Source organism: Dendrobates tinctorius, unplaced genomic scaffold, assembly GCF_039654945.1.
Source record: "Dendrobates tinctorius isolate UK_male_01 unplaced genomic scaffold, ASM3965494v1 ptg000011l, whole genome shotgun sequence".
Classification (NCBI taxonomy): Eukaryota; Metazoa; Chordata; class Amphibia; order Anura; family Dendrobatidae; genus Dendrobates; species Dendrobates tinctorius.
In genome coordinates, this window is record NW_027361679.1 from 15,077,897 (window position 1) to 15,199,792 (window position 121,896).

Here is a 121,896-nt window from a genome sequence, read left to right on the forward strand (position 1 = left end):
CAAGTGATGGCTGATAAGCCAATCACAGTGGTTCTTGGCAGCGCATGCGCACTGCACATCTCGAGTGACGGCAAGTCAGGGAGAGTGTCACACATTGCTGCGGGCGTGCGGGGAGGAGGGAAATCCCAGGGCGCCCGGAGAAAGGCTAAGAGACGCCCCCCTGATTGCCGGCAACAAGGGAGTGCAGAGTTGTGACAACCACTGTGTCACCAACGAAATGTACAAAGAGAGACCGTCGGAGCATAATATATACCTAGTAAATCTTTTAAACATACAACAGCAGTTATATACATATATTCGCTTAAATGTTCAAAAAGAGGTCATCAGAGCATAATATATACATAGAAAATCGTTCAAACATTCAACAGCAGTTATATACATGTATTTGCTTAAAAGTGCATAAAATGCTGATCTTGGTCAGAAAAAGGAGTTGGCAAAGATATAAGACAAGCGTCCACGGGAAGACAAAAGGTCCCACTAGAAACTGGAATGAGAAAAATAACAGATTAAAAACAAGTAATAAAAAAGAATTTAAAAACAAAAACTCCCCCAAAAACCCGAATGAGGGAGCACACAGGAAGAAAAGAGAGGCAGGGAAATGGAAACATGAATTCCATAACCAATCAATACAGACATATAACCCGGGATTTATCCTACAAAAAAGAGGAAAAGGACAAAGACTCATTTAGGCCCTTAGGAGTCATTGTATCCGATGTTACAATCCATTTGGCTTCAACTTGACCCAATCTTTTTTTTAATTGCCACCTCTTATGCAAAGATGGATTTGGTCAATTCCTCTAACTTGGAGGGAAGCAGGTTCGCTATTGTGGTATTGCCGAAAGTGGTGTGGGAGCGCTTTAAGAATTGAAATGTCAGCCACTAACTTTGATGCACAAATGTCCCGCACATGCTCACGTACCCGTGTTCTAAGTTCCCTGGATGTGAAACCAATGTAGATTTTCGAACAGCCACACGTGGCATAGCAGATTACGTTCGTGCTACTACACGAAATTTGGTGACGGATCTCAAAATGTTTCCGTCCATCTGTGGAGCTGAAGGTGGTGCAGCGCAGGACTTTTGTGCATGCCAGACAGTGGCCGCATGGTATGGAACCAAATGTAGGGCCCCTAGAGCCAAAAGGATTGGCAGGAATAGGTACGTAATGACTCTTGACAAGGAGGTCATTGAGATTTTATAATACCTCCTTGAGGTCATCAAAGGATATTTACCAAGGGATACACCCAGTGAGGGCTCGGTACTCAATATCGGCCAGTGTTTTATGAGAATCTGCCTCATGTCCTCCCATTCATGATTAAAAGTGTAGATAAACCCAATGGGTCCATCTTTATCAGTACGAGGGTTCCCCTTTTGGGACTTAAGGAGACTGCTGCGTGGAGTAGCCCTTGCTCTCTGATATCCCTTTTTTATGCATTTATTAGAATACCTGCGATTGGAAAAACGTAACCTCAAATCAGAGGACTGGGCCTCAAATTTAGCATCTGATGAACAGATCCGCCTCATCCTTATGAACTGTCCGACCAGGACGGCCCTAATGGTGGAAGGGTTGTGAGCGGAGGATGCGTGAACCAACCCTTCCACCCGTGGTGCATGATCTGTTAATACGCACTGGCTATTTATATATATTTCTATTGATTTCCACTTAATGCACCTATGTGCAGGTTGGCATTTTGGTTACCCTGCGGTTTTATGCTCTCACCCTGTGGTGTTGTCCTATTTATTACTTCATTTGTTACTTTGATTACATATTTTTATTGTACTAAATAAAGATGAATTTTATACATTATTCACCTGTATACTCCTGTTTCTCCTGGTATTCAGAAATGACAAACATGTGGAGGTTAAATGTGGTTTAGGCACACTGGGGCTCAGAAGGGAGGCGGCATTTGGATTTAGGAGAACAGAATTTTCTAAATTTCTTTTGGGGGCCAAGGAGCCAATTTGCTTCTCCAGAGCCCTTATGCTGCCAGTAACATGGTAGCCCCCTATATTTTCATTGACAGATGACAGGCCAGATGCTTTTTTTGCAAATTGAGTTGAAGCTTTTATTGAGAACATTTTACATAACATTTGGGATCACATTAATCCTGCGCTCTACGCTGAGCACTTATATCGGGTTTTCCCTCTAAATCTTGGAGTGACGTGATTCAGATGAAACCCCAGAAGGATCCATGCAATATAATGAGACAGCAGACTCCGTCTGGGCTCTTTTCAGTGGTGTACTTTTCAGAAGTGCACAAAATTGTGGTCGACGACACCATGGCTACGATTGGGACCAAGCGTCACGCCGCGGGATCTCCGATCCAAGGGCAGAGGGGCTGTCATCCCTCTGCCGGCTCCCGAAATGCTGCGTTCGATCGCAGCATTTAGGGGGTTAAAGTGCGGGTAGCGGTGAATGACTGCTACTGGCACTTAGTGCCGGGTGTCAGCTGTCAATCAGCTGACACCTGGCAGCAATCGCCCACGCACAGCCAGTGTGCGCAAGTAATCGCAATGATGTAATAATTCATCCAGGATCAATAAGGGGCAGGCTGTATTATTACAACAAATGTCAGAAAGGGGTTGTTGAAAGTACTTGACCATTTGGGGATCTTTATAACACAGCATTTTTTTTATTCATTTTATTTACAATCTCATTCTATTTTTTGGTACCGCTGATAACGTCATCTTGTCCCGCAAAAAACGAGCTGCCATACAGCTCCATCAGTGGAAAAATAAAAAAGTTCTAGCTCGCAGAATATAGTGATGCAAAAATAATTATTTTTTCTATAAAAGTTTTTATTGTGTAAAAAACACCAAAACATAAAAAAAAGATTTAAATGAAGTATTGCTGTAATCATAGTGACCCAATGAATAAAGCTGCCATACTAATTTTACCACACGCGGAATGATGAAAAAAAACAAACAATTCCTAAATTGCTAGTTTTTGTTCATTCTGCCTCCACATAAATTGGAATAGAAAGCGATTAAAAAACGTTATGTGCCCGAAAATGGTACCAATAAAAACGTCAGCTTGTCCCGCAAAAACAAGCCCGCACATGACTCTGTCGGCAGTAATATGGAAAAATTATAGCTCTCAAAATACGGCGATGCAAAAATTTCTTACAAAAAATTCTTCCAAAAAAAGGGTCTTTTAGTTTGTGACAGAAGCTAAAAACACGAAAAAAGGAAATAAATCTGGTATCGCTGTAATCGCACCGACCTGAGTAATAAAGTCGCCTAGTCACTAATACCGCACTAGCAACGGAGTAAAAAATAAAACCAATTCTTCACCTTTTGTGGATTTGTGCATTCTGACTCCCAAGGATCGCAGTAAGGCGATCACAGTAGTTTGGCCCCACATATGGGTTATCAACGTACTCAGGACAAATTGCACAACTTTTGGGGTCTAATTTCTCCTGTTACCCTTGTATTTAGGCACATCAGGGGCTCTGCAAATGCAACATGATGCCCGCAGACCATTCCATTGAAGTCTGCATTCCAAAACGGCGCTCCTTCCCTTCTGAGCTCTTCCATGCGCCCAAACAGTGGTTCCACCCCACATATGGGGTATCAGCGTACTCAGGACAAATTGAACAACAACTTTTGGGGTCCTATTTCTCCTGTTACCCTTGTGAAAATAAAAATTGGGGATGAAAAGAACATTTTTGTGGAAAAAATATGATTTTTTAATTTTACGGCTTTATGTTATAAATAGTGTTGAGCATTCCGATACCGCAAGTATCGGGTATCGGCCGATACTTGCTGTATCGGAATTCCGATACCGACTTCCGATATTTTTTCAATATCGGAATTCGGCATCGGAATCGGAAGTTCAGTTGATTGACGGCCTGACGTCATCATGATGCGCGGTGTGTGCGCATCATGATGCGCCGTCATTTCGGGCCTTCCGGGGGTCTCTGCCGGCCTGCCGGGGGGCTGTGCCGGCCTGCCGGGGGGCTGTGTGGACTGCCCGGGGTCTCTGCCGGCCTGCCGGGGGGCTGTGCCGGCCTGCCGGTGGTCTGTGCACCCTGTGGGGGTCTGTACCGGCCTGCCGGGGGGCTGTGCCGGCCTGCCGGGGGGCTGTGCTGATGTCCGGGGGTCTGTGCAAGCATCGTCCGATGGGACTACAAGTCCCATCGGGCGATGCCTGCTACCATGACAGTGATTGACACATTAGCCAATGATGGGACAGTAGTAGTCCCATCATCCGGCTAATGTGTTAAATGTTAAAAAAAAAATAAAAAAAAAAATACTACATACATACTACATGCATGCTACATACATACTACATGCTACATACATACTACATATATACTACATGCATGCTACATACATACTACATGCTACATACATACCACATACATACTACATACATGCTACATATATACTACATGCATGCTACATACATACTACATATATACTACATGCATGCTACATACATACTACATGCTACATGCATGCTACATACATACTACATACATACTACATGCTACATACATACCACATATATACTACATACATACCATATACATACTACATACATGCTACATACATACTACATGCATGCTACATACATACTACATGCTACATACATACTACATACATGCTACATACATACTACATACATACTACATGCTACATACATACCACATATATACTACATACATACAATACATTCATACAATACATACATAGACATACAGTACATATAACATAGAGTAACATACTTACCAATACTTGTCACATTGTTCCCCGAAGCCATTGTCTTTCCGGAATAAATATTAACATAACAAACCACAAAAATACTCACCCACGATCCGAAGCAGTCCACGAGTGTGTCCCACGACGATCTTGGGTAGAGAACTGCAGCATCAGATGATGCTGCCGTTCTCTACGGGCTGCAGGAATCCAATGACGGAAGGTAGGTATCCTTCCGCACTGTATTCCTCCGCCACTTAAAAAAAAAAAGTCCCTAGTCTCACTTTATGCCATTGCTGCGTGGGAATTTCCCACACAGCAATGGCATAAAGTGAGACTAGGGACTTTTTTTTTTTTTAAGTGGCGGAGGAATACAGTGCGGAAGGATACCTACCTTCCGTCATTGGATTCCTGCAGCCCGTAGAGAACGGCAGCATCATCTGATGCTGCCGTTCTCTACCCAAGATCGTCGTGGGACACACTCGTGGACTGCTTCGGATCGTGGGTGAGTATTTTTGTGGTTTGTTATGTTAATATTTATTCCGGAAAGACAATGGCTTCGGGGAACAATGTGACAAGTATTGGTAAGTATGTTACTCTATGTTATATGTACTGTATGTCTATGTATGTATTGTATGAATGTATTGTATGTATGTAGTATATATGTAGTATGTATGTAGCATGTAGTATGTATGTAGCATGCATGTAGTATATATGTAGTATGTATGTAGCATGTAGTATGTATGTAGCATGTAGTATGTATGTAGCATGCATGTAGTATGTATATGGTATGTATGTAGCATGCAGTATGTATGTAGCATGCATGCAGTATATATGTGTTATGTATGTGGTATGTATGTAGCATGCATGTAGCATGCATGTAGTATGTATGTAGTATGTATGTAGTATATATGTAGTATGTATGTAGCATGTAGTATGTATGTAGTATGTATGTAGCATGCATGTAGCATGCAGTATGTATGTAGCATGCATGTAGTATGTATGTAGCATGCATGTAGCATGCAGTATGTATGTAGCATGCATGTAGTATATATGTAGTATGTATGTAGCATGTAGTATGTAGCATGCATGTAGTATATATGTAGTATGTAGCATGTAGTATGTATGTAGCATGCATGTAGTATATATGTAGTATGTATGTTGCATGTAGTATGTAGCATGCATGTAGTATGTATGTAGTATATATGTGGTATGTATGTAGCATGCAGTATGTATGTAGCATGCATGTAGTATATATGTAGTATGTATGTTGCATGTAGTATGTATGTAGCATGTATGTAGTATGTAGTATGAATGTAGCATGTATGTAGTATGCATGTTGTATGTAGCATGTAATTTTTTTTTTTTTTTTTTTACATTCAACACATTAGCCGGATGATGGGACTACTACTGTCCCATCATTGGCTAATGTGTCAATCACTGTCATGGTAGCAGGCATCGCCCGATGGGACTTGTAGTCCCATCGGACGATGCCTGCACAGACCCCCGGAGCCTGCACAGACCACCGGCAGGCCGGCACAGCCCCCCCGGCAGGCCGGCACAGCCCCCCGGCAGGCCGGCACAGCCCCCCGGAGACTGCACAGCCCCCCGGCAGGCCGGCACAGCCCCCCGGCAGGCCGGCACAGCCCCCCGGCAGGCCGGCACAGCCCCCCGGAGCCTGCACAGACCACCGGCAGGCCGGCACAGACCACCGGAGCCTGCACAGACCCCCTGGCAGGCCGGCACAGCCCCCCGAAAGGCCCGTATAGACCCCAGAGAGGCTGTACAAGGGCAGGAAAGGGTTTTTCTTATTCCGATACCGGAAGTCCCATAGACTTGAATGGGACTTCCGGTATCGGAATCGGCGATACCGATACTTTTTTTAAAGATCGGCCGATACCATCCGATACGATACTTTGAAGTATCGGACGGTATCGCTCAACTCTAGTTATAAACTTCTGTGAAGCCCTTGAGGGTTCAGAGCTCTCACCACACATCTATATAAGTTCCTTGGGGGGTCTAGTTTCCAAAATGGGGTCACATGTGGGGAGTTTCCACTGTTTAGGCACATCAGGAGCTCTCCAAATGAGACATGGCATCCGATCTCAATTCCAGCCAAAAAAGTCAAATGGTGCTGTTTCCCTTCCGAGCTCTGCCATGCGCCCAAATGGTGGTTTACCCCCACATATGGGGGTCCTGATACCCTTGGGAAAATAAAAATTGGGGGTGAAAAGATCATATTTGTGGAAAAAATATGATTTTTTAATTTACGACTACGTTATAACCCCCTACTGTGAAGCCCTTGGGGGCTAAAAGTGCTAACCACACATTTAGATAAGTTCCTTGGGGGGGTCTAGTTTCCAAAATGGGGTCACTTATGTGGGTTTTCCACTGATTAGGTACATCAAGGGCTCGCCAAACGCGACATGGCGTCCGCTCTTGATTCCAGCCAATTTGACATTCAAAATCTCAAATGATGATCCTTCCCTTCTGAGCACTGCCGTGCGCCTAAAGATTAGTCTTCCTCCACACATGGGGTATCAGTGTACTCAAGAGAAATTGCACAACAAATATTGTGGTTCATTTTCTCCTGAAACCCTTGACAAAATAAAAAAAAATTGTGTCCAAAGATAAATTTTGGGAAAAAAAGTTAAATGTTCATTTTTTCCTTCCACATTGCTTCAATTCTTTTGAAGTACCTAAAAGGGTTAATAAACTTCTTGAATGTGGTTTTGTACACCTTGAAGGGTGCAGTTTTTAGAATGGTGTCACTTTTGGATATTTTGTGTCATATTGACCCCTCAAAGTGACTTCAAATGTGAGGTGTTCCCTAAAAAAAAGGCTTTGTAAATTTTGTTGTAAGAATGAGAAATCACTGGTCAACTTTTAACCCTTATAACTTCCTAAGAAAAAAAAATTGGATTCCAAAATTGTGCTGATGTAAAGCAGTGTGGAAAATGTTATTTATTAACTATTTTTTGTGACATATCTGATTTAAGTACCAACAAAATTGTAGAAGGAACAGCATCCAGTCCAGGTGAAGAATTTAATTCCTTTATTCTGCCATCAATACATCAGTACAACATTTCGACCATACAAGGTCTTTTTCAAGTACATCCAAATAGCATATGGAGTGACCTTATATAGTGTGGATAAACCAATCACTTTTTAGGTAATGCCCCTTAATAATACATACACAATAATAAGTCATAAAGTACATCAGATTAAAAAAAACATTCTATTACAGAATAAAACAACCTTTGTAAAAGGTATATATACATCAAAATTGCTCCCCGATGTCATCACCCAATCCCCATAAGGCATAATGGTCACCATAGTGATAATGCACCAATCAACATTAAAGATAAGTCTGCTCATATCAAACTGTCTCATTACCAATGAGAGAAGATGATGGTGTTGTTGCCAAGCAAGGAGCCTATCGGCGGTACTCACACATACGATGGTGGGCAGTAACGTCACCCTACCAATCATCTGCTCCAGGTAGCTGTATAGCACGGGAGCGCAGCCGCAGAAAGGACAGGACCAGGACAAAGTCTCGCCATGCACCCATGCCCGAAACACTGCGCATGTGAGGTATCTCAAGCAGAGTGCAAACCGCGATCATAAGCCCCACCTCCATCCACCCGCAACAGCGCACACACACCGACAGCATCACCTACGTCACAAGCTAATTTGGAGTCTCACGCATGACAACCAGTAAGCGAGCGCCCGTCAGAGCAAAAGGGCAGTCACATGACCGGTCACAAGACCAGCCATGTGAACAAACCCATAGCTACCGACACACGCCAACACATCCATATTGCAGCAGAGCCATATATTTAAATATACCAAATCCATGGTCAATTTTTACGGCAACGTATCGCTGCCAAAATACAGAATAATTACATAAAGACATTTGACCGCCATTGAATTAGGCTAAATTCCATATTTTATTCATTAACAATGATATAGCAATCGTGTACATGGAAAGGGAAGAGGGCACGGGGATCGAACAACACAATGAATCCACAAATTGGCATAACTTCAGGACTGCTCAGTCCCCATGTCCTCAAGTTGTTCTCATGTGCCAGATCTGTGACAAAAAATAAAAATAAAACCGATTAATATGTACAAATTAAAAACAGAGGATGATTCTGTATATCAAGGATAAGGGTTCTAGTGGTGCAGATATGCAAATTATAATCCACATTCAAACCCCTAGGTTGCAATGTGTCTAATGTGGAAATCCACCTTAGTTCCTTTCTGTTTAATAATTTAACCCTATCACCACCATGTCTCAAAGTAGAGACTCCATCAATAACCCTGAACCTCAATTGGTTGACAGAATGTTTACAATCAAAAAAATGCTTTGGCACTGGTAATTCCAAAAGCTTGGTCCTGATAGTGCTCTTATGCTTGCTGATCCTAGCTCTAATCTCCATTGTCGTCTCACCTACATACATGAGCCCACAAAGGCAGGTAATCAAAAAAAAAACCAAAAAAAAACTAGAAGAGCATGTATATCTTTCCTTTATAAAAAAAAATTTGTTTTTACCCGTGCATGGGTGAGAAACTATCCCCCTTTATCATGTTTCCACAACTTGAACAACCCAAGCAGGGAAAATTACCAAGTTTGGGCAGGCACAACGTCTTCTGTATTGAAATTTTAGCTGAGCCTACATCAGCTTTCACAAGCTTGTCCTTTAAATTGTATCCTCGTCTGTAGGAAAGAATTGGTCTATTAACAAATTCTGGGATTTGAGGTAAACCCCTCTGCAAAATACTCTGCAAAAGTTTAACATCCCTAATCGGATATCCCCTCTTGGTAAATTTTTCACACATCTCATCCAGTCTAGTATTAAGTCTATTCTCATCCTTCACAATTCTCCTTGCCCGCAACATCTGACTCCAAGGCAAAGATTTTACCATCTTCCTCGGGTGGCTGCCCATCTTCCTTGGGTGGTTGCTATCATAGGAGAGTAGACTATTTCTATCCGTTTCTTTTACAAAAAGATCAGTACAAAGAGCTCCATCGTTTTTATATACCATAGTGTCAAGAAATTGGACTTGATCAATCGAATAAGTCAAAGTGAATTTCAATTCAGGGAACACATTGTTAAGTTCAACCTGAAAACTCAACAAATCATTAATGCTGCCCTCCCAGATGCAATATATGTCGTCGATGTAGCGCCACCAGGCTCGGACATGGCACCAGTAGTTGGAACTGTACGCATACTGGTCCTCGAATACCGCCATATGGAGGTTAGCTTAAGTGGGGGCCACATTGGACCCCATGGCGGTACCCCTCACCTGCAGGTAATCATCCCCAAAGAGAAAATTTCTCCTGAGGATGAAGCCTAACAGGGTGAGGACCAGCTGTGCACAACCGGAAGCCATGTCAGAGCCTGATAGCACCACATCAACGGCATGTAAACCTCTGTCATGTTCAATGGATGTGTACAAAGAAACCGCATCCAAAGAGACCAACACAGTGTTTGTGGACACCTGAATATCCTCAATTTTAATCAGAAAATTATTTGTATCAAGAATATAAGATCTTGCTGATGTGGCAAACCGTCGTAATACTTTATCAAGGAATATGGCAACCTTGCTGAAAATTGAACCCCTCCCTGACACTATAGGGTGTCTGGGAGGGTTCAACAGATCCTTGTGAATCTTAGGTAAAGTATATAAAATTGGTATCACAGGAGTATCTACCACAAGAAAATCAAAAAGTTTCTGATCAATGAGTCCATTGAATAAAGACTCAATGATCAGAAGTTGCAACTCCTTCAAAAACAGGAGTTGGGTCACATGATAATTTAGTATATACAGCTGTATCAGCCAATTGGTTCAGGATCTCTGCTTTATATCTGACGGTGTCCATTACCACCACAGCTCCACCCTTGTCTGCTCTTTTAATGGAGATAGCAGGGTTATTAGATAACTTCAATAGTGCTTGTCTCTCAGTTTTGTTGAGATTCCCTCTAACAGGCCTGTGAGAATTTTTCTTTAACTGTACAAAATCCCTCTCCACTAATTGAATGTGTGCCTCAACAAAATTATCCTTAACTGGAGGCTGAAAATTACTTTTATTATATAACCCAACACCTTGCAAGGTAAAACCGGTGGAGGTGCAATTATCAGATTTACAAGAAACCCCTTGTTTGTCAGAAAAGTATGTCAATAACCCTGAACCTCAATTGGTTGACAGAATGTTTACAATCAAAAAAATGCTTTGGCACTGGTAATTCCAAAAGCTTGGTCCTGATAGTGCTCTTATGCTTGCTGATCCTTGTTCTAATCTCCATTGTCGTCTCACCTACATACATGAGCCCACAAGGGCAGGTAATCAAGTAAATAACAAAACTAGAAGAGCATGTATATCTTTCCTTTATAAAATTTTTTTTACCTGTGCATGGGTGAGAGAAACTATCCCCCTTTATCATGTTCCCACAACTTGCACAACCCAAGCAGGGAAAATTACCAAATTTGGGCGGGCACAACGTCTTCTGTATTGAAATTTTAGCCAAGCCTACATCAGCTTTCACAAGCTTGTCCTTTAAATTGTATCCTCGTCTGTAGGAAAGAATTGGTCTATTAACAAATTCAGGGATTTGAGGTAAACCCCTCTGCAAAATTCTCCAATGTCAATTTAAAATCCCTTCAATTCTACTGCTATTGGGACAAAACGTAGATACAAATGGGATACATTTAGATGTCTCACTATCCCGTTTCTGACTCAATTCATTTGGCGTCAAATCAAGAGCTTTCTTTTCAAAACGTTTAACATCCCTAATCGGCTATCCCCTCTTGGTAAATTTTTCACATATCTCATCCAGTCTAGTATTAAGTCTATTCTCTTCCTTCACAATTCTCCTTACCCGCAACATCTGACTCCAAGGTAAAGATTCTGCCATCTTCCTTGGGTGGTTGCTATCATAGGAGAGTAGACTATTTCTATCTGTTTCTTTTACAAAAAGATCAGTACAAAGAGCTCCATCGTTTCTATATACCATAGTATCAAGAAATTGGATTTGATCAATCGAATAAGTCAAAGTGAATTTCAATTCAGGGAACACATTGTTAAGTTCAACCTGAAAACTCAACAAATCATTAATGCTGCCCTCCCAGACACAAAATATGTCGTCGATGTAGCGCCACCAGGTTCAGACATGGCACCAGTAGTTGGAACTGTACACATACTGGTCTTCGAATACCGCCATATAGATGTTAGCATAAATGGGGGCCACATTGGACCCCATGGCGGTACCCCTCACCTGCAGGTAAATATCATCCCCAAAGAGAAAATAATTTATTGGTTTTATTTTTATTTTTTGTCATAGATCTGGCACATGGGAACGACTTAAGGACATGGGGACTGAGCAGTCCTGAAGTTATGCCAAATTTGTGGATTCATTGTGTTGTTCGATCCCCGTGCCCTCTTCCCCTTCCATGTACACAATTGCTATATCATTGTTAATGAATAAAATGTGGAATTCAGCCTAATTCAATGGCGGTCAAATGTCTTTATGTAATTATTCTGTATTTTGGAAGTGATACATTGCCGTTAAAATGGACCATGGATTTGGTATATTTAAATATATGGCTCTGCTGCAATATGGATGTGTTGGTGTATGTCGGTAGCTAAGGGTTTGTTTACATGGCTGGTCTTGTGACCGGTTATGTGACTGCCCTTTTGCTCTGACGGGCGCTCGCTTCCTGGTTGTCATGCGTGAGACTCCAAATTAGCTTGTGACGTAGGTGATGCTGTCGATGTGTGTGCGCGGTCGCGGGTGGATGGAGGTGGGGCTTATGATCACGGTTTGCACTCTGCTTGAGATACCGCGCATGTGCGGTGTTTCGGGCATGGGTGCATCGCGAGACTTCGTCCTGGTCCCGTCCTTTCTGCGGCTGCGCTCCCGCGCTATACAGCTACCTGGCGCAGATGGTTGGTAGGGTGACGTTCCTGCCCACCATCGTATGTGTGAGTACCGCCGATAGGCTCCTTCCTTGGCGCCAACACCATGATCTTCTCTCATTGGTAATGAGACAGTTTGATATGAGCAGACTTATCTTGAATGTTGATTGGTGCATTATCACTATGGTGACCATTTTGCCTTCTGGGGATTGGGTGATGACATCGGGGAGCTATGTGATATGTTTTTTGTTCATTATCCATGACAATTTTGATGTATATATACCTTTACAAAGGTTGTTTTTTTCTGTAATAGAATGTTTTTTTTATCTGATGTACTTTATGACTTATTATTGTGTATGTATTAAGGGGCATTACCTAAAAAGTGATTGGTTTATCCACACTACATAAAGTCGCTCCATATGCTATTTGGATGTACTTGAAAAAGACCTTGTATGGTCGAAACGTTGTACTGATGTATTGATGGCAGAATAAAGGAATTAAATTCTTTACCCGGACTGGATGCTGATCCTTCTACAATTTTGTTGGTACTATTGTTCCTCATGGGTCCTGGGACTTTGGAGCATGCATCCAACTGAATAATCTGTGTGCTGTCGGGTGAACCTTTGTGCTACATTGTTGTGGACCCTAGCAAACGTGCACCGGATTTACTATGGATTCTACTACTCCAGAGGTGGGTGAACTGGATACTGCCATGATATTTTCATATACAGAGGATGATGCAATACGAATTTTATCCGGCACACAGTCTGACATGTCTTTTTTAAACAAACCCACTGCAGATATGCTCAAGAAAAAGTATGAGAATGAAAAAAGGAGATTTATCTCTTTTGAGCTACACTGTGTGAATATTATAAAATACACAGGATTCCACGTGGTCTGAGACCGCATTTATGTCCAACAATGATGGCGGACAATGTACAGTTCTGCAAAAGGTTTGAATCAATTATCAACAAGTTTGCATTTGATTTAATGCTTTTAAACTTTGAGTTTCTCCATAGTGAAATGGAAACTATCAACAAGAAGATTGTGGATTGTGAACAACAATTATCAGCCCAGATGACAGCACACGATTTTGATGGCTTTAAGACCCAGTTGGAGGAGAAACTTGTAAAAGTATCGTGGTGACATTGAGGAGACTAAAAGAATTAAATGGTTTCCTGATGCGGAGGACTATAAAACAGGTCGTATTTTTTCATGACATATCGGCACGCAAAATTCTTCCTTTAATAGAAGGGATAGATTTATAAAACAAGGAAGGAGAAGGAAACAGCAAATGAAAGAACAACAGAGATTTGGCTTCACAACAGCAGAATCAGATTCTACTGATGATCCTAGTATGAGTATACCTTCAACCTCTGCTTTTTTAGGAAGAGAAAAGATGGACAAACAATTGGTAAAAGGAGGCCTCGCCGTGGTGGGAGGAAGCACAGGAGGAAGAGGGAAAGGCCACACACAGGGGACTACACGCAACAGTCCGATACAAACGAGGAATATGAACATAAGGAAGAAGGGCATGTGAGACATCAGAACTTGGTGGTAAATATATCTTCCTGCGAGTTGTCTGATGTCGATTTGAATTTATTATCTAAGGGGCTGACATTTTGCCCAACAAATTTGCCTAATTGGTTCGAGATTGAATGCGATCTTTTTGCTTTTTTTTGGAGACTACGGTTGATGACATTTTTCTGACAAACAAGGGGTTTCTTGTAAATCTGATAATTGCACCTCCACCGGTTTTACCTTGCAAGGTGTTGGGTTATATAATAAAAGTAATTTTCAGCCTCCAGTTAAGGATAATATTGTTGAGGCGTACATCTCACATATGCTATTTGGATGTACTTGAAAAAGACCTTGTATGGTCGAAACGTTGTACTGATGTATTGATGGCAGAATAAAGGAATTAAATTCTTCACCCGGACTGGATGCTGTTCCTTCTACAATTTTGTTGGTACTATTGTTCCTCATAGGTCCTGGTACTTTGGAGCGTGCATCCAACTGAATAATCTATGTGCTGTTGGCTGAACCTTTGTGCTATATATCTGATTTAAGGGCATAAAAATTAAAAGCTTGAAAATTGCAAAATTTTCACCATATTTCCACTTTTTCATAAATAAACGCAAGTCATATCGAAGAAATTTTACCACTAACATGAAGTACAGTATGTCATGAGAAAACAGTCCCAGAATCAGCAGGATCTGTTGAAGCGTTCCAGAGTTATAAGCACATAAAGTGACAGTGGTCTGATTTCAAAATTAAGGCCTGGTCTTTAACCTACAAAATGGCTTGGTCCTTAAGGGGTTAAGGACATCTCTAAACTGTTCAAACTTTGCCTTCCTAAAGTTCAGTGTTTTCGTGACTCCCTGACATGTCCCCCTAGCGAAAGACAAGTGAAACTGTACAATATTGTGGTCACTATTTCCTAGATGCCCGACAACATGTAGATTTGTTATACTGTCAGGTCTATTAGGCCTCTTTCACACTTCCGTTTTTGACAATCAGTCAAGATCCGCCAATTTTTTAAAAAAACGGATCCGCCATTTTTCTTTGCGGATCTGTTTTTTTCCCCATTGACTTTCATTATTGGCGGATCCTGACTGATTGCCATCCGTTGCATCCGATTTTGTGAGGATCCGCCACAATGTTAGTGTCCGTCAACATCCTCAAAGATTTCCAAACGGAGCTTGCAACGTTTTTTTGACCGGCGGATCCTCCAGACACTGAATTAACCCCAAATTCTGTCTGGGTGCCGGACAAAAAAAAAATCTCTCTCTCTTTCCGGCCAGCGGTTCCTTTACATTTCCTCATTTTCAGGATCCGTCTAAAAACGGATCCTGTGCCATCCGTTCACATCAGTTGACAACGGATCCGCTTGTCTGCCTTTTTGGCGGATTTTAACTGATGAAATAACTGAAGTGTGAAAGAGGCCTTAGATAATATTAGGTCTAAAAGTGCTGCTCCTCTGGTTGGATTCTGCACCAATTGTGAAAGATAATTTTTCTTGGTTATTAGCAGAAACCTGTTGCCTTTATGGGTTTCGCAGGTCTGTTTCCCAGTTAATATCTGGGTAGTTAAAGTCCCCCATAACAAGGACTTCATTATGGGTTGCAGCTTCCGCTATCTGCCTGAGTAGTATACTTTCCATGATTTCTGCTATATTTGGGGGTTTGTAACAGACTCCAATGAGAATTTTGTTACTATTTTTCCCTCCATGTATTTCGACCGATATGGACTCGACATCCTCATTCCCTTCACCAATATCCTCCCTTAAAGTGGACTTAAGACAAGACTTTGCATAATGACAAACCCCTCCTCCTCTACAATTTTTACAATCCTTTCTAAACCGATTGTAACCCTGTAAGTTAACGGCCCAGTCATAGCTTTCATCTAACCATGTCTCGGTTAGGCTACTTTCACACTTGCGTTTTTTTGCTGCGCGTTTTTTGCGCACACAAACGCATGAAAAAAATGCATCATGCATTTGTGTGCGTTTTTTTGCGGGTTTTGGTGCATTTTTTTAAAAAAGCATGCTTTTTTTTGCGCATACGTGTGCATTACAATGTGCACGTATGCGCACCCATAGACTTTAATGGGCGTTTTGCTGTAAAAAAAAAAACGCATTCCGTGTGCATGCGTTTTTTTGGGCAAGTCAGACACAAAAAAAATGCAACAGGATGCATTTTGTGCGCCCGAGCGCACACTGCAAAAAAAACGCAAGCGCATACAAACGCGTACGTGTGCACCCATGTTAAAGTATAGGGGAAAAAACGCATGTTTTTTTGCGCTAAAAAGCAGCGCAAAAAAACGCAAGTGTGAAACTAGCCTTATTCCCACTGTCAGTTACCTGTAGCTATTTCTGCTTCTAGTTCTTCCATCTTGTCAGGCTTCTAGAGTTTGCGAGCATGCAGTTTAGGGAATTTGGTTTTGTTCCAATCTCCCACTGTGAATGGTTTTTGACATTTTCTTACTTCCCTTCTGAGTATGTTGCATAAGGTCATCTTTGCCACTCCTCATATCCTTCTGTATACTATGAGTTATTTTTATATGGTTTCAATCAGTTTAATATAAATATACACTGAGATGAGGTAAGCAAAAGGTCACTGAAACTTACTTAAGATAAAGGAATGTAAATTGCTGGTCATTTGTTTATCCATCAACAAAGGACCATTGATATTTCAAGGCAACTACCCAAATTAAATTGGGTGTGTTAACTTTCCCAAGGATGTTATCTTGTGCTCCGAAGCCCCTCCTCCAGCTTGTTGTATTTCTGCCATGTGGCACACATGAGGCCCCCTCCTCTAGTTTCCTGTATTATATACTGGTTAAAACAGGTATTGAGGGGATGTGTTTATAGCCAATGGACAATAGACTTGTGACATCATTCCCCACATGGTGGGGCTGGACACACCTTTTAGCTGGACATTTAAAAGAACCAGGACACATGTGCTGAGTCTTTTGGCTCCTGGAGGATGACTGGTCGACGTCTATCTGAATAATGTAACGTATGAATAATGCTTGTTTATGATTAATACATATGTATTTATAGTTTTATACTGTTAATAAATGATAAGATCAAATAAAGTAAATCAATTTAGTAAATTCAATTCTTATGTGAGCATTTTCTTATTCATCACAATCCATTGGAACCCTTACAATACACCTTCATCAGTATATTTTCTGACTTCATGTTCGAGTCTAATGTTTTTCTTCCCATACCACAGTTATATCCTCAGGATTATTTAATTAGTGGTCCAAAGTAATACAACAATAAAACATTGTTTTTCAACTAACATGTTGCAATTTCAAAGAAGAAAAAGAATAAACAGCATGTGCAACAATAAAGGCACCCCTAATTTATACTTGGTTGCACACCTTTTGCCATTTATAACAGCCACCAACTTTTCTTAAAGTCATCTAGAAGCTTCTTGCACTTCTCAGCTGGTATTTTCTCCCACTCTTCCTTTGGAGTTTGTTCAAGCTCTTGAATATTTGCAGGGTTCTTTTTCCCTATGGCAGATTTTAGCTCACCCCAAAGATTTTCAAATGGGACTGAGGTCAGGACTCACTGATTGACATTTTAAAAAGTCTATTTTTTCTTTTTCAACTATTACGGTATACTTTTGGATATGCGCTTTGAGTCATTGCTTTGCTGGAGGACCCATGATCTTCAACTCAAACCAAGTTTTCTTTCACTGGGTAGGACATTTTGCTCTAAAATCTCTTGAAAATTCTCTGATTTCATGATTTCTGTAATACGGTCAAGGCCTCCAGTACCGGATGCAGCAAAGCAGCCCCACAGCATTATGGACCCTCCACCATGCGCTTTACTGCTGGTAGGGTGTATTTTTCCTTATAAGCTTAATTGCGCCATCTGTAAACAAATTGTTTTGCATTGCCAAAAAGCTCTATTTTTATTTCAACTGTCCATTTTCAAAGAAGGATTGTGGTTTATCAAGGTATTTTTTGGCAAAGATAAGTTGTTCCAATTTATGTCTTCTCTTCAGCAATAGTTTCTTCCTTGGCCTTCACCCATAAAGTTCTGCTTTGTTTAGTGCGCGGCGTATGGTGTTTATTGAAATCATAACCCTAGACTGTTCCAGGTTGGCCTTCAGGTCTTTAGACGTTTGACGTAGTGTTTTTTCCCCACTATTCGCACTAACATTCGAAGACATCTATTGTCAATTTTCCTCTTTCCCTCATGTCCAGGGATGGTCTTAACGGTTCCATGCTTGGCAAACTTCTTAAAAATATTGGACACTGTTGAAACTGAGATACCAAGGTCTTTGCAGACGGCCTTAGGCTAGTTTCACATTAGCGCTTTATAGCGCAGCGACGGCCTGCGCACGGCCGCCGCTAAGCCCCGCCCCCTGCCCGCCCATTCCGGTCATCGCCGCCTTCTAGCGCACATGGGCGCTTGCAATCTGCGCACCCTATCTTTAGCATAGGGTGCGCAGATCGTGCGCTAGCAGGATTTTGCAGTGCGCTGCACACTTTTGAAGGTGCGCCGTGCGCGCCGGAATGCAACATGCTGCGTTCGGCGCACACGGGCGCACCTTCAAAAGTGCGCAGCGCACAGCAAAATCCTGCTAGCGCACGATCTGCGCACCCTATGCTAAAGATGTGCGCAGATCGCAAGCGCCCATGTGCGCTAGAAGGCGGCGATGACCGGAATGGGCGGACAGGGAGCAGGCAGGGTGCAGGGCTTAGCGGCGGCCGTGCGCAGGCCGTCGCTGCGCTATAAAGCGCTAATGTGAAACTAGCCTTAGGGTCCCTTTTCACTTAGCGACACACCAGCGATCCAGACAACGATACGACCTGGTAAGGATCGCTGGTGCATCGCTAAATGGTCGCTAGTAAGCTACCAAACAAACAGATCTCTTCAGCGACGCAGCAACCATCCAGCGATCCTTGGCGGTCGTTGGTACCTTGTCACAAAGCAACTTTTCTGATGATTCCCGCCTGCGTCCCTGAGTTCTGTGTCACAAACGAGGTAGCTCGTCGGGTCAAACATGGCGATACGCGCTGGCCAGCGGGACGCCGACGATGAAAAAATGGCCCAGGACATTCGAGCACGATCAGCGATATGCAGCGGGGGGCTGGTCGCCGCTGCATGTCACATGTAGCGAGATCGCTGGCGAGGTTGCTGTTGCATCACAAATTCGGTGACGCTTCAGCGATATCGTTATGTGAGACGGGGGCTTTATACTCTTTGGAAGTCTTGTGTTTGCTAATAATAGCAGTTCTGATGTCCTCAGACAGCTCCTTTGTGTATACCATTGTGACAAAGGAACAGGGTCTACCGTGTGGCTTTAAAACACTGAAGTCATCATTCATTGCTAAATTCATGTCACATGGGCACTAACAATTAATCACAGATGATTCTCATTTGTGATTTTCCACAGGCGAGGCACAATGTGTTTCCATAGTAATTTAGTGTAAAGGGTGCCAAAACGAGTGTCACAGCAACCTTTAAGTTTTTCTAGCTTTCCCTCCCACTGTTATTTGTTTTAAATTTTTGCTCATTTGCTCTTTTGTATTTACACAGGTACTCTATGCAAAAAAACCTGTTTCACTTGATTCATTTTTTCAGGAGATATTCCACATTATTTACCATATTTTGCGGATTATAAAACATGCACCAGTTTATAAGACACCCCAAATTTGGAGGAAGATTTTTTTTTTTATAAAATGGTGCGTGTTCTAATCCACTTTTGCAGTACCATACATGGGGGGCTGTGGTGGTGGAGTGAGGTCCCAGGTGTCAGGGTCGCTGCTGGCAGAAGTAGCAGATGCTGTGGCCTCCAGGCTGGTAGAACGAGGTGTTCAGCAGCAGCAGGAGTCGGGCCATGGCTGAGGGCCCCAGGCTGCTACGACTAGGTGTTCGGTGGTGCGGAGGTTCCTTCGACATTTTGTGACAACCCGGAGCCCCGCACCTGCCATACTTTCTAATGCAGTGGACTCTGAGAAAATGGCCGCTGGAGGTGGCACATGCGCAATTGAGATCTCGGAGGATGAGATCCTAGTGCCGAGATCTCAATTTGCGTATGCCTCACCTCCGGTGGTTATTTTCCCGGAGTCCATCACATAGACAAGTATGGAAGGTGCGGGGCTCCGGGCTGTCACAAAATGTCAGGGGAGCCTCGCACCACTAAACACCTCGTTGTACCAGCCTGGGGCACCGCAGCCATTGCCGAATTCCTTCCTTCACCGCCACCAGAAGCTTCTGGCAGCAGCAACCCTAGGACCATGCTCCACTGCAGCTACACTTTGTAATTTAAGACAGGGGTCCCCAACCGCCGGTCCGCGGCCCAGCACCAGGCCGCTGCAGTGCCCTTGCCGGTCCGCGGACACAAGGGGAGCCAGGGGCGGTCAGTGGCGTAGCGGGGGCTGGGGCGGCGTGCAGCAGTTCTTAGCGGCGGCCAGGGAGCGATCCAAGCAGCTCCGCTGCCTGCAAGAGGGAATAGCAGGAGCGGAGCTGCAAGGACCCGTCCACTGCGTCCAGCTTCCTGGCCGCCGCCCGCGCTTCCTGTCTCTGACACAGAGAGGAGCGCGGCCGCTGCTGTGTGAGAGCAAGGAAGCGCGGGCGGCGGGCAGGTGAGAGGAGAGAGGTGGTGTGTGTATGTATAATGTGTGTGTGCGCGTGTGTGTGTGTTGGTCTGTGTTTGTGTAGCCTGGCCCTGGAGGAGATGGGGACATGAGAAGGCCATGAGGGGAGAGATGGCAGTGATGGGGTGAAGGCAATGATGGGGAGAGGGGAGTGATGGGGTGAAGGCAATGATGGGGAGAAGGGAGTGATGGGGAGAAGGCAATGATGGGGAGAGGGGAGTGATGGGGTGAAGGCAATGATGGAGAGATGGCAGTGATGGGGTGAAGGCAATGATGGGGAGACAGCAGTGATGGGGTGAAGGCAATGATGGGGAGAAGGGAGTGATGGGGAGAAGGCAATGATGGGGAGATGGCAGTGATGGGGTGAAGGCAATGATGGGGAGAAGGCAATGATGGGGAGACAGCAGTGATGGGGTGAAGGCAATGATGGGGAGAAGGGGGTGATGGGGTGAAGGCAATGATGGGGAGAGGGGAGTGATGGGGTGAAGGCAATGATGGAGAGATTGCAGTGATGGGGTGAAGGCAATGATGGGGAGAAGGGAGTGATGGGGTGAAGGCAATGATGGAGAGATGGCAGTGATGGGGTGAAGGCAATGATGGAGAGATGGCAGTGATGGGGTGAAGGCAATGATGGGGAGACAGCAGTGATGGGGTGAAGGCAATGATGGGGAGAAGGGAGTGATGGGGTGAAGGCAATGATGGGGAGAAGGGGGTGATGGAGCACTTATTCAAAACCTATGGTGAGTTGAGTCACATTATAAATGTTATTAATTATAAGTATGCACTGCTACACTACAACCGCGTCCATAGCCCCGCCCCCTTATGACCAAAGCCCCGCCCCTGCCACACCTCCATCCCCGCCCTGCCGGGCCACGGAAGAATGGTCTTGCTTGAAACCGGTCCCTGGTGCAAAAAAGGTTGGGGACCACTGATTTAAGACATCCCCCAATTTCACTCCAGATTTAAAGGAAAAAAAAAGTGAGTCTTCTAATCCGAAAAACTTTACAGGCTAACTATTAGGCTTTTCTTGTGTTAAGAATATGGCACCAAGTAATATGTTCTTCTATAAGGACGCTACAATAAATCCTGAATGATAATGTAGCATGTATTCTCAAGTTTATTTGTATTTCTGCATATAAAACACAAGTACAGTTGTTCCACCAAAGCTTTTATTGATAACGTGCTCTTTAAACACCAATTCAGATTTCATATACACAAACACCAACACCGAAAGTTTAATTTTAGTACCAACACAAGGAAATGGAGACAATAACAGAATGAGTGGAGCCACAAGAAAAAAAAACAAAAACTCAATAGTGGTATATACATCAACAGATCTTACATGGTTTCAGAGCCACGGATTTATTTTTCCACATTTTCTATACTCTACGAATGTGACTTGTACATTACGGACAACCTCCAGTATAAAATTAGGCATGTAGATGATTACTGCCTCACTTTCTACATATATAGCCCTTGTGCTTGTGAAAGGATCTATATACTATAGTGAATACTAGTGATGAGCGATCGTGCTTGGGTAATGTCTTGTCGAATACACGGCGTGGATTGCCTGTTTGTTATGCAATCCCCCATGTGTTGAGGCGGTCTAACAGACACATATCATGCAGCTGCAGGTACTCGAACATAATATATGTGCTCGGATAAGATGTCATCCGAGCACGTTCGCTCATCACTAGTGAATACAAGTCCCCAGGAAATCACATTGGTTAACATCTGAAATTTTACAAACACGGCAGCAAACAGAAATGGAGGTCACAGCTAAAGATTTTGTTCATTGTGTTCTGCCTTGATTTAAAACTTTCATAAAAAATGTGATGTTTTCTTTTTCTTTCAATACACCTTTTCTTGATGTCAGGTTTTCAGCCCTACACCATGCATGTAACATACAATAGTAAAATGTGTGTGTACCCTACGTATACCCGCCTAGGCCATGACATAAGGCACTACATCAGTAAAATCAGAGAGTACTTTACCTACAGAATGACTAGGAAAAGATCTACTGTTCATGCCACACAAATGTGCACAGAACGTCTCTAACACCAGGTACCCGTACCGAGTTTGCTTATCAGCACTCATATTCCAATTGTATTACTCCTTAATTTTTAATACAGGCCGTGTTGTTTCTCGTTAATAAATACTGATTGCTAAATGAGCACACTGCGATATACACATATGTAAAAAAATAAAAATAAAATAAAAACACTTGTCAGCTTACAAGAGACCTCAGTTTCTTCACATACGTTAAATTAAACATAAGGAAAACTATAAAACCAGTTTTTCATTGTGAATTGAAAATTAATGTGTTTATTGCTTGAGGCAGAGGTCTAACAGTGTTACAGTATATTATTTATTTTGGCAATTGGGAAACAACTCTGTTGTACCTTACCAGTACACTTTATTATAAGGGCATGACATTCAGAATGTTTTCACTTCTTATTTTACTATGCATGGTTCCATTTTTAGTTTGTTCATGAAGTGATGTAGCTCATATATTGGCCAGTAGATGTCAGCACTGCAAGCTACAGTTCAGAGTAGAAGAAAAGTATTGGTTTATGGCATACCGTGAAACTATACCGTATCATCTAACTATTAAGTAGAGGGTTAATGCAACAACGTAGAGCCTATTGTGTTAGCAAAGTCAAGATAAGCAGTTTTCACACTGACATGAGCAAAAATAAAGTAATGGCAAACTAAAGGGGACCACTGCCTGAAAAGGGCAACAAAGAACAGATCCATAACTGTACCAATAATGAATACACCTTAAAGAGCCAAAGAAAAACGGACAGCATTTATTTTTTTTGTTAGATTGCTCCCCTAAATGCTGAGCCAGCAGCAGATCCATCCCCGACATTAGAAATTGCCACACTTTAATTTCAGCGAGACCTGCTGACCAACTAATGTGTAATAGGAGTATGGTCGATGTTCCTTTTTCTTTTTTCTCCCAAGCCTTGAAAGATGAGACATGTTAAATTTCAGTCTACTGATCCATTGTTTTCAAGGGAGAAAGGCAACCACACGAAAGGTGTCTGGCAGCATCTACGCCTTTCCTCTTCCCATGGAGAATAAATGTACTGTAAGGCTATGTGCACACGTACGCAGAAAACTTCAGCATGAAAACCGGACTCCTTCCCAGAAAATGCGCGTTTTTGCCGCGATTTTTTCCGGAGCGTCCCCAGACACATAGAAAATAGCCAGAAATGCGAAATTTACCGCAAAATTAATGAGCATGCTGCGTTTTTCACCGCAAAGCGTTTTTTCGCGGTAAAAAACGCATCAATATGCACAAAAAGTGCAAAATGCATTATAATTAATGGGAAGCTTCTTTTAGGCGTTTTTTGTGCGGATTTTTTGGTAAATCCGCAGGAAAACCGCGAAAAAAACCACTGTGTGTGAACACAGCCTAACTCCTTCCTCTGGGCAATATGACTGGTCAGCTCAGAGGAAGCGGATTCTATATGGCTGTCATTGATAAGAACATGGCACAGGGGATAGCAGTATAATAGGGCACTGTGGTCAGCATGCTTATGGGGCCCTTTGGCTGCCAATGTAATGAGGTATTCCTAGTTTCACTTTCACTGGGACGGTAACATATCATATGAGGATTACTCATAGCATAAAAACGCTAAACGTTTCCAATTTTTATGATTCTAATTTTTGGTGCTTCCAAATAATACAGCATATTCATCTGTGGGAGTATGTGAAGTACAACTGATCTTACTACTTGACTATTGCACCTCCCACGCTAGACACCATGATATCAGGGTAACAGACGTTACTATGAGCACCAGGTATCCAGGAAATCTATGTAGATATTATACACAGCTCTGGCAAAAATTAAGTAACCACCACATCAAAGCCCTGTCATGGGCAGCCCATTCTCCAGACCTGAACCCCACTGAGAACCTCTGGAGTGTAATCAAGAGGATGATGGATAGTCACAAGCCATAAAACAAGGAAGAACTGCTTACATTTTTGCACCAGAAGCAGTGTGAAAGACTGGTGGAAAGCATGCCAAGACACCTAAAAGTTGTGTTTAAAAATCATGGTTATTCCACAAAATATTGATTTCTGAACTCTTCCTGAGTTAAAACATTAGTATTGTTGTTTCTGATTATGAACGTGCTTTCTTAGCATTATTTGAGGTCTGAAAGCACTGGGTTTTTATCTTAATTTTGACCATTTTTCTTTGTCAGAACAAAAATACAAAATTTATTGCTTGGAAATTCAGAGACATGTTCTCAGAAGTTTATAGACTAAAAGAACAATTTACATTTTACTCAAAAATATACCTATAAAGAGGAAAATCAGACAAACTGAACATTTGAAAAGCAGTCTCTTAATTTTTGCCAGAGCTGTATATACACACACACACATTTATTTAAGACAACATGTAAAAGGAACATCTTTTACTCCAACTTTGACAATTCATTAAAGGAAATCTGTCAACTGTTTTTTGCTATATAATCTGACAGCAGAATGAGGTAGGGACAGAGACCCTGATTCCAGCAATGTATCACTCTTGCAGCTGTGATAGTCACATTTTTCTCAGCTGCAGAATGCTGAGCTATGTATAACCCCGCCCACACCACTGAGTGGCAGCTTTCTGCCTGCAATGTGTATTAACAAAAAGCTTCTAAGCAATGGTGGAGGCGTGGTTGGACAAAAAAAAAAAAACACAAGACACCTAGTGATAATCTCCTGCTGATAAAACACTGATTTTACTTAAACAAAACACAGCCCAATAAGTGACAGATCACTGGCATTAGGCCCTACATCATCGTGATCTCAGATTACATAGCAAAAACCTGCTCACAGATTCCCATTAAAGTCATATTCTGATTATGTGTGATTCTATTTTTTGGGTGAAATATGTTTATTCTAATGAAAAGAACAAATAAAAGGAAACCCCAAAATATTACCAACCACCATGGAAAGGAAATCATGTAAATAAAATGATAGATATTATTGTCAGCCTCCGTACAAGCCAAACATGTGAAAAAAAAAAATTCAAATTCATTGCATGTTCCTGTTGCAGTACTAGGTTACAGACTATTGCTTAGATAACGCATCACACCATGTGACTATAGAGGCCAAATCGCTGGCCTCCAAACTGACAAGTCCATTAGAAAGGCGGGACTGCTGTGGCCAATGATTAGGTAAAATGGCTTATGAACGGCATTAGAAAACAAATTATAATGCAGAAAGGACAAGGTAAGCTTGAGTGTCCCCTAGAGACACCAACGTGCAAATGGTGCCACATTCGCTTTTGGTGCCAAATTTAAAAAAGTACATTATTTTTGTTCCATTATTTTTAGCTACAAGAACGCAATTTGTCAAGAAAACAAACGTAATCTGAATACATATCAAAGTCTGCAAGATATGTCACATAATAATGCAAACAATATAACAGAATGCCCGGCCATTTGAGCTTCAAGGTTTTGAAATTAAAGTTACTACATTGGTGTAAAGAGACATAGCTCTCGACAAGGGTCCCTCTAGATAAGGCATCTCTACGATGCCCTAACAACATTAAAACTAGCAGGTGCAATTACAACCACACAGCTCAATGGCTTCTAGTAATTGTTTAGTAGGTGCCATCACATACCCCAACTTAGCATTATTGGGATATCATTTAGAGGGGCCTGTCATAGTGGCAGGTTTCTTTACCCGTAAATATATTAGAATATAAAAGGGGTATATTCTGGGTGGAATAAGTTGTCACCTGTCCACCTAAAAGGTGATAACTTCAGGATTGGTGTGAGACCCCTGGGACGCCCACCAATGGACAGAATGGGGATCTTTAATCCCTATAAAACCAAACCCTGTACATAATTCGAATATATGCAAACATTGACTATGTAATCTTTAAACTGCATTACTGATACACAGAATACACATATATAATCAAGGCACCTTGCTCAAAAGTTTGTGCACCCACTAGTAATGAGAGAGAGTGCTCGGATAAGGCCTCGTTCACACATCCGGTGTCAGGGGTCCGGCGGCGTGCGGCGAAAAGCCGGGCCGCCAGATCCGACCTGCAGCGGTGACACCAGATGTACATGCGGCGCCTGATGAGGCTTGGAGGACATGTAAAGGAGCTGCAGCATCGGGGGACGAGAGAGCCAGCCGGAGAGAGATCGGGAGGTGAGAGAAAAGTCAGAGAGACAGTGGGGGACGAGAGAGCAGCCAAAGAGAGAGCAGAGGACGAGAGAGCAGCCAGAGAGACAGCGGGGGATGAGAGAGCAGCCAAAGAGAGAGCGGGGGACGAGAGAGCAGCCAGAGAGACAGCGTGGGACGAGAGAGCAGCCAGAGAGACAGCGGGGGACGAGAGAGCCAGCCGGAGAGAGATCGGGAGGTGAGAGACCAGTCAGAGAGACAGTGGGGGATGAGAGAGCAGCCAAAGAGAGAGCGGGGGATGAGAGAGCAGCCAGAGAGACAGCGGGGGATGAGAGAGCAGCCAAAGAGAGAGCGGGGGACGAGAGAGCAGCCAGAGAGACAGCGTGGGACGAGAGAGCAGCCAGAGAGACAGCGGGGGACGAGAGAGCCAGCCAAAGAAAGGTATGGAGAGAGAGAGGGAAGGGGAGGGGGGAGAAAGAGAGATGCACGCCGGGCACTTGTGGGGGTTAAAACTCACAGTGCCCGGGCATGCGCTGTTGAAAAAGCCAGTCCGGGGCTGCAAAAAAACGTTGCAGCCAACGCTTTTTGCAGACGCCGGACTGCGCATGTTTGCCGTATCCGGCAAAACCCGGAGGCGCCGCATGTCCATCCGGCACGATGCGGCGATCATTACATTCTATGTGAAAAAGCCGGATCCAATTCCGGATCCGGTTTTCACAATTTTCGCCGCATCGTGCCAGATTTAAAAAAAACGGATGTGTGAAAGTAACCTTAGGCGTTATCTGAGCATGCTCGTGCGCTAACCGAGTGTCTTCTGCGTGTTCGAAAAACATGTTCGAGTCCCAGCACCTGCGTGTTTCATGGCTGTTCAACAGCTGCAACACAGGCAGGGATTGCCTAATTGTTAGACCAACCCTGCATGTGTTGCGGCTGTCGAACAGCCACGAGACATGCAACCGCGGGGACTCCAACATATTATTCAAGCACAACGAAACCACTCAGTTAGCATCCAAGCATACTCGGGTAACACCTTATCTGAGCACGTTCGCTCATCACTAGTGGCCACCGGTCACGACAAAACAACCTTTCTCTTAAGGGGACTAACCGATTTCATCAAATATGCCTCTCCTTGGCCAAAAGCTTATGTATTTAAAGGGCAGGTAGGATCTAATGCTAATTAATAATAGCCTTTGGCTGACGGCAGGAGAGGTCAGCCAACTACGGAAGCACGCACCACCTCCCATAGTATACTACAAAGAGGCAAAAAAGCAACTGACCAGCACCTTCTAATGGTATGAAGCAAGTGTGAACCGTTGCAAGCTGCTTTGTATAGAATCCAGTCACAAGAGTGCAGCAGCCGCACACTGCATGTGCTAACGTTTATGTAGGTTTGCACATATATCGTAAAATCCAAGAATATTTAGCTAGTTACCGAATATCATTTCATGTAATTATGATTAACACCTTAAATATCTGACAGGAGTTTAATCTCTGCAGTTACAAATGTTTAGAAACATACAAAAATACAAAAGATGGGAAAAAAACAAAGTATCAGTAAATCAAATGAATTGTTGATTTAGGGTAAAGTCATGATTAGTATAAATTTATCACTAAAGAGAAAGCGTTAGTGGGTTTCTTTCATGTTTAGTGTCCTTGATATTCCTTAATTTAAAGGGAATCTGTCAGCTAGATTTAACCCCCCAAAACTATTTATATGCACATAGAAAAGTTCAGCAATGCTTTTACATGGGCAGTTTGTTCCTGCATTATTGAGGAAACATCGTTTGACGTGACATGGAAATGAGATCTAAAGCCTCTGTCACTCAAGATCTACTCCTTTTTTAGAGTTGAGCAAAAACAATATTCGCTCCCGAAAGTAATCAGAACAGAATTTTAAAAAATTCGTTCAACTCTACTTGCGACATAGTACTTCTTGCTCCTACTTGACTGACACCCTCTATGCTGTGTCACTTCGGGCAAAGGGAGTCAAGCAAGAGGAGGTGGCGCGGGGCAAGGAATAGAGCTGGAGTGACAGGTTTCACATCTTCAACCTCATTTTCATATCAATTCAAACACTGATTTCTCAGTTACTGAGGAGCAGAATGGCCTGCTCAAAGGTAATGCTGGACTTCCCTTTCAAACAGCTACATCCATATATAAATACTTTTGACGGGTGAAAACCTGCTGACAGATTTCCTTAAAATCCAATGTTGAAGAGGTTTTACAAACGGAACAAAGAACGTCCAAAACCTACAAGGTTATCAAAACGCAAGCCTGATTTTACCTTACTTAACTTGGTAAGTATTTTAAAAAAATTATTATTTAACGAAAACTATATAAGTAATATAAACTAGACAGACTTGTTGCCTCATAGATGCTCTAACATGCTGAGCACATAATTATTGAATTTTAGGGGACCCGTTATTGCCAACCAGTTGCTAAATTATAATATCTAAAGACTCCATATATTTAAATAATATCTTACATTCACTAATAATATGTTTAGTCCCTCCTAAACCACCATTAGAGTTGAACAAACTGATTTGTATTGCCCAGGTCTGACATCTTATGTTTAAGATGAGGGAATTCCTAAATTCTGTGCTCAGATTCCTAGGCGCCTCTTTTACTTACTAGGCTCTGTGACATATTTTGCAATATAATGGCTTTGCAGGACCTAGTAAACTGAAGAAGATCCCGGGATGAAAGCCCAGATATGAAGACGGTGCAGGTCCAGCTGCAACAAAAGACCGCAATGGATTTCGGACCAGGGCAATATGAATCTTTTTGCTCTAACAATTATGTAATAAAATGTTTGCACTGTGGCCTAATAATGTGGCTACTAGTGCTAACACTAACATGCAGTCAACATGTTAAAGCTTTAATCTTTTTATAGCCTTGTTTCTAGAAACAATGGTCGTGTCTATGTGCTGTATACTATGAAAGAACAAAATATCACATATACTACTAACCTACAAGAAAACACATCCATTAGTAACTAAAATGTCAGAAAATAAGTTATTTTTATGGTGTGAGATCTTGCTACTTAGATTAACAAAGACAAAATACATTTAGGGAACATATTGGGTGATTTGTCTTTTTCCCTCCATGGAGGCAAATTTGTGGAATTAAAGTGATGCGATCATATACTTCGTGATATCTTCGATGATAGTCATGTTTCAACAGCACCGGACAGACAAAAGGAGGGCCCCCATGCAAGAACAGTATATGAGACCTTAACACTGCAATAATGTGCTTGTGACAGCAGCTTCTTGCAGTCTTCAAGGTCTATCACTCTACGTGGGCAGGGGAAGGCTTTCTCTGTATTTTCTGTAAATTAGCTTTTAATATAAAACTTATTTAATCTAATCATAGAAGAAAACCACATTTATGCCCCAGATTCAGACCAGTCAGACATGCTAAAATATATATTATTAGAGTCCATTTCTCTCCTAAAAGTGACTAAAATACATAAAATTACAGGTAAATTAATCCTGTATAAAAGGATGGCTTCCCGTATATCAAATAGGTAAAATAGTTTATACGAAATTACATTAAAAAAAACCTAATGTTTAAAAAAAATGACCTGATTAGACGATTTTGGCTTGAGAACAATGGCATTCTGCAAAGTATGCATGTAAAACACATTATTTATCACACGGTTCTCCATACCACAGGAAGACCCAAATAACTTACCGTAAAATGTATGGCTTATTTTAAGGAAGCTCACTGCATTACATACTCTTGTGAAGACCCCAGCTCAAGTGTAGGGTTTTTTACATACAACATATTACGCACAAGAAGAGTGGTCTATTGAAACCTTAATCTTAATTATGAGGGTATATCAATTTCTCACAGCAATATTTGGATATGAGGCACACTGAGGTTTGAAAGAGTCATTAAAAGTTAACAGCATTGGCGTGCTTCTTGCAAAGTGGTTTATCCTTCTTCGAAAAGAACGTTTGGCCCTCCAAACTCGTGCAACATACCTAGCGGAAAGAAGAACAAATGACAACATGTTACTATGTCTATGTTTACATCTATATGCAGGGGAGTACGTGTGCGCTTTGTATCTTTACCCAAGGTATGGCAGTACATTTGGTTTATTTGGGTAAGGTAATATGGTATGGTTTGGGAATTGTATCAGCTTTTTTCTGGTTATGGTAGGTCATTATTATTTGTGATTAGTATGAAAATTTTTGGTGAAATTATATCAGAGTGTATGTTAGGATTTTCTGGGTTTAATTGTAATATGTGGAAAATGATTAGTAGCTTTCTTTGGAAATTCTGTGAAAAGACTATCATAGCCTGTATGAAAGCCAAAGCAGGGAACACTGCAGCCTTTTAAGGAGCGGGAAAGGAAATTAGAGCTTACAGCTCAGCTATAGAGGTAGGTAGAAAAAGTGTCAAATCAATGGACAAATACTCAAGACAGTAATATGTTGAATAACTGCAGCAGTGAAGAAGATGAAAATAATACAGAGGTTCACTTGATGTGGGGAGAGCAAGTATAGATGTCAGCAGCAGTAATGGACTCTGTGTGATTGATCAGTGATATGGTGTAGCTGGTATTTGTTCCAGTGTATTTGAATTACATGATCATGATGAAGACTGTAGTTGAAACGTGTTGATCTGCCCTTCTGTGTACCAGTGCCCGACATCAAGTGTGTTCCACATTTTTTTACTACTTTGGATTAAAAGTTAATTTCTAACAACCTCCGCCTACCGCTGATTCTTTTCTTTTTTCTCTCTATTTGAATTACAATTAGATTTTTTTCTTCATTATTAATGCACTAATGTACAGAAGCAAGGCAGCACAAGCGTTCTTAAACAAAAAAAAAATTCTGAAATCCGTGTCAAGAGATCTTTTGTTTCCGTCACAAGTGACAGTACTGAGCGTCTGCATTTCCTATTTAATAATTTCTGATGAGAGATTATATTTTTTTTTTTTCATATCTGTTTTACTGTCAAATTTTAAATACATACAAGCCACAATACAGTGCCCTGTTGAAGGTGCTGGCTATTTTGATGTGTACCTACCTAGCATTTTTTATAATATTTATAATGTCAGTTTTGGGAAGGGGGCTGAATATTGTTAAAAAAAAAAATAAAATTAAGAAAATGTTGACATTAAGGCTATGTTCACACATTGCATTTGTGCTGCTTTTTTATGCAAATTTTAAGCGCTGTTTTACAGTACCAGTAAAAGCTATGAGGTTGAATTGGAAGACTGCTGCATTTTTGCAAACTGCAGCATTTCACTTCTTTCAGTGTTTTTGCAGCTTTTTTTTCACCCATAGAAAACAATGAGTAAGTGTAAAAATGTAGAAAAAAAAACACAGGTATCAGGTTTTGCGGCATTTTTGGTGCAAAAACCCAAGGAAGTGACATCATGTTTTTCTGGCGCACTAAACTTCAGAAGTATGCACAAGAGACAATAAAAACGCAGCAAAACCTGCTTTTTGTAAGCAGCTTCTTTACTACCAAGAAAGCAGGTTTTGACTGCAGAAAAAAAAAGCAGCAAAAACGAAATGTGTGACTATAGCTTAACGGTGCACGTCTTTTTTTTTTTTTTTTTTTTTTTTTATATACCAGATTTTTAGTTCAATTTGACAACCGTACATGCCACATATACTGCGGCCAGACGCCACATTTTGCTTTCTGAACATGAACCTAATTACCTAGCATTTATGGGTTTTTTTTGCAAGGGTTGATTTATTGGGGTTGAAAAAATTATTAAAAGTTAATTTATTATAGTGATGTTCAAACTGCATAGAAAAAAAGTAGCAATGGATAGGGTAGTGTAAAAGAATAAATGACTGTGTGTCATCTTTACATGTACCGGCAGGCCTGGGAACAAGCGGTACAGTTTGACCTCCTCCCAGGCGCCACGTTGACAAAATATGTGCAGCACATGTGCACACTGATGATATCCGTGTGCCATCAGCATGACACGCACTGGCGGCTGGGAAGAAGCGGTGCAGTTTGTGCTGTTGCCAGCGCCGGCTGCTGAAGGCAACTCTCATCATTGTTACTTGGTCTATCTGGAGCCAATGATGGGAGCTGTATTCAACAGCAGCTGTGCTCCTCATGTGTAAAAAAATAATTAAACAAAACGGCGTGGGCTCCAGCACAATGTTCATAACCACCAGAGGGGAAGCCCATGGGCTGATGTTAATAATCTGGGGTGAAACACAAAGGTGACAATGAACCCCACAAATATTACCCCACTTGCCACCGCCCAAGGCAGTTGGGAAGAGCAACGCTAAGCACAAGATTTGGCGATTCTTATAGATAGATGTGCCATTTCTGGGGATGCCGAGGGCTGATGTTGCTAGCTTGGAAGGGACAACATCTCTGACCCCTTGCCAGGCTATTAATATCAACTCACAGCTGATTATATTTTTTAATAAAGTAATTGTGTCAGGGATAAGACCCACTTTTTAAATCCGATTTTTATTTTTGTAAGTGTATTTTTTTCCTTTTTTTTTGTAAATTTCTACTATTTTTCATATCACAATCTGCAATAAAAAGAAATTTAAAAAGTATTATTGCAACTTTTACACTGGCTACTGGAAAGATTCTAAGCGCACATTTTGCGGTGCGTTGCATCCATTAGGCAGACATTCAAATAACAACATGCTTGCAAATGTAACATACAAATATTAGTAGGCTGCCGATATCTAAACCAATACTCACAGAGCAGACAAAGCAAGTGTTATGCCAGGTATGTCCAAGAGCTTCAAGGAATCGATCTCCAGCTTCAATAGGAAACTCGCATCCATGGCACATAGTACCAAACAAGGAATAATAATCTATACAATTAAAAATAATAGGAAAAATCAGATGTAAAAACAGTATAAAGAGATAAAAAAAATATTCCTAAATAAGAAATTGCAGGAAAAGATCTTTTATGAATACACAAAATCAAGTCTTTCTGCTTATGTCAACCTGACTAGTGCATGAATTACCAAGGAGAAAATGAGTAGATTGTTATCTGGAAAGATCGTGAATAGCAATGATAGGATGCAGACCTTTGCAATGAAATTACATCATTGTCATGAGACGTCCAGGGTCATCAATCTGCAGAGGAAAAGGCACTGCTCTGCCTCACCACCACAAAAATAATAACTACACTAATGCATGAGAATAACTTATATTGGGGCCCTCAATTCTCAGAGGAAAATATACTCTTCCAATGTATTACTAGCTTTAAGCCCAGTTCCAGAACTTCAACTGGATGAGGGAAAATCAGATGTTAGAGTAGTATCAATTACAGACTTTCTACTGAAAATATACACTGTCATTATCTAATGAAACTGTAGAATGAGAGAAAATCCCAAAATTAGACCAAAACTATTAAGGATACGCTTCAAGCTATAATAGAATCCAAAAAGAAGGAAGTGTAGACCCCAGATAAAATAAAATAAATTTTATTTATTACATAAATATAAAAACCAATGACAGGAAAAATGCATACACAAAAGGGACTAAAAACTGAGCAGAATGAACTCCAAGCGGTCTACACCAGAATAAGACAGAATATGAACTAAGGCTAGTTTCACATTAGCGCTTTTGAGCGCAGCGACGGCCTGCGCACGGCCGCCGCTAAGCCCCACCCCTGCCGCACCTCCGCCGGTAGCTCCGCCTACCGGCGCATGACGCTGCATGCGTCCCCTATCTTTATCACTGGGGGCGCAGGCCGTGCGCAGTATGCGTTTGGCGGCGCATGCGCCTTTTTGACGGTGCGCCGAGCGCAACCAAACTGCAGCAGGTTGCGTTTGGCGCAGGTCGGCGCACCGTCAAAAGGACGCATGCGCCGCCAAACGCATACTGCGCACGGCCTGCGCCCCAGTGATAAAGATAGGGGACGCAGGATGCATGTAGCGTCATGCGCCGGTAGGCGGAGCTACCGGCGGAGGCGCGGCAGGGGGCGGGGCTGCGCTCAAAAGCGCTAATGTGAAACTAGCCTAACATGACAAGAAATGACAAGTGTCAAGCAACACAGCCACATCACATATAGATTCAAAGTGACATGCTAATCTGAACAAAATAAAGTGCAATAGTGAAGAGATAAATTAGGACATAAACTGATAAGTCATATAAAAAGTATAAGTGCCTAATATACCGCCAAATTGCTGCATGACCATATGCTTAACATTAATTATAGCTGACTGTCATTAAATTGTAAAGTGCCATAGTGCAATGATAAGTTGGGTCTTAAACCAACGATTCATATAGTGGTAAGAAAGTGCAAGTGCCTAAAATCCCGCCAAGTTGCTACATGACCATATAGCTAAACATCAACCATAACTGACTGTCAATGGAGTATAGTAATTACCGTGGTGTAGACCTGACAGAGAGGAGGCCCCGACGCGCGTTTCGCTTGCCGCTTCTTCCAGTCCCTTTTGTGTATGTATTTTTCCTATCATTGTTTTTAATATTTATGTAATAAATAAAATTTATTTTATTTTACCTGGGGTCTACACTTCCTTCTTTTTGGATTGTAGAATGAGAGAGTAGCACATGCTGATTATCATTTCTTGTGAGCTATTTTTACTACATCTGTACCATTTCTGTAAGATACGGTACATCCAAGAAAATAAATATTGCTCCCTAAAGCGCTCAAAAAGTGATTTAGGTAAAGAGGAAGAACAGCAACAGGGAAATCCAATTTCCCATGTCTGCCCTCCAGAAATGAATCATCTGACTGTCTACTTGAGATTAGAAAACCAAGAATACATTATATGTACACAAACAAGACACATACAGAAGTTTTCTAGAAGTGTCTGATTAATATTTTTCAGATATAGATCGATATATACCGTATATATATATATATATATATAAAAAACTTATGCATCTATATGCAGTCACACTTAATCTCTGTATCTTAAAGCCCAGCATTTTGTTTTTATATTCTAAGATAATGTACATAAATTTAATGCAAGAAACAGCGGGGGATAAAACTGTCGGCTCACCTTTATGAAGTTCCACTGCACGGATACTTGCATTGCAATAAGACAATAGGAGAGTAAAAATGAATTCCGGCATCAGGGTCTTTCATAAAACTTCACAAATTTATTTTTTTTCGGGGGGGGGGGGGGGGGGGGGGGTTGGGGAAAAAAAAAAAAAAAAAAAAAAAATATCGCAATTCCACCCCAATGAAACCATTCAAATGGTTAAATTGTGATTTTTGGATATTTTTTCTTTTTCACAATAAATTAACAGATTTTTATGGGTCCTGATGCTCAAATTAATTTCTCTCTCCAAGTTTAAGCCCCACCCCAGTCATTCTGCCACCACGTAAAAGGTTTTTGTAACCTTCTGCATCGCGGAGTTCCAAAAGTCACAGAGCATTGTTCTGAATTCCCATAGAGATGCATTGAGAATTTTTTTAAAAAGTGATCTCCGTTTCACAAAACTGTGCCATTTGTCTGGTCACAACAGCAGTCACAAGGTGTCGGAGCGGGGCTGAAAACTGCCATCGGTGAGTTTGCAACCACATGCATTATACATACGTACGTGACCCCTAACAAAGGGATAATACGAAAAAAATGCTCGACTAGGGCTTTAAAGAGCTAATTAAGGTTTTCTTGCTTTTGACAAATACATACCAGTCTCACAATAAGGATCTCCATCTTCCAAATGGAAGACGCTGTTCCGGATAGGAGTCTGACATGCCACGCATACAAAACAGGAGACATGCCAGGTCTGCTTCAAAGCATTGATGACTTCCTGCCATGATCAAAAGAAAGAAGTGTTGATCAATAAATGATTTGGAAATAAATTGAGGACAGGGGGTTATTCTGTTCAGCACTTGATATATTACAGAAAAAAATGCTCAGCTTTCATTCCTGAGTCTGAAGAACTTGTCACATGAGAATCTCATTAATAATGGAAGCGCCCACAGCCGAGCTGATGCTTCATTTTCAAAAAGTGTTCATTTCTGGTAATTGTGCAGATTCATTTTCTGAATCAATACATTTATGATTTTCAAGGTGTCAGGATGTACAGGTGGTGCTAACCTTCAATAAGAGGCATCAAAAATGACATCACAATGACCAAGATACAAAAAAACCACCACCGAGAGATGGACTGTTTAACGAATGTTGAAATAGTGGGCAACCATTTTAGATCATTTCATAAGGAGGCCACAGCTACAATAAGGGTGTGAGGAATAAAGTGTGCTTTAAGTGATTGAGGAGCTTACAGCATATGTAACAAAAGGCCGTGTCTATCCTGTGTTTATATTGGTTTGGTTTCTTGTTGTGATTTCTACACTTCCTTCTTAAACTTGTCCAGGAGAAAACTTTTAGTTAACTAGATACTTGTAGAAGCAAAAAATAGATAGAGCCGTTACGCACTCTTCCAGGCTCCAGCACTGCCTCTCTGCCGCTGCGCCTGTCTATAGTAAGGCAACAGTGCAAGTGACGTTGCAGCCAATCACTGGTTTTAGCGGACTGTGCCGTCAACATCAGCAATGCTGCCGAGCCCAGTGATGGTCTGGCAGCCTTCAAAGCATGTTCTTGATGTAACGTCACCACTGCAGAAAACAGGGCCCAAAGAAGCAGCGTAGGAGCCAGGGAGGGTTAGTAAAAGCTCAGTTTATTACTTTACACAACAACAAGCCTTTGGGTAACCCCTTCACCCTGTTTTCACTTTCCTGACAGGGCCATTTTTTACAATTCTGACCAGTGTCAGTTTATGTGGTTATAAGTCTGGAACGCTTCAACGGATCCCGCTGATTGAGAATATTCTCTCATGACAGATTGTACTTCATGGTACTGGTAAACTTTGTTCGATATGACTTGGATTTACTTGTGATAATATTGGAAATTAGGTGAATATTTTGAAATTTTCAAACTCTTAATTTTTATGCCCTTTAATCAGAGCTTTATGCCACATAAGCTAGTTAATAAATAACATTTCCCACATGTCTACATTACAACAGCACAATTTAAACAATTTTTTTGTTAGGAAGTTATAAGGGCTAAAAATAAACCAGCAACTTCTCATTTTTACAACAAAATTTAAAAACCGTTGCCCCCAAGGTGCTCAAAATCACATTCAAGGACTTTATTAACCCTTCAGGTGCTTCACAGAAATTAATGGAATATGAAAAAAAAAAAAAATTTAACATATAAACTTTTTTTTCCACAATAATTTTACTTTAGACACAATTTTTTTTTTTTCCAAAGGGTAACGGGAAAAAATAGACCCAAAAATTTGTTGTGCAATTTTTCCAGAGTACCCATTACCCCATATTTGGGGTAAAAGCACTGTTTGGGCACATGGCAGAGCTCGGAAGGGAAGAAACACGATTTGACTTTTTGAATGTAAAACTTGCTGGAACAATTAGCAGGCGCCCTGTCTTGTTTGGAGAGCCCTGGATGTACTTAAACAGTGGAAACCCCCCACAAGTGACCCCATTTTGGAAACTAGACCCCTGGAGGAATTTATCTAGATGTGTGGTGAACACCTTGAACCCTCACAGGTGCTTCACAGACGTTAATAAGGTTGAGCCATGAAAATAAAATAAAAAAAAACAAAAAAAAAACAATTTCTTCCCACAAAAATGTTTTTAGCCCCAATTTTTTATTTTATTTTCACAAGGCTAACAGGAAAAGATGGGAAACAAAATTTGTTGTGCTATTTTTCATGCGTACACCAATACTCCATATGTGCCAAAAACGAATTTTGAGGCACAGTGCAAAGCTCAGAAGGGAAGAAACGCCATACTGGAGTTCAGATTATGCTTGACTGGTTTGAGGGTGCCATGTCCCATTGGTAGAGCCCCTGAGATGCCAAAATAGCAGAACCCCCAATAAGTGACCCTATTTTACAAACTACACCTCACCTCTCAATGAATTCATCTATGGGTGCAGTGATCATGTTTGACACCACAAGTGTGTCACAGAATTTTATATCATTGGGTAGTGAAGAAAAAATAATACAATTCTTACCACCAAAATTTAGTTTTAGCTCCAGATTTTACATTTTCACATTGGGAAATGGGTAGAAATGGCACCAAAATTTGTACCACAATTTCTGCTGAATGTGGAAATACCTCATATGTGGCTGTACAGTATTGCTTAGCCATACGGCGAGATTCAGAAGAGACAGAGCACTATTTTCCTCCTGGAGTGCAGAATTTGCTGGAATAGTTTGCAGACTCCATATACAGAACTCCTAAGTGCTAGAAGAGCAAGTCACCCCATTTTGGGAATTGTACCCATTTGGGAGTTTATCTACAGGTATAGTGACGATTTTGACCCAATAAGTGTTTTCCAGAGATAAGCAGTTTTTAGAGGTGCACAAAACTGTGGCGGAATGCGCTTTTATGCACGTCTAAAAACACAGACTGTAGGCGGCATCCACAGTGCCTTCATCTGCCTCATTATAGGGAATCCTGCCAGATGTTCCATCTGAATTACAGTTTTCAGAGATTTACACGGAAACCCATAAGCGCTCAGCGTAGAGTACAGGATAAATGGTAGCCAAGCCTTCCTGCGATCTTTGGGAGGCAGAATGAACAAATCAACAGCAGGTGAAGAATTGGTTTTATTCATTTTTAAGCCGTTACTTGTGCTAGCACCAATCGTAGGCGTCGCTGCAAGGTGTCAACTCTCGCATGCATTTTATGCTAAAAATTATTTTTAGAATTGTATTTAATAACACATTTTTGCTTTTACAGGTTTTGTGTTTCCTGGCACATTCAACTTCAAAGTAGTCTGTGACTATAAATCAGCTAAGAGGAGCTCAGGAAAAAAAAAAACAAAAAAAAACAAAACAAAGTTACAAACTGTCCTATTAAAACTGTGAGAAGGAGCCACTGATGGATTCTCAGGTGAAGAAGTCGGCCTATTTCTTTTGTTAGTGCAGCTTTCCTCACAAACTGACCAGCACTTCTGTCCATAAAAATAGTTGCAGGCAGAGGAGCAAGTGACTAGATCAGTTCGTAAGCCTCCTCTAACAGACATGCAGCTTTCTCATATGAGGCATTTTACTACAGGAGGAGGCTGATGGACTAGTTTGGTCATATTCTCCTCCACCAGCGGCCATTGAATGGACACAAGAGCTGGTGAGTTTGTGAGGAAAGCTGCACTAACAAGAGAGAGTTTCCGACCTCTTTACCTGACAATCTGTCAATGAGCTCATTCTGATAGTCTAACAACAAAGTTTGGAATTCTTTTAGCGGTCTTTCTCAGCTGATTTAAGGCTACAGACTTCATTAAAATTAAATGTGCAGGGAAACAAGAAGTCTGTTAAAGTCAAATTATCCAAAATGTGCAATGAAACCAAAATTGCAAACATGCCTTTAGCACAAGATACATGTATTTAAGGGAAAAAAAAACTGACACAAAAAGGGGACAACCCCTTTAACTAAAAGTTTATCACAGACAACCTCTTTAATTATACATCAAAGCCGTACTACATTTCCTTTTACTACTTGATGTATTGAAAGCTCCTGTCTCTCACTCTTACACAACGTAAAAGGGGATCTATGGGTGACGATTAAAAAACATATACCGTAGTATTAGGCTATGCCAAGTGTGTGTGGCCACATCACATTTAATAACAAACAATACACTGTGCTTTCCTAAAGGATTACATTTTTCAAGTAGAAGAGATGAATGCGGCACTCAGCAATACTCACCTGGACCAGAAAGAAGAGTGTCAAGTGTGAAACTGTTGTATAATAACGCCTAATAGATGTGTCCCAATGGGCCTCAACTAGCCCAACAACTAATCATGCCCTATAAAAGAATAACGGGCGTTCAGCAAGTAGAACACAACATTTTTTTTTAATATTTAAATCTTTATTAAGACAAAAAGGTCACCTTTTCTTTCTTAAAATTCAAATATTTTCCCTTTTTTAGTGTGTTATATTTGCTGAATGCTTGTTATTATTTTATAGGGCATATAATTTAATGGAATTGAATTAAATGTGCAGAATTGGTTTGCATTGGCAAGTGCCACATCCATCTTTTCTATAACGAACCCACTGATTGGACAGTTTGCTGTATTGTTGCTGAGCACCACTGAGGAAAGGAGCGGGAACAATTGTGTTCTGAGTGCCAGAACTTCGCTTGATGGACTTTCTCAAGGACTGCAATGGTTCTGTAAACTAGACAATACAATACCTCACAGACACAAAGCACTGCTCGGATACACTTTGGCTTAGTCAGTCAGACGCATTAGATGGCTGTTGGCCAAACGATGCTTCAGTCGAGCTGTTTGCAAACAGCCGTCTCAGCCAACTTTCCCATACACAGGAGCGCTCGCTTGGCTCATGTGTTCTCTATGTGAAAACCATCGGCTGACACATCAGTCAGCCGCTTATCTCAGGGAGAGGAATGCGATCAGCAGTCAGAAATTGGACATGTGCGATCGACATCTCTCGATCATCAGGCGCCGGCGCACCCATACACAAACTGCCATCCAAACTTGTCAATACCGGCAGGTACAGCTGACTTTATTATAATGTGTTCGGGGGCACGAATACTATATTTTCTGCTTCTGCCAGCATTTTACAATAAGTCATGTGAGTGATAATACATATAGAAATCAATAACAAATTTATAATTAGGAATTTTGCTGGCAGTTTGTGAAATATTGGTGTATAATTCCGATTTACAGATGGATGCATTGCACCCTTCCATCCCCATCCTACAGAGCCATTGGAGTGCCTGCAAATGTGTTGTCTGTGCTTAGCAAATTGCTGCTTCTATGCTGTAGTCTAGAACTGTGTCTTTAAAAAGCACATCTCAATGGATTGCTGGTCAAATAGTTAGGAAATGTGTTGAGACTGGTAGAAAGAAAGATGAAGTGTTACAAGTTTCCTGCACTCTTCCAGATGACTATTCCAGCTGGTCTGGATATGCCGTCAAACAAACATTAGTAGCAGACAGTTGATTAACGTCACATCTGAAATGGCTAAAGTCTTTGCAGATTTCATCTGACCTATGTATTAGAAAACACAATGCATGCTAAAGTATTGTGCCTTTATTTATTGTATAATTTATGGTTCCTCTCTGATCCTTTCCAGAAAACGTCATCTATCTACTGAGTAGAAAGAAACACTGGGGAGCATTACTTACAGGCTGAATTTACAATCTACCTGATGTTGCCATCCCAGCCCACGAGGATAGTCTGCCTACGACAGTCTGCCTAGGACAGCCACACAACACTGCAGCCTAATGAAATCTCTATTAAGCACTTGATTTGCAGATAAGGCTTTCTGGCTTACACAGTCCTACACCTCAAAATCATTAGACAAACACCAGATCCTTGGAGCTCAAATATCTCACTCCAGAAAACAGATAGCCTGGAGTGTCTGAGAAGTCTGGTGCATATGTGATTGAAGAGACTCACCATTAACACGTGCCAGAATATCGATGGCTGGAGACAGAAAGAGAATTAAAACCTGAACAGTTATTTGTTGGGAATCATGCCCAAATGTTATAATACATACTGTATGGTCTCGTAAAAGCCAAGTAAAAAAAAAAAAAAGAACAAAGGAAGAAAAATGATGTTTTAAAACATCTGAATGGAATAAAAAAAAAAAAGAAAAATTAAAGGCACATTACGCATTGTTCATTTAATTTTAACTAAAATTATATAGTGTCTCCTTCATTCTTCCAAAGCACATTGCTCTTCTGCCTCCCAGCTTCCTTCTTGGGGTGGGGAGTGGAGGAAATATGCTCCTTAAGACCGAATGTCACTGAGTGACTGAGCCAGTGTGACACGACCCAATGGTTTTTCGATGACCAAACAGCACAACACAAAAGGGAACACCAGGGAAACAACAACAATGGTGGGCCCTGTTGATAGGGAACGGATGAATGGACACCTCCTGCACTCACCTGAGGATGTGCCCTGATGTCCCTATCATCCCTATACGGGTTCTTTCACCCCGTTGCCGGGCAGGATACCCAATTATCCCCCTTGCCCTGCTCTTATCCCCAAGTAGGAAACTAGCAGGTGAGAGCACTGGTCCCACCGCTGCACTAATACAACAAAAGGAATGGAAAGACAGACACCAGAAGGGACAACATAAAATGCAACACTTAACTTTCTCTGCTGCAAAGCACAGCGCAGCAGTATAAGGACACCAGATCAAAGTATTCAGCTGAAGCGCCACTGCATCCAGCCAGCTTCTTCTTCCAATTTGGTTACTGTATACAACAAACACCGACAGTCAGCTGATGCATCAGGTGCCCTCTTGAAGGATGGTGGGAGTGGTCGCCACCCACATCAGCAGACCCAGCAGCAATGCAATTACACCAGCAGGCCAGCGGGGGAAAAGACTGACATTACCCCCGATGGTCTGAAAGGAAAAAAGTTTTAATCTGAGAAGCCAGATCTGCTACAGATCCAAAAATGGATCGTGACACCGACAGCTCAGAAAAGCGTCAGGCTGCACGTGCATGCTGTACAGCAAACTGCTGGCACTTCAAAGCTGTGAAAAGAGGGCTCCGGGTGGGTTTCACCAGCCAGACGTCCAACAATCCGTATCACTTTGCAGCCCATGTAACACATAGAAACGTTGCGCAAATGATAAATATCCTTTAACTAATTCCAGCCACAGCCTGTTTTCCATTCTTGATCTGGCCAAATTTTTCAAATATGACCAATGTCACTATGCGATAACTCTGGAATGTTTCTGCAGATCTCCGCGATTATGAGATTGTTTTTTTCTAATGACACATTGTGCTTTATATTTTTCATTCAGGTTGATATGTTTTGCTCAATTTCTGAAAATATTTTAAATTTGATGAAAATTTAGAAATATTCAGAATTATAGAGCTCTGAATTACTATGCCCTTAAACAGATCGGGATTCCACACAAAATAAACAACATTAACAATATACCGTATGTCTACTTTACATCTGCTTCGTTATTTGAAACTTTTTTTTGTTACCATCTTGGAAAGGTTAAAAAGTAGCCATCATAAAAAAATGACCTATGGTACATCACAATCTCTATAAACTCAAAAACAAACAACAAAACGAAAATTTTCACACTGGCCGCTGGGGCTTTATTAGACTCATACTCCTTGTCCTTTCAAGAAGCGTTTTCAGCAAGCTCCTTCTCATCAGAGGCAGGATTACAATGACCAGAAACTATAAACAGGATCCAGGCTAACAAAAAATATCTTCCCCCAAAACAATTATTTGGTATATTAAAAAACCCAGTCCCCATATACAAACAGACAATAGTTATAGGATTCCAATATCAGACTAATAATGTTAATTTACAATTTCTGGTATCCTAGGAAAATGAAATTAACTTCTGAACTAGATTATGGTACCGGTAGATAGTGGAACACCAAAAGGCCGAGGAACAATGAAATGTACCTAGAAAACGTAGTTTGCCCTAGGTTTACCACGGAGGTTGGTACTCTATAGATAAAACTCAAAATGGCGTCCCGTTCAAAGATGGCTATCCCCATTATATCCCAACCAAGAGAATTTCAGTAATATGTAGGTGGTATCTAATATCACACTATATCATATATATACACACTTGAATTAATAGGAAGGAAGAGATCCCTACAGCAACAACCAAAAAAATTATAGCATACGTAGCTACCAACCACAACAAACATATAGATTGTCCATTATTGTCAATAGCGCTCTAAACATTCATAGAAGAACATATAAAGTGATTAATAATACTCATCAGTCCACATGAAGTGCCTCCTAACACATGATTTTTTTTTTTGGGACATCAAGTTTGGAAGGTATAATTATGTCTGTATAGTATGATTTGTGAACCTTAAGGTATTGTGAACACATAATATATTGTATCAAGGAGTACTTTCTAGTCTATATGTCCTCCTATTAAGTACAGCAATACTGATTGATTCCAGGATATATGGGACTTTTTATTTTGACCAAGGATGCATGGCTCAGAGTAACTCTCTAAAGACATGCCTCCAGAGAATCCTGTAACCAATGCCCCCTTGGTAAAGGCCATAAAAATGAACATAGTGCAGCAGGACATGTGCTGCCAAGACTGCTAGCCTATGAGCGCAGAACAATCTATTAGTGATCGTTCAGGGGTCATTATGTCTAAACGGTGATTAAATGACTGGCGGTTATTTAATGCTGCAGAGCAAACAATTGTAAACCCAGCTGAAAGGGAACCTGTCACCAGGAATAATGCTGTTAACCTTCAGATTAACCGCATATTTGCAGGTCAACAGTGTTATTCCTGGTGACAGGTTCCCTTTAAGATGCCCAAAGTTAGAATCAGGACATCTGCTCTTACTCTATGCCGTTTTAGATCGGTCAGCATAAACCTGGTGTCAGATTATCTTTAATAAATGCTATGCCATTTGTATTATGAGATCTGGTGACAAATCTATTTAATGCGGTTGTCCAGACTTTACACAAAAGTCTGCAAGTCACTATGTGATTGTAGACTTGAGAATCTTCAGTGTGCAGCGTGCGCTGTGATGATTCTCTGGTGCTGGCGGCAAGGCCAAGTGGTCATATGACCCCCAAATATGTGATATGCATACTCCCGGCCACATTCAGACTAGAATTGCACTGATAATAAAGATGATATATGAGCTCAATATTGCGCTATATGAGGATTCGCAAGTCTTTAGTCACACACAGCAACTGTAGACTTGTGAAAAGCCTGAAGAACCCCTTAAAGGAAGACCAATATGAACCCACAGAAATAATTTTGTAAAAGCGTCACATTAAATGGAAAACTAACATAATAAAAATGTGTTTTTCCATATGAACTGCTACTTACACCAAGAATCTTTCTCTGACAGCGGGCACAATCCGGTGCAAAGAACTTCTCATAGCATATTTCACAATACAGGGAACCTTTCTCCTGAACAAATCCCATCTCGGCCATGCTCATCTTGCAGTGAGCACAATTAAATTCCTCTGGATGCCAGGATTTCCCCAATGCCAACAAAAATGGACCTCTGGTATAAAATAGATGAAGAGAAAAAAAAAAACACATTAAAAATATCATATAAATAGTTTTCAAGTATGTATCTACAGTTTTCTAGAGTATGAAAGCAAATTTTGGTGGACCCTTTGTACTCAAATTTGAGATCATCTACGGCTTAAGCATGCATGCTTGGTTGTTTTGTTCCGATGTGCCGAGGTTTAATGGCTCAGTTCACGTTAACTAGTACCCGCCGAGGTTTAACCCCTTCACCCCCAAGGGTGGTTTGCACGTTCATGACCGGGCCAATTTTTACAATTCTGACCACTGTACCTTTATGAGGTCATAACTCTGGAACGCTTCCATGGATCCCGGTGATTCTGACATTGTTTTCTCGTGACATATTGTACTTCATGTTAGTGGTAAAATTTCATTCAAATAACTTGCGTTTATTTGTGAGAAAAACGGAAATTTGGTGAAAAGTTTGAAAATTTCGCAATTTTCCAACTTTGAATTTTTATGCCCTTAAATCACAGAGATACAGCACACAAAAAACTTGGTAACTAACATTTCCCACATGTTTACTTTACATCAGCACAATTTTGGAACCAAAATTTTTTTTTGTTAGGAAGTTATAAGGGTTCAAAGTTGACCAGCGATTTCTCATTTTTACAACATCATTTTATTTTTAGGACCACATCACATTTGAGGTCACTTTGAGGGGTCTATATGATAGAAAATAACCAAAAGTGACACCATTCTAAAAACCGCACCCCTTAAGGTGCTCAAAACCACATTCAAGAAGTTTATTAACCCTTTAGGTGCGTCACAGGAATTTTTTTGAATATTTAAAAAAAAAATGAACATCTAACTTTTTTTCACAAAAAAAATACTTCAGGTTCAATTTTTTTTATTTTACCAAGGGTAACAGGAGAAGTTATTGTGCAATTTGTCCTGAGTACGCTGCTACCTGATATGTGGGGGGGAACGACTGTTTCGGCGCATGGCAGAGCTCAGAATGGAAGGAGCGCCGTTTGACTTTTTCAATGCAAAATTGGCTGGAATTCAGATCGGACGCCATGTCACGTTTGGAGAGTCCCTGATGTACCTAAACAGTGGAAACCCCCTACAAGTGACCCCATTTTGGAAACTAGACCCCCCAAGGAACTTATCTAGATATGTGGTGAGAACTTTGAACCCCCAAGGGCTTCACAGAAGTTTATAACATAAAGCCGTACAATTAAAAAATCATATTTTTTCCACGAAAATGATCTTTTCACCCTCAATTCTTATTTTTCCAAGGGTAACAGGACCCTAAAAGTTATTGTGCAATTTGTCCTGAGTACGCTGATACCCCACATGTGGGGGTAAACCACTATTTGGGCGCATGGCATAGCTCGGAAGGGAAGCAGCGCCATTTGACGTTTTTGGCTGGAATTGAGACACCATGTCGCAATTGGAAAACCCCTGATGTACCTAAACAGTGGAAACCCCCCCCACAAATGACACCATTTTGTAAACTAGACCCCCCAAGGAACTTATCTAGATGTGAGGTGAGCACTTTGAACCCCCAAAGGCTTCACAGAAGTTTATAATGCCAGGGCATGAAAATAAAAAAATCGTATTTTTTCCACAAACATGATCAATTAGTCCCCAATTTTTTCATTTTCCCAAGGGTAACAGGAGAAATTGGACCCCAAAAGTTGTTGTCAAATTTGTCATGAGTACGCCGACACCACATATGTGGGAGAAAACTACTGTATGGACACACGTCAGGGCTCGGAAGGGAAGTAGTGACGTTTTGGAATGCAGACTTTGATGGAATGGTCTGCGGGTGTCATGTTGCCTTTGGAGAGCCCCTAATGTACCTAAACAGTGGAAACCACCACAAATGACCCCATTTTGGAAACGAGACCCCCTAAGGAACTTATCTAGATGTGTGGTGAGCACTGTGAACCCCCAAGGGCTTCACAGAAGTTTATAATGCCCGGGCATGAAAATAAAAAAATCGTATTATTTCCACAAACATGATCAATTAGTCCCCAATTTTTTTATTTTCCCAAGGGTAACAGGAGAAATTGGACCCCAAAAGTTGTTGTCCAATTTGTCATGAGTACGCTGACACCCCATATGTGGGAGAAAACTACTGTATGGACACACGTCGGGGCTCGGAAGGGAAGCAGTGACATTTTGGAATGCAGACTTTGATGGAATGGTCTGCGGGTGTCATGTGCGTTTGGAGAGCCCCTGATGTACCTAAACTATTGAAACTCCCCACAAGTGACCCCATTTTCGACACTAGGCCCCCCACGGAACTTATCTAGATATGTGGTGAGAACTTTGAACCCCCAAGTGCTTCACAGAAGTTTATAACGCTCGGGCGTGAAAATAAAAAAATCATTTTTTTCCACAAAAATGATATTTTTGCCCCCAATTTTTTATTTTCCTAAGGGTAACAGGAGAAATTGGACCCCAAAAAATTGTTTTCCAATTTGACCTGAGTAGGCTGATGCCCTACATGTGGGGGTAAAACACTGTTTGGGCGCATGGCAGAGCTTGGAAGGGAAGGAGCACCATTTGACTTTTTCAACTCAGAATTGGCTGGAATTGAGATCAGACGCCATGTTGCATTTGGAGAGCACCTGATGTGCCCAAACAGTGGAAACCCCCAATTCTAACTCCAACCCGAACCCCAACACACCCCTAACCCTAATCTCAGCCCTAACCCTACCCCTAACCCTAACTCTAGCCCTAACCCAAATGGAAATAAATACATTTTTTTATTTTATTATTTTTCCCTAACTAAGGGGGTGATAACGGGGGGTTTGATTTACTATTTATGGCGGGTTTTATGTTTGGCGGCTGTCACACGCTAAAAGACGCTTTTTATTGTAAAAATAGTTTTTGCATCACCACATATTGAGAGCTCTAATTTTTCCGTATTTTGACCCACCGAGTCATGTGAGGTCTTATTTTTTTGCGGGACGAGTTGACGTTTTTATTGGTACCATTTTCGGGCACGTGACATTTTTTGATCGCTTTTTATTCCGATTTTTGGGACGCAGAATGAACAAAAACCAGCGTTTCATTAATTTCTTTTGGGGGGGTGCGTTTACACCGTTCCGCGTGCGATAAAATTGATAAAGCGGTTTTATTCTTCGGGTCAGTATGCTTACAGAGATACCATATTTAGGTCGTTTTTTTATGTTTTGTCGGTTTTATGCAATGAAAACTTTTAAATAAAAAATAATTATTTTTGCATCGCTTTATTCTGCGAGCTATAACTTTTTTATTTTTTTGCGGATGATGCTGTGTGGCGGCTCGTTTTTTGCGGGACAAGATGACGTTTTCAGCGGTACCATGGATATTTATATGCGTCTTTTTGATCGCGCGTTATTACACTTTTTGTTTGGCGGTATGATAATAAATCATTATTTTTTGCTTCGTTTTTTATTTTTATTTTTTAAGGGCTTCGCTAAAGGGGTTAACTAATGGGACAGTTTTATAGGGTGGGTCATTACGGACGCGGCGATACCTAATATGTGTACTTTTATTGTTTTTTTGTTTTTTTTATTTCTAAAAAATGGATTTATTTGGGGGAATATTTTTTTTTTTCTAATTTATTTGGCGATTTTTTTTAATTTATTTTAACACTTTATTTTTTTTTTTTACTTTATTAAATAGTCCCAGGTGGGACATCACTGTCCTGTGACAGATCGCTGATTTGTCACATCACAGATCACTGTGACAGATCAGCAATCTGTCATAGGCACTGCAGAAGGCTTCCTCATGCCTGCGCTTTGCAGGCACTGAGGAAGCCAGTTTCCTGCAGGCCCCCGTCGCCATCTTGGATTCGGGGGCCTGCTGGAAAGGAGCCCCCGGCAGCAGCGCTGCACATTGCGCTGCCGTGGGGGGCTCAGGGAAGCAAGGAGGGAGCCCCCTCCCTGCCGATGCTTCCCTTTAACCCCCGGTACACCGCGATCATGTTTGACCGCGGTGTGCAAGGGGTTAACGTGTCGGGGGCGGTCCGTGACCGCCCCTGACACATTGTGCTGGGGCACACGTTGGCGCCGCTGATCGCGGTAGACGTACTATCCCGTCCATGGGCATAGGGGCCCGGGTCCCATGGACGGGATAGTACGTCTCATGTCAGGAAGGGGTTAATGGCTCAGTTCACGTTAGCTAGTACTCGCTGAGGTTTAATGGCTCAGTTCACGTTAGCTAGTACTCGCTGAGGTTTAATGGCTCAGTTCACGTTCGCTAGTACCCACCAGGGCTGTGGAGTCGGAGTCGTGGAGTCGGTGCTCATTTTGGTGGAGTTGGAGTCGGTATAAAATGGACCGACTCCTAAAATATATAATAAATTGGGTACAGTAGTTCAATGCAGAATGTGCTGAATATTTTTTCATAGGAATTTGGGAAAGTTATGAAATGTCCTATAAATGACTGTTCTACTTCTGATCTAAGGCTACAATCACACACAGTGTTTTTCGAGTATACGTTTTTCAGTTGCAAAAGCAGATCAGCTTTTAAAAAACGGCATCACCTGAAAGGTTTTTGAGCTCATAGCTAATGTTTTCAATAGCAAAAGCAGATTAGAAATCTGCTCTACATATCCATTTATCCATATCTGTCTATCCATATCATATCTGTACCAAAAATAATGAAAGCCGGATACCACACAGACTTTTTTTTTTTTTTTTTTTTAAGCACCAGTGAGGTACACCTCATAGCTGCCCAAAAGGACGCCCAGGACAGGCATTGCTAGTCTTCAGTAACACATCAACATCAATTGATAGACTGCATTCACCACCACATCTTCATAAGGTGCAGGCTTTATTTTCAAGTGTAGGGGTGTGCACTATGAGGTTCTGCATCAGCTGAGGTGTACAGTATGAAATTCTGCAGAACAGGCACTACGTCCATAGTGTGAATGTAGCATATATATACACACATATATACATACATGCATGCATGCATGCATACATACACACAGTACAGGCCAAAAGTTTGGACACACCTTCTCAATCAAAGCGTTTTCTTTATTTTCATGACTATGAAAATTGTAGATTCACTCTGAAGGCATCAAAACTATGAATTAACACATGTGGAATTATATAATTAATAAAAAAGTGTGAAACAACTGAAAATACTGTATGTCTTACTGTATATTCTAGGTTCTTCAAAGTAGCCACCTTTTGCTTTGATTTCTGCTTTGCACATTCTTGGCATTCTCTTGATGAGCTTCAAGAGGTAGTCACCGGAAATGGTTTTCACTTCACAGGTGTGCCCTGTCAGGTTTAATAAGTGGGATTTCTTGACTTATAAATGAGGTTGGGACCATCAGTTGTGTTGTGCAGAAGTCTGGTGGATACACAGGTGATAGTCCTGCTGAATAGACTGTTAGAATTTATATTATGGCAAGAAAAAAGCAGCTGAGTAAAGAAAAATGAGTGGCCATCATTACTTTAAGAAATGAAGGTCAGTCAGTCCGAAAAATTGGGAAAATTTTGAAAGTGTCCCCAAGTGCAGTGGCAAAAAACATCAAGCGTTACAAAGAAACTGGCTCACATGAGGACCACCCCAGGAAAGGAAGACCAAGAGTCACCTCTGCTGCGGAGGATAAGTTGATCCGAGTCACCAGCCTCAGAAATCGCAGGTTAACAGCAGCTCAGATTAGAGACCAGGTCAATGCCACACAAAGTTCTAGGAGCAGACACATCTCTACAACAACTGTTAAAGAGGAGACTTTGTGCAGCAGGCCTTCATGGTAAAATAGCTGCTAGGAAACCACTGCTAAGGACAGGCAACAAGTAGAAGAGACTTGTTTGGGCTAAAGAACACAAGGAATGGACATTAGACCAGTGGAAATCTGTGCTTTGGTCTGATGAGTCCAAATTTGAGATCTTTGGTTCCAACCACCATGTCTTTGTGCGACGCAGAAAAGGTGAACGGATGAACTCTACATGCCTGGTTCCCACCGTAAAGCATGGAGGAGGTGTGATGGTGTGGGGGTGCTTTGCTGGTGACACTGTTGGGGATTTATTAAAAATTGAAGGCATACTGAACCAGCATGGCTACCACAGCATCTTGCAGCGGCATGCTATTCCATCCGGTTTGTGTTTTGTTGGACCATCATTTATTTTTCAACAGGACAATGACCTCAAACACACCTCCAGGCTGTGTAAGGGCTATTTGACCAAGGAGAGTGATGGGGTGCTACGCCAGATGACCTGGCCTCCACAGACACCAGACCTGAATCCAATCGAGATGGTTTGGGGTGAGCTGGACCGCAGAGTGAAGGCAAAAGGGCCAACAAGTGCTAAGCATCACTGGGAATTCCTTCAAGACTGTTGGAAGACCATTTCCGGTGACTACCTCTTGAAACTCATCAAGAGAATGCCAAGAGTGTGCAAAGCAGTAATCAAAGCAAAAGGTGGCTACTTTGAAGAACCTAGAATATAAAACATATTTTCAGTTGTTTCACACTTTTTTGTTATAATTCCACATGTGTTAATTCATTGTTTTGATGCCTTCAGAGTGAATCTACAATTTTCATAGTCATGAAAATAAAGAAAACTCTTTGAATGAGAAGGTGTGTCCAAACTTTGGTCTGTACCATATGTAATCGATATTATACAGTGTATTACATATTTACAATTTATTAGTTTTTTGTGTTCTAAAGTTGTATTCCAATAAATAGATATTATGTTCTATCTAAATATCTTGATTATTGGATCATAGAAATGAATAAATGTCTGATGTTCACATTGTACTACAATAAATTTTTCACTTAAATATAAGCAATATATGTGGGAGTCGGAGTCGTGGAGTCGATGTAAGGGAAAATGAGGAGTCGGATTCGGAGTCGCAGGTTTGGCTTACCGACTCCACAGCCCTTGTACCCACCGAGGTTTAATGGCTCAGTTCACGTTAGCTAGTACCCACTGAGGTTTTATGGCTCAGTTCACGTTCGCTTGTACTCACTCAGATACTTTGAAGGGGCTTTCAAGGAAAACACAATCATAACCAATTCTCAGGGCATCACTGATAGGTCGATGGGTGGAGTTCCAACATCTGAAGCCCACCCAATCATGAGTTTAGCCTCATGAGTGTATAATGCCAGGCACGGCTGTATGTATCATTAAAGCACTGCTATTCCTAGGTAAACATCGGAGGGGCTTTGGCACCGCTTTATAACGTCTGTTAAAGACACCCACCACCAACTCTCCAAAGCTAATTTGTAAAAGAGTAATAAATACAAATGACAATTGCAGTATTTCCAATTAATTAAAACAATATTTCTCAGAATAAAAATCACCTTGGTCTGAGAGAGTAATGAAAACTGTGTGACCTAACTTGATATCTTCCATCCTCCATACAAGCACCTTCATACACTAACGTCCCTCAGCCATGTACAGCCGAAACAATAGCAGTCCTTATGTACAACAAAGTGCTCTCTTCTCTCAGTGTCAGCACAGCCTAATTTAACGGAATCATTAACAAAGGAGTGACACTAAAGAAGACAAGTTTTCCTGTTCCAGACAGGATTGAGTTTCCATCTGTATTAAAAAGAAAGGCACCGCTACTTATAAAATGGAACATGGAGAGCGTGGAAATGCCACAGAAGGCATATCAGAGGAAAAGTAGGATACAAAAGGGAAAAAAAAGGTTCCTGCAACAGAATCCAGCACAATGATGGCTCTCTAAAGATTACAATGCTGACATTCTCTGGTCAGAGTACCAGGTTCAACTCCAGGTGAATAAGGGATTATGTAGAAGTCAGAATAATCAGAATCCTGCTCTATATCACCCAGCCACAAATAAGGTCAGAACACATGTTGGATGACAAATGTAAACCCTAGTAATAGAATGCAGAAGCTTGGAGTATTTCTATGGTGCATGATGTTCTCAGTGAGAGCAGTCTAGTAGAGACATCAATATGGGCACTCAGTTATTCATTATCAAACCACTCTGTTCATTACTGTAGATGCATAAAGGAGTAATAAAAGCAAGTGTTGTGCTACAAGAGTGACATTGTTCCTTTTTGGCAGCTGGACCAGGGTCCTGCAAATTTCCTCCGCCAGCACTCAAACAGTGTCATCCTCAGTGCCTCTTCTGATTACTAGGCCCCCATAAAGTCATTATGTCATAGCATGACCACATCATAACATTGTGGATTCCTACTAATCACGTTATCAACGTGGACACCGAACGTAGTCCTGTAAATCATTTTTTCCAACTAACAAAAGTACACAAAATGGCAAAAGCATGCACATCTTGGTCATTTGAGTCCTAGAGGTGGTCTTGGTAATATGCATAACCTTAGGCAGGGTCAATACTAAAAACATTAACTATGCATTTCAAATTGAATTTGAAGAATTTCCATCTTTAATAAAGTAAGCGTTCTTCACAGTAAAAAGCAACTCAGCCTGCTGAGTGGTCTACCACTTAAACCAGTCATGGCAATACAAATACCAGATATTTAGAAACAATACCAAACATCTCTCGTGCTTTTCTCACATTGCTAACTCAGAGAGCTGCATGGAAATTAGATTTCTTACATGGAGAGATGTGATGCCAAGAAGTTAGAGGCTGCCATTTTAGGTTTCATCTTCCAACACACTTAGGAAGCCAATTAACCTTTCAGTATATTTTTTGTAATGTGGGAGGAAACCATCAAAAAAAGTGGAGGAACACACAAACTCCATGCATGTTTCCCTAGGTCAGATCTAAGCTTAGCGCTGCAAGTCAACAATTCTAACACCTGCGCCACTATGGTGCCCATAAAAACGAGTAGGCATTTATCACACGTCCTATGGTAGTTGTCCAACAGGCTGAAATTAAGGAGGACATTGCCTACAATTGTGTTGCACCCATTTTATGACTTAAAGAAGATATTCAGATATTTTATTGTTGGTGCATACTGCAGCACAGACCATTATAAAAAGTAATATAGAAGTTTGGTGTATACTAGTCTTAGCTGATGCACCTTGTTTTTCTGGGCTGTCTGCCATCTTGATTTTTACTTCCATTTTGATTATGGTTTCCCTAATGCAGACTACATTTCCCATGATGACATTCTCCTCATAATTATCATGTTCCCATCAAAATTTTGCCAGTGATAGATCCATGACAGTGCTAATGTATATAGTAAAAGCTTAGTGCATCCTGTCTTCAGACTGCCTTACCCAAATATCACTGTTCTCTTATATAAAACATATATAAGAGGCCAGATTTATAGAACTGCCTAAAAAGGAAAACTGCCTTTACTGCTCATAACAGTCAAATAGCAGCTTTTATTTCTCAAGAGCACGAAACAAAATGAAAAATACTTTATGGTTGGATGAAAAACATGAAAAAAGCAGCCATACCTCCCAATACCTGGTCACGGTACTAATACACTGCAGGACACAGCAGACCCCCCATGATAAAAGGCGGAGGTAACAAGTAGTGCTGGGCGAACCCGAACAGTAAAGTTCGGGGTCCATTCCAAACATCTAGTGTCTGTGCACGGACCCTGAGCACTAACTTCTCCAGGATGTTGCTTTTTTAAGTTATTGAAATAAATTTAAAAAAAAAAAAAAAAAAAAAAAACCCAGCGTGGGGTCCTCCCATGTTTGAGAAACCATCCAAGCTAAAGAAAACAGCTGGGGGCTGATATTCTCAGACTGGGACGGGGCCATGGATATTTATCCTCCCCAGCCTAAAATAGCAGCCTGCAGCTGCCCCAATTCTGGCACTTTGCCAAGCTCTTCTGTTGTGAGTTCATTTTCTGGTCTACCAGTTGTGAGTTCTCCTTCCAGGCTCCCTCTGGTGGTTACAGGAGGTAGTGAGGCTGATTTAATCAGTAGATATCTGCCACATGATAATGAGGATGACGATTGGACCTCAGGAATCTCAGATTGGATTTAAGACAGCCGACGCCCTACTCTGGTCCTGGTGATTCCTTCTGCTTGTCAGGTCTTGGTTCTCAGCTCTGTTCCAGTCAGCTCAAGCTAAGTTTTTCTGCTAATGTTCACACTTGATTTTGTTGTTCTATTCAGTTTTTTGTGTGGTCAGCCAGCCCCGGCTGGGGCTGTGCTGAATTTCCACTCTTATTTATCTGTATTTGCCAATTTGCTTTTTGTCCCTTATTAGATTGGCCTCTTTTTGCGCTGTCTTAGAATATTTCAGAGTGCTGATATAGTGGGAGAAGTCTAGTGACTTCAGGGTTAATTTTGTTATCAGAATTGTTGGACATAGGGTTTTGGGCAGATTGCAGACAGTGTCTTTCCTTTCCTCTCCTTTCTAGTTAGTCTGGGCCCCATCGTTTGCTCAGCCTATTTTCCTGCCTGTGTTTGTGTTTTCATCTTGTTTCACCGTCAATACAGGTGTGGGGGCTGTCTATTCCTTTGGGTTCTGCTCTGGAGCAGTTAGTTTTCCCCTTTTCTTGCTTTAGGCTTATTTAGTCCTCCGGCTGTGACGAGGCATCTAGGTTCATCGTAGGTACGCTCCACGGCTGCTCCTAGTTGTGTGGTTAGGATCAGGGATCTGCATAGTTACCAACCTCTCTGGTTTTTCTGGGCTTAGCTTGTTTAGGTTTTTTCCTCCTCGGTGACCCATTCATAACACTCTTCCCATTTGCGCTGGTGTGATGGCAAGTGGGGTAACAGGTTTGGAGTTGATGTCAGTTGTTTTATGGCCGCTTACATCAAGCCCAAACAAAGGTTAGTAATGGAGAGGGCTTGATATCAACGGCCATAAAACAGCTGACAACCCCAAACCTAATACCCCACTTACCACTGAACCAGAGCAAGTCTGAATAGTAGGGCTTTGCAACATAATTGGTGCATCTAATAGTTGCACCTTTTCTGGGGCGGCTGTGGGCTAATATTTTTAGGCTGGGGAGTCCCAATATCCATGTCCCCTTCCCAATCTTGAGAATAACAGCCCCCAGCTGCTGCTTTAGATTCACTGGATGTCAAAAATAGGGGTGACCCCCATGCTGTTTATTTAAATTATTTATTTAAACCATTAAAAAAAAAAAAAAAAAAAAAAATGGTGTGGTACCCCTCTATTTTTGAAAACCAGCTATGATAAAGCTGACAGCTAAGGGCAGGAGCCCACAACTGTTGATTTTGCCTGCGCTGGTTATCAAAAATAGAAAAGACCTTGCGTCGTTCTTTTACCGCTGGCTGAAGAATTCTCATCAGCCTTGCCTGCTCTGGCTGCTATTAGCGAGAGCAGGTGTAGGATGATCAGAGTAGCACTCATCAGCTGACGTCTGTGACCGACAGTGACCTCTTTACCGCTAGTCACAGCTGCTAGCTCACATGCTGTCATCTGTATGACAGAGTGGGAGCTGCAGCGCTCTGACAGGTGGTACCGAACTTGCCGCCGATCAGAGCCCATGTTTGCCGGGCTGTCACACAGGTGACAGTGTGGCAAACAATGGATGTTTGGGCCCTACATTCATCTGAATAGGGTCCAGGTACTCTTCTGGCACCCGAACCTAACTTGTTTTAAAATGATTGGCCACAGCCGAACATCCACAGATTCGCCTATCACTAAGTAACAAGTACAAAATAGTGGTGAACAACCACTCATACACTTATCATCCATAGGGATAATGATTAATGTTATAGGTTACATGAATAAGGTTTGTATAAGGTGCTAGTCATACAGATATGTGTAGTGTACCATGTCACTTTTAAGCCCGGATGACAGAGTGTCTAAGTGGATATTCAGGCCTTTTATTAAGGAGGCCTGCTACATCATTTTATACATTAGTATTGCGACCAGGTATTGGTAAATATGCCTGCTTTAGCTCTTATGTCTTTGGGACTTCAATTCATTTTTAGTGAATTGTGTATTACTGACTGCTATGAGGAGCAATTTAACTTTTATAACTTTTCATAAATCTTTACCAATATCTTTAGCTGCATGGGAGGACATACAGATAGTCAGGGATGGTGGAGCTGGGTAGGAAGGAGCCTGAGAGTTGCCAGGAGGGATGTGACAGGTTCAGAGACTGACTTCTTGTCTACACAATAGGACATATACCGGACTGTTTGTCAGTCTTCATTACAGGAAGCTGGGTCATGTGAGCTGAAGAGGGGAAATGTACAGTATATGACTGAGATGGGATGAAATAAATTACACACTGAAATACTGAAGGTGTCTATGCATTATAAGTGCAAAAATTGCACTGTTTTAAATAGATAGGTTGGAGGAAGGTTCAAAGTGACGTCTTGTCTCTTTTCCAATCTATGTCGCTGACGGCTAAAATGTCAAATATCTCCCGCAAGTTTCGTTCCTACTTATTACTCATCATTCTCAATGAATCACGCAGTAAAAGGTATAATGTGACAAGAGCGAACACTCAGTTAAATCACCTACACTGCAGTAGAATTTCAGTGAGGGCTCCTTGTCAGTAATCTAAAGACACAATAAATATTTAATAAATGAAAAAGTCAAAAATGAATAATTCACTGTGCTAAGAAACAAAGGACTGTTATCTAAGCAATCATGTCTGGCTGGGTATTCTGTTGAGTAAGGCATCCATGTCCTGGATGTATTTTGGCTTTAAAACAGGTGTTCTGAATGGTCACTTGATACAACTGCCCGCTTTACTTCAAGGTATCCCAGCCTGCAAGGGCATGAACTGTAATTGCATGAGGCAGCCAGCTGCAGCCATTTAAAATATGATATGAGGCAATCAAACATCACATTTTATACATTATAAAGCCGTAGAGAAGTTATACTCCTTGTTCAAATGCAAGAAAAATAGCAATACATTAAGGCGGGGGAGAGGTGGAGTATTGGCTTCATTAAAAAACACTTTGGTGGTTCTCGTTTAGAGACGCACTATAAATACCCAGTATAGTCACAAATTAATAAATCAGAGGTTGACAATGGCCAGAGTTTAGTAAGTACAGTCTACTTACTTGCAGAAATATTGCCATTTTTACGTATTGATCTTTTTTTTTTTTTACAAAAACATGACTAGAAAGTGGAGCCATAATCGGTGCAAATTTTGAAAGCTTCTTAGAAATAGACAACTATCATTAACAGAGTAACAGATATTAGGATGAGCGAATGTGCACATCACTCGGTCATGGTGCTAACCAAGTGTCTTCGGCGTGCTCGAAAAATATGTTCGAGAGCCGCAACACACGCAGGGATTGGCTGTTTTAACACGAGACCTGCAGCCGCGGGAAGTCAAACATTTTTTGAGGACGCCGAAGTCACTCGGTTAGCACACAGGCATGCTCAGATAACATCTTATCCAAGAATGCTTGCTCATCACGAAATCATCAATTGCTAAGAAGTCAATCTCCAAACATTTCGAGGTTTGCTCCATGTAGGTGTCTCTGACAGTGTTAATAGTGTCTTTCCCCATCGTACCAATCACAACAGCCGTAAAATGCACAATGCAGTCAATGTGATTTAACACGTGCAACTAAGATATACAAGTGTTGCCTCTTATTTTTCTACTCCTTTTTTTTTTCCTAAAAACGGCACAAGTAGTGGTGAGTTATTGGTATGTTATCAGCAGTTGTCCCAATTACGGTATGTCATTAATTCCTGAAATAGGAACATGATTAAAAATTTTGTAATTTAAGATCTGCAATAAAACTGTGAAAAAAAAGTGAACATTTAAAAAAATAAAATAAAAATAATAGTTTCTCTACCTAATAACGAGGTTACAGATGGCACACATTGGGGTACGTGTCCCTGCAGGTATGTGCTCTGCTCTTTGGAAGAGTGTGTCCTGATCATCCACTGGAGGTGGGGCAAAGGGCTTGGTACTGGCTGCTGGTTTCGCTGTCGATGGTGCATTAGTAACCCTTCCAATTGATGGGCCTGAAGGAAAAACAAAATAAAATAAAATTGTAGCATACTTTTTAACACAATATTACTGCATGTTAATTAGCAAATAATTGTGGCGGATTGGAAAAAACTATAATCCAACTTCCTAACAACCTATTTATAAACGTGCAATTCCATTCACACTTGGGCTCTTAATTAGGCCTCATTCATAAGTCAGTGTTTATACACGGAAGTGATGAAAAGGTACCGGCGCCAATCAGCGTTGTGCATCATAGGGCTAGGCGTCATCCCGTGACCAGCTCTTATCCAACTCACACAGGCAAGGGAAGACTCCAATCAGATTCGGTTTATTTCCACACATAGCAACAGGTGGATTAAAATTAGAGAGATTCTAAATAAACACTGGCCGATATTAAAAACAGATCCGATTCTTGGTGATGCACTCCCTGCTAGACCGTTAATGACTGCACGGAGGAGCAGCAACTTAAGGGACATGCTAGTGAAGAGCCACTATGTGGCGAAACCTTCTTTCCCTTTTAATACGGGCAGGCCAATTCAGGGCTGTTTTCCGGGCGGCTCTTGTTTGGCCTGTCGCAATTTGGTGCGTACCAAAGACTTTAGTACGTCTGATGGTACCAGAACTTTCCAGATTAGGGAATATATTTCGTGTAGCAGTGATTATGTAATTTACTATGCAACATGTCCCTGTAAGCGGATTTATATAGGACTAACATCTACAGAACTGCGTGTTCGTATTAGGGAACACACAAGGGACATTGGGGCGGCCCGGACTGTGGCAGATGTGGCGTCCTTAAAGACCATTCCACGCCATTTCAGGCTATGCCATTCCTGTGACTCGGATCTCCTCAAAATTAAAGGGATTGACCGCATACATGGCGGTATTAGAGGAGGTGATTTGAAGCGTAGGTTGGCACAGCTTGAATGTAAATGGCTCATCAGGTTAAACACCATGACCCCTTCTGGTCTTAACGAAAAATTGAGCTTTTCATCATTTTTATGATGTAAAACACGTTTTTGTGTATGCGTTTCTGCTTTTCTTTAGCTTGCAATGTGTTTCGTCTGTTTGTTCACAGGATTTTTAACACACTTTTAATTTGTGTCTTTGTGTTTTTAAGTTTTCTTTTTTAATTAGCGGATGTCATCTCAGCATTCTCCTGCGCCCCTTTGAATACTTGTATATAACAAGGCTCTTCTGATATTTAAACGGACACCCTCCTTGAAGAATTTCCTGCTTTTTCTATTTGGATGGAATATTCATCTGTCCTAGTTATGCACAAATTGGTTTGAGCTTTTTAAGAATCTTTTGGACAAAAATTTGTATTATGTGATTTATGACCCTGCAACGATGTCTATATTTTGTATTGGTTAATTTATCTGCATCACTTTTTGTACATCTTTCTGTTACTCAGAAGGAAGACATGATTTGTTATCCTTGTAAATGCATACTGGGTCGCTTTAAACGCTGCGGGAAGTGTGTGCCGACAGCCGTCCTTCAGTGCGAGTCGCCGATGACGTCTTCAAGAGGCGGATGTTGTTGTGTGATGGATGGAATAAATTATTCCCCACCCACCGCCCCTTGACGTCGGACGTGACGTCTCGCTGTGGATGTCCCGCCTTCACACCCTCTGGAGACGCAGGGTCTGATCCATCAATCATGATGACCTCACCACAGGATGTGACGTCGCGTCTGCATAACTCCGCCCTCTTGTATCAGCGCTATACATGGGACACAGCGCATAGCGCTTATCTGCGCGTGCTATGACATATTATATTGCACTGGTGGCGCAGGGCGTGATGCGCTGTCTGGCGCGGTACGTGATGTCCGTTTCTGGGTGGTCTAGACATGATGCACACATGCATTACAGCTGCAGTTTGCTCATTCATTGGTGGTCACTTTTTGTTCTGGGGGATTTAAGGATGGCGTGTTTAACACAATGTGCACTGCCCCCCCGAGGAAGCCACAGCGAAACGCGCATTAGGGCACCTGCGCTTTGGTAACACATCCATTATGGGTAAGCACCACTGAGGTTTTATTGTGGAATAGGATTCTTTATATCTGGGCTATGTTGTTCCCTAAAGGGCACATTTTGTGAGTCATTATATAAGCCACAAAGCACCCCTTTTTTTCATGGCCTATATTTGAGCCTTTACACTCTAAACGTTACTCCCCTACTCCTCATCTGTGCTTTAATGGACATACACCTTGAATTACTTTATTTGCTTATTCAGGATATGATTCACTATGCACTTTTGCTGTAATATTTATATGCATATCATGAGTAGACAATTTGTCAATCCATAATTATGGTGTTTACCATTGCATATATGGCTACGAAGCTGCCCGCCTGTTCTGGTACTATTTATATTTTATGACTTGTGAACTATTATTGGTGATTTTGTATTGTGAAATAAAGATATTGATTATTTATCTTGGTTTCTTATGACATATGATTGAGTATTATGAATTTCTCTAGGACTCTAAATGACTCTCTGGTAGTACTTATTTGTTTGATTCAGTATTCTTGAGAGTATCTTTTCAATAAGGAATATGTATCGAATAACCCAATTTTTCCTAGATGCATTTCTAAGGGGTTGTTCAGTAGTGGCTAAAACCTTTAATATTAGTAAATAAAAAACAAACTAAAAAAAAAAAAAAAAAAAAAGATATTCTATAGTTTTTTTCTTTCAGCAATATATCTTAAAGAAAGAAATGAAAACTAATGGGGCGTTTGCCTGTACAAATGTGTTTGCATGTGCAGCACTAACAACATTCTCTAAGGAGGTCCAAGAGCACCTGTGCCATGTAGGAATGTCACCTATGTATGTGTTGTTATAGTGTATTTGTACATGGATGGTTTTATAGTATCTTACTTTTTCTGAATTTGTAACGAAAGTTATAAAATCACCTTTACTCATTTCAAATTTAGAATATGAGACATTTTGTGCCAAATACTTTAAATAATATTTTCTTCAGAAAAAAAAAAAAGATCAAGTAATTCAAACATGGATTTTTGTCAGTACTCACCGTAAAATCCTTTTCTCCGAGACGCTAATTGGGGGACACAGGTACTGTAGGTGTATGCTACTGCCGCCTGGAGGCTGACACTAAGTGAACAAAAAAGGTTAGTTCCTCCTCCGCCACATACACCCTCGCCCCGATTGTGGGCGGAACTCAGTTTAGTGCAACAGCAGTAGGAGAACACAAAACAAATCAGCCTTGATGCAGAATACAATCTGTCTGGAAAAGGCCCACCCTAATCTCAACAAAAAATAATTTTAAATAAGCAAGAGCTAACTTGGCTAACAGGGTGGGTGCTGTGTCCCCCAATGAGCGTCTCGGAGAAAAGGATTTTACGGTGAGTACTCACAAAAATCCATGTTTTTCCTTCGTCTCATTGGGGGACACAGGTACTGTGGGACGTCCTAAAGCAGTCCCTGAGTGGGAGATTGACTCACCGATCCAAGCCACATGCACTTCTTGTCTAAAGGTGCGCCACTGCTGCTTGGAGAACTCTTCTACCCAGGCTCGCATCTGCCGAAGCCAGAGTATGCACACTGTAATGTTTAGAAAATGTGTGCAGGCTGGACCAGGTCGCTGCCTTGCATACCTGCTCCGCCGAAGCCTGGTGCCGAAGCGCCCACTGCCCGAGTAGAATGCGCCCCGGTCCCTGCTGGAATCAGAGTGCCTATAATACGGTAGGCCTCTTGAATAGTTAGACGGATCCAACTGGCTATGGTCGACTTTGAGGCTCAGAGTCCCTTCCTGCGCCCTTCGGGGAGCACGAACAGCATATCCGTCTGGAGAAAAGGTGCCGTCCGCAACACGTACCTTCTGAGTGCTCTGACTAGGTCTAATGTGTGAAGCGCTTTTTCCACATGATGTACCGGCGCTGGACAAAATGAAGGCAAGACGATATCCTCATTAATGTGAAATGAGGACACGACCTTCGACAGAAAGGGGGGAGCTGGCCATAGAACCACTTTATCCTTGAAAAAAATGAGAAACGGAGCTCGGCATGACAGGGCCGCCAACTCAGAGACCCGCCTAATGGAAGTAATGGCTACCAAGAATACCACCTTCCTGGAAAGGTAAGACAACGAAACTTCTCGTAATGGCTCAAACGCAGCTTCCTGCAGGACACTCAGGACCAGGTTAAGGTCCCAGGAGTCTAGGGGTGCTCTATAGAGGGGTACCAAATGTGAGACCCCCTGGATAAAGGTCTTCACCTGCATATTAGTAGCGATTAGTAGGACAGACAAGGCAGATATCTGTCTCCTAAGGGAGCTCGGGGCCAACCCTGAGTCTAGGCCTGACTGAAGAAAAGCCAAGATGTTGGGAATAGAAAAAATTAGTGGAGCAACCCCGCGATTTCGACACCAACTAAAGAAGACCTTCCAAGTGTGATGATAAATCTTTGCCGAGGTAGGCTTCCGGGCGCTAACCATCGTAGTGACCACTTCCCGCCCAAACCCCGCCTGGGTCAGAATCCAAGATTCAACGACCATGCCGTCAAACACAGGGCCCGAGTTCGGGTGGCAGATCGGCCCCTGCGACAGTAAGTCTGGTCGTTCTGGCAGACACCATGGAACATCTGCAAGGAGCTGCACTAGATCCGCATACCATGCCCAACGGGGCCAGTCTGGGGCCAGCAGAATTGCTGGAACTCCCTCTGTTTTGATTTTCTTGATGACCCTCAGAAGTAGTGGTAGCGGGGGGAAACAAGTATGGAAGGCGAAACTGGTTCCATGGTAGAACCAACGCATCCACTGCAATCGCTCGCGGGTCCGGAGATCGAGCGACAAACGTGGGCACCTTGGCGTTCACCCTGGAGGCCATCAGATCCACATCCGGTGTTCCCCACTGTTGGCAAATCTGCTGGAAGACCTCGGGGTGCAGAGCCCATTCCCCGGACACGACACCCTGCCGGCTGAGGAAGTCCGCCGCCCAATTTTCCACACCCGGTATGTGGACTGCTGAAATTACCGAATGGTTCCTCTCAGCCCAGCGAAGTACGTGTTCTACTTCGCGCATGATTGCCCTGCTGCGGGTGCCCCCTTGATGATATACGTAAGCCACCGCCGTGGCGTTGTCCAATTGAATCTGGACAGGACGTCCTGCTAGAAAGTGCTGGAAATGTTGCAGCGCCAGCCGCACTGCTCATATCTCCAACAAGTTGATCTGGAGGCGTGCCTCCTGTTGTGACCATTGCCCCTGAGCGGTGTGGTGACAAAAAACTGCTCCCCTGCCGAGGAGGCTCGCGTCGGTTGTGACCACTAACCATTGATCTGTTGGGAAAGGCTTCCCTGAAGAAGGGAGGAACTGCTCGTCCACCACTGTAGTGAGTGTCTGACCTGAGAGGACAACCGGCACCGATGATTGAGCGTGAATGGGCTCTTATCCCAGACTGTCAAGAGAGCATGCTGCAGGGGGACGAAGATGAAATTGAGCAAACGGAATCGCTTCCATTGCCGCCACCATCTTCCCTAGCACCCTCATCCAGAACCGATTGGTGTGAGGGACTGGCTGCTGCAGTTTCCGGACTCCCTGCTGGAGCGCTAGAGCCTTGTCCTGAGGGAGAATTACCAACCCTCGGGAGGTGTCGAAAATCATCCCTAAGAAAGAAATCTTCTGGGCTGGGACAAGGGATGTTTTCTTCCTGTTGACCAACCATCCTAGGCGGGATAGGGTATCCAGCGCGATGCTGACATTCTCTTCGCATGCCCGAAATGACGGGCCTTTCACCAAGAGGTCGTCTAAGTACGGTAAGACAACTATGCCCCAAGAGTGTAGAACGGCCATGACGACTGCCATTACCTTTGTGAACACCCTGGGGGCGGTAGCCAGCCCGAAGGGCAGTGCTACAAACTGGAAATGCCAGCCATTGATGGCAAAACGTAGGAACTTCTGATGTGGAGGAAAAATAGGGATGTGCAGATAGGCATCCTGGACGTCTATCGAGGCCAAGTATTCCCCCTGCTCCATGGCCGCTATAACCGAATGGAGAGATTCCATTCGAAATTGTTTGATCCTGGTGAACCTGTTCAGGAGCTTTAGGTCCAGTACCGGCCTGACTGTCCCGTCCTTTTTGGGGACCGCGAACAGATTGGAGTAAAAACCCCGAGTCCTCTCGCACTCGGTACGGGAATAATGACTCCGTTGCGCTGGAGTACCTTGATGGCTCCCAGCAATGCCTCTGCCCGGGCTTCCACCTTGGGAAGCCGAGAAAGAAAAAATCGTTTTGGGGGATACTTGACAAATTCTATCTTGTACCCGGACGACACATTCTGCCACCCATGCGTCGCGTGCCACCGCGACCCAGACGTGGCGGAACCGAAGCAGACGGCCGCCCACCCTGTCAATTTCAGGTAACGGCTGCCCCGAGTCATTTAGCTGAGGATCTTTGGGATCTAGCTCCCCTCGACCTAGGCTGGCGAGCCCGCATCCTGCCCAGCGGGTTGGCTCTATACGTGACCTGTCGATCCTTGTCTTGGTTGTAGAAAACTGGAGCGGCGGAACTGGCCGCTGCCATCCATCCGGGGTTATGAAAAGCCCGAAACCACACCTGAGGCTGACGAAACGGCGGCTTGATTTTCTGCTGTGGAAGAAAACTGCTTTTTCCCCCTGTAGCATCAGATGAGTTGGTCTAATTTTTCCCCAAATAGGCAACTACCTTGATAAGGCAGGCAAGTCAAGGATTTTTTGGAAATTGAATCGGCCCACCACATCCTTAACCATAGAGCCCTCCTAATGGCGATTACATCAGCTGCCGCTAGTGCCGCGCAATTAGCAGCGTCTAAGGAAGCACTGATCAGGTAATCACCTGCCATCGCGATCTGACTAGCTACCTCTGATACCTCCGTCAGCAGGTCCCTATCCTGCAAGACTTTATTTTCATGATTCTGACCATGACATCATGGCCTTGGCTATCCATGTTGCTGCGAATGAGGGAGAGCGCTGAACCTGACGCCTCATACACCGAGCGGGCCAAACTCTATGAGCCGATCTGTGGGGTCTTTAATGGAATAAACACTAGGTACCGATAAAGATTTCACCACCACCAACAGGGATTCCGCCCATTTCTTACAGAGCTCCGGTGCAAACGGATACCTTGCTTCCAGTGTTTTCTGGCCCGAGAAACGCCTGTCCGGCCGCTACCTGTGACGCTGTACTATGTCCTCGAACTCTGGGTGAGTGCCAAATACTATGCGGTCGCTTGGCCCCCTTAAAGGACACCTTATGACCTGAGGCCAGAGAGACGTCATCCTCGATACCCAAAGTCTGATTGACAGCGTCAATGAGACTGTCAACCGTCTCCCGACACCCTGGCGCATCTAGGTCCAGGGGCTCATCTGCATCATAATCTGAACTCTGCTCGCTCACGGATAGTGGTGACGTTGAACGAGACGCTGCACTCACGGATGCCGAAGCACTGGATGGGCCTCGAGAAGCCGTGTGGGTTCTCTTCCTATGCGCCTGTCTAGAATGACTGCGACCCCTGCAGGCTGGAGGCTCTTGTGAGGCGGATGACCCCTCCCAGACAGGCGAGCCGCCATCTCTACCCCTATCTGGAGCCTGAAGGGTCTCGATCGCCCTTGTCAGAGAAGCAATAGACCGGGAAAGCGACAAGGCCCATTCCGGGGGATCCGGACCCCTGGGCTCTGTCGCAGGGGAGGGCTCCTGAGCGCGTTCGGAGTCACAGGCTTCACATAGTTTTTGGCTCTGCGCTCGTGGAAATCTAAACCCACAAGAAATGCATGCGGCATAAAGGAACGTGTGCGATTTACCTTTTCCGGACATAGTGCTGCCAGGTCTAATTGATATGAGAGTTGAGGGGAAGGGAGGAGGACAAAAAAACCACCTTTAATCGCCCGTAGCACCTCTAGGGTCGGGGTCACACTTATCCCGTTCTGAGTCCCCACGTGCTCCTGCCGCTGCCTCTGCGCTGCCCTGCGTTCTTTTCCTCTGGGCAGGCCGGGACGTTCCTCTCCCGGTCGCGGCCTACCCTGCAATAACGCCGGGGGCTCAATTTGTTCGGCGTCCGCCCTAGCCCAAAATGACATCACGCTGGGGGCTGGCCTTCCGCCCGCAGCCTAACACGGCTGAAGCAGCAGGCTAAATTTTGCATACTTGCCCGCCCCGCGGGAAGGGGGGGCCCAGCAGTGGCCCATGGGCCACTGTTTCAGTCCTTCGGCTGTCTCAGTCCACGGGCTAGACTGGAACAGCCAGAGGGCTGGATGTAGCCCACAGACCGCACTTAACATAGAGCTACCCTAAACCATCATCACACCATATTGCAGATTGATGATACTCCAAAAAACGGTCTTGAAATTCTAAATTCAATGTGGTCACTTTAAAATTTGTTGCTATGTGCAAATGAGCTACCAAAGATTGCAATCCTAGACAATGTAAGTGTCCCAAAAAGGCACTGTATAAATTGAAAACAAAGAGGGATGGATATGTGCCAAGACAAGATTAATCATGCAAATTATTAAAATTGACTTTAATACATTTATTAAAAACAATATACAGATACAAACAAACAAGGATTAAAATTGATGCTCACCCACCAATTTTAATTGTTTGTTTCATCAGGATTATCTGTAAAATTGGGCATTTCAGAATAGAGTCAAGAGCTTCAATCCCATCCCTCATGGCTTGATTGACATCTCCCCAGCAGCTGGAGGTAGGTGAAGTCTACCCACCGATCTAGACTAGACACTACCTATAACATATGACCATCTTCAGAGATAACCTATAGCTGTTAAAAAAAGATGTAATTGGTGCTTGTGATTGCAAATCTTAGAAGGCTTTTAAAGGGGTTTTGTCAATGTGATGAACGGGTAAAAATCTGTTTTTAAAAATCGTCTCGTTCAAGAACAGAGGTTTTTTAATTCTATATATCAACAGGGAAGTCCAGGAAAACAATTCCAGGAAAACATTGTGCAGGGAGGAGGACCACCACAGAGTGTCCGGGCCGGAACCAAGTGAACCGGCATCTGAGTTCCTAAGGAAACAGTACCCGGGGGACAGAGGAGGAGAGTGGACTGTTGAGTGTGACAGGACAGCAAGGGGAGGGGCGAGTATAAAAGGGGCAGGGAGCGCGCAGAAGAGGCAGTTGGTGATATGTCAGACACGGAGCAGGAGACGGAGGAGGCGTGAGAGAGCGGGAAGGACACTGACAGTTCAGAGAAGAGACCAGCAGCAGAGGGTAGCTACGTAGTGGCCCTCAGGAAAGAGGTACCGAGCTTACCGACAGGGGACTGTCTCTTCACCCCAATCCCGGGTTACGATCTGCCCCCGGTCATCCTCGGCCGTTACCGCTGAGCTTGAGCCCTTTGTGGCCTGTCCGCTCCCTCTCCCGGCTGCTGCCATTCCCCTTCAGCCCGTGGTTGCAGCCTGCCCGCTGCCACCCGCGGACGCTGCCGATTCACGTCAGCCCGTGGTTGCGGCCTGTCTATCACCGCACACAGCTGCCTTCACCCTGCTGCAGTCGGCAGTTGGGGCCTGTTCCTCGTCAACAGAGTCACTCTGCACACAGCCCCAGGCTGTGCGCGCGGCCAGTAAACCGCCACTCTTGAGCACTGCGACACAACCCTGCTTGGGGACAGGAGTCCCACTGAACTCGCTAAAAAGCGCAACCCAGCTGTTACAACAGGGGTTTACTCCATCTCAGGACTCCATCAGGGCCTGTTGTGCCCCATCTCCTCCTGGGTGGTGGGGCGCCCGAAGACTATTCCAAATCTTCAGCAGCTGGGCCCAGCGGCTGCTATGCCAAGGCAGCCTCAAAGACGCCACAGCAGCCTCATCAAAGATGCCAAAGCAGCTTCTTCAACAACGCAGCTTCCACAGAGGCGCTGAGGGACGTCAGGATGGATAAATGACATTACAGAGTATAAGGACCCGTAGACAGCCATACCGTGGCCCCATAGTAACCGGCCTCGGCCGGGTTAGTGGTGTTCTTTTCAAATAGTGTTTGGTTGTACAGAGTCCCTGCAAGGACAACTGTTGTTACCCCTTTTTGGTTGCTTAGTATAGCCCTAGCGGCTTTAAATTATAAAAAGTTTGCTTCTCAAAATTCAACCAGTCTCGCGTCTCGTCACTGCATCCTGCAAACCTGATGTTACCTACAATTGCATATATTCATATATTTTAGAAGTCCCTTTTAGGCCTAAATGTTTAAGACCACTCATGGATCTGACATAAATTGGCATTCTTTAGATGATCCAGAACAGCCATAATGAGAGCTACCATATCACGCACAATGAACATTTACAGAAAGCCAATAGTAGCTGTAATATGATTCATAGCAGTCAATATTTTGCCAACAAAGGAAGACATTTTTCTTTTCTTATTCTTGCAAAACATGCCAGTACATTAATAGTTCATATTGAAATTTTCATATTTATCCAGATTATGAAAGACTTCTAAATAGTGGTATCCGATCTATTAAATCAAAGCTTTTTCTAATACCTTGCTGACATATCCCTTGGACTTCTGCTAAGAAAAGAGATTCATATGAAACATATTGGATCACATAACCTCTTCCCTACATAGGACAGAACAGTACATCCTCAATTAAATGTTGGTTTATGGAGTGGGCCAATACCTGACTCAAACATCAGCAACTGGAGCTAACTTGAAACTATATTATTTCAAGCACTACTCCAGCAACTTTTCTTTCCCCGACAAAGTGGTATCACTAATAGAGATGGATGAACTTGAACGGTAAAGTTCGGCATCCATACCGAATATCTACTATTCGGGCACAGACACCGAACATGAACTTCACCAACAAGTCCGTGTTACTGTTAGAGTTCGGCCCCCCAAACACCGGTTGTTTCTTGCGCATTTGAATGATAGTGCGGAAAACACTGCTGCTGGTCGGCAGTAAAATCATTACCGCTGGTCAAACAGCCATGGTTCCCATGCTGTCAAATGACAGCTTGAGCCCAAAGCTGTGAATGGAGGTAAAAAGTTCCCCTCCAGTCACTGGTGTCAGCTAATGGGAACACTGCTCCCATCAGCCAACACCTGTTGCCACTAATAACAGCAAGAGCAGGAGCGGCTGATGAGAGTATTCATCGGTCAACGTCTGGTTCTAAATAAATAATTAAAAAAAAAAAATGGAGTGGGTTCCAATGTATTTTTGAAAACCAGCCAGGCAAAATTCACAGCTGGGGGCTGCAATCCTCTGTTGTTTGCCTTAGCACAGCTTATTAAGAATAGAGGGGTCCGTACTCCGATTTTTTAAATTATTTAAAAAAATAAAGGCGTGGAGTGCCCTCCCATTTTTGACAACCAGCCAAGCTAAAGCAGACAGCTGGAATTCTCAGGCTGAGAAGGGGCCATGGACATTGCCCCTCCAGTCTCGAAACAGGAACCTGCAGCCACCCAGAAAAGGCAAATTTATTAGATGCGCCACTTCTGGCGCTTTGTTCCACTCTTCCCACTTGTCCTGTGGCAAGTTTTTCTTCTTGATCATCTCACTCCATATGGATTTTTTTTTCTGTTTTATATAGTAAAGTGAATGGTATCAAAACTACAATTCGTCCTGTGGAAGAAAAAGCTCTTGTACAGGTACGTTTATGCTAAAGAAAAATAAAAAAATATGTATGGCTCTTAGAAGGAAATTAAAAAAACACAAAAATGCAAAAACAAAAAAAAATGTCCAAATCATGAAAGGGAAGAATTAAGTTTAACATGACAAAAGGTGTGGACAAAAATGCTGGGATTCTGGGTTCAAATCCTACCAATGACATCTGCAAGGAGTTTGTATGTTCTCCACGTGTTTGTATGGGTTTTCTCGCACATTCCAAAGATCTAATGATAGGGACTCTAGATTGTGAGCCCCATTGGGGACAGTGATGATCATGTCTGAAAAGCGTTGCAGAATATGACGACGCCATATAAGCGAGTAAAAATAAATATTAAATGGGAGTTGCACAGCAATATGGCAATGTGTTAGAAAAAGGTAAAACCAGGTGATCAATTGTTTATGGTACGTAACCGTTTCAGAATGAACAGGACTCACCTAGTGAATAGTTTTCCTGATAGATCAGTTAATAGCACGTTTGTCCAAACAAATATCAGGTTTCTCTTTACCATTTAATATTTAACTTTCTATTATTTTCTACCCCACCCTCTTACAGTAAGACATTGGGTTTCAGGCTGGAAGCATATTAGTTGGATGGCTGACATTTACAAATCACCAGCACTTGTCTCACAATGGGCTTTTGCTTTGTGAAGTCAAAGTTTGTATCAGTTATGACAAGATACATTCCTGTGGCTTGTTGTCACGGACTGAAAAAATAAATCAGGATAAATAGACAAAATGAATAATGCATGTGTTCTACAACTGGCAGATTAGGAAACAGGAGTCAGAGTTCTTGCCTAGTTTTGCATTGTCTTTCTTGATCTTTTATTACACTGGTCAACAGCATTTTTGGTGCCAAAGATATTTCATCGAATTTAGGGTATTTTTGGGGTGCTGATTCTGAATATGTCATCAGTTTTGCCAGATTGGCTCAAGTTTTTGAGATTTTTGGTATCTTATTTATAGCACTTGTTGGTAAATGCGACGCATCATCTCATTAATTTCTTTGGATTAGTACTTGAACTGAGCAGTTCTCAATATAGTTTTGTGTTAATTAGTGTTCTAAAAGTTTGTTCATAGCTTGATTTTTGCACTAACTTTATGTTGTTGTCTGTTTTCCAGTGAAAAGCATGAACTCATCATGAAGAAGTTGTCTTAACGATCCAGACTCATTCTGTTACATTTGTGGTGAATATACACTGCCAAAACATAGAAGAAACATAACAGACTTCGTAAAAAAAGTGTATTTTGCCTATTTTGGGGTTATGCTTGGGGACCAAGACAAGTTTTGGGCACCACACATAGTGTGCAAAGCATGTATCGAATTATTACGAAAATGGAGCAAAGGACAAAGAAAAAGCTTCAAATTTGGTGTTCCAATGGTGTGGAGAGAGCCAAAAAATCATCATGATGACTGTTATTTATGGTAAACACAGGTACAGGCACATCTTCACAATGAGGGACAGGCCTTCTTGCAGATTCCATGTTACTCCCATTTTCGTTTCTTATGCTTATTGAATCCTTGCACTTGCACTGCACAGAAATAACAGTCATCATGATGATTTTTTGGCTCTCTCCACACCATTGGAACACCAAATTTGAAGCTTTTTCTTTGTCCTTTGCTCCATTTTCGTAATAATTCGATACATGCTTTGCACACTATGTGTGGTGCCCAAAACTTGTCTTGGTCCCCAAGCATAACCCCAAAATAGGCAAAATACACTTTTTTTACGAAGTGTGTTATGTTTCTTCTATGTTTTGGCAGTGTATATTCACCACAAATGTAACAGAATGAGTCTGGATCGTTAAGACAACTTCTTCATGATGAGTTCATGCTTTTCACTGGAAAACAGACAACAACATAAAGTTAGTGCAAAAATCAAGCTATGAACAAACTTTTAGAACACTAATTAACACAAAACTATATTGAGAACTGCTCAGTTCAAGTACTAATCCAAAGAAATTAATGAGATGATGCGTCGCATTTACCAACAAGTGCTATAAATAAGATACCAAAAATCTCAAAAACTTGAGCCAATCTGGCAAAACTGATGACATATTCAGAATCAGCACCCCAAAAATACCCCAAATTCATTAAAATATTTTGGACACCAGAAAAAAAAATTTTTTTCGTTGACCTGTGTTATCAACAGTAACTTCAGCACACCTACTATGTCTGCTAGGGACAATGGTAGGCAGACAGTTACTAAGCTGCTTTATTCTTTTTTCTGTTCCCCATACTTTAATTGCCACACAGACAGAGCAGGAGGCGCTAAAGAGATTAATATATATATATAATTGTGGAAATAGACTTAGTATAACTTACATATTATACCTTGTAATGTTGAAGAGTCCAGTAGGCGGTGCTGACAAGTGACTAACTGCTGTCTAAGGCCTGTTTCACACATCCGTTTGTCACCATCAGGCAAAATCCGCCATTTATCTTGGCGGATCCGTTTTTTTCCCCATTGACTTTCATTATCGGCGGATTTTGACTGAGGATCGTCCGTTGCATCCGTATTTCTGCGGATCCGCCAAAATTTTGGCGTCCGCTGAGATCACCTAACGGACATTGCAACGTTTTTTTGTTGTCCGGATCCGTATTTTACTCTTTTGCTACATGTTTAACCCTAAATCCAATCTGGCTGCTGGATAAAAAAAAAAATCTGGCTTGTCTGGCAGTCCAGATCAGTGGCATTATTACTCCTCTGGCCCAAACTGTGCACACTCTGATGCTGGCTTTGCCTCTACAGGACTGGCACTGCACTGGAGCTGACTGTGCCAAGAGAACCGTACACTCCAGTGAGTTGGAGAGTTTCAGAGCAGCTACTTACCGTAAATGTTAGAATAAAAAGATACTAACATTGGTGTTGTCACTCCAACAAAATGTATAGCATCAGTCCAGGGGCAGGGTAAAAGATGCAGTTTTAGCAGTCATAATGACTTAGGGTACTGTTACACCTAGCGAAGAAGGTTAATAGAAGGTTCCGTGTTTCCAGGATCTGCTCCTCTTCATCAGACCGAAAACAAGACATCTAACATTTTCTTTTTCGTCTGATGAAGGGGAATAGATCCCTGAAACATGTAACCTTTCAACACACTATATGAGTAGACTAGTATCTTTTATCTGACCTCTGGACTGATGCTTCTTTCTGCTGGAGAGACAGTGTCACTTTCAGTATTTATTTCTACTATATACGGTATACACACACACACACACACACACACACGTTTCTACTCTTGCTTTCTGGACAGTCTGAAAATCCTTTGGAAAGGAAGGCACGCCAAGAAAGGAAAGGCATCAGCAGTCACTGCTGTTCTCTTCACGCTGTAACGCAGACATATGCCTTGAACAACAATTAAACTTCTTGTTTGGTACTTATATTTTTTATACTAAGTTGTCAAAATGTATCACACGAGGCATTATCCTCCATGTGTTTCATTTTACATAGCTTCAGAGCAGCACTTACAAGCTCTGTTGGAAAGAGCTTGTAAAAGCGGCACGTTAGACCACAGCAGTGACCGATAACCTAGAGCACAAACAGGAAACTATAAAATAAAAAATACCTTAGTTCTGGATCATATTTTTGATTTTTCATTATTAAAAATTGCAAAAGTTGTTTATTTTTACAAGTACTTTGCAATTTTAGCTTTAAGGAACAGGAGACAATCTTTTAAGAGAAGCCTTTATAAAGCTTTTTCTAAAAAAAAAATGATGTTCTTTAATAACCTAAATGAACGTAAAAAAAAACCCCAACATGCATAGTTTGGTATGATATTTTGGTCATTTACTTAGCTCTGATAAATAAAAGAATGCACATAAAGTGAGCGACACCCAGCCTAGCCCAAGCATCTTCTAATAATACTATATTGCTTTCCAAGGTGTCTGGAAAATATTTACAGAATGAGAAAAATCTCGACACTCCTAGTCCAGTAACTAACCGCTACAAAAAGATGGTGCTATGAATAATGAGCAGAAAAGTGAAGCATGCAAATATTTATTGGCACATTTATCAGATAACTCTGTATTTATGGGGGAAGGAGTATGACAAATAGAGATATGTTCAGCAGTAAATGTGGGATTGTGTACTTACCATGGAGTAGATCTAGGCGCAGTATGAAGAATTTTAAAGATATAGGACCCGATACAAACTTTTTTGCCAGAATTCTGCTGGTAAACTTTAAAATGCTGCAAACTTTTTCATGAACTGGGCATTGCACGAACATACAGTTCATCAGTAAGTGACTTTTTGAATTGCTATCCCAGCCAGCTGCACCGAAAAATGGGTGATGCTTTGACGGGAGAGGGCGTAGCCAGGCTCAGCTGACAAATTCATCACAATTTATGCCATAAAAGTGGAGTAAGCTATGGCAGAAAAGTACTCCAGTCCTACACTGGAGTACATTTCCTGCGCTCGAGCATGGCAGTTGAAAAATGAGCCAAATTTATGATAAATTGCATATATTGAAGAATAAATGCCACAGTGCCATGCTTTCTGAGATGGTAAGTGGTAAGTTTATTGTATACCTTATTAACCTTTTGTACCACTTGTAGAGAGAGTGGTAAGTTATTCAGCAGAACTCCCAGACACTAATCTCTCTCCTAGGGGCCTAGTTTTAAGGTCCCCATTAACATCTACCCGATGTAAGCGCCTTTCACAGTTAGTACTTTTTCTAGATATAACTGCATAAAGTCTGTAAAGATTTAAAACACATTGCTGCTGGCTGCTCAGGTAGACTTAAAGTTCTAAAGGCGCCCATACACCTTAGGTGGTAGTCGATCAAAAGCTCAGCTGACAGCTGGTCCCACAACATGCATGCAAACGCCGTTCTCCACATGAAGAGGAGTCGGCGGCTGCCAGAGTCCCTCAGTGGGGGCTGAAAGGGAATCTGTAGGCACAAAGAACTGTTGAAACCCAGCACAAGCGCCAGGTGTCACCACATTGCAAGGGAACATCTTGGTGCACCCTCCCATCTACATGGTTTGCATAATTTCTTCAAAAATCATTCCTGATTGACAGCCAAACAATCAGGAGCAAGAGGAGAATGGAAATAGATGGAAAACAAGTTTGTGGAGGGTGCATCGAGCAACTCAGCACTGCCAATGGGGCACCTGTGCTTAGTCTGAATTGTTATTTTGTGCCGAATCCCTTTGTGGTGATTATTCAGCATTTTTGGAAAATTGTGACAGAAGAAAACAGAAAATCAATGCATCATGTGACCACGGTGTTAGGCGTCTGGTTCCTGCCCCTTACACAGGAGGAAGCCCGAGCCGTGCCTTCTGCGGTTTCCCAATCCTCTCCAGCCGCAGAGGAGCCTGTTCAGTAGAAACTCAATGCATTTCCAAAAAATGCTAAATAATGCACACAAGTTGTCTAGACTGTCAGTGTGTGTTAGCCCTATGGCTGCTGAGTAACTGTATCGGCCTGAATAGGAATATAAATGTGGCCATTTCCCCATATATCACTCAGGGTGAAGGAAAACTATTTGTACAGTTTCATATGATCCTGTTCATTTGCCCATATCTGGGTTTCGCTCTAATCTAGTCTGTAATTTGAGGACAATTGACATAAAACGCCGTTCCTCTAAAATGAGGGGTCCGGAAAGAATTGGCAGGATTAAGACAACTCTTACTCATTGACAAGGGAGAACTTGGTACTAACCAATGTGAACGATCTGACTGTCTGAACCCCAAGCACAAAAATCTTATATTAATTACAGAGTTTAAAAGGTTCAGTCACATCAGATTTTCATGTTCTGCACTTCTGACCAACTGGTCTTTTACTCTCCAGCCAAGAGCCCCCCGTCCGCCTCCACCCCTGGCACACTTGAATGCATGCCACACATTAATTAGGTTTTCCTGGGACACATATCCCTTTGTAGCTGCATGAGAAGTGGAAGGACAGTGTACAAGTTCTGGCTATATCTAGCCTTTATTCTTTACTCTTCTAAAGACCATCATCAGATCTGATAATTATGCAAATAACGAACCTTTACGAGATGGAAGCACTTTATATTAGAAGCGTAAAACAGTGTTAAAAAAAGAACTCAAAGTTAGCTACACATTTTCATAGATAGCTTAAAAGTTTAAGGAAAGAACATTGTAATAGGCATAGACAAACTAAGAATGACCTACTTTTAGTAACCAGCTTTCATCAATATGGAGGGGAATTTATGAGCAGGTAATTAATAGCATAGTCTTGGAGTATGCAGAATATGCATCGTATTACATGATTCATTAATATCATACACCAAGCTTAATATGTATTCATGAGAAATATATTTTGGGCACAGCCAAGTCTTCACGATCCATATGTGCTTCCATGTGAGTCCTTTCAAAGTAACATGGCACCATCTAGAGGTAAAACTACAGTACTGCAGCACTAACATTGTGTCTAGCATCGTTTTATATGTATACTCACTATGTCGTTTATATACAGCATGTAGGTTTAAAAAGAGAACGTAAGCTACAGCAGCAATCCAGATTATTCAACCCCCAACTGCAAAATATGTTCATCAGCAAATGTACAAACTTTCCACTCTTTGCAAAAACAAAAAAACACAACAACACAATAATATAACAGGAGGTTTCTCCAAATTCCAACACAAATTCCACTTTGACTGACTACTGCAATCTCAGAATTATTCAGACCTTTAACCCATCACCCTAGGCGATTTTAAGTTTTTTATCTCACAGTCTTCAAAGAGCCATAAATCCTTTTATTTTTATGTCCACACGCATATATATTTAGGAAAGCAAAAATAATAAATATACATACACGTATTTATTCATATTTATATGCAGACATACACACAAAATTCTCAATTTTTTTTTCGCCACTTTAATTTGCTCCATCCGCAGCTCTTAAAGGCACATGATGGCTGATTAAATCGGCCATCATCTGCTGGAAATTATGCGGGCTTGGAGTGCGAGCCCACATCAAAGTTAAGGAGCCGGCATATGACATACCAGTACAATGTATATTGGTAAGGAATTAACGACAAGCATCTTCAGTATTAAGAGCAGTCTGTGTGGAATCTTAGCCCATTCCTCATGGACAATGGCCTTCAGTTCACTAATATTCTTCAGTTAAGTTTGTGTACTACATTTGCCTGATTCAAATTCCACCAGAGATTTTCTATGATGTTCAAGTCAAATGACTTCTAGATACTCCAGAATCCTTCAGTACCTCTCTTAAACTAAACCTTGGTAGACTTTGAGATATGTTTAAAACCATTGTCCCTTACATAGTTTTAACGCTTGAAAGTAGAAATTGGGTTCAACCTATAACCAAACATGATCCAGATGAAGGCAAAAACCTCATCACTCAGATGATAATTGTCCCATATTAGGTGAGAAAATTCCTTTTTGACTCCACCAACAGCAATCAGACTAGTTCCCCGGATCAATGTCTCATCACAGGATCTAGTACCAGAATTTGTAATATTAGGTTTTTCAAGATTGGCATCCAGGCCATCCTTGACATTTTGTAGTAATCAGCTATTACAATATCATGTGACAGAGTTCCATAGTCTCACTGCTCTTACAGTAAAGAATCTGCATTTGCTGATGAGTGAACCTCTTTGCACTAGACGTAGAGGATGGCACTTGTCATCATTGCAGGCATAGGTGTTAAAAGATCATTAGAAAGATCCCTATACTGTGCCCACGTATTTGTACATTGTAACAAGACCCCCCCTAAGCTTTAGTTTTTACAAACTGAATAAACCAAAGGTTGCTAAATGCTAATCAGTCTTGGTATTACAGGTCACCCATTCTCTTAAGAACCTTGGTCGCTCTTCACTGCACCCACTTTAGTTCAGCCATGTCCTAAACCTGAAAACAAAGCTGGGCACTTTAAAATGTAGCTGGACAAGTGACTTTTATAGAGGCAAAACCATGTTCTTTTCATGAACATCTACAGTGGGTACGGAAAGTATTAGGACGCCTTTACATTTTTCACTCTGTTTTATTGCAACCATTTGGTAAATTCAAAAAGTTCATTTTTTTCTCATTAATGTGCACCCCATCTTGACAGATAAAAAAATTGAAATGTAGACATTTTTGCAAACTTATTAAAAGAGAAAAACTGACATATCACATGGTCATAAATATTCAGACCCTTTGCTCAGTATTGGGTAGACGCACCCTTTTGAGCTAGTACAGCCATGAGTCTTCTTGGGAATGATGCAACAAGTTTTTCACACCTGGATTTGGGGATCCTCTGCCATTCTTCCTTGCAGATCCTCTCCAGTTCTGTCAGGTTGGATGGTGAACGTTGGTGGACAGCCATTTTCAGGTGTCTCCAGAGATGCTCCATTTGGTTTACATCAGAGCTCTGGCTGGGCCAGTCAAGAATGGTCACAGAGCTGTTCCAAAGCCACTCCTTTGTTATTTTAGCTGTGTGCTTAGGGTCATTGTCTTTTAGAAGGTAAAGCTTCGGCCAAGTCTGAGGTCCAGGGCACTCTGCAAGAGGTTTTCATCCAGGCTATCTCTATTTGGCCGCATTCATGTTTCCTTCAATTGCAACCGGTTGTCCTGTCCCTGCAGCTGAAAAACACCCCCCTAGCATGATGCAGCCACCACGTTTCACTGTTGGGATTGTATTGGGCAGGTGATGAGCAGTGCCTTGTTTTCTCCACATACACCGCTTAAGCCCCCTTGACATTTAGCGATGCACCAGCGATTCCGACCACGATATGACCAAGTCAGGATCGCTGGTGCATCTCTAAATGGTCGCTAGTGAGCTGCCAAACAGGCAGATCTCACAGCGATCCAGCAGGAAGCAGCCGACGAGTAAGGGACTTGGACGATCTCGCGCGATCAGCGATAACCAGCGGGGGAGCCGGTCGGAGGTAAGTATCACACATCGCGATATCGCTAGCAATATCGCTGCTGCGTCACAAAATCGGTGACGCTTTAGCGATATTGCTAGCGATATCGCGATGTGTAAAGCCCCCATTAGAATCATCACCAAAAAGGTCTATCTTCGTCTTATCAGATGAGAGAATCTGATTTCTCATAGTCTGGGAGTCCATCATGTGTTTTTTAGAAAGCTCTATGCGGACTTTCATATGTCTTGTACTGAGGGGAGGCTTCCGTTGGGTCACTCTGCCATAAAGGCCTGACTGGTGGAGGGCTGCAGTGATAGTTGACTTTGTGGAAATTTCTCCCATCTCCATACTACATCTGTGGAGCTCAGCCACAGAGATCTTGGGGTTCTTCTTTACCTCTCTCACAAAGGCTCTTCTCCCATGATTACTCAGTTTGGGTAAACGGCCAGGACTAGGAAGACTTCTGGTGGTCCCAAACTTCTTCCATTTATGGATTATGGAGGCCACTGTGCTCTTAGGAACCTTGAGTACTGCAGAAATTCTTTTGTAACCTTGGCCAGATATGTTATGATTAGGTAACCGAGGAGGATAGCAGGGGAATAGACTAGGCAACCAGATAACCAGAGAGGTTGGTAACTTAGCGGATTGCAGACGCCTAAACTGACAACACAACTAGAATTAGCCGTGGAACGTACCTACGATGCCCTAGACGCCTCGGCAAAGCCAAAGAATTAACTAACCCTAAAGAGAGAAAAGGTAAAGCTAAACTGCCCTGGAGTAGAACCCCATAGGAATAGATAGCCCCCGAACATATATTGCCGGTGAGACAAGATGAGGCACAAAACACAGGCAGAAAATAGAGTAAGCAAATGATGGGGCCCAAACTGTCTAGATAGAACAGGAAATGATACTGTCTGCAATCACGTGAAAAACCCTAAGAAAAAATCCAACAAGTCTGATATGCAAAAAATACTGAGGCCACATGACCTCTCCCCCACTAAATCAGAACTCTTGCGTGAACTAGATGCAAAACAAAAGATACTGATATAACACGGGATTAGAAATACTGAAAAAACTGACATGAGCTGTGGCATATGGAAGCAGGAGGCAAGGAGACTTCCAAAATGCTCAGGACGAAAACCAAATCACTGGCAACAACTGAGGGAAGGTTGCTCACTTAAATCTCTCCAGTCTGTAACACCTGACCTCCAGTCATCCTCCTCAGATGGTTGATTCTGTCAGCCAGACCAGCCCCATTACCAGTAGCAACCACCATAGGGAGCCCAAACTCAGAAGCCAGGTCAAAAGTGTTCACAACACAGATCTGTGCCTTGCCACAATTCTGTCTCTTGAGCTCCTTGGCCAGTTCCTTTGACCTCATGATTCTCATTTGGTCTGACATGCACTGTGAGCTGTGAGGTCTTATATAGACAGGTGTGTGCCTTTACAAATCAAGTCCTATCAGTTTAATTAAACAAAGCTGGACTCCAATGAAGGAGTAGGACCATCTCAAGGAGGATCACAAGAAAATGGACAGCATGACTTAAATATGAGTGTCTGTTTTTTTAAATTTGCAAAAACTTCTACTTTTTTCAGTCAAGATGGGGTGCAGAGTGTGAATTAATGAGAAAAAAATAACTTTTTTTGAATTTATCAAATGGCTGCAATGAAACAAAGAGTGAAAAATTTAAAGGGGTCTGAAAACTTTCCGTAGCCACTGTATGCCTTGTTTAATGCAGTATACGCTTATGATTATATTTGCATTGACAGCAATTGCACTGGGTTACCCATCTCAGAGAAGATTAGTGCAGACTTTTCTAGTGCTTTTTGATCAGTAAAGGTTCATACTCATTTGCGAGAGACTCACACGATTCTCGTGCGAGTCTCTCGCATGAAAACCTGGCACTGCCACCGGCATTGGGACCGAAGCGTGCGGCTACATGTATTTCTATGCAGGTTTTCATGCGAGTCTCTCGCAAGTGAGTATGAGCCCTAAAGGAGCTCATCAAATCTTGCAAGTCTTTTGCAGTCACCCAAAAGGCTTTTGACCACATGCCTCCTGGTACCTGATGGCAGCAGGTGATCGCATCCTCTGTGTACCCCATCCAGGTAGTGAAGTCAGTTTTCCTTTAACTTTGAACTATGTTTGTAAGCATTTCTAGGAACATTCATAGCATTTTACATATTTTTGTATCCTTTTGGCAGGGTTTGGATGGCCCATGTGGATGTCCATTTGGGTGAGGAGACCCAGTCGGTCCTGGCATTGCAGTCCTTCCATGAACTATGAAATAAGACCATTTGAACGTGACCTTATTTTGTGCAAGGTAATAAGCAAACATGCGCTTTTATATGGGAATCTATTAGGGGGTTGAAAAAGTTGAGACTGCAGTAATTATTAAAAGTGATATTTTGTGTTGAATTTGGGGAAATCACTTGTCATGGTAGTTATGTTGAGCCATTTACTATGCTCTGGGGTTTAATTGGTTTATTGCAAAGAGAAGAAAGTCTGTAAATGTTGCTAATCAACCATAAACCTAATCTGCTATTGTAATTGAATAAGTTTACCGGCAAAACTTCACACCAGATTTACTCACATACATTGATTTGTAAAAATCAGTAGAGATGGTTTGCAACTGTAATATTTTTAATCTTGGCAAATGATTATTAATTCCTCAGCAGATTCAGCTACCTGATTGCCAGCCTCCCGGCTTGGCTGCAGGGGATGAACTAGTAGGCTTGTACGCAGATGGTGTAGGGTTGTAGGAAGCAGGCATAATCTTTGAGGAGGCTCCAGCAATCCCAGTAGTTGGTGCAGACTCCAGCAAATCACTGTTGGTAAAAAATGACAAGTATTGTAATAAATAGATAATATTTTGGCTACGATAGCTTCGTTGATAGAAAGGAGCAGAGATTATTCAACAAAAAATACTTTAGGGTGAGAAATATTGAACACATTTACGAATCAGGAACATCAATCTAGATCTAGTGCTGTTCACTATTCATTATACTGCATGTACAGCTATGCAAATCAACAAGCAAACTGAATATTGTGCCAGCATTTCCACCAAGTAAAATCTTACAGTAATATATTCATTGGTTTATTGCAAAGAGCAGAATGCTTGTAATTATTTGTTAATAAACCATGACCACCGCCTGAGTATTTAAGTAGATGGTATTCTTGATGGTTTTCCCTCTACTGCTCAAACCTTTTACATACAAATGCCACTACTCCAGTACTGCTATTCAGATCTGCTATATCCAAGTTTCCACTACTCTAGTACCTTTGCTACTTAGCACAGCTACTCAGCATTGCTTTATCCAAGCAGGGCAGGCCGGTCCACCAGTGGCTGTTTAGGGCTGCCAGGCTGCTTTACTGATTACAGCAGATTGGTAAATAAAACTTAATATTTGCACTTGCTGTTTGATACCAGATTATGTGGAGTCAATTGTCCAATTACTTTTGGTCCCTTTAAAAACAGGGTTGCACATGTTAAGGAGCTGAAACTCCTAAACCCTTCATCTAATTTTAATGTGAATACCCTCAAATGAAAGCTGAAAGTCTGAACTTCAACTGCATCTGAATTGTTTTGTTTAAAATTCACTGTGGTAATGTCTAGAACCAAAATTAGAAAAATGTTGTCTCTGTCCAAATATATATGGACCTAACTGTATATGTGTGTGTAAGTGCCCAGGTAGAAGTGTATATGTGTGTGTAAGTGCACACGAAGACGTGCATATGTGTAAGTGCCCAGGTAGAAGTGTATATATATGTGTGTGTGTGTGTGTGTGTGTGTGTGTGTGTGTGTGTGTGTGTGTAAGTGCACAGGTAGAAGTGTATATATGTGTGTGTGTGTAAGTGCCCAGGTAGAACTGTATATGGTGTGTAAGTGCCCAGGTAGAAGTGTATATGTGTGTGTGTGTGTGTGTGTGTGTGTGTGTGTGTGTGTGTAAGTGCACAGGTAGAAGTGTATATATGTGTGTGTGTGTAAGTGCCCAGGTAGAACTGTATATGGTGTGTAAGTGCCCAGGTAGAAGTGTATATATATATGTGTGTGTGTGTGTGTGTGTGTGTAAGTGCACAGGTAGAAGTGTATATATGTGTGTGTGTGTGTGTAAGTGCCCAGGTAGAACTGTATATGGTGTGTAAGTGCCCAGGTAGAAGTGTATATATGTGTGTGTAAGTGCCCAGGTAGAAGTGTATATATGTGTGTGTAAGTGCACAGGTAGAAGTGTATATATGTGTGTGTGTGTGTGTGTGTGTGTGTGTGTGTAAGTGCACAGGTAGAAGTGTAAATGTGTGTAAGTGCCCAGGTAGAAGTGTATATATGTGTGTGTAAGTGCCCAAGTAGAAGTGTATATGTGTGTGTGTAAATGCCCAGGTAGAAGTGTATATGTGTGTGTAAGTGCCCAGGTAGAAGTGTATATGTGTGTGTGTAAGTGCCCAGGTAGAAGTGTACATGTGTGTGTGTGTGTAAGTGCCCAGGTAGAAGTGTACATGTGTGTGTGTGTGTGTAAGTGCCCAGGTAGAAGTGTACATGTGTGTGTGTGTAAGTGCCCAGGTAGAAGTGTATATGGTGTGTAAGTAAGTGCCCAGGTAGAAGTGTATATGGTGTGTAAGTGCCCAGGTAGAAGTGTATATGGTGTGTAAGTGCCCAGGTAGAAGTGTATATGGTGTGTAAGTGCCCAGGTAGAAGTGTATATGGTGTGTAAGTGCCCAGGTAGAAGTGTATATGGTGTGTAAGTGCCCAGGTAGAAGTGTATATGTGTGTGTAAGTGCACAGGTAGAAGTGTATATGTGTGTGTAAGTGCACAGGTAGAAGTGTATATGGTGTGTAAGTGCCCAGGTAGAAGTGTATATGGTGTGTAAGTGCCCAGGTAGAAGTGTATATGGTGTGTAAGTGCCCAGGTAGAAGTGTATATGTGTGTGTAAGTGCACAGGTAGAAGTGTATGTGTGTGTGTGTGTGTGTGTGTGTGTGTAAGTGCACAGGTAGAAGTGTATATATGTGTGTGTAAGTGCCCAGGTAGAACTGTATATGGTGTGTAAGTGCCCAGGTAGAAGTGTATATGTGTGTGTGTAAGTGCCCAGGTAGAAGTGTATATGGTGTGTAAGTGCCCAGGTAGAAGTGTATATGGTGTGTAAGTGCCCAGGTAGAAGTGTATATGGTGTGTAAGTGCCCAGGTAGAAGTGTATATGTGTGTGTAAGTGCACAGGTAGAAGTGTATATGGTGTGTAAGTGCCCAGGTAGAAGTGTATATGGTGTGTAAGTGCCCAGGTAGAAGTGTATATGGTGTGTAAGTGCCCAGGTAGAAGTGTATATGGTGTGTAAGTGCCCAGGTAGAAGTGTATATGTGTGTGTAAGTGCACAGGTAGAAGTGTATATGGTGTGTAAGTGCCCAGGTAGAAGTGTATATGTGTGTGTAAGTGCACAGGTAGAAGTGTATATGGTGTGTAAGTGCCCAGGTAGAAGTGTATATGGTGTGTAAGTGCCCAGGTAGAAGTGTATATGGTGTGTAAGTGCCCAGGTAGAAGTGTACATGTGTGTAAGTGCCCAGGTAGAAGTGTATATGTGTGTAAGTGTATATGGTGTGTAAGTGCACAGGTAGAAGTGTATATGGTGTGAAAGTGCCCAGGTAGAAGTGTACATGTGTGTAAGTGCCCAGGTAGAAGTGTATATGTGTGTAAGTGTATATGGTGTGTAAGTGCCCAGGTAGAAGTGTATATGGTGTGTAAGTGCCCAGGTAGAAGTGTACATGTGTGTAAGTGCCCAGGTAGAAGTGTATATGTGTGTAAGTGTATATGGTGTGTAAGTGCACAGGTAGAAGTGTATATGGTGTGTAAGTGCCCAGGTAGAAGTGTATATGTGTAAGTGCCCAAGTAGAAGTGTATATGGTGTGTAAGTGCCCAGGTAGAAATGTATATGGTGTGTAAGTGCCCAGGTAGAAGTGTATATGGTGTGTAAGTGCCCAGGTAGAAGTGTATATGGTGTGTAAGTGCCCAGGTAGAAGTGTATATGTGTGTGTAAGTGCACAGGTAGAAGTGTATATGGTGTGTAAGTGCCCAGGTAGAAGTGTATATGGTGTGTAAGTGCCCAGGTAGAAGTGTATATGGTGTGTAAGTGCCCAGGTAGAAGTGTATATGGTGTGTAAGTGCCCAGGTAGAAGTGTATATGTGTGTGTAAGTGCACAGGTAGAAGTGTATATGGTGTGTAAGTGCCCAGGTAGAAGTGTATATGTGTGTGTAAGTGCACAGGTAGAAGTGTATATGGTGTGTAAGTGCCCAGGTAGAAGTGTATATGGTGTGTAAGTGCCCAGGTAGAAGTGTATATGGTGTGTAAGTGCCCAGGTAGAAGTGTATATGGTGTGTAAGTGCCCAGGTAGAAGTGTATATGGTGTGTAAGTGCCCAGGTAGAAGTGTATATGTGTGTGTAAGTGCACAGGTAGAAGTGTATGTGTGTGTAAGTGCACAGGTAGAAGTGTATGTGTGTGTGTGTGTGTGTGTGTGTAAGTGCACAGGTAGAAGTGTATATGGTGTGTAAGTGCACAGGTAGAAGTGTATATGGTGTGTAAGTGCACAGGTAGAAGTGTATATGGTGTGTAAGTGCACAGGTAGAAGTGTATGTGTGTGTGTGTGTGTGTAAGTGCCCAGGTAGAAGTGTATATGGTGTGTAAGTGCCCAGGTAGAAGTGTATATGTGTGTAAGTGCACAGGTAGAAGTGTATATGTGTGTAAGTGCCCAGGTAGAAGTGTACATGTGTGTAAGTGCCCAGGTAGAAGTGTATATGGTGTGTAAGTGCCCAGGTAGAAGTGTATATGGTGTGTAAGTGCCCAGGTAGAAGTGTATATGGTGTGTAAGTGCCCAGGTAGAAGTGTACATGTGTGTAAGTGCCCAGGTAGAAGTGTATATGTGTGTAAGTGTATATGGTGTGTAAGTGCACAGGTAGAAGTGTATATGGTGTGAAAGTGCCCAGGTAGAAGTGTACATGTGTGTAAGTGCCCAGGTAGAAGTGTATATGTGTGTAAGTGTATATGGTGTGTAAGTGCCCAGGTAGAAGTGTATATGGTGTGTAAGTGCCCAGGTAGAAGTGTACATGTGTGTAAGTGCCCAGGTAGAAGTGTATATGTGTGTAAGTGTATATGGTGTGTAAGTGCACAGGTAGAAGTGTATATGGTGTGTAAGTGCCCAGGTAGAAGTGTATATGTGTAAGTGCCCAAGTAGAAGTGTATATGGTGTGTAAGTGCCCAGGTAGAAGTGTAAATGTGTGTAAGTGCCCAGGTAGAAGTGTATATGGTGTGTAAGTGCCCAGGTAGAAGTGTATATGGTGTGTAAGTGCCCAGGTAGAAGTGTATATGGTGTGTAAGTGCACAGGTAGAAGTGTATATGGTGTGTAAGTGCCCAGGTAGAAGTGTATATGGTGTGTAAGTGCACAGGTAGAAGTGTATATGGTGTGTAAGTGCCCAGGTAGAAGTGTATATGGTGTGTAAGTGCCCAGGTAGAAGTGTATATGGTGTGTAAGTGCCCAGGTAGAAGTGTATATGGTGTGTAAGTGCACAGGTAGAAGTGTATATGGTGTGTAAGTGCCCAGGTAGAAGTGTATATGTGTAAGTGCCCAGGTAGAAGTGTATATGGTGTGTAAGTGCCCAGGTAGAAGTGTATATGGTGTGTAAGTGCCCAGGTAGAAGTGTATATGGTGTGTAAGTGCCCAGGTAGAAGTGTATATGGTGTGTAAGTGCCCAGGTAGAAGTGTATATGGTGTGTAAGTGCACAGGTAGAAGTGTATATGGTGTGTAAGTGCCCAGGTAGAAGTGTATATGTGTAAGTGCCCAGGTAGAAGTGTATATGGTGTGTAAGTGCCCAGGTAGAAGTGTATATGGTGTGTAAGTGCCCAGGTAGAAGTGTATATGGTGTGTAAGTGCCCTCGTAGAAGTGTACATGTGTGTAAGTGCCCAGGTAGAAGTGTATATGTGTGTAAGTGTATATGGTGTGTAAGTGCACAGGTGAAGTGTATACCGGTATGTGTGTAAGTGCACAAGAAGATGTGCATATGTGTGTGTATGTGCATAGGTAAAAGTGTATATGTGCACAGGTAGAATTGTATATGTTTTTCCAACCAAAAGGAGAAAACTAAATATTAACCCTAAAATCTATATATTGATTTAAGTAGACACATAAGAATCACATAAGAAGTGTATATGTGTGTAAAACATTTGACTGTTTGGGCATACTCTTTTGCATTTGTATTAGGAAATGTTCTGTTCTAGAATCAAGCAAGTGGGATATTTTCATAGATCAAACTTTTACACATATGGAAATACTAAATATGTTTATTTGTTCCCCATTTTCACATTTCTTTATTTTAAAATAGGGAAAGAGGGGCAATTTAAACTTTTATATATTTTTGAAACAAACATTTTGATTTTTACTTCCTCTTTGTCAAGTGTGCTCCCCAAGAGAACCAGTCAGACACCTCTCATCATTGGTGGGTTTGGCTGTTAGTTTACAATGTGCGGGGAACTTTAGGATTTGGCTGTTTTCACACTCTTCACAGGCCGGCTCCATAATCAGTTTGCACACAGCCAATCAGGTGCAAGCTGCTTTCTCTTCTGCTTCTGTCAATGAGAGGGATGTTGGCATGTGAACGCAAGTGTGAAATATGTGTATCGCGTGTGAAGTGCAAACAGTGTGAAAAAAAAAGCATTCCTAGCAGTATATTACACACAAAAAATGGTGTACAGAAAGGCCTGTCACTACGTAACTTTTGGACAGTGTTCACTATTTTTGTGAGCGTGACATGCTGTTTGATGAAAAAAGCAAAACTATTGGAAAACTTCCAACACACTCACACTTTCTGATTTCTGGTTCTGTTCCTGGATCTATGTGTTAAGCTTAGTTCTGTTAAATCTTAGGAAGTCAGGCTTGGCACTATCCAAACATCGGTTCATCAGATATAGTATATTATATACAATGCTTAGTAACTTTTCTTATATTATACAGTGATGCGCTATCATTTACTGCCAACAGTCAAAACACAATTTGTGGATGAAGAAGAAAATAAATGGCACTCACAAAAAAAGTAAAAAATTATCTTTACTTTCAATGACACTTTAAAAGAAGATAAGCCAGTGGAGGGGGAGAAGCAGGCACCATGACCAGTTGCAGCTGTTTCAGATTCACACAGGCTTCTACAGGCTTGAATAAGTGGCATGTAAAGGCATGTGCCTCCAATGCGCAAGACCTGCTTATCCACACCAGAGGCTTTGTAGATCCGAGCTTCTTAGTGAAACACAACAGTATATTAAAAGATATCCACTAGCAAGGTAATTTTTACATAACAGGTTATGCATGCCAAGCTGTAAAACCTGTTATCTATTCTTCTGATGTTTACCCGATCTGGCCACATCATAGTCATTATTTTGATATTTTCCTGCTAGCCACACTATACACTAATTTAGTTCAAAATATCTGGAAAATCACAGATGTCAGGGAGCAGGCAGACATCCACCATGAGACAATGGGCGAGACTTCTAAATTTCCAAAGACACAGATTGATGAACCCCCATTCCTCCTTTCGATTTAAGAAGCGTCACATTTAACATAAGATTGTTCAGGTTGTAAAATGTTAAAGTGCTGTAGGCTTTTTTGGTGCTTCTGGTCTCCTGGCCATAGCAAGAGAAAATACAGTAATAACTAAATACGAACGCGAGGCATTTCAGCAGTTAAGGCCAAAATGCCTCGCGTTCACATTTTGCATTTGGCCAAATGACAACGGTCCCGCTCCATTGTCTGCCGCTTTGTAAACTAGATCCATTCGCCATGGTTACTTACAGGTCCTTTGGGGCACTACCCCTATACACCTCCTCTTGAGAACGCAAGGATAATATCCGTGAGAAACGCGCGTTGGGGATGGGGATTCACTCACTCGATTTTCTGATCTCCTGAGTTCTTTTGTCCATTGCAGGGTAAGATGTGGCGATTTTTCTACACATACTTTCTGACCATTCTGGGCACCTTCTTATAAACTACTGGCATATTGCAGATTTATATCTAATTATATTTAGATTGTGAGCCCTTCAGGGACAGCGATGCTAATGTGTGCAAAACTGTAAAGCGCTATATAAAAATAAAGATTATTATTATACAGTGTCATTCCCTTGGTTTTTGTATTTTACACCCTCTTCCCCCCTTGCTAAAGGTTTACTCATTTGCACTAGGAGGTTTTAATAGCTTTTGTCTCTGCAGTGCTATACCTGTTTGTATGTCTTGTAGTTGTCATTTTTATAACTTCTGGCTATGTTGTTTCACAATAAAAAATAGCTTTTTAAACCATTATACTCCAACATTTTTCTCCTGATTGATATTATGTTTTGGAGTGGTTTTTTTGTATGTGACTCTGGGGCACCTAATTGTTGCCTAGTCTCACAATCTAACATGTTACTGGGTCATGCATTGCCATTTTAGAAAATGTAGTATGTAACTGGATTGGAAACTGTCTCACGTACCATATCCAGAGAGTTGTGTCAAATGACTCCTACTCTTCTAGGATAACAGATGAGAAAGGTGGCAGAAATTTAATGAACGGCTGTCATATTACTGGGAGGCTTGCTCTACTGCCTGTGCACACTCTTCACTTTCCTGATTGCAAGCCTCTAGCTTTTCATTAACCATTTCAATCTGTTATGAGCATATACTTTACCTCACCACTTGTACACTTCCCATTAAACCAGTGGATCTCCTTCCTATTTTTCCACTTGGAAAAGGTTGTTTAATGACAGGTTCAATGAGAAGAGCATCCAAGAGAGAACGATAGACAAAAGGGTCAGACAGTCTGAGAAAGAGGAGAGAAGTGGAAATAAAAGAAGAGCATAGTTAACCAGAAAAAAGCCTTTGAGGATAACAAGACATGGCTTTAGTGAAAGAATTAAAAAAGTGCTTCCCAAAGTGGATAAAGGAATGCAAAACCCTGCAGACTGAACCCTCGCGGGCAGGGTCGCCTCTCCTTATATACTTGTGCGTCCCTTGTCTTACACGTTTATTATACTTGTCTATTTCCCCTTTTCACATGTATAGCGCCATGGAATAAATGGCGCTATATAAATGCATAACAATAATAAAACCAAATTAATAAAATACTATATTTACAGTTACTATATTTTAGAGGCGAGGAAATCGAATCAAACTTGTGTGGCATTGTGGCAGCCTAGGAAGCAGCACAGGCGCCCAGGATGCCAGGCAGAAGATTGCCAATACAGAAATCAAACACACTGCCCCTGGTCCAGCTGCCAAGGAGGAAAGAATGGAACATCAGACCAGGATCGGTTGCATTTTTTTGTTCATCTTAACTACATATAAAGTCAGCCTATAGTAAGTGCAAACATCTTAACTGTTACATTATACAACAAAACACAGCCCCCCCGAAGAAGCACATGCGAAACACGCGTTGGGGCTGGTAAGTCTTGAGTCACACAGGGATTCACATGGGTAAGAACCAGTCCTGAACCATTCACTTTATTCTAGACCTCTTAGGCTACTTTCAAACATCAGTTTTTTGCCATCAGGCAGGATCTGGCTATTTTTAGAAAAAACGGATCCGGCATAAATTTTGGAGAACTGAAGAAACGGATCCGTTTTTCTGCCGGATCCATCTAGCAGGTTATATCTGTTTCCTGGGGGCTGGCCAATTGGATCTGAGCATGCGCAGACTTAAAAAAACGGATCCGGTGGCTGGATCCGTCTTTTTCTGAATCCGGCGCATTCCGGCGCCCATAGACTTTCATTGTGGCAAAAAGCCGGAAGCGTCGGATCCGGCGCTTCCGGCTTTTTCGCCGGAGACAAAAAACGTTACAGTAGCCGTTTTTTCCAGACGCCGGAATGAGACAAGTAGCCGGATCCGGCAAAAAACGGATGAAACGCAATGCCATGCGGCGCAATCCGGCGCTAATGCAAGTCAATGGGGAAAAACTGGATCCGGCATTGCATTTTGCTGGATCCGGTTTTACAAAAAAAAGCCGGATCGCGCCTGACGGCGAAAAAGTATTAAGTTACGTACCGGTAACGGTATTTTTCGGAAGCCCATGACAGCACCACGAGAGAGGGGATCCGCCCTATAGGAACAGGAAACCTACAGATACAAAAGGGCGGCACCTCTCCCACACATCAGTTGGATTACAGAGCTTGAGAGGCTACCATGGTTAGTACACAACATATAATATATACAAACTATCTACCCTATTTGCCAGAATTATTTTACACCATCTCCCACATAAGGTAATTTTATGAACAATCTTCTAAAGGAGTGCACCCCTATACGTGAACAAGGGAGGGAACTAAGGGTGCTGTCATGGGCTTCCGAAAAATACTGTTACCGGTACGTAACTTAATACTTTATTCGGACTCCCATGACAGCACCACGAAAGAATTACAGAGATGTAAACTAACTTAGGGAGGGACTACAGCCTGCAGCACCCTTAGCCCGAAGGTGAGGTCTGAGGAGGCACCCATGTCTAACCGATAGTGGTTAAAAAAGTGGAAGGAGATGACCAGGTGGCCGCCTTACATATCTGATCAATTGATACTCCAGATCTTTCTGCCCAGGATGATGCCATGGCCCGAGTGGAATGCGCCCTCAGATTCTGTGGAGCTGGGCCGCCACCTGCTGTGTAGGCAAGAGAGATAGCCTCCCTAATCCACCTTGCTAACGTGCGTTTTGATACTCTGTATCCTTTCCTGGGACCTTGGAAGGATAGGAATAATGCGTTCTCCTTCTTCCAAGGATCCGTGGCTGCTAAATATGTAAGTAAGCATCTCCTAATATCTAATGCCTGAAGTTTTTGCTCTTTAGGGTTGGTTGGATTAGGGAGGAAGGAAGGCAGAACTATCTCTTGTGTCCTGTGGAATTGTGTTGCTACCTTGGGAAGGTATGCTGGATCTGGCCTTAGGATTACTCTATCTTGCAAGAACTCTGTGTAAGGGGGCAATCTGGAAAGTGCCTGTATGTCGCTCACCCTACGTGCGGATGTTATCGCTACCAGAAATGCTGTCTTAAGAGATATAACCTTTAGTGAGGCAGAATCTAAAGGTTCAAACGGACTTTCCGTCATGGCTGTAAGGACTAAGTTTAAGTCCCACGGCACACATCTGTCTTTGTGTATAGGTCTCGATCTGGCCGCTGCTCTGATGAACCTTGCTACCCAATAATTTTTTGCAATATCACCTGCAAACAGGGTCCCTAAGGCTGAAACTTGTACTTTTAACGTACTTGTGGAGAGACCCAATTCGAAACCTTTCTGGAGAAATTCCAGAATATGTTTCGTGGGAATTCCGTCTCTGACGTCAAAGTGAAAGGTGGACAGGAATCGTTTCCAGGTCCAAGCATAGATGTTAGTGGTAGTTAATTTTCTGCTCTTTAGGAGGGTGTCAATTAAGTTCTTGGAGAACCCTCTATCCTTTAATAGTGACCTTTCAAACACCACGCCGTCAAATGAAGTCCCGCTACTTGTGGGTGGCTGACTGGCCCCTGGTAGAGGAGATCCGGAAGGTTCGGCAGTACCCAGGGATCGCAAACCGACATGGTCCTCAACCATGCGAACCAGGTCCTCCTGGGCCAAAAGGGGGCAATTAGTATGACCTTTGCCCGATCCTCTCTGATCTTCCTGACTACCAGAGGAAGAAGATTCAATGGCGGGAAGGCGTATGCCAGAGAAAAGTCCCATCTTATCAGGAGGGCATCCACCGCCAGGGGATTTTCCCTGGGGTTCAGAGAGCAGAACGATTTTTCTTTTCTGTTTTCTCTGGTGGCAAAGAGGTCTACCTCTGGCTGACCCCATCTGCGGACAATCTGGTGGTAAATATCTTTGTTCAAAGCCCATTCTCCTTGCCTTAGAGCCTTGCGGCTTAGAAAGTCTGCTCTTACGTTGTCCTTTCCGCTGATGTGGAGTGCGGTTAAAGATAGAAAATTTCTCTCTGCTATCTGAAGGAGCTGTTCTGTTATCTGCATCAGAGCGCTGGAGCGGGTTCCACCTTGGTGGTTGACATATGCTACCGCTACCTGGTTGTCCGAGTGTATCCTCACGTGATGGCCCTGTAGGTACATAATGAGTTTCTTGACTGCCCGTTCTATCGCCAATAGCTCTCTCTGGTTGGATGAGATTTCAGAATTAGAATCCCAATGTCCCTGTACCACAATGTCCCCCATATGGGCTCCCCAACCGAAGGAACTAGCGTCTGTGGTTATAATACGGGTTATCTGTGTTATCCAGGGCACCCCTGATGCTAGGTTCTCGCTATCGAGCCACCATCTAAGCGATGTAACAGCTGAGGGGCTTAGCAACACTTGACCTTGTAAGGAGCCTTCCAAGGCCCTGCTATTAGCCAGGACGTTGTTCTGAAGGGCTCTAGTATGGAATTGTGCCCACCTGACTGCTGGGATGCATGAAGTTAGAGAGCCTAACAGGGACATGGCCTGTCTGAGGGTCATAGATGGATTATCAATTGCCCGAAGAACCTGCTCCTGTATCTTTTGCAATTTATCTAGTGGCAGCAGGCACTGCTGAGTTTCTTAATTTAGTAATAAGCCTAGAAACTTCTGTATTTTTAAGGGCTGGAGTCGGGATTTCTCGTAGTTTAAAATCCATCCGAGGTTTTCTAATCTGGATTTAGCTTTTTCTATCTGGGATCTACAATGACCCACCGATTTTCCCACAATCAAGAAATCATCTAAATATGGGATGATTAAGATGTCAACCTCCCGTAAATGAGCCATAACCTCGGCCACTATCTTCGTAAATACCCTGGGTGCTGCTGAGAGACCAAAGGGAAGGGCTCTATACTGAAAATGACGCACTGTGCCACCTACTGAAACCGCCACTCTCAGGAACTGCTGGAAGTCTGTATGGATAGGTACATGATAGTACGCATCTTTCAGATCTATGACTGCCATAAAACAACCTTTAAACAATATTTTTATTGTTGTATTAATGGACTCCATCTTAAATGTACGATTAATCAAAAACTCATTAAGGAAACGAAGGTTTATAATCGTTCTGAATGTCTTATCAGGTTTCTGGACTAGAAACAGGGGAGAGTAGAACCCTCTTCCTCTTTCAGCTTCTGGAACCTCTACCAGGACATTTTTCTGGCATAGCCTCAAGACTTCCGCTTCTAAAGCCGCTTGTTCGAGAGGAGAAGATCTTAAAGGGGTTAGTTTAAAGCTATCCCGCGGGACCTGGGTAAACTCCAATCTAAGCCCGGTGGATATTACCTTGCGCACCCAGTCACTATTTGTAATCTGTGACCATGCCGGGAAGAAGGATGACAGTCTACCCCCCACGGGAATTGCTAGTCATTGATTTGGTCTCTTTTGATCTCTCGACGAGCATGTGAACATACAGCCCGTACCTCTTCTCCTTCTGTCTTCCCATCTGGGGCGATCTCTAATAGGCGAAGAGTTGCGCCTTCTCCCCTGGCCGAATCTCCTTCTACCAAATGGACGATGGTAGGACGCAGACGAAAGGTTTGGGAATTTTTTCTTGTCGTCCCCCGCCTTCTCAAGCAGCTCGTCTAGGACAGCGCCGAACAAATATTCGCCCTCACATGGAATCACACAGAGCTTTGCCCTGGACTGAATGTCTCCCTGCCAGCACTTTAGCCACAGGGCTCTACGAGCTGCATTAAGAGAGACCTGCTGCTCTGGCGGCCATTCTCACTGCATCTGCTGAGGCATCTGCTAGGAAGGCTGCTCCCTCTTGGTTGGTAGGGCCCCAAGAATTGTCTGTCTTGATGTACCCTGTTTTAATTGTGACTCCAACTGGTCCAACCAGACCATCATGGACCTGGCCGTGCACGTTGATGCCACTGCTGGTCTTAAGGACCCGGCCGCCATTTCCCAGGTGTTTTTAAGGAAAGTATCTGCCTTTCTGTCTAGGGGATCTTTAAGGGATCCCATGTCCTCAAAGGGTAGCGAGGATCTTTTCGATGCCTTTGCAATGGCTGCGTCTAATTTGGGGGCTCTGTCCCAAGTATTCACTGCCGGATCGTCGAAGGGGTATCTGCGTTTGAGGGCTGGTGGTAGCGACCTTCTTTTATCCGTTTTTTTCCACTCTCTGTGGATCAGATCCTGGATCTTTTGATTTAATGGGAAGACTCTCCGCTTCCTCTGTTCCAGCCCACAGAACATGACATCCTGCATGGATAATTGGGGCTTAGGCTCCTCTACCTCCATTGTCCCTCTGACTGCTTTGACCAGCTTGTCTACCCGGTCAAGAGGCAGACAAAATCGCCCCGAGTCCTCTTCTCCTGAGGAGGACGAGGGAGATGAAGCCTGGGAGTCTCTGCTTTTTCTCCACTCTACCGAGGAATCGGACTCCACCGGGACCTCGCCCCTTAGACTTTCCGGCTGGGACAAGGACTTTAGGGTTTTCCTCATTTCTGCCCTGACAATGTCCCTTAAACTCGCCGCTACCGCGGGCGACTCTTCTGCCACCGTCTGCTGAATACAGGGGGGGGCACAATTTTTTGAGGCATGCGTCCGGTAATGGGCATGCACAGAGTGCGCATTCCCTATGTTTAGTCTTACTTGTAGCCTTTTTCCCCTAGAAAAAAAACACAGAAGGGGGTCCCGTCACTGAGTGAACTTTCACGAAGATCACTTACCAGTGCCACAATCAAGTACCGGAGAATGAGGGGGATTTCTCTCAGTCGATGCTCCTGTCTGCCTGGAGGAGCTCTTACGAGTGGACTGGTCACTTCGTCCCGCCCGCTCATTACTGTCACGGGACACCTTTTTCTGTTTGACCTGCCGAAGGTCATCCAGGGGCGGCAGTGATGCTTTCCGCTGCTGTCGCCCTCGCTTCTGCTGCTGCTGGTGTTGCTCTCGATCACTCTCCATTACCACTGCACGCTGCTGCTTGTAATAATGTGGCCAAGGCAAGGTACCCTGCCAGGGTCCTGCCTATATACCCCTCCTCCGGTCAGCAGTATCCATGCGGCGCCCCTCCCCCCCTAACAGGGCTCCCTACCCCAGCTGGCGCCGCACCCGGTCCGAAAGCCGACGCTATCGGTGTTTCCGATGGGCGCCGCCATCTTGGATTCTTCGCGCATGCGCAGTGGCGCGCCGACCCGGAAGTGCATCTTCCGCCCGCCCCCTGACGTCACCGCTACCCCGGGAAAGACCGGAAGTCACGCGGGACGCCCGGGAGCCCCGGAAGCAGCGCCACCCGGTCACAGCCCCCTGCAGCCGCGCTGCCGCCGTACCTGCGCCGCCGGAGCCGGGAACCCCCGGGGGGGACATACTCACCGGCGGCGGCCTAATGCTGGAGACGGACATCCTCCGGACGCCGCTCCCTGCTGAACACGCCACCACCGTGCCACCCATCCTGGGCCACCGTGGCGTCCTCCAGGAGATCCACACCAGGCCGAGGTAGGAGACCCCCTCACTACCTGTATCGGCTGGCCGGTCTGGGATCCGGTCTTCTGTAGGATCCCGTCCCCTCAGGAACAGGAAACCAACTGATGCGTGGGAGAGGTGCCGCCCTTTTGTATCTGTAGGTTTCCTGTTCATATAGGGCGGATCCCCTCTCTCGTGGTGCTGTCATGGGAGTCCGAATAAACTGATGTGCGAAAGAGGCCTTACAGGCTGCTTACAAAGTTATTAATCTGGATAGATTTTTTTCACGAACACGATTTCCCCGATCCTTACACTACAGTGCTACAGTATGTGTTGACCCCAGACGTGTTTTACATGGGTCTTTCATGAGCTACCTTAATGTCTTTGTACTCCTATTCATTTTGATTGAAATTTTAAAAAATGTTGTTGTATAATGTAATAAAGATGTTAGCACATACTACAGACAGACTGTTTTAACTCCATGTCTTTCAATTTTTAAGTGTATAAATAGGAGTGTTCTGTCGCTTCATGACACCTCCCTCTGTGACTAGTAGGCCCTATCTTACAGTTCTTGTGACGATTATTGCTCTGATTTATCTGGTTCTACATACATTATACTGCAAAGTAGTAGTTGTTAATGAAAGTTTTTAAATAAAAGGGATCTGTAACAATAATAGTGCCGATATGCATCAATATAATTACAACAGGAATCTGGCACATGTTGCAATTTTAAAAAAGTATTCAGCCATCTGTATGGCGGTCCTCCACTAATTTTTCTATTAATAGAAAGGCAGTCACCCAGATTTCAGCAGCAAACAATTGGCTTACTTAGTGGGTAATATTGTGGCCCCTAACAGTCATGTGTAATAGAATACAATGAAAAACAAAAGAGAGAAAGCGCTACCGAAAATATGCACACTACACCATAATATAGTAAAGTGAATGAAGACAGCTTTTATTGGCACACAATATAAAAAGTGCAAGTTAAAAACAATTAAAACAGGGACTTCAAAGCAGGTACCTGCCAAAGCATGGAAAGATGAACATATCCAATCATATTAAATATCATGATACTAGGTATAGATATACACAAATATAATACAAATATATGGTAAACCTAACAATAATACTAGGAGGTCAGAGGGTCAAATAAAGAAATAAATAAAGAAACCCTAAGGCCATGTGCACACGATGCGGATATCCAGCGGATTTTACCGCGCAGAAACGTTGCATATCCGCATTGTGATGTACAGTAGCATTTAAAGCAATGAAAAAAAAAAAAAAGCCGCTGTGCAGACGCTGCAAATTTTTCCGTGCGGTTTTCCTGCGGTACAAAATCCGCAGCATGTTAATTCTTTTGTGCGGTTTTCCACCTCCCCTGTCTTCAAATCCGCAGGGGGAAAACTGCAGTGGAAAACCGCAAGAAAACCGCATTAAAAATGGAAGAAATCCGCTGGAAAAATGCAGGTCATTTGACCTGCGGATTTCTTCAATTCTGCGTGGAAAAATCCGCAGGGCCAAAAAGTACGTGTGCACTCAGCCTATCAGTTCACAAATAATGACCCACAACATGGGTGAAAAAAGAAATGGATCATACATGAAAACCCATATAAGTCTAGAGGAAGGGGAGCTGCTATAGGATCAAAAGGGATCGATTAGGCTAGAGAGGATATGCCCAAGTAAATGAGGTACACAAAATAATGCACCTCAACCCCAAGAACAAAGGAATCTAATGGAGCCTCCCAACAAACCCCCAGACATGGAGCATAGTTCAAAAGAGCAGTTTACCAAAAATCATCCGTCCATGCATAGATCAGACGGCAGGACCCACAGTGGAGCCCCAGAGAGTGGCCCCACGCATATCGCCGTATCAGGTACGGCTTCGTCAGGAGAAGTGTCAGATTGTGGCCCAGTAGCATATAAATACCTTTAATAATTAGAAGGGAAGCCACACCGGTGTGAAAAACCCAGGAACAAACAGGGAAGGAGAGTGTCAGCCAGCAAGGAGTAAAACGATGAGCAGACGTCTCTGACTCACCGTGTCAAGAGCGAATGCGTCCAGTGGAATGCAAACCACACAGACGCTGGAACGCAAGCGGTCAGGAACCAGGAAGTGTTCCCGCATCCATAGCGCATGCGTTAGCCGCCACACAATATCAAAGAGGCAAATAAGCCAGAGAATGTTCCTGTATCCATGGCACATATACTAAGCGCCAAACAGGCAAATAAGCCAAAGAAAAATCCTATACCTATAGCGCATGCGCTAAGCGCCAAAAAATATATGGCAGGACAAGACAAAAGACAAGTGACAAAACAGCAATACACAGACGAAGCCGTACCTGATACGGCGATACGCGTGGGGCCACTCTCTGGGGCTCCTCTTTTTAACTTGCACTTTTTATATTGTGTGCCAATAAAAGCGGTGTTCATTCACTTTACTATATTATGGTGTAGTGTGCATATTTTCGGAAGCACTTTCTCTTTTGTTTTTCATTGCCCATTTTGCTACTGGTGTTGCACCTCCCACTACTATCATTATGGTTGTTATATAGTGGTGCACCTTATTCTTCATTTATACTGTGTAATAGAATACAATGCACAACATGGCTGGTGTACAGTACTAAGTGTTCATATACGACCCTTATGTTCACACATTGCATTTTTCATTGGGTTTCTTAATGCTAATTAAAACCGCTTTTTACAAGCTATGAGATTTTAGAAGGTCACATGCAAATGTGTTTTTTTACTGAATTAGAAAATTGCTGTGTTTTTTTTTTTTAAAATAGGCAGCATATCAAGTCGTTCATTTTTTGCAGTTTGTTTTTACTGATAGAAAGTGCGAAATTGCTGCGAAAAAGTGCAAAAAACACAGCTAAGCAGTTTTTGCAGCATTTTTGCAAGGCTTTTGGCGAATAAAACTAATTTTATTAAGCATGAACTTCAGACAAATTACAGAAGTAATCTGCCCCCCTCCCCACACACACACAAAAAAAAAAACACCTGCAAAAAAACATGGATTTTCAAAGCAGCGATTTGCTGCCAAGAAAACCGGTTTTGGCTGCTGCAAAAACGCAATGTGTGAACATAGCCTTACAACTCAAACAAACCAGTTAGTTAGTCGAGTTATAAGTAAAAAAAAAAGTGTCATGTATTAGTCTGAAGGATCACACATCACATGAGAAGCAATGGACCAATACCTTGCCTGTGCACCCACAATCGCAGACACTGCAGCAGCTGCACTGGTTTTGCTTTTCCAATTCTGCACCATAAGTGGGGCAAGTGTTGGAGGAGGACAGGGAGCCGATTTTGGCAGTTTGTCCAGAGGATTTTGCATTAAATTTTTTTTCACACAAGTACTTACACAACAGAATGAAACAAAACACAAAGAGCAGTGAGAACAAAAGAATTAAGAGAAAATGTAACAATAAGTTCAAAGTTCAACTGGCCCTTACTAGCAAATTCTTGTCAGATCAGCAAGAAACGTGACAAAGTAAGCTACCCGCTAGTGGCATTAAAGTCCTGTCATACTGTATATAAATATATATAATTATATGTTGTCTTATAACATGAGTCACAATATAAAGCGATGTGGAAAAGCACAAAGGATATGGTTTTGTAAGCCCGGCTGCGTACCTGGAAAACTACACCAGGGTACAGAGATAACAATTCCGCTTGCACCACTAGGCTTTAGAATGGCAGTTGTGTTTGACTATTTCTGAATCCCATAATATGGAGCTGATTTGTTGTAGCACTGAAGGAGTTACCAGAACAGACTAGTTTTTGGAACTTGCTGGCATACCTTGCATTAACAGAAAAGTCCCATAATAGCTAAGCCTTTTTAGTGCAATGCATATACATATCCTAAATCATTTTCTTGGTTTTCAAAATAAGCAAAAGCCATGGGAATTAGATAAGCAGGACGGGATGCTTACATTAAAGGGGCTGTCTTGTCACAATCGATAAGTCTGCATTCACTCTGTGTGACTGCAGACTTAGGAATACTCCCAGCGCACGCACTGTGGGGATTCGCCGGTTTCTGACCCGGGAACGGAGGGTACGTACGAGTTATACATACTCTGGCCAATGGATGCGGCCTCGCGCTATATACTTGCACAGAGCCGAGGCAGTGACCCGACCAGAGACGCAGGCAACCAGTGGGTGCGGCCTCACTCCATACAAGTGTAGGGAGAGCGAGGCCATGGCTACTGGCCGAGGGTATATATAACTCGTATATACTTTCCATTCCCCGGTCTGAACCCGGCATATCCCCACAGTGCATGTGCTGTGGGGATTCATAATTCTGCGGTCACACAGAGTGATTGCAGGCTAACGGATGTGACTGGACAACCCATTTAAAGAGGAGTGGTCAGCTCTCCTGGTTTAGTTAATTCTATTCTCCATAAATTAAATTTTGGAGCACCTTTTCTGATAACTCGATATTCAAGTGAATCGAAAAATGTCCCAGCATGGCGCACTGCAGTTACACAAAAAAATACAAAAAAAAACAGCCTGCTAGCATGAGCCAGCCTGAAGCTTGATGTAAGCAATTCAAAAAGCCTCAGGACACTTAAAATAAGTGATTGACTAAGATGCCGAGAGTTTGACCCCATCAATGTAACATCAATGGACAATCCGTGTACCTATCATTTCAGCTAACTTCAGAATAAGCGATCATATGCGTGTACAAGAGCGATAACTTTATTTTTGCCCTTTATTTGATTTGGATCCAGCAATTTTCATAATCCGGTTTCCCCTCTGCAGGCACAATATCTAATACCTCATTTCCCTCTAAACAATTAGCAGCTGATGTGATGTCTCCATTACAAAGCACAGAGAAATAGGGGAAGGTCAGTTTCCCTCTGATTAAATAACTATCTGCCTGTCTTGTCTTCCTCTGCTGGTTTTTTTTCTCTTTGCTCCTTGCTCCTCTGCTACTCCCTTTCTATTGAGAATGATAGGCTGTGAAACCTGACCTCAATGTGTTGACCGCCCATTTTGTTTTGATCAAGACAGATTTGCACTAGTTTTTCCAAGTGCATAATGACTTCAGGAGAGGGAGGGGAAGAAATGGCTCATAAATGAAGGAAAAAAAAAAGCTGAATTCGCCAATAAGATATATTATAAACTTTCTTATATTTGCTTGTTCTTTTGATTTAGTCAAAGTTTGTTGAACATTTAACCCTATGACAATTTTAGTAGGCTGAAATCTGTGTGGTCCATAATAGCAAACTTCAGTTTAGTATTAGAAAAGGTTAAAGATTTATACCTTGTTTCAGCCACAGAATTATGTGAATGGAAAGAAGCATTTATGGTAGAAGTCTGTTCTCCAGAGATGCCCATGCTCTCATGCCTAAGCAAAAATTCCAGATATTAATAAATCACATGTTTCATAAAAGAAATATTTTGGGGAGTGAATAAAGTACAATTAAAGCACTGTTCACATCAGGACTAAGCATTCAGTAAGAGGTTTGCATTGGGAATATTTCTAGACATATATTCCTGACAGAAGGTCTTGATATATGCCATTGTAAAGGTATGCAGCGGCATAGATCATCCATAGACTAAAATACACTGGGTACGCAAAGTATTCAGACTCCTTTAAATTTTTCACTCTTTGTTTCATTGCAGTCATTTGGTAAATTCAAAAAAGTAAAACATTTTTCTCATTAAATGTACACTCTGCACCCCATGTTGACGGAAAAATTTTTTTAGAAATTTTTGTAAATTTATTAAAAAGAAAAAACAAAATATCACATGCTCATAAGTATTCAGACCCTTTGCTCAGACACTCATGCTGTCCATTTCCTTGTGACCCTCCTTCAGGTGATTCAACTCCTTCATTGGAGTCCATATGTGTTTAATTAAACTGATAGGACTTGATTTGTAAAGGCACACATCTGTCTATACAAAACCTCACAGCTCAGTGCATGTCAGACCAAATGAGAATCATGAGGTCAAAGGAACTGGCCAAGGAGCTCAGAGACAGAATTATGGCAAGGCACAGATCTGACCAAGGTTACAAAAGAATTTCTGCAGTACTCAAGGTTCCTAAGAGCACAGTGGCCTCCATAATCCTTAAATACAAGAAGTTTGGGAACACGAGAAGTCTTCCTAGACCTGGCCGTCCAGACAAACTGAGCAATCGTGGGAAAAGAGCCTTGGAGAGAGGTAAAGAAGAACCCCAAGATCACTGAGGCGGAGCTCCACAGAGGCAGTAGCGAGATGGGAGAAATTTCCACAAAGTCAACTATCATTGCAGCCCTCCACCAGTTGGGCCTTTATAGCAGAGTGGCCCGACGGAAGCCTCTCCTCTGCGCAAGACGTATGAAAGCCTGCATAGAGTTTGCTAAAAAATACACGAAGGACTCCCAGACTTTGAGAAATAAGATTCTCTGGTCTGATGAGACGATATGTGGGAAGAAAAACAGACACTGGTCATCACCTACTCAATACAATCCCAACATTGAAACATGGTGGTGGCAGCATCATGCTATGGGGGTGTTTTTCAGCTGCAGGGACAGGATGACTGGTTGCCATTGAAGGAAACAGGAAGGCGGCCAAGTACAGAGATATCCTGGAAGAAAATCTCTTCCAGAGTGCTCTGGACCTTAGACTTGGCCCAAGGTTCACCTTCCAACAAGACAATGATCCTAAGAACACAGCTAAAATAACAAAGGCGTGGCTTCGGTTCAACTCCGAGACCATTCTTGATTGGCCCAGCCAGAGCTCTGACCTAAACCGAATTGAGCATCTCTGGAGACACCTGAAAATGGCTGTCCACCAACGTTCAACATCCAACCTGACGGAACTGGAGAGGATCTGCAAGGAAGAATGGCAGCAGACCCCCAAATCCAGGTGTGAAAAACTTGTTGCATCATTCCCAAGAAGACTCATGGCTGTACTAAGCTCAAGAGGGTGCTTCTACTCAATACTGAACAGAGGGTCTGAATACTTATGACCATGTGATATTTAATTTTTTTTTTTTTTTACTAAATTTGCAAAAATTTCTACATTTGTTTTTTTTTTTCCAGTCAAGATGGGGAGCAGAGTGTACATTATTGTGAAAAAAATGAACTTTTTTGAATTTACCAAATGGCTGCAATGAGAAAAAAAAAAATGAAAAATGTAAAGGGTATAAATACTTTCTGTATTCACTGTATATGTATTTTGTGAAATACTTCTGTATAGGAAAGCATGACAGACTAGGAATCTTAGCCTAGCCCTAGAGAATACCAAAAAGGTAACCATTTGGCATTCATCTTGTAAAAAAAAAAAAAAAAAAATCAATATGGATGCACTAGCTTGGCCCGTACGAAATGTTCGCACATTGGACGTTGGGGGCGCAGGCAATTTCAGAAAAAAGCAAGCTGGTCAAATGTAAATGTATTTCATGAGCTGATGAACAGAGACAGGTATTTAAATATGTAGATTGGTAATACAATAAATTGATTTGATAAGCAGAGGCCAAAAAAGGTTTTCCGGTTGAGGTGCCACCTGCAGGTCATTGTGTCTTTCTGCAGGTTTATAAAAATGAATGTTTAAACTGTATTTAGTGATAAAATTGTGAATGTGTGATTTGTTTGGCCGTTTTCTTGCTGAAGGGAGCAAGTTTACCTTTCAAATGTGTGTGTGAGGGGTGAAGTAATGAGCGAAAAAGCAGTGCATGTTTACAAATGTGTTGATAGTGTGCTTTGGGGTACTGTGTTGCTACCTGCACGTCATTTTTCCTTACTGCAGGTTTATGAAAAGTAATGTTTAAACTGTATTTTGTGATCAAATCCTGGATGTGTGGTTTGTTTGGCTCTTTTCTTGCTGAAGGGGGCAAGGTTACCTTTCAAATGGTGTATCATCTGTGTGTGTGGGTGCAGTGTGAACAGTGATACAAAGGAATCACCGAAAAACAGTGTTTAGAAATAACAGAATAGATTCCTATATCTGCTATTCTTGCAGTACAGAGTAAGAGCAGAATGTGAACATAAGATAGGTAATGAATTTAGGATCAGTGTATTCTGGTTACAGAATCAGAGTTTTTAGCTAGCATGTATACCACCAATGATTACAGATTAATAAAGCAAAATGGTAAAATTTAACTTTTATTAGAATTTGAATATAAAAATCACTTACATGACCTATTAAAAAAGTACTAGACTCATCAGGGGAGCTGAATATGCAACCTTTTCCATTGCTAGAAGAAGCGGTGCTGTGTGCAATTTTGGGGTGTTAACATGAGAAATATACCATGAGCACCAACCGTATGTGTAATGGTTTATGGTACATTTTTGATGATTTATGGAACCCACAGCTCAAGTTAAGTATATAAGAAGATGTGATATTATATGAATATTCGCTTGTTTGCCTAAAAAGCGGATACAAGCAATATACCCAGGGTTAATGTACACAATTCTTTGGCTTTTTAAGCTGCGTCCATTTTTGTTCATTTTTTTTGTTTATTTTTCACGTTTTTTGAGCACTTGAACATTTTTTAATAGGTCATTTAAGTGATTTTTACATTCAAAGCTTAATAAAAAGTTAAATTTTACAATTTTGCTATATTTCTTTACAGAATCATAGACTACAAATTTTATGAAGTGGATATGTGAAAAACCAAGTAAACTACCTTAGAAGAGCCTTGGAAAGGGAATGATCTTTGGTTACAACTGGCTCTGGTGCAAGGAAAGACGACTGTTGGGGAGCAGGAGGCGCACAAGTTTGAGTTGAAACAGTGCACTTCTGTCTAAGACCAATCTCCGCATTCACTCCATTTCTTACAGGAATCTCTGAACATGTATTTTCCAGTGCAGGGCTTGGCACAACCATTGTGGACCTTTGGTTTCCAAAGATCAGGAAAAAGTAGACAAACTTTTCAAATATTGTGTTCAATAAAAAGTGTAAGTAGCACTACACTACAGCTCAAAACACACTTATATTTTTAGATGTGGTGGTAGAGGTCAAAAGGGTGTACAGTTATTGACATCTCATACATCACTAATTCATAAAATGTGCCACTGAAAGAAAGCTGTGATCTTCAGTAGCAAAGCTAGGTCTTTCACTGGACGGATTGGGATGCAAGCAATTGTCCTGCTGCAAACAATGATGGTTCCTCCATTACACTGCACATTTGCGTGCTCTAAATGCACAAAAGGTGTTACAACTAACTTATAAATATTGGGAAACCATTCCTTAGGATATCATAGAAGGAAAAAAGTGGCAGGTTGAATTTACGCAGCAAATACTTATAGTCCCTGCTGCATGCTATGCATCAATCCTGACCCTGCTTGAGGACACCCCGCATGAAATAACACGATCTACAATGTGTGTTGGTATGCAGAAGGCAAAAAGAATAAGTGTTAACCACCTTCCATGCATTCTGAACTAAGTCACAGCTGACTTTCCTAAGAGTGTTTCATAAAAGTTAAAGAGAACCTTTCAAAACGTTTTCCATGTTAAACTGGCTACTTTGTGATAGTGAATAATAGCTGAATAGAATGTAGCTTTCTTTCTTTTCTCCTGCCCATTGTGGAGATATTGGCTTTTACTTTACGCATCTAAAATACTAATTTGCCCTTCAACCGAGGGGGTGTTACCATATTCTTCTGCGGAGGCGTTTAATTTTTCCCCTGTAGGAAGATGCCCAGTCATAAGAAGGCAGTGTCAGACAGGAAAAAAAAAACACCCCCATACAAGGACAGAGCAGGCTTTTTGATGGTGATCTGGGGAGCTAGATATATGTATCCCTATCACAGTGCGATCTCCTCACAGCCTTCACTTACTGAAATGACAGTGCTGTGATGTTAATGGCATGGATCTATCCCAGGTATCAGGGAACAATGTCCCAATACCTAGGATAGATCCAGAACATTGTGAAAAACGGCTGCTTTCACGATCATCTTCACTCCTGCTCCTCCCTGCAGTTCTCTTCTACCAGCGCTGCAACATGACAATTCAGCTTTCTTCCACTCATGACGATGGTGGCAATTATGGTTAAAATTATGTTGTGTTAATAGTTCAGATTTTATTGGATGCGATACTACAAAATCTGGAGCCTTTTTATTTATGATTTACATGAGAAAATGGGGGTGATTGAAACATATATTTTTTAAAATATTTTCCTTTATTTTTTTTCATCCTTTTTAAGAATTTTAACATATGATTGTTTGATCACATATAATGTATACTGAAAGTGTACAGTGTATGCAATCAAACAGAAATCGCATTTGTACTATGTAGCTTAGCCTGTGGTAGAGCTTCACAGAAGTACCAAACTGGCAGTTACGGGGGCTTCCAATAGGCCTCTGGCTGCAATAACAACCCACCAGTGATTGTGCTGATTGATTGACAGCAGCATTTAAATAGTTGAAGAGCAGCAAGCAGAGCTAGCTCCAGATACTTCTATTACACCAGAAGCTGGCTATTCAACACAGCGAGCATTTGTCAGGCATGGTGTGGGCTCAGTTCCCGAGCCCGCTCCATACACCTGCTGTAAATTTATGTTACATGGTGGCGGATACCGGGTTAACATGCAAAAACTGTTTAAAAGGTCCTCTTTATATTGGTGCTTGAAGACACAGGGGACTGTTTTTTTTTTTCAACTAGGCTATTCATGCCTCCAAAATACCAGACATTCTGAGAGAATTAAACTGGGTGTATGTATAGTCTGTGCTATTCATGGAACAATACTGATTTAAGATGGCAATTATAGTTAATATTTTAATTCTGGAGGTCTTTAGTAAAGATTAACATATATACACATTAACTAAAATACCAGATTATTAGAAATCTGACTAGTTTCCCAAATCTGTCCAACAGTCTTGTGGTTCATTCATTGCTATTCTCAAGTTGAGGTTTTCTGTATTTCCTTGCGTCATTTTCATGACTAGTAAGTTTGTGGGTAAGGAATTAGCTTCGGTAAAGCAGAAAGAAGCATTCATTCTAGGAAAATAATTGACAGGAGCAAATAGAGCAGAATATGTGGGAGTCCGTAGCACCTCCAAAAGCTGTACCCCCCCTCCTTACCATGCATTCTGCTTTTCCATGTGGTGAAAATTTGGGAACTTTTTTAAATCTATTTTTTAAAAGCAAACCAGTCATGTATATTGCTTCTGTAAAACGTACTTTCCTTATAATAGTAATAATTGTATCTATCTAGCAATATGCTGTATATGTTTAGCAGAACATTTCAATACTTTACCCCTCTAAGATGACAAACCAAAAAGTTCCCATAAAAAAACTGTTGAATAGAGAGAAGCCAGCCAAATATTATTGACTAGTACATATATTAAATATATAGATTTTTTAGTGTGCTCTACTTATATTTATATTATTAGTTTTGGGTGGAAACAGGATCTAGTCCAAGTGGCAAATCAAGAAGGAAAAAAAAGTGTGTCTAACCTCATATAGACGGACGCCGTTTTAGATATTGTCGCTACTTGACTGGTGATGTTTAAGGTCCGAACAGTAGCAGGAGGAAAAGGTGCACATTTTGGCAAAGATTCCAAAGGATTATCAAACCAAGCTTTTCTGAAGAAAACATTCAATAAAAGATTAAGGACCACTATAGTATGCACCATTGAGCCATTTGTGATGCAGTTTTAATTATGAACTAAAGTCTCATCACAACCCAAATTGCAAGAAAGACAGAAAACCAACAAATCTCAATGATAACTTTTCTACACCGGAGAAACTGGAGAAGGAGGCCTCTAATAGATGTGACCATAACCTAAATCATATAGATTGTGAACCCTTTCCCTATTGTACAGCATACATCAGTAAATTATTTAAAGTCACAACATAATTCAACTCCTCCTTCCCCCAAAATAAATCAAACAGATGACAGTATTAGAGCTTTTTTAATAATAAAAATGACTAATGTGCATCGTCACTTCTACTGGCTTTGTTGAAAGAGTAAGGTTTATAGTTTCAGGGGCTTCAAAACACCATTTACTACATTAGCTTAACATAGGACTGAATACAACAACGCTTACTAGAATATCACCATGCTAGTTAAAAGCCTTCTGCCAAAGCAACACTATAGCTTCAAACAAAAATTAGAAGTAACTCTCTAAGCCCTCAATTTTCTAAAAAGGCATATAGAGAAATTTAAGAGTTCTCCCACCAGGGTACAACCGTTACTGATGACCCTTGAAAGGAAATTAACCCCTTCAATGCCAAGCCTATTTTGACCCTAATGGCCTGGCCATTTTTTGCATTTTGACCAATGTCCCTTTATGAGGTAATAACTCTGGAACGCTTCAACATATCCTAGTGATTCTGAGATTGTTTTTCGTGACATATTGGGCTTCATGTTAGTGGTAAATTTAGGTCGATAATTTTTGCGTTTATTTGTGAAAAAAAAAGGAAATTTGGCGAAAATTTTGCAATTTTCACATTTTTAATTTTTTTTCTGTTAAACCATAGAGTTATGTGACACAAAATAGTTAATAAATAACATTTCCCATATGTCTACTTTACATCAGCACAATTTTGGAAACAAATTTTTTTTTTTGTTAGGAAGTTATAAGGGTTAAAAGTTAACCAGCGATTTCTCATTTTTACAACAAAATTTACAAAACCATTTTTTTTGGGACCACCTCACATTTGAAGTCACTTTGAGGGGTCTATATGGCAGAAAATACCAAAAGTGACACCATTCTAAAATCTGCACCCCTCAAGCTACTCAAAACTACATTCAAGAAGATTATTAACCCTTCAGGTACTTCACAGGAACTAAAGCAACGTGGAAGGAAAAAATGGACATTTTAATTTTTCCAACAAAAATTTTCTTTTAGCATCAATTTTTTCATTTTCACATGGGTAACAGGATAAAATGGATAATAAAATTTGTTGGGCAATTTCTCCTGAGTACACCGATACCTCATATGTGGTCATAAACCACTGTTTAGGCGCACGGCAGGGCTCAGAAGGGAAGGAGTGCCATTTGACTTTTTGAATGGAAAATATGCTGGAATATTTAGAGGTTGCCATGTTGCGTTTGGAGAGTCCCTGTGTGCCTAAACATTGGAGCTCCCCCACAAGGGACCCCATTTTGGAAACTAGACCCTTAAAGGAACTTATCTAGATGCATAGTGAGCACTTTTAACCCCCAGGTACTTCACAAATTGATCCGTAAAAAAAAAAAAAAAAAAAAAAAAAGACTTACAGTAGAAACTCCCTACAAGTGACCCCATTTTGAAAACTAGACCACACAAGGAACTTATCTAGATATGTGGTGAGCACTTTGAACCCACAAGTGCTTCACAGAAATTTATAACGCAGAGCTGTGAAAATAAAAAATCATTTTTTTCCCCACAAAAATCATTTTTTTTAGCCCACAATTTTTTTTATTTTCCCAAGGGTAACAGGAGAAATTAGACCCCTAAAGTTGTTGTGCAATTTTTCCTGAATACGCTGATACCCCATATGTGGGGGTAAAACCTCTGTTTGGGCACACGTCGGGGCTCGGAATGGAGGGAGCGCTGTTTGACTTTTTGAACGCAAAATTGGCTGGAATAAATAGTGGCGTCATGTCACGTTCGGAGACCCCGTGATGTCTCTAAACAGTCGAAACCCCTCAATTCTAACTCCAACTCTAATCCCAACACACCCCTAACCCAACCTTAATCATAACCCTAACCCCAACACACCCCTAACCCTAATCCCAACTCTAACCCCAACCACAAGCTTAACCCTAATCCCCACCCCAACCTTAACCCTAATTCCACCCCTAACCCCAATTCCACCCCTAACCTTAATTCTTACCCTATTTCCAACCCTAACCCTAATTCCAACCCTAATGGAAAAATATTTTTTTTTTTTTAATTTTATTATGTGTGCCTACCTATGGGGGTCATTTTCCAAGATGGCGGCGCCCAAGATCCGGGACGGCGGAACCCCGGGAGTCACAGCAGGACATCGGAGGTACTGGGGGGTGAGGGGGGGAGCGGAGGGAAGGGGAGGGAGATCAGATGATGACGGTGGCAACCGATCGCCGCTGTCCGTCGGTGGCGGGGCCCATCGCCCTCGCCAGTCGTCGGGGAGGGGGGGTCGGGTCTCGGTGTCCAGGCTTGTCCGATGCTATTGCAGCATCGGCCATGGCTGGACTGTAATATTTCACCAAATTTCATTGGTGAAATATTACAAAGCGCTGATTGGCTGTTAAAACTGAAACACCCAATCAGAGCGATCGTAGGCATATGGGGGCTAAGTCACGCCCACTCGGGTTAACTCTAAGGTGTCCTCTATGTGCGGGTCAGGTGACCTTTCAGAGAACCCGGTCACCCGACCCGCAGGGGGGCAATCAATTCATGACGCCGCATAGGCATCATGGGTCGTATTGGCACGACTTTTCATGACGCCTAGGTGGCGTCAAAGGTGGGGAAGGAGTTAAATATACTGCCCACTACTATAATCCACCGTATAAAATAAAAAAAGGCTATACTCACCTCTGGTGTTGGCGCTATAAATGCACAGTCAGTGCCTGGTCTCCCGTGATGCCTTATGCCATGTGAGCCCTGCAGCCAATCAGCAACCGCTTCACTTTCACCACCATTCCTAAAGATAGGGTACGCAGGCCACATGCCAACGTAGGCGAAGCTGAACGGAGGAAGTGCGGCAGTGGGCGGAGCTTCACGGAGGAAGTCAGCATCCCTCCGCAGCTCTGCCATACGCTAGTGTGAAACTAGCCTAAAGAACTCCTTTTTAATAAAATAGTTATTATGAGTGGTCATTTTCTTAATAATACAATCATGAATCTATTCTCCTATAATTTGAAATTACAGATTATCCTTTTTCAGACATGTCGGCTATAACCCTATGTAACAGCTCAATCTCAGATACATTAATGACAGTTTACCTCTCTTGTGGACCAATTGATGGACCACGGTCGACAGATATTTTTTCATGAGAGGTGGCAAGACTAACAACTGGAAATATTTCATCGTTTCCTAGTTTTCCTACAGTTGGAGGCTCCGATCTGTAATATGACATGCATTCCAATTGGAAATATACATAAATCAAATCAAAGTTTTCACACAGTGAAGTTCTATTCACAAACTATGGATTAAAGAACTACAAATAAAACAGAACATCAAATTCCTAACGTTGGGCTAAAATACAGTTGTGTGAAAAAGTGTTTGCCTCCTTCCCGATTGCATATTCTTTTGCCTTTTTTCAGATCACCAAACAAATTTAAATATTACACAAAGATAACACAAAATGCAGTTTTTAAATTAAGATTTTTTTTATCAAGGGAAAAAGAAATCCAAACCTACAGGGCCCTGTATGAAAAAGTTATTGCCCCTATACCTAAAAAATAGTTGGGCTACCCGTCGCAGCAACAACTGCAATCAAGCATTTGCAATAACTGGCAAGGAGTTTTTTTGTTTTTGTTTTTGACAACGCTCTGGAGGAATATTGGCCCACTCATCTTTGCAGAATTGTTGTAATTCAGCCACATTGGAGGGTTTCCAAGCATGAATCACTTTTTAAGGTCATGCTACAGCAACTCAATTGGATTAAGGTCAGGACTTTGACTAGCTCAGTCCAAAGTCTTAATTTTTGTTTTTCTTAAGCCACTAAGAGGAGGACTTGCTGGGGTGTTTTGGATCATTGTCCTGTTGGATAACCCAAGTGAGCTTCAGCTTGAGGTCAGGAACAGATGGCTGGACATTTTCCTTCAGGATTTTTTGGTAGACAGCAGAATTCATGGTTTCATTTACCACAGCAAGTTTTCCAGGTCCTGAACCAGCTAAATAGCCTTAAACCAACACACTACCACCATCATATTTTACTGTTTCGTAAGATGTTCCTTTTCTGAAATGCAATGTTACCTCTGTCAGATGTAATAACCTTCCAAAAATGTTAGCTTTTGTCTCATCAGTCCACAGAGTATTCTCCCAAAAGTCTTAGCGCTCATCAGTATGTTTTCTATCAAAACTGAGACAAGTCAACAATTTTTCTTATTGCTCAGCAGTGGTTTTTGTCTTGGAACTCTGCCATGTAGGCCATTTTTGCCCAGTCACTTTCTTATGGTGGAGTCATGAACACTGACCTTAACTGAGGCAAGTGAGCCCTGCAGGTCTTTGGATGTTGTAGGGTCTTTTTTGACCTCTTGAATAAGTCGTTGCTGAGGTCTTGGGGTCATTTTGGTTGGCCGGCAACTCCTGGGAATGGTCGCCACTCGCCACTGTTCCATGTTTTCACCATTTGAGGATAATGGCTCTCAAGGTGTTTTGCTGGTGTCCTAAAGTTTTAAAAATGGCTTTAGCAAATGAGAATCAAAGTAATTGAGATCGGTCAGGAAAAGGTTGTAAAGAATTTCTTTGTATAACAGAATGATGTCTAGCTTTTGAGGATTTTTTGGTCTACTTAATTTTGTCAGGCAGGTTCTATTTAAGTAACTTCTTGATTGAGAAAAGGTGTTGCAGTAATCAGGCCTTGGTGTGGCTATGGAATTTGAACTCAGCTTCCCAGAGATGTGATAAACCACAGTTAATTTATGTTTTAGGATGGGAAATCACTTTTTCACACAGTGCCCTGTAGATTTTGATTTCTTTTTTCTTAAAAATAAAGACCCGCATTTAAAAACTATTTTGTGTTTACTTGTGTCAGCTTTGTCTAATATTTCAATCTGTTTAGTGATCCAAAACATTTAAGTGTGCGAAAAAAAGCAAAAGAATAGGAAATCAGGAAGGTAGGGGGGGCAATATACAGTGGGGGAAATAAGTATTTGATCCCTTGCTGATTTTGTAAGTTTGCCCATTGACAAAGACATGAACAGTCTATAATTCTAAGGGTATGTTAATTTTAACATTGAGAGACATAATATCAAAAATAAAATCCAGAAAAATCACATTGTATAAATTAAATTTATTAGCATTTTGAAGTGAGAAATAAGTATTTGACCCCCTACCAACCATTAAGAGTTCTGGCTCCTACAGACCAGTTAGACGCTCCTAATCAACTCGTTACCTGCATTAAAGACAGCTGTCTTAAATTGTCACATTTATAAAAGACTTCTGTCTACAGACTCAAGTAATCAGTCAGAGACTCTAACCTCTACAACATGGCCAAGACTAAAGAGCTTCATAAAGATGTCAGGGACAAGATCATAGATGCTGGGTGAGAAGGAGACAACTGTTGGTGCAATAGTAAGAAAATGGAAGAAATACAAAATGACTGTCAATCGACATCGATCTGGGGCACTATGAAAATCTCACCTCGTGGGGTGTTCTTGATCACGAGCGAGGTGAGAGATCATCCTAAAACTACACGGGGGGAACTTGTTAATGATCTCAAGGCAGCAGGGATAATAGTCACCAAGAAAACCATTGGTAACACATTACGCAGGAAAGGTTTAAAATCCTGCAGTGCCCGCAAGGTCCCCCTGCTCAAGAATACACATATGCAGACCTGTCTCAAGTTTACCAATGAATACCTGGATGATTCTGTGAGTGATTGGGAGAAGGTGCTGTGGTCAGATGAGACAAAAATTGAGCTGTTTGGAATTAACAACACTCCGTGTCTGGAGGAAGAGAAGCGCTGCCTATGGCCCAAAGAACACCATCCCCACTGTCAATTATGGAGGTGGAAACATTATGTTTTGGGGGTGTTTATCTGCTAAGGGTACAGGACTACTTTGCTGCAACAATGGGAGAATGGATGGAACCATGTACCGTAAAATCCTGTGTGACAACCTCCTTTCCTCCGCCAGGACATTAAAAATGGGTCATGGCTGGGTCTTCCAGCAAGACAATGGCCCAAAACATACAGCCAAGGCAACAAAGAAGTGGCTTAAAAAGAAGCACATTAAAGATCATGGTGTGGCCTAGCCAGTCTCCAGACCTTAATCCCATAGAAAGCTTATGGAGGGTGTTGAAGCTCTGAGTTGTCAAGCGACAGCCTCAAAATTTTAATAATTTAGAGATGATCTGCAAAGAGGAGTGGACCAAAATTCCTCTTGACATGTGCGCAAACCTCATCATCAACTACAAAAAACATCTGACTGCTGTGCTTGCCAACAAGGGTTTTGCCACCAAGTATTAAGTTTTGTTTGCCAGAGGGATCAAATACTTATTTCTCACTGCAAAATGCAAATAAATTTATATAATTTATACAATGATTTTCTGGATTTTATTTTTGATATTCTATCAATGTTAAAATCAATCTACCCTTAAAGTTATAGACTGTTCATGTCTTTATCAGAGGACAAAATTACAAAATCAGCAAGAGATCAAATAATTATATCCCCCACTGTATATCTGTGCAATACTTACATCATAGAGACCCAATTATTTCAATCTTGAGTTATGTTGCTCTACTCCATCTTCATGGTTTTAAATCCGCCATACTGATCCAGAGATCTGGGACTTACGTAATACTATTTTTATGGACTTTACCAAGGGTTCTTTGCTCACATGGTAATACAGAGCAGTCTAAAGACAAGCCACACCCCCTTGGTAAAGACCATAAAAATTACCAAATAAAAAAGGCCAATATTTTTGTAACTGTATGGCGGACTTAAAAAAACAAAACTCCCAGACAATTGGACGAGGCAGTGGAATAAGGTAAGAGCAAAAACTTCCCGTTTTAAGGTGGTGACAGGTCATAAACTTGTCACAATTCTTAGAAAGTACAGAAGATCCTTTTGCATAAATGCGGTACTTAGCAAGCATTAATCAAAATCCTTAAACTGATTTTTTGAGCAGCCGTTTTGGGATCCCTCCTATGTTAATGTCAAGAAACAATGGTAAAGGAATATCCTGTTGGAAGTTTGAAAGCCCTTGTAGTTTTAGAATAGTGCAGCAGTACTGTCACACAGTGTGCTATTAGTAAGACACATTCCTTCCCATGCATTAGGGATTGTATCAAGCTTGTTCAACCTCAATGAAGAAGAATTTACTGTTGGAAGTTCACTTTCAGAAAGAGCATCCTCTGTTTGAGTACCCATGGAGCACATGGCTATATCCACAGGAAACACTTGACTGTCCGTATTAATTGGAGGACCTGCGGACATACTTGAGAAAAATATATAACAAAGTTTGAATTTGTTAAGATCTATTTAGCTGTCAGACAGATTATCACCACATACAAAATGGTCATTTGGAGTCCATTGTCAATAACTGTTGGCTCGGCTTCTAACATGGCTTTAAGGATTAGTTTCACTTCAAGCCTAAAGCTCATCTCGAGCAAAACCAATTAAAACAAAAAGCATTTTGCTGCTAGCTGGGATTTGTACATTTCGATAGAGCTTCAGTTTAAGTGCAAATAAAGCATTTGGCAAAGAAGTTTCACACACTATACATAATTATTTTACAAGGTTTTAAGCTTCAAATTTGCTTGTTTTAAGTATCAATTTAGATATAACATAACCTACAGCAATCATATGTGTCTTCTCAAATTAGATTATGAACATTGACATTTTCAAACTCCTGGAGGGTCTGCAAAGAATAGAAAGCTTCTAATAGGCAGGGACAAAGCTGCTAATATAGTATCTGTACAAAAACTGAAGATACAAAAGGTGCAGATGTTACAAGTGATGTGCTAGGTCAGGTCTTAAAAATATAGGAATAAAAAAAACAGGGTATCTTTTCACAAAGGGCAAATAGTGTGGACGTTGTCACGATAGTCATGGTTAACAGATCTCATCCACCAGCTGTAGAAAAATATGAGAGCTAATTAGCATAAAGTTAGGTCCATATATATTTGGACAGAGACAACATTTTTTTAATTTTGGTTCTAGACATTACCACAATGAATTTTAAACAAAACAATTCAGATGCAGTTGAAGTTCAGACTTTCAGCTTTCATTTGAGGGTATCCACATTAAAATTGGATGAAGGGTTTAGAAGTTTCAGCTCCTTAACATGTGCCACCCTGTTTTTAAAGGGACCGAAAGTAATTGGACAGATTAAATAATTGTAAATAAAATGTTCATTTCTAGTACTTGGTGGAAAACCCTTTGTTGGCAATGACTGCCTGAAGTCTTGAACTCATGGACATCACCAGACGCTGTGTTTCATCCTTTTTGATGCTCTGCCAGGCCTTCACTGTGGTGGTTTTCAGTTGCTGTTTGTTTGTGGGCCTTTCTGTCTGAAGTTTAGTCTTTAACAAGTGAAATGCATGCTCAATTGGGTTGAGATCAGGTGACTGACTTGGCCATTCAAGAATATTCCACTTCTTTGCTTTAATAAACTCCTGGGTTGCTTTGGCTTTATGTTTTGGGTGAGGGGTCAGCACACATTAAGCAAAGCATCGCATTAGCTAAGCATCTAGCAAGACAGTTACTCCATGACATGGAATTAACATCCACCTTCTCTCTTCACACAGGTAACCATATTATTCAACTTCTGATCTGCACCAGCCTGCATGTATCTCCATTCAATGTTAGCAAGCAGTGTGAATGGTAACCATATTATTCAACTTCTTTGCTATAATTAATCTGTAACATTGTTCTCAGGACTTACTGCTGTATACCCATCACTGGAGGATCACTGGAGATGTTATCTCAGGAGAAGTGTTTTAGCATAGAGATGGAATCAGGGCTGGCTCTTTGATCAACTTTTGCACACCAAGAGGTGCTGAGCAGCTGTTGCAATTTATAACTAAGGGTACTGTCACACTTAGCGATGTACCAGCGATCCCGACCAGCGATATGATGCTGTCAGGATCGCTGGTACATCGCTAAGTGGTCGCTAGTGAGCTGCCACATAGGCAGCTCTCACCAGCGACATCGCTGGGGACGGGGGTCGCTACTTACCTGTCACACCAGGCGATCCTGCGTCCTCCCGCCCGGCTCCACGCGTCGCTCGTCGTCACAGCAGGAAGCGCCGCAGGAAGCTGACGACGAGAAACAGTCCAGCCTGTTCTCGCGCGATCAGCGATAACCAGCGGGGGAGCCGGTTGTAGGTAAGTATCACACACAGCGATATCGCTAGCAATATCGCTATAACGTCACTAGTTATAGCGATATTGCTAGCGATATCTCTTAGTGTGACATGCCCTTAAGAGGCTCCCACAATACCTGTCTCTTGCCCTGTAGTGGGGTGTATAAATGTAGACTAACTCTAAGGGGCATGCAAGTGAGGGGTCAGCACGCATTAAGCAAAGCATTGCATTAGCTAAGCATCTAGCAAGACAGTTACTCCATGACAGTTAGTCAGGACAGGAGACAGGTAACCCACACTTTGCTTTATTTTTATCCTCTGTGTTCCCTTGCCATTCACATTCATCGCCCCATCCCTCCCCCATCACCACTCATACACATCAGCCCCTCTATACTTTCCTCTCCCATGTACAGCTCCCATGCACTTCTCACCTTCCTGAAAAACGTCCGTCCATCTTGCCCAAACACATTCAACAAAAAAACTGCTAACATTTCAAATAACTACTTGCTCTTTATGTTCTTACTCCTACTGATTTCAGGGGTCATCTCCCCCAACCCTGGTCCACCATCCTCCAACCTCAACCCCTACCCTACCCCATAACAAAACCAAAATAATCTAATTAATATTACTTGCACCCCTTCATCTCCATCTTTCAATTGTGCCCTCTGGAATCCACGGTCTGCTTGTAACAAGCTTGCTTTTCTGCATAACTACTTTCTGAACAACTCGCTTAATCTGTTGGCCCTCACTGAAACCTGAATTCAGGATTCTGACTCTGTCTCTCCTGCTGCCATTTCCTATGGTGGCTTACAATTCACTCATTCCCCGAGACCCACAAACAGACCTGGTGGTGGAGTCGGCATACTCCTTTCCCCACAATGCACTTTCCAGGTCACCCCCCAGTTTCATCACTCTCATTCCCTTCTTTTGAGGTCCATACCATCAGGCTCTTCCGTCCCTTCTCCCTCAGAGTAGCGGTCATATACCGGCCCCCCAGGCTCACCCACCCACTTCCTTGACCACTTTTCAGCCTGGCCGCCGCACTTCATGCCCTCAGAACTACCAACTCTTATCCTGGGAGACTTCAACATACCCATTAACAGCCTACTTCCACATCTGCATCCCAGGTTCTATCACTAACCACCTCTCGGCCTCTCACAGCTCTCAACCTCTGAGACACACAGACGGTAACACCTTTGACCTGATCTTTGTCCGGCTTTGCTCAATCTCCTACATAAATAACTCACCGCTTCCCCTCTCTGACCACAACATTCTCTCCTCCATCCTCACAAATCCTCGCTCACCCCAGCACACTCCTACCTATCACACATTTAGAAATCTACAAGCAATTAACCCTCAGACACTTTCAGACTCCCTACAATCTTCCCTGTCCTGATCTGGCTGTTCATCACTACAACAACACTCTTACACCCACCCTTGACCAGGTAGCGCCCCTCACCCTCAGAACATCCAAACAGAGTAAAACAGCCCTGGCTCACATCGCAAACTCAATTTCTCCAGCGATGCTCTATGAGTGCTGAACGCCGATGGAGAAAAACCCGCACACCAGAAGACTTCATCCACTTCAAATTTATGCTAAGAACCTACAACTCTGCCCTTCACCTCACCAAACAGACCTACTTCACCACCCTGATCTCCTCACTAGCCAACAACCCCAAAAAACTTTTTGACACCTTTCACTCCCTCCTCAGGCCAAAAGCACAAGCTCCTATCTCAGACATTTGTGCTGATGACCTGGCCTCCCATTTTATAGAGAAAATACATAATATCCGTCAGGAAATCCGCTCCCAACCACCAAGTGCTGTGACTCCCATCCCTACCTGCATTTCCCCAGGCTCACTTTCCACATTTGATCCCATAACAGAAGAAGTCTCCAGACTCCTCTCTTCTTCTCGCCCAACTACATGCACTACCGACCCCATTCCCTCACTACTCCTCCATTCTCTCTCTCCAGTTATCACAACTCACCTAACTACAATCTTTAATCTCAACCCTCTCCTCAGGCATTTTCCCTTCTTCTTTCAAACACTATCATTACTCCATTATTAAAGAAACCTGCTCTCGACCCATCCTGCACAAACAACTACAGACCAGTCTCCAATCTCCCCTTCATCTCTAAACTCTTGGAGCGCCTAGTCTACTGCCGCCTTACCAGTTACCTCTCCACTCACTCCCTCCTAGACCCTTCAGTCTGGCTTCCGACCCCTACATTCAACTGAAACTGCACTAAAAGTGACCAATGACCTTCTGACAGCAAAATGTAACGGTGAACACTCTCTGCTCATTCTTCTCGACCTTTCTGCAGCTTTTGACACTGTTGACCACTGTCTCCTACTCCATAGGCTCCAGTCACTAGGCATTAAGGACATCGCTCCCTCCTGGTTCTCTTCCTATCTCTCTGACTGCTCTATCAGTGTTTTGTTCGCTGGCTTCATGTCGTCTCCTCTTCCTCTCGCTGTCGGGGTACCTCAGGGCTCAGTCCTTGGCCCCCTTCTCTTCTCTCTCTACACGGCCCCAATTGGACAGACCATCAGCAGATTTGGCTTTCAGTACCATCTTTATGCTGATGATACACAATTATATACGTCTTCCCCCAACCTTACCCACGCTGTACTACAGAACGCCAGATACTGTCTGTCCGCAGTCTCCAACGTCATGTCCGCTCTCTATCTGAAACTTAACCTCTCAAAAACTGAACTTCTTCTGCTCCCGCCATCTACTAACCTCCCTAAATCTGACATTTCCCTCTCCGTGGGTGGCACCATAATAACACCCCGGCAGCAGGCACGCTGTCTAGGAGTTATTTTTGACACCAACTTCTCCTTCACATCCCATATACAATGTCTTGCCCGCTCTTGCCGCCTACACCTAAAGAACATCTCCAGAATTCGCCCCTTTCTCACCATGGAAACAACAAAAACTCTCACTGTCGCACTGATCCACTCCCGCCTGGACTACTGCAATTCTCTATTAATTGGCCTCCCCGCTACTCGACTTTCCCCTCTCCAGTCCATACTTAATGCAGCAGCCAGGGTCATTTATCTGGCTAATCGGTACTCGGACGCGTCCACTCTTCGCCAGTCCTTACATTGGCTGCCCATTCATTATAGGGTCCAATTCAAAGTAATTGTTCTCACCCACAAAGCTCTCCACAGTGCGGCACCCCCCTACATCTCCTCCCTCATCTCTATCGGACTAGCCGACCGCTGCGCTCTGCAAAAGACTTTCTACTAACCTCTGCACTAATCCGCACCTCCCACTCCCGACTCCAAGACTACTCCCGCGCTGCGCCAATCCTCTGGAATGCTCTACCCCAAGAAATTAGGACTAGCAACAATTTGCACAGTTTTAGGCGCTCTCTCAAAACACATCTATTCAGAGCAGCCTATCACGTTCACTAATCAAAGTCATTTTATGTGCAAGTGTGAGTATGTAGCCCAATCACAATCTCTGTCCCCCACCTTCTCAAGATGGCTGGAACATCATTGTAAATACACACCTGTACTTTGTATCTCTCCCACCTCATTGCAGATTGTAAGCTCTCATGAGCAG

General features: G+C 42.3%; 1 protein-coding gene across 1 annotated transcript; it reads right to left on the reverse strand.

Moving 5' to 3' along the window:
- Positions 1-21,894: 21,894 nt before the first annotated feature.
- LOC141101118 (PDZ and LIM domain protein 5-like) lies at positions 21,895-112,654 on the reverse strand. Its single transcript, XM_073589945.1, has 7 exons — positions 112,293-112,654; positions 82,755-82,894; positions 59,477-59,648; positions 45,654-45,834; positions 36,496-36,616; positions 33,578-33,693; positions 21,895-30,867 (listed from the first exon to the last, which is right to left on the reverse strand). Exons 1-7 carry the CDS (start codon positions 112,424-112,426, stop codon positions 30,778-30,780), a joined length of 954 nt encoding a protein of 317 aa, XP_073446046.1. The 5' UTR covers positions 112,427-112,654; the 3' UTR covers positions 21,895-30,777.
- Positions 112,655-121,896: the final 9,242 nt, after the last annotated feature.

What these genes read in the sequence shown, in the direction of transcription:
- LOC141101118 (XM_073589945.1), bottom strand. Translation starts at nt 112,426, where the DNA reads ATGTCATATTACAGATCGGAGCCTCCAACTGTAGGAAAACTAGGAAAC. An exon ending in GCCGGGAGGCTGGCAATCAG is followed by an intron (nt 59,649 to 82,754) that starts GTAGCTGAATCT and finishes TTTTTCCTTCAG; the next exon opens with GCCCATCAATTGGAAGGGTT. An exon ending in ATCTGTAACCTCGTTATTAG is followed by an intron (nt 45,835 to 59,476) that starts GTAGAGAAACTA and finishes ATTTTATACCAG; the next exon opens with AGGTCCATTTTTGTTGGCAT.